General features: G+C 41.3%; 1 protein-coding gene across 2 annotated transcripts; it reads left to right on the top strand.

Annotated features, from left to right (window-relative positions):
* The first annotated feature begins 30553 nt into the window (after nt 1-30553).
* smpd3 (sphingomyelin phosphodiesterase 3) lies at nt 30554-136249 on the top strand. 2 transcript variants are annotated; one of them, XM_061928046.1, is made up of 10 exons: nt 30554-30717; nt 72862-73450; nt 89592-89843; nt 94155-95340; nt 111164-111239; nt 119296-119457; nt 121366-121455; nt 126753-126816; nt 128021-128189; nt 133772-136249. In XM_061928046.1, exons 2-10 carry the CDS (start codon nt 73149-73151, stop codon nt 133871-133873), a joined length of 2403 nt encoding a protein of 800 aa, XP_061784030.1. In that variant the 5' UTR covers nt 30554-30717; nt 72862-73148; the 3' UTR covers nt 133874-136249. The 2 variants fall into 2 exon arrangements, with proteins under 2 accessions (XP_061784030.1, XP_061784031.1); XM_061928047.1 differs by lacking the exons at nt 30554-30717; nt 72862-73450 and adding an exon at nt 76930-77029.
* The last annotated feature ends 7930 nt before the right edge of the window (nt 136250-144179 follow it).

The following is a 144179-nucleotide window of genomic DNA, read 5'->3' as shown; positions in this document are numbered from 1 at the left end:
TAACCTAAATTTAATTTTGGGGCCCTCTATTTCTGCTAAAAATAACGATTGTTGATCATTCACACACCTACTATTAACTCATTGTGGCTCTGGCAGTGTTGTTTACATTATCCTGTTGTTAGCCTGGCATGTATTCACATATGACAAGTCATTTATAAATACTGTCAGGCTTGTCACTGACAGTTTGGTTATGTTTGGGTTTTCCTCTGTATTTGTGTTTATGTCCTGTCAGCGCTCTTATTTTGGTTCCATTTCCTGCACGTCTCTCTGAGCGCTCATTTCCCTCACCTGTCCCTGATTGGCAGCCTGGCACACCTGGTGGCAATTGCCAATCAGGCTACTATTTATACCTGCCTCGCCCTCCAGTCAGTGCTTGAGGATTGTTAGCTGTTAGCTGTCTCCAGTTCTCCTTGTATCCGGTATCCTGTTGCTTGTTGCCTCCTCCCTGGTTCCTGTTTGCTGTCTCCTGTGTTCCTGGTTCCTGGTTCCTGTTTTCCTACATTTACTTTGGACATTAAAGTCATCTTTTCCTGTATCACGTCTGCCATCTCTGCATCTCGGGGTTTGTCACCAGCAGTTCCTGACAAATACATGGTGGTGGCCCCAGTTAAGAACATAAATAATACCAATTCAATATTAACACAAATAATACCAATGAATGAATGATGACCAGGGTGCCACATTTGGTTCCTAATTTCAAAATGTCGAAGATTCAGCCACAAGAGTGGCCTGGGGTTGAACGTTTCAAGTAATAAACCTTTGTATTTACAGTAAAAGTGTCATTAGTCATGTACATCAGTGACGTGCGGTCACTGGAGGCAGGTGAGGCGGGGCCTCACCTGCCACCATGGAAAGAAAAAAAATGTAAAAAGAAAAAAAATTAATTAAATTGTTATATGTATTCAGTGATTATACTATAAAGTTATGTTCTATTTAACTTCACCAGTTTTAGATTATTTTTATTCAAAATCGCTGAATTTTCACATTTGCCGTTCAAATACTGAGAAGAGATGGTGCAGTGATCAGCAGCCAGTTGAGGCACGTCACTCAGTTGTGCCTCAACGTGGATTGCGGACTCGGCTAACTGCTGGCCTGCTGTGCAGTGAGACCGCATTGCTATATAATATGAACTATGTTATACATTTCCATAGTTTAGTTAGCTGAGGTATATAATGTACAGTGTATTTTGTCAACAACTGTATGTGTGTAAAGTATTTCTTGTGCTGAGCAATCATAAAACTGCAGCGAAGACGCACTGTGTGAGGCTCGCAGTAATTCCGCCTCCTGGTGCCGGTTTATGCACCCCCGCGCAGAATTTCCCCCCCCCCGACGGGAGCCCCACACCAACCAAAGCCCACACCCAAACCCTCCACGTGCAAGACTGAATCCACCCAAAAAAAGTCACTTAACAAGAAGCCAAAAAGTGCAAAATCAACAATGCTCGCGCCGGAGGAGCCGTGAACGACTGCAGGGACACAACATTAGGTACACCTGCAGACTGCAGCACGGATTTCATATTTCATTCATTCACAACTCCTCCAACACGAACACCACTGTTCCCGCACTTATACGTAAAGGTAAGACCATAATAACGTTTTTTTAATTAAATGTGTTTTTTTTTGTGTGCTACAGTTTGTATGTGTAAAGTTAAAGTTAAGTTAAAGTACCAATGATTGTCACACACACACAAGGTGTGGTGAAATTTGTCTTTTGCATTTGACCCATCCCCTTGATCACCCCCTGGGAGGTGAGGGGAGCAGTGGGCAGCAGAGGCGCCGCGCCCGGGAATATTTTTTGGTGATTTAACCCCCAATTCCAAGCCTTGATGCTGAGTGCCAAGCAGGGAAGAATGCTGGTATGAACTTTTAATCATAACCCGTTAACTGCTGCCAATGAAATGGTGAATAAGATACTCTTTAGGGTTCATATGTTTGTAAATCTGACTGTGATGAAGTCAGTGCCTCACCAGCCATCAACCTCTCCGCACGTCACTGATGTACATATTTGTCTTAAATTACCTCTTTTTTATTTTTAGCTAAATGTTATTATTTAATGTTTACATTCTACAAAGAGAGTCCAAAGTTAAATTCCTTGTGTGTTACTTTGTGTGTTAAACATACACAATGATCTTTGCTTTTTTTCCTCTCCTTCCACTTTCTTTTTTTAAACCTGTAGGATATGTCCTGCCTCTACCTGCACTTTGAATGCAGTTAGAGTGCACATTGCACGGCCACGGCAATGTGCTGTCATCACAGGTGACGCTAGACCCGGTTGCAGAAAAAACATTTAAGGGGGTGGGCATTACATTTTTTCAGGGTGGCCACTGCCAAAAATTGATTGACGCTGCGGGAGCGCACACGCTTGTTAAAGCTGCACTGCTGGGACTTCGTCTGTCCACAACTGATTACTAGGTGTAAGACAAACACACATAATCGTTGTTAGTGTAACAATGTGCTTACAATTATTTCAGCCTTTATTGTGTCCAAAGCAGTGAAGGTTTAGCTAGCAATGCACGATCACGGAGCAGCAGGAGTAATAGATATAACTCACAGTTGTGATGTCACGATCGATGACTCGCCGGCTGATGGCATCATAGGACTAAAAATCAAAAGTGTCCTCTTCACTTCATCTCAGTCGTACACAAATTACGATGTGGCCACACATTTTGGTTTTGTTTTTGGTGGGGACTACTGACTTTCCTCATCTGAAAAGGAAAAGTATTTGATTGGCTACCCTTAACCCCCACCCCTCTTTTAATCTACGCTGTTATTGAGCTCTGATTGGATATACTCCGAAATGGTCCCACCCATCGACTCGACAAATTTGAATATGATTGGATTTTGTTTCCGTCAACCGATTCAGCTCTTTTTTAACCTTAACTAACTTGTCAGTTAATTGTGTTATCCTCTTAGTCAATGTGCCGTTGTTTGATTAAATATCGTACTATTGTTTCCTGCTCCGATGTAAAAAGCAAAAAAACAAACGTATAAAATAAACATCTTCCAGCCCAGGGAGGGCCCGGTTGACTTGCCCGCTCTGACCCGCACTTGATGCAGAGGCTCGGTGCATTAGAGGCAGAGCTTTGACATTTAAAGATAAGCAGGAAAATTACTAGGCCTACATCAGCAGCAGCACTTTGTTGACCTAAAATTGTGTTTTTGTACAATTTTATGTCTTTGATCATGTAGAAATCATCAACCGGACTCATACATGCAAAAACTAAAAAGTAATATGTTTTGTTAATTGCTCTTGGGGGTCACCTAGTGGCCACGGGGCCCTAAGCAAGCGCTTAGTTCGGTAATGACCAACAGACCCACAATCAGGTAAGCATCTTAACATCTGAACACGTCCGCACGCATTGCCTCTCTTTCGTCAGCCTCTTGATCCCCCGCCCCCCCAGCCTTCTACACCCACTTGTCTCCCAAAAACGCATTGCATGACGTGCTCAAAAATCATTGAGCTGCAACAATGCATTAAGGCTGATTGTTGCAATGCATCGGACATTTTTTAACAGCCAACACCTAACAACTCTTCCCTCAACCACAGCCATCATCCCTCGCCTGCGACGGGAACTAGCAAGCCACATACCAGAGTCTGTGAACATTGCTCTAAAGTACGGATTTTGTGTTGATTTATTGTGCATACAAAACTAAACAGTCACTCAGTTTCCTTGCACTACATTAGTCTGATTTTTGAAATAGTTTGTTTTTTTGTATTTTCACACCATTATGTGAAGTCCAAGTAACGTTCCCTCTAAGGTGCGCGCCTGTTCAATTGCACACTGCTCAAGCGTCCTCTGCGCACAGCAATTATATGCCACGCACAAAATCAAATAAAAAAATAAGCGCATAACAATTTTCGACACACGGACACGACAGAGAAAACAGTTTTCGTCATCATTGTTCAAATATTGTAACGTCTGTCGAGACGCGATGAGGACATGAATTCCATCCATCACTTTACTGAGCAAAACTCTTTATTGTCGGCCATAAACACATCACCAAAACATCAGTAAAAAAATTATATCTAGCAAAAGTGGTCATTTTCTGCAGTACAATACCAGATCAAAAGCAACTTTGTTATATCAACAGCAGCCGCTCGCTCTTTCTCACTTGCGTCAACACATGCACATATGGCACTTAGCCAGTGATGCGTTTACAGCCACACAAAAAGTCGGACAACTCCAACACCACACATAAAGTATCATTCCAGGTCGTTACACTATGATTTACCAATCAAATGTGTGCTTATTCTAGTGTCATTTATTAGGAATCTTAATTTATAAATATTAATCATTAAATGCTGTTAGTATATTAAATAAATACTAATAAAAATATATTTTTTACAAACAGGAAGTTGCAGGAATGTACACATGATCCCCTGCTTACATCTCATTGTGCAACATGTGAATGTTTTAATGGGAACTAAATGCAATGTCTGAAAGGGGTACAAGTTATTTCCAAAGCAGGACCTCCACCCAGACAAACAATACAAGTACACAGTTCATGAAAAACAATATTTTTTGTTATTGTCATTGTAAGTGGGCCTAAACACTTATATTAGAAATGGAAATGACTGCTGTCATTTGATTATAATAATAAGAGAATGTTGTCTGTCTATCTGTGTTGGCCCTGCAATGAGGTGGGGACTTGTCCAGGGTGTACCCCGCCTTCCGCCCGAATGCAGCTGAGATAGGCTCCAGCGACCCCGAAAGGGACAAGCGGTAGAAAATGGATGGATGGATGGAAATTGAACTTGTTATTTAGTCAGGTTTTGGACAGGTGTGCTGCTGGTATAGCCTCAGTGTGCATGTCTGATGTTGCTCACATGGGCTCCACTGAATGCTCAGGGAGTTTTTGCGTTTGCTCACACACATGAAAAATTAGAGGGAACATTGAGTCCAAGTGTCCCTGCACTTTCTCTAATGCGGCTAATGGTCATATGCCGTGTGCCTCCCGTACACTGGGGGGAACTTATTTCAATTTAGAATGAATTCCTTTTCCGGTTGACCTATAATGTCTCACTAGAGCATTGCGGATCCTTACAACTTGTTTTAAGTGATGTCCACTGTATTATTGGCACAGGTTACAAATATTACGTCTGTAATGGCTATGCTGATGTTAAATAGCAGACAGCATCAAGAAATTATCTTGTATATAAATATATATATACTAGAATATCATTAAATATTATTACTATGTATTAAAACCGTAATGTTCTAGTAAACATTCTGGGATTAATAATCAATAAGATATACATAGGCACTAATGTATAAAAAACATTCATTTAAATGACCCATTATAATCTCAGTAATTTAATTAAGAAATACTAAATACCCTAGAATAGGAAAGCCTAAAATGTAATTAGTAGTGGGAGATAACATGACGCTACGACCAAGACTGTATCGGAGCGGATGCAGGTACGAAGCAAAGAGAGATCGGCGGAAGAGTTTTTCCGCAGGAATTTTCAGAAGAAGAATCATAAAAACAAAACGTTTGAATGTCTCTGAGTTCATTCATAAGGCTTTGTGGATTGATGGAAGGAGTTTTAAATCTAAATAAAAAGACAATTTGTGCCACGGTCGATACATTTCCTGATGATGTTTGCAACGTTCTTGACTATCTTGTCAGTTGTGTGGAATACAGAGAGAGGTATTGCTTATCAGTTTGGCGTGCACAAATGCAGCGTGAAGAGGTTTGTATACTTTATTATTTGCCTTTAATATACCTGCTCCATTATCCTTCATCTCATTCGTATTTTGTTCGGGAGTCCGAATTAAGATGGCATTTTACATTTTCCTTAGCTACCTTCTTCTTTCTACCATTTATTCCTTTCAAAATGTTTAGTTCTTTTAATTTGTGAAGCAAATAAAAAGTATCCTCTTCATGACAATTGAATGGTATCTGCTTTCGTTTTTTAATCCCGTGCATTCAGACTGGCGCATGCGCGATACAAAGGGTTCTCTCCGGCCGCACACACCCACTCGAGAGATCTGGTTTCCAATCGCATAATCCAGGTGAGCCAGTCCGACTTTTCAAAAACCGAACACGATCGGATTAAGGTGTTTCCATGAGCTGTAGGAGGCTTATTTAAAGCCGAACTATTTGAGAAATCGGACTAATTTAGTACATGGACAAGTACTGATTGACCCTTTATATGATAAAACAAGCATCAGCTAAATAGCTTCCCCGTGTATTCCCTTTTTTATCACAGAGTAAAAACAAGCCAGGTGAACAGCTGATTTTACAATTTACAGCGCTGACCTAAGACAACCATGTGACTTGCGTGCCATATGTGACCATAGGACAAACAAATATACCACGGTACTAAGACTATAGTGGCTATAAACAATTACTTTCTAAAGCAGGGTTGCGCAAACTGCATACACATGCATATAAAACATAGTTGATACAGGGGTAGTTCTTGCTTTGGTTTTTGGCTGAGACCAGATATCTTGGGCTTGAAGAGGTTGGTGGACACTAATGTAGTGTATGGACCAGGTAAAGATATTATAGCGCAGTGTTTTTCAACCTTTTTTGAGCCAAGGCACATTTTTTGCGTTGAAAAAATGCAGAGGCACACCACCAGCAGAAATCATTAAAAAACGAAACTCAGTTGACAGTAAAAAGTCATTTGGATATTACTTTAAAGCATAACCAAGCATGCATCACTATAGCTCTTGTCTCAAAGTAGGTGTACTGTCACCACCTGTCACATCACCCATCCATCCATCCATTTGCTACCGCTTATTCCCTTCGGGGTCGCGGGGGGCGCTGGAGCCTATCTCAGCTACAATCGGGCGGAAGGCGGGGTACACCCTGGACAAGTCGCCACCTCATCGCAGGGCCAACACAAATAGACAGACAACATTCACACTCACATTCACACACTAGGGCCAATTTAGTGTTGCCAATCAACCTATCCCCAGGTGCATGTCTTTGGAGGTGGGAGGGAACCCACGCAGTCACGGGGAGAACATGCAAACTCCACACAGAAAGATCCCGAGCCCGGGATTGAACCCAGGACTACTCAGGACCTTCGTATTGTGAAGCAGACACACTAACCCCTCTGCCATCACATCACACCCTGACTTATTTGACTTTTTTGCTGTTTTCCTGTGTAGTGTTTTACTTCTTGTCTTGTGCTCCTATTTTGGTGGCTTTTTCTCTTTTTTTGGTATTTTCCTGTAGCAGTTTCATGTCTTCCTTTGAGCGATATTCCCCGCATCTACTTTGTTTTAGCAATCAAGAATATGTCAGTTGTTTTTATCCTTCTTTGTGGGGACATTGTTGATTGTCATGTCATGTTCGGATGGACATTGTCTTGCTCCACAGTAAGTCTTTGCTGTCGTCCAGCATTCTGTTTTTGTTTACTTTGTAGCCAGTTCAGTTTTAGTTTTGTTTTCCAAAGCCTTCCCTAAGCTTCAATGTCTTTTCTTAGGGGCACTCACCTTTTGTTTATTTTTGGTTTACGACATTTAAAAAGCGATTAGCTACCTGCTGCCACCTACTGATATGGAAGAGTATTACACAGTTACTCAGCCGAGCTCTAGACAACAACGGCACTATATTTTTAACCCAAATAGGTGAAATGACATAATCTCCCACGGCACACCAGACTGTATCTCACGGCACACCTGTGTGCCACGGCACAGTGGTTGAAAAACACTGTTCTAGCGGACACCTTCAGCAGAGCGTAACTTCTGGAGTGTTCATCCTATGGCTGTGTGGAAGCTAAAATAGAGACTGTTGATATGGTAATTAACTTACCTTATTCTGGAGACAGCTTCAATGCAACCTGCTCTGCAACAAAAGACGATAATACACTACAAACTCTCATCAAAACAATGAATCAAGGATGGGTCAGCTGAAATCTAGCCATATGTTTTATTTCAGGGGGAGCTGTGATATCAAGATGGAATGGTATTTAAAGGTGAACGTTTTGTCATACCCGATGCACTGCAGAGAGAGATCACACACTGCTTACACTCTTCACATCTGGGTGTGGAAGGATACCAAGGAGGACTAGAGAGTGTGTTTTCTGGCTTGGCATGAATAGCCAGATCAAAACATTTATAGATCTGTAGATCGGTGGACAATAAACAACCAAAAGAAACACTACATTCACACGGAATGTCTCCAATCTGTTCACATTTGACAATAAAGAATAGCTCATCACTGTGTATTACTACTACAATTTCTTGGAAATAGACTATTTGTCTGACACAAAGTCCACCACAGTCAGTACGTGTCCATGCACTAAATTAGTCCGATTTCTCTAAATAAGCCTCCTACAACCCATGGAAACACCTTAATCTGATCGTGTTCGGTTTTTATAAAGTCTGACAAACACACCTGGATTATGACAATGGAAACCAGATCTCTTGCGAGGGGGTGTGTGCGGCTGGAGAGGACCTCTCGCATCACGCATACACCAGTCTAAACACGCGGTTACAATTGTTGTAAAAGAGCAACAATTGTAATGAAGAGGAGTGTATATTTGCTTCACAAATTACAAAAGTAAAATAAAAAGAACATTTTGAAGTATATCGATGGTAGAAAAAAAGAAACAGATTTATTTAAGAAGGTAGCTCAGGAAATGTAAAACGCAAAGATGAAAGATAATGAAGCAGGTATATTAAAGGCGAATAATAATGCGTACACATTTGTGCAAGCCAACTGATTAACTTAAATGGGGCAGTATAACCTCAGTTGGTAGAGTGGCCGTGCCAGCAACTTGAGGGTTCCAGTTTCGATCCCGGCTTCCGCCATCCTAGTCTCTGCCGTTGTGTTCTTGGGCAAGACACTTTACCCACCCGCTCCCAGTGCCACCCACACTGGTTTAAATGTAACTTAGATATTGGGTTTCACTATGTAAAAGCGCTTTGAGTCACGAGAGAAAAGCGCTATATAAATATAATTCACTTCACTAATTCACTTTACTTAATATAACGCACAACTGGCAAGATAGTCCAGAACAATAGCAACCTTCCTCTGGAACAGTACCAGTCGGGCACGTGTCTCGTTGGTGGTCTCTTCCTCTGTGTTGTGTGTAAAATTGGTTGTGAAAGTTGGTGGTCTCTTCCTCTGCGTTGTGTGTAAAATTGGTTGTAAAGTTGGCGGTCTCTTCCTCTGCGTTGTGTGTAAAATTGGTTGTAAAGTGGGTGGTCTCTTCCTCTGTGTTGTGTGTAAAATTGAATATGACCGACACCAGGGGTTGCTGCTCAGCTGCACTTTACTGACGGAGAATACAATTGTTGTCAATAATTTTCTGCCATCGTCAAGCCCCTACACAAATATAATAATACAGAACAAGAAAGTGAACTTAAGTTCTTAACGAGAGAAATGCACACAATGGTTCTACATTGAAAAAACATCAAACAAACTTCAGGTATTTACATGTAACTTACACATTTTGTGTAATTATAACAATAATAAAACATTATAAAATACATTATTTACATGAGATAATTGACCCTTTTTTCTTTCGGATTTAAAACTTTTTCTATCAATCCAAACAGCCTTTTCAATGAACTTTGAGACATTAAAAACTTGTTTACATGATTTTCGTCCGAATATTCCTACAAAAAAAACTCTTTCGCCGCTTTCTTCTTTGCATCAGACCCAATATATTCTTGGTAGTAGCGTCATGTTCGTAGCGCAATCCTAACATAATTTCTTGATGCTGTCTGCTATTTAACAATGGCATAGCCATTAGAGACGTAATATTTGTAATATCTGCCAATATTACAGCGGACATCAGTTAAAACAAGTTGTAAGGATCCGCAAATCCTAGTGTGACGTTATAGGTCAACCGGAAAAGTAATTCAGTTATGCCCTCTAAAATGAAATAAGCGCCCCTTAGTGCACGGAAGGCACATGGCATATGACCAATAGTCCCATTTGAGAGTGTGCATGGACACTTGGACTTCACCCATAGGTATGAAAATACAAAAAAACTATTTAAGAAATCAGACGACCATATGATATTTTTCATATCATATTTTTGACAATATATCGCCCCCTACCGTGAGGCAGAGGTACTTGCTGCCTCATGGCCTGCCTTTCCCCAAAAATGTAGCTGTACGCAAGTTGCGAACAGCCCTTTTAAGGTATTGTTAATTATTACTGATGTTGATATTGGTCCAATATCATACAAAAAACAAGTACCGTATTTTTCTAACTATAAGGCGCACTTAAAATCCTTTAATTTTCTCAAAAATCGACAGTGCGCCTTATAACCCGGTGCGCCTAATGTACGGAATAATTCTGGTTGTGCTTACCGACCTCGAAGAAATTTTATTTGGTACATGGTGTAATGATAAGTGTGACCAGTAGATGGTAGTCATACATAAGTGATACGTGTAGACTGCAATATGACGCCAGTAAACAACACCAAAACTTTAGATGTTTCATTGAAAATAAAGAACATTACACACGGCTCTCAAAAATTTGTCAAAATAGTATGACTTTGAAGCCGCACCGCTTGATGGATTGTCGGCCCATTACGGCTACCATAGTCAGAGATACAAGTATTACTATGGTGTGGGTATAAGGACCGCAAAATGGCACCCATTAGCAGACATATTATCTGGCGTTTTGTTTAACAAAACCAACTTTTCTTACCTTTTGGTACCTACTGATGTGTATTTGAGATCTGCATAAGTCCTGAAAATTTGCGCACAAAATATGCTTCTTCTTTTTCTCTATCTTCTTGGTATGGGACATTCATTCTCTGCTGTTGCCATTTCTAATATAAAGTAGTGTAAAGTTCTAACTTATATCTTGCTATGGAAGCGCTAAAAACTACCGGTATAGTGAGTTACATAATTCACCAACCGAACTTTAGTTATTAGAGAGTTCCGGTGGGACGGTTTTTCACGGGACACATTTTTGGCGTTGTTCTTGCACTAGTGAGCCATGGATGAGGAGATGCTGCTCCGTTATTGATTGAAGTAAAGTCTGAAGTCTTAAAACAGTTAGCTCCATCTTTAGACACTTCTTCCACTCCCGTTCTTGCATGCTAGACCGCTACAACAAAGATGACAGGGAGAAGACACTGTCGAAGGTGAGCCACGTAAATAAGACCGCCCACAACACGGCGCATCCTGATGCGACTGTCAGAAAGCGGCTTGAAGAGGATCTGTAAAACATAATCTATGCAACATTTTGACCAAAGAACCACCATCACATGTTATGTAGACCACAAGGAAGTGTTTTCATTTAGAAAAAAAATCCTAATATGACCCTATATTATTTTATACTACCTTAATGCGCCCTATAATCCAGTGCGCCTTTTGTATGAAATAAAACCTGAATAGACCAGCTAATCGGCAGTGCGTCTTATAATCCGGTGCTCCCTATGGTCCAGCAAATACGGTAATTTAGTGCATGGAAACGTGAGTGATAAAGAAACCAAAAGCCCACTTTGCTCACCAAGGTATCCCTGATACTGTCGATTCAGACATGGACCACAATACGCATTGTAGGAGTTCCAGAGCTTCAGTCGACTGTGGGAATTCAAGCACTGGACTTCATTGCCAGGCCACCCATGAAGCAATGGCAAGGTGTCAAGACCACAAAGAGACTCATGCTCAAAGCAAAAGCTGCTGGACGGGACCCTTATCTTGTGATGCGAGACCACCGCAATGCACAATCACAAAGGCTGGACTATAGTCCAGCGCAGAGACTTCTCAGCCGATCTACCAGAATACTGCTGGCCAGTCTTCTCCAGCCAAAAGTTGAATAGGCACAGCAGGCACTCAGAAACAACCAAGAACGTCACCCGGCCTACTACAACAAGTCAGCCAGAACCCTTGACACACTGAAACCGAGTGACTGTGAGAATACAGCCACTCGCACCTCACACTGAAGCAGGTTTACTCGAGGTCCTGCAAAGTCCAGTTATCTTCTGGTAACGTTCTTCGGAGAAACCAGAAACACCTCAGATGTGCTCCAGAAAAGGCTCCCAGATCACACAGAGTCAGTCCCTTTGCAAACTGCCTCTGAGAGAAACACAACCATTGTCATTCGTAACCACCAGAGCTTAACTTAACTTAAAAGAACATCTGCATGGCAAAAATGACTCTGGACGCAAAAGGAGTAGAGTTGAAATATTTTTTTACAAAAAAGTTATCAGTTAAGTCTTCAGAAATATTGATGTAAGTTCATGATGTACAATTTTCAGGAATATTTACTCAACTAATGTTTGTAAACTGCTTTAATGAAAGCTACATATTCTCGTTCTATGCTTGAAGAAAAATTATATTGAGAATTTGTTATAACTGTTACTGTTCGAGAAGGATTAAACTCTTAAAAGAGAAAGGATGTAATAATAGGAACTATTGTTAAGATATATGTTCCATAGGAACTAGTGTTTATGTTGCAGCAGAGCTGCTCAAGCATAACATTCTGTTGCAACAGGCACATTATTCAGTGATGCACCGGAAAAGTTGCGCCGGTGCTGTAATGTTGTGAACATGTCTGCCGGAGTTACACAATAAATTATGACCCAGTTTGGTTTAAATAACACATTTTGTAGTCTTTATGTGAAAGAGAACAGAATCTATAGCACAGTACACATGTTATGTAGTTAAGTGTAATGTCAATGTAAGAAAGTACACATAGTACACGTGTTATGTAGTAAAGTGTAATGTGAATGTAAGAAAATACACGTGGTACACACAATAACGTATAAGGGGAAAATAAGAAATTAAACACAGTACACACAGTACACATGTTTTGCAGTAACATGCATTGTTAATGTAAGAAAGTGCAAGACTTGTAGTAAAGCGTAATGCAAAATGTAAGAAATTACACACAGTACCCGTGTTATGATGTGTAATAAGAACAAAAGAAAGTTCACAGAGTACACACAGTACACATGTTTTGTAGGAAAGTGGAATGTAAATTTAAGAAGGTACACATGTTTTGTAGTGAAGTGTAATGTGAATGTAAAAAAGTACACACAGTACACGTTATGTACAAACTCCGTTTCCATATGAGTTGGGAAATTGTGTTAGATGTGAATATAAACGGAATACAATGATTTGCAAATCCTTTTCAACCCATATCCAGTTGAATATACTACAAAGACAACATATTTGATGTTCAAACAGATAAACTTTTTTTTTTTTGCAAATAATCATTAACTTTAGAATTTGATGCCAGCAACACGTGACAAAGAAGTTGGAAAAGGTGGCAATAAATACTGATAAAGTTGAGGAATGCTCATTTGGAACATCCCACAGGTGAACAGGCAAATTGGGAACAGGTGGGTGCCATGATTGGGTATAAAAGTAGATTCCATGAAATGCTCAGTCATTCACAAACAATGATGGGGCGAGGGTCACCACTTTGTCAACAAATGCGTGGGCAAATTGTTGAACAGTTTAAGAAAAACCTTTCTCAATCAGCTATTGCAAAGAATTTAGGGATTTCACCATCTACGGTCCGTTATATCATCAAAGGGTTCAGAGAATCTGGAGAAATCACTGCACGCAAGCAGCTAAGCCCGTGACCTTCGATCCCTCAGGTTGTACTGCATCAACAAGTGACATCACTGTGTAAAGGATATCACCACATGGGCTCAGGAACACTTCAGAAACCCACTGTCAGTAACTACAGTTGGTCACTACATCTATAAGTGCAAGTTAAAACTCTCCTATACTAGGCAAAAACCGTTTATCAACAACACCCAGAAACGCTGTCGGCTTCGCTGGGCCTGAGCTCATCTTAGATGGACTGATGCAAAGTGGAAAAGTGTTCTGTGGTATGACGAGTCCACATTTCAAATTGTTTTTGGAAACTGTGGACGTCGTGTCCTCCGGACCAAAGAGGAAAAGAACCATCCGGATTGTTATAGGCGCAAAGTTGAAAAGCCAGCATCTGTAATGGTATGGGGGTGTATTAGTGCCCAAGACATGGGTAACTTACACATCTGTGAAGGCGCCATTAATGCTGAAAGGTACATACAGGTTTTGGAGCAAAATATGTTGCCATCCAAGCAACGTTACCATGGACGCCCCTGCTTATTTCAGCAAGACGTTGAAATAAGCAGGGGCCACGTGTTACATCAACGTGGCTTCATAGTAAAAGAGTGTGGGTACTAGACTGGCCTGCCTGTAGTCCAGACCTGTCTCCCATTGAAAATGTGTGGCACATTATGAAGCCTAAAATACCACAACGGAAACCCCCGGACTGTTGAACAACTTAAGCCGTACATCAAGCAAGAATGGGAAAGAATTCCACCTGAGAAGCTTAAAAAATGTGTCTCCTCAGTTCCCAAACGTTTACTGAGTGTTGTTAAAAGGAAAGGCCATGTAACACAGTGGTGAACATGCCCTTTCCCAACTACTTTGGCACGTGTTGCAGCCATGAAATTCTAAGTTAATTATTATTTGCAAAAAAAAAAAAAAGTTTATGAGTTTGAACATCAAATATCTTGTCTTTGTAGTGCATTCAATTGAATATGGGTTGAAAAGGATTTGCAAATCATTGTATTCCGTTTATATTTACATCTAGCACAATTTCCCAACTCATATGGAAACGGGGTTTGTAGTTAAGTAATGAGATTGTATGAAAGTACACACAGTTTACGTGGTATGTAGTAAAGTTTAATGTAAATGCAAAAAGTACACGTGGTACATCCAGCCAGTAAGTAAACTGTAATGGGAAAGTCAGAAATTAAACAGAGTACACACAGTACACGTGGTAAGTAGTAAAGTGTAATGTGAATGTAAGAAAGTACACACAGTACACACAGTACACGTGTTATGTAGTAAAGTGTAATGTGAATGTAAGAAAGTACACACAGTACACGTGTTATGCAGTAATGTGCAATGTGAATGTAAGAAAGTACACACAGTACACGTGTTATGTAGTAAAGTGCAATGTGAAACATGTGTTTCTGGATTGCAGTTGTGTGTGGCTGCTCCTCCCAGACGCGCCCAAAGTGCTGCTGTGTAATGACAGACTGAGTCCCTGAACACAACCCGTCTGGCGCAGTACTCCATACAGTGAGTGAAGTACTCTCTACTCAGCGTGTGGTTTGTTGATTTGATGTTTCCCTGCATGGAGAAAGTACATGTTCCGTAATAATACACAGCTGTGGAAATTGCAGCTGTGAGAAAAGTAGAAATATACATTATAAAAATGTTTCTGTCTTAGAGTTCAACCTTGCAGTGTTTCAACGTGCAGGACTGTGCAAAAGTCTTGGGTCACCTTCAAAACATCTTTAAATGATATTATTATGCATTATATTATCATACTGTACATACAAGGAATGATGACATAATGCCTATAGGAAGTGGGTTTGGTCTATTTGATTGTATTGTATGGAACAAAGTTATTATGATTGTCTTTTTCATGAACATTGTTTGTCTTTGTTTATTTAGCGAGTTAAATCATTGATCTTGTAGTAGTAGCTTGAGCAAAGCTACTTTCTTTTAGCGGAGAAATGCAAAGGTTTCTCCATGGTAAGCAGCTTCCTCTGGTGCTTAGATTCTGTGCCAAAAGCCTGAGAGGGCACATAAAGTTTGGATGACATTGTGAATATTAAAATAAATTCAAATATTACCAGAATATGGCAATGCAAACACACAAGCTGTAGTACACAGCATAGAGGAGGCTCTGTGTGGCTGAGCCAATTGGCAGCTAATTGCCAGGACAGAGAACACAGGGCCCTGTAATTGGTTCGCCATCCCTTAATAGTCAGTGATGGGCAGTACCAAGCTACTGTACATGCAGTTAAGCTACGTAGCTTGGCAGTAGCTTAGCTACTTTTGTTTCTATAAATAAAGTTGATTTGATTTTGATTTGATTTAACAAATAGCTTAAATACAATGACCTGGATGAATGAGAACATCCATACATACAGAGAAAATCCACGATGATTTCGTTGGTGTTTGTATGATGAGTCACGATTGACTAAAGTTAGGGCAAATTATGGACTAGTCAATCAGGGGCAAGATAAGGTGGGTCATCGAATTTAGTAAGCAAACATAACGATGAGGGAGTCAGAGACAGAGGGACGCTTCAAGCTGACTCAAAAAAAAAAAAAAACTTGAAAATGGCAGAGGAATTCTCCCCCACAGATAACATTTTTCCTTTAGTGATGAAGATGAGTCCAGGAAACCCACAATCATGCGTGTCCTTAGCCATATTTAGATAAATGTATGCGTTTAGAGAAAACAATGCCCACAATTTTTAGTTGTTTACTCTGTAAACCAAAATCATAACTGCTCTCTTCATCTAAGACGTCCAACACAAATTTAGGAACACACATTACGGTGAGTTGAGTTCATGAAGTTTTACTGCACATAATGTAACTCTTACCAACTGTTCCCAAACAAATGGTAAATGGTAAATGGGTTATACTTGTATAGCGCTTTTCTACCTTTTTTAAGGAACTCAATGCGCTTTGACACTTTTTCCACATTCACCCATTCACACACACACATTCATTGTCATTGATTTATTTTGTCAAGATATACAAACCCCGTTTCCATATGAGTTGGGAAATTGTGTTAGATGTAAATATAAATGGAATACAATGATTTGCAAATCATTTTCAACCCATATTCAGTTGAATATGCTATAAAGACAACATATTTGATGTTCAAACTGATAAACTTTCTTTTTTTTTTTCAAATAATAATTAACTTAGAATTCAATGGCAGCAACACATTGCAAAAAAGTTGGTACAGGGGCATTTTTACCACTGTGTTACATGGCCTTACTTGCCAACCCTCACGGATTTTCCGAGAGACTTCCGAAATTTAGCGCCTCTCCCGAAAACCTCCCGGGACAAATTTTCTCCCGAAAATCTCCCGAAATTCAGGCAGACTCAGGTCCGCATGGACCTGAGTCCGCTAACCCACAATATAAACAGCGTACCTGCCCAATGACGTTATAACTGTAGAATGATCGAGGGCGAGTTCTCGGTTTCTTATGTGGGTTTATTGTTCGGCAGTTTCATTGACGTCCTCCCAGCACTGTAACAACACACAACAACAGCAGTCACATAAAGCAGTTCGTCTGCCGTAAACAGCAATGTTGTGACACTCTTAAACAGGCCAATACTGCCATCTAGTGCATTTGATGATAGCACTTTTGTGCGTGCCACACAGCAATGCATCATCAGAGAGGGTGTTCAGCATGGTTCGAAAATTAGTGACAGAGAATAGAACAAGGATGGACAATTCAACCCTTAACTCAACAATGAGTAGATGAGTGTATGTGTGTGTATATGTGTAAATAAATGAACACTGAAATTCAAGTATTTATTTTATGTATATATATATATAATAAAAGAAATATATATTTATAGCTAGAATTCACTGAAAGTCAAGTATTTCTTATATATATATATATATATATATATATATATATATATATATATATGAAATACTTGACTTAGTATTTCGTCAAGTATTTCTTATATATATATATATATATATATATATATATATATATATATATATATATATATATATATATATATATATATATATATATATATATATATATATGTGTGTGTGTGTATTAGAGATGCGCGGTTTGCGGGCACAACCGCGGAGTCCGCGGATAATCCGCGGATCGGGCGGATGAAATTAAAAAAAATTTGATTTTATCCGCGGGTCGGGTCGGGTCGGGTCGGGCGATTGAAATTAAAAAAAAAAAGATTTTAAATAGATTCAGGCGGGTGGCAGTTAAACCAATTCGGAAATATATATACATAGTTAAATGTTGTTACCCACATACGAAAAACGAGCAGGCACCTGCTGCATATGCCACAACAGAAGAAAAAAAAAGAAAAGAGATGGACACTTTTACGGAGCGGAGAAGGGACGCCTCGCCGGGGTCCGGGACCGAGGCCCCTTCCCCCGAGAGGGCCCCACCGGGAGCCGTAGCTGAGGCGATCCGCGAGAAGGGCCCGACGCACTTCCAGGGTCACTACCGCGCCCACCGCACCGACACCCCGCCTCGTCTGCCTTTGCCGCGGCCGCGTCACGCGCAGCAGGTAAGCAGCTTACCTGCCCGCCACCCCCGTGGCCGGGGGCTCGTAACAGGGGTCACTCCGCGCGCTCCGCCCGCGCAGCTTACCTGCCCGCCACCCCTGTTGCCGGGGGCGCGTAACAGGGGTCACTCCGCGCGCAGTGCGCTCACGAAAGGGGTGGGGCTCACCCTGGTTGATATAGAGAGCAGGACGGTGGCCATGGAAGTCGGAACCCGCTAAGGAGTGTGTAACAACCCACCTGCCGAATCAACTAGCCCTGAAAATGGATGGCGCTGGAGCGTCGGGCCCATACCCGGCCGTCGCCGGCAGCGAGACGCGCTTGGAGGTGCGCTCAGCGCGGCTCCCATATGATTGCGCACTGGTGTGCGTCTGGGTCGTGACAGCGTGGCACGCGAAAGTCTGTGCTGCATTGGATCAGTCTCCTTTCTTTATCAGGCAAAAGCTTTATAACCTCACCATACCTGCCAACTTTTGAAATCAGAAAAACCTAGTAGCCAGGGTCCAAGGGCCGCAGGCCCCGGTAGGTCCAGGACAAAGTCCTGGTGGAGGGTTCAGGGCTTCGCCCCCCGACGCAAAATGATTATTAGCATTCAGACAGGTTAAAATGTTGCTAAAATCATCACTTTTCTATCAGTCACAGTGACTTTTCAAAACAAAAATATTACAGCAAAAATCATATGGGTTGATTGGCATGTTTATTCTGTAAGCTAACTTCAATAGTTTGAAATTATTTTGACAGTTAATGCCAGTTATCCTGTCAACCTTTCACAAGACTTCAATTTGTTAATTGAAAGTATAAACAGTATAAACACTTTTTACAGTAAACAAATGGTAAAACAGTACTAAACAATTCCATTAAAAAAAAAATTGGTGTCATTATTAACTTTCTGTCCAAGCTTGTATAATCTACTGCCTTGTTCAATTGTAAAAAATATTCTGTGCCTAAAATTCACATTTCTATCACAATTATCATACTGTAAACATGGTAAGCTAACTTCATTAAAATTAATAGTCCTGTCAATAGCATGGAATTACAATTCAAATTTAGTTTTTTTGTAAGCCTTTCAAAAGAATTCAAAATATGAAAAATTAATGAAAATTAATTTAAGCCATCAGACACTTGAAAAGTGGCACATCACATCTCTAATGTAATCATTTGAACTTTTCAACAGAAATAGCACTGCAAAAATATTAAGGACATACTTCTGTATTTTGGTAGTTATGCTGTCAACATTTAACAAGATTTCTTCAACTTGGACTTGAAAGCATAAATAGTATAAACACTTTTAACAGTATGTCGTGCTGTGAAATACAGCCGACAGGATTGCGTACCAAACACGAAGCAAGGCCAAAGCGCATGCATGGTGCAGGAGAACAAAGGACTTCTTTCATTTAAGGTTTGTGATAAACCATCAAACTCATTCGTTAAAAGGACTCTATAGTAATATAAAGCGAATTTTTCTGGACATTATCATGCAAGAAAAGTTTATTTTTGGGACCGCGATCACCGCGTAATGATTTTTAAAGGTTGCATTACAAACATTTAACTGTCCCATGTGATCAGCCAGTGCGATTGGAAGTCCATGCTCAATTATTGCCTCCGTAAATAAAACTTCGGCATTTAATCACATCCAAAGAATCTGTTTGGTCGACGAAAAACGTTGAAAGTTTTCCACTTGTATCGCTAGCAACGGCATTAGACTTGTGTTTTTTTGTCCCAACGTGGTCTTTTACATCGCTAATTCCTCCGTGTCCGATCGAAAAATCTTGTCTGCACAAGGTGCAATTCGCGTAGTTTTCACCCTTTTTTTTTTTTAAATTAATGAAAAACCGTATTTTTTATCACTGCAACCGTAACCCGGAATAGGTTGATGAAAACCGTACGAATTACGGGAAAACCGGAGTAGTTGGCAGGTATGCCTCACTAATGCCTTGCATCGTCTATATTAGATATATAACAACGGGCGGGTGCGGGCGGATGGCGGGCGGGTGCAGTTCTGATCAAACGTTACATCGGGTGGATGGCGGATGGTTGACGACTTTCTGATGCGGTTGCGGATGAAATGATTGCCTATCCGCACATCTCTAATATATATATATAAATAAAATACTTGACTTGTTGAATTCTAGCTGTAAATATACTCCTCCCCTCTTAACCACGCCCCCAACCACAAATTTGTGTCAATAAAGATGCTAAAAAATGCATTTTTATTAGAAGTTTCATTGGCACAAGAGGTTAGCATGATGCAACATGTCACAGCAGGGAAGTCTTTTATCAACGCCTGCTTTTTAAGTCTTAAGCAAGTAATATGTTTGCAGTACAAGGTGCAATGCAGTTATATCCTCTTGTAAACACCACACAGATCATCACTCTGTTTCAATTCATTACAATTATACTCAGCTGGAAATAATAATCATGTAGGCATAGCACACAGCTTTTATATGGCACTGTATATCATTTCATAATTTATATCAAATCAATACATCAATACAATCATATTATGTGGGTGTGCAGTTAAGCAAGGTCTGTTTTGATTCCATGCAAACACGGTGCGATGGAGTGACGTCAGACGGCGACTAGAGACCTGTCAGCGCATGCTATCTTGCTTTAGAGCCACTTTATGGATTATTATATTACTTAAATTTTTCACTTTTTGAATGGATTCATATTGAGTGGATTACTAGATCGCTATACACACTGGACTTTGTGGGTATTTTGAGGAGGAAGTAAGTAAGGAAGGAAGGAAGGAAGGAAGTAACGTTTGCGTGGTGTTGCTTCCTTATTTGTGATTACATCATGCTGATTATCAATCTTATAGGGCTAGACCAGGGGTCGGCAACCCGCGGCTCTAGAGCCGCATAGCGCCGCCCTAGTGGCTCTCTGGAGCTTTTTAAAAAATTTATGAAAAAGATGAGGGGAAAAAATATATTTTTTGTTTTGATATGGTTTCTGTAGGAGGACAAACATGACACAAACCTACCTAATTGTTATAAAGCACACTGCCAGCTTCACGGATTCGAGTATTTGGCGAGCGCCGTTTTGTCCTACTAATTTTGGCGGTCCTTGAACTCACCGTAGTTTGTTTACATGTATAACTTTCTCCGACTTTCTTGGACGTGTTTTATGCCACTTCTTTTTCTGTCTTATTTTGTCCACCAAACTTTTAACGTTGTGCGTGAATGCACAAAGGTGAGTTTTGTTGATGTTATTGACTTGTGTGGAGTGCTAATCGGGCATATTTGGTCACTGCATGACTGCAAGCTAATTGATGCTAACATGCTATTTAGGCTAGCTATATGTACATATTGCATCATTATGCCTCATTTGTAGCTATATTTGAGCTCATTTCGTTTCCTTTAGTCCCCTTAATTCAATTTATATCTCATGACACACTATCTGTATGTAATATGGCTTTTCATTTTTTGCGGCTCCAGACAGATTTGTTTTTGTATTTTTGGTCCAATATGGCTCTTTCAACATTTTGGGTTGCCGATCCCTGGGCTAGACGATATGGCAAAAAAAAATAAAAAAAATCTTCCAATCCACAATTGTTTACAATGTTTTTAACCTGCCAGTTTTATAGTATGTGTACTAAAAAACTAATAAACTAAGGATTACTTCAACGTTTTATTAACATTCTACGTAAAAAAAAAAAGAAAAAAAGCAATTAAATAAGAAAAAGCACAATAACAATGTATCAGTAAGTTTGAGTGTTTCCAAATAAAAGAAAGCACACACAATGATGATCTGTTATTATTTCAACACTGCTGTTTCAACTACGGTATTAGAAGCTGTCAAGTTATCATCAACTTACCAGTGAAGAAGTTTAATCGGTGGTCGTGTCCACAACTGGCTGCAGTGTAGCAGGTGTTTTTCACACAGCTTTATGGCGACCTGTAGTCATCATTTTTGCAAAAGAAACGTATCACCTGACACGTAGAAGCCATTTGGAAAATGTTCGTCTCTGTAATTTGTAGTTAGTTTGGTAGTTAGAGGTAGCTGCGTGCAGAGCCGGCCCAAGGCATAAGCGTACTAAGCGCTTGCTTAGGGCCCCGCGGCCACCAAAGGGCCCCCAAAAGCAATTAACAAAAAATTATTATTTTTTATTTTTTGCATGTACGAGTCTGACTGATGATTTCTAAATGATCAAAGATATATTATTGTACAAAAACACAATTTTAGGTCAACATTTTTGCACATTGCTGTTTCAGGTTTTTGTTACCAAAAATAATCAAGTGAATCAGAATCAGCTTTATTGTCCAGTTATGTTTAACACACATGGAATTTAACTTCAGTAGACTGCGCTCTCTTTGTACAAAGTAAACATTAAATATGAACAATTAACTAAAAATATAAACTAGTAATTAAAGACTAATATGTACAAGACTGATGAGACAAGATGACACTTTTACTGTAAATACAAAGCTTTATCACTTGGACTGTTCAACCCCAGGCCACTCTTGTAGCTGAATGTTTTCTACATTTTAAGATTAGGAACCATATGTGGCACTCTGGACATCATTCGTTCATTCATTGGTATTATTTATGTTCTTAACTGGGCCACCCCCATATCTTTATAAATGATATGTCATTTGTAAAGACATGCCAGGCTGACAATAGGATAATGTAAACAACACTGCCAGAGCCGCAATGAGTTTATAGTAGGTGTGTGAATGATCAATCAATATTATTGGCAGAAATAGAGGGCCCCAAAATCAAATTTTGCTTAGGGCCCCATGGAGGCTTGGGCCGGCACTGGCTGCGTTTCCCAGAGGCAAGCAAAGAAATGGCCCCAGGAGGGTTCAGTTTTTCAGTTCAATTCAGTTTCAGTTTATTTGGAACATGCGTACAATACAATGTACTGCATCACACAGTTCCAGTTGTTTCATTACAGCACGTCCGAAAAGGAGTAGGAAGAAGCAGAGCTTATTTAATCCTACCCCTTTTCATAGCATAGCAATTTTATCCAAATTACTTGTTCTCTGTAACAGAACAGTGAACAAATAAATAATAAATAAATAATATACCATAGTAAGTAAACAAATATTAAATACATAAATAATCTTTGTCTCAATAAAAACAAAAAAGGGAAAAAAGAGTACAAGATGTTCATCATAATTCTTGTTCTGTGTACTTTGTGAAGACTTGTAGTTTGAACAGTCTCTTAAACTGAATCATATTGGTGCTTTGTTTGATTTCTTTGGTTAATCCATTCCATAATTTAATTCCACATACTGATATACTGAAGGTTTTAAGTGTTGTACGCGCATACAAATGTTTTAAATGAGATTTTCCTCTAAGGTTATATTTCTCCTCTTTTGTTGAGAAGAAGTGTTGTACATTCTTGGCTAGCAGGTTATAGTTTGTTTTGTACATCATTTTAGCTGTTTGCAAATGCACCAAATCGTTGAATTTCAATATTTGTGATTCAATATATAGAGGGTTTGTATGTTCTTTATATCCAACATTATGTATTATTCTAATTAATAATAATAATAATGGATTAGATTTATATAGCACTTTTCTAGACACTCAAAGCGCTTCACAGAGAAGTGAGAGTAAGAAGTGAGTAATTGATCTTTTTGTAACACAGTTAGTGAATGAAGTGCACATTTGTAGTTGTTTCCCCATATTTCTACACAATAACTCAGATATGGTAACACTAGTGAGCAGTAAAGAATATCTAGTGATTTTTGGTCTAGAACATGTTTTGCTTTATTCGTTATTGATGTGTTACTTGCTACTTTATGTTCTATATTTTTTACATGAGGTTTCCTGTTTATTTTATCATCTATTATTACACCCAACAATGTGTTTTCTTTTACCCTTTCAATATTTACTCCGTCTATTTCTATTTGTGTTTGACTTTCCCTTCTACTGTTACCAAATAGCATTATTTTAGTCTTACTGAGATTCAAAGATCTGTTTTTGTCAAACCATCTATTTAATTTGGTTATTATTTGTACTATCTTCTGTGTGTTCTCTCATGAACAGAACACTGTTGCATCATCTGCAAATAATACTAACTTTAAATCCTTTGTAACTTTATAGATGTCATTGATATAGAGATTGAACAATTTTGGTCCGAGTATTGATCCCTGAGGTACGCCACAAGATATTTTAGCTCTGTGGAAGTGTGTTCGCCTATCTTCACATATTGGTTAAGTCGCTTCATACCCGGTTCAAGACCGACCCTCTGATGCCATACTGTTCTAATTTGTTTATTAAGATGCTGTGATTAATTGTGTCAAATGCTTTTGTTATATCCAGAAATACTGCAGCAGATAATTTTTTACTAGGGCTGCCGTGTTTGGAGAGCTGTCCCCTGGCTGGCACAACTTCATGGAGGTGAGTGTTTGAAGTGTCAGGTGAATATGATTCCCCCTTCTCCTCTAAATGACAGCATCTCAGTCACTATACTCCAATTTCTGTGACTTTCCGCATTTAAAGTCTGTTTTTAGCAAACCCTGATTTCATCCGCGATTCTGTTCAACTCTGTGTACCTAGTAACCGGACGTGGAGTGTTAAGAGTTCAACTTCGATCGGCTGTTCCTCCATGTCTTTTTTTATGCTTTGCAACGGCACCTGAATAAATGTGACGGTGTGTTTGCGTCACAATTATGATGGTCAGCTAAATAGAAAAGTACTGATTAGTCCAGAGTTTTAACGGTTCACTTGAACCGACCCAATTAGGAACTGGTACCTAAAAACACTGTTACTCTGTATATATCCTTATTCTTAATTGTATTTTTGATTTGGATATTTTAGTTTTGCTCCTAAATGTTCCACCAAAAAAATCAGAGTTTGTGAACCCTCACTGGCAACGGCAATAAAATAATTCTGATTCTGATTCTGAATCATGGAAATAAATAAAAATGAATGAGAATGCATTAAACAAAGCAAAAAGGATGTAAAGGGTGCAGTCATCCACATTTCTATTTTTATTAAATGAGGTCTTGTAATGACAAAGTATCTCACAGTTTGAAGTTATACTTAGTACTTGCAGTAGTAGTATTTTTGTTCCAACCTGGAAAAAACACACCACATTTTCTGCTGAAAATGAATAGGTGGATAGAAACAGCATCTGTGTGGGTGCGTGTGGGTGCGTGTGCGAGTGTTCCAATGGTTCAGAGAGTGGATTGAAGGCTTGTACATTTACAAAACCCAAAACCAGTAAAGCTGGCATGTTGTGTAAATCGTAAATAAAAAACAGAATACAATGATTGGCAGATTCTTTTCAACTTATATTCAGTTGAATAGCCTGTAAAGACAAAATAGTTAATGTTCGAACTGGTTATTTTTTGTGTTACAACAGCATGGCTTCGTAGTACAAGAGTGCAGGTACTAGACTGGCCTGCCTGTAGTCCAGACCTGTCTCCCATTGAAGATGTGTGGCGCATTATGAAGCCTAAAATACGACAACAGAGACCCCGGACTGTTGAACAACTTAAGCTGTACATCAAGCAAGAATGGGAAAGAATTCCACCTGAAAAGCTTCAAAAATTGATCTCCTCAGTTCCCAAACGTTTACTAAGTGTTGTTAAAAGGAAAGGCCATGTAACACAGTGGTAAAAATGCCCCTGTGCCAACTTTTTTGCAATCTGTTGCTGCCATTAAATTCTAAGTTAATGATTATTTGCAACAAAAAAATAAGTTTCTCAGTTCGAACATTAAATATCTCGTCTTTGCAGTCGATTCAATTGAATATAAATTGAAAAGGATTAGCAAATCATTGTATTTTGTTTTTATTTACCATTTACACAACGTGCCAACTTCACTGGTTTTGGGTTTTGTACTACCACAGAGTTTGATCCACATGTTTGATTGACTCTACCCGCGTTCTTCAACTGCACAGTCAAAGGCCAGGTCTTTCTGAAAGATTTTTACAACATTTACTCAACAAAGGTCATCCATCTAGCCATCCATCCATCTTCTTCCGCTTATCTGAGGTCATGTCACGGGGGCAGCAGCTTAAGCAGAGAAGCCCAGACTTCCCTCTCCACAACTTCGTCCATCTCCTCCCGGGAGATTCCGAGGCATTCCCATGCAGGCTTGCTGGGAGACATAGTCCCCCCAATGTGTGCTGGGTCTTCCCCGTGGGCTCTTACCGGTCGGACATGCCCTAAACACCTCCCAAGGGAGACGTCAGGGCGGCATTCTGACCAGATTCTGACCGAATGACCGAGCTTCTCACCCTAACTCTAACCGACGGAGGAAACTCATTTTAGCCGCTTTTACTCGTGACCTTGTACCTTGTCCTTTTGGACAACAAAGGTCCATCTGGTTCAGACATAGCATTGTTAAAGGAAGGAGGGACGTCCGATCTTATTGGCCTACACCAGGCCTGGTCAATTATTTTAAATCGGGGGGCCAAATTTTGAGAAAAAAATGTGCCTGGGGGCCAGTATATCTATTTATAGGAACACTCATACAAAACCTCACAATAATGTCTGATTGAATGCTAAAAACATTATTAACAGACAAAAACGGAATGGAATTTTAATTTTTTTTACTGAATGAGACACCCAGAATGTACATGAAAATAAAGAATGAGGGATTTACAATATTAACAATGATCAATAAAACACTGAATATTGACAACATATGAATGTCACACCCCCTCTCCATCACCATATTTTATAATCAAGCAAAACGCAACAAAAATGCAACAAACACAGCGAAATATGAACGAGAAGGGTAAAAAAAAAAACACGTTCTGATATATCTGATACATCACTAAGCTTTAGAACTTTGTTGTAAAAATCTCCTTCCGCGTCTGTCCCTGACACCCGCATTTCAGGCTGGCCGCTCTGGAAACACTCTGTGGAAACGCTCCCCACCTACACCGCTTGGTGCCTCGTCTGAGCTGCTGTGACGTAGATGACCACAGTAACTAATTAGATTACCATAGTAACTAGGTATGTCCTATAATGGCTTTTTTCTGATATCCGATATTCTGATATTTCCAACTCTTTAATTACCGATACCGATATCAACCGATACCGATATCAACCGATATATGCAGTCGTGGAATTAACACATCTGTATGCCTAATTTGGACAACCAGGTATGGTGAAGATAAGGTACTTTTTTTTAAAAATTATAAAATAAGATAAATAGATTAAAAACATTTTCTTGAATAAAAAAGAAAGTAAAACAATATAAACACAGTTACATAGAAACTAGTAATTAATGAAAATTAGTAAAATTAACTGTTAAAGGTTAGTACTATTAGTGGACCAGCAACACGCACAATCATGTGTGCTTACGGACTGTATCCCTTGCAGACTGTATTGATATATATTGATATATAATGTAGGAACCAGAATATTAATAACAGAAAGAAACAACCCTTTTGTGTGAATGAGTGTAAATGGGGGAGGGAGGTTGTTTGGGTTGGTGCACTAATTGTAAGTGTATCTTGTGTTTTTTATGTTGGTTTAATAAAAAGAATAAAAAATAAAATAAATAAAATTTAAAAAAAACGATACCGATAATAAAAAAAACGAGACCATTAATTTCCGATATTACATTTTAACGCATTTATCGGCCGATAATATCGGCAGGCCGCTCTAATAATAACTAATTAAATTACCATAGTAACTGATTAGATTACCATAGTAACTAATTACATTACCATAGTAACTAATTAGATTACCATGGTAACTAATTACATTACCATAGTAACTAGTATATCATTTAAAAGCGCAGATTCCAACCATTGAAATACTTTGTATAGTTCAAGACTTACGGTCATTAGAAAACATCACTGCACATCATAATGGCAGCTACACTTTCCATCTTAAAGATCTAAAAAAATGATTTGGGAATGTCCGGCGAGCCAGATTGAAAAGCTTAATGGGCCTTAATTTGCCCAGGTCTGGCCTACACTGATTTTGTAATACGACACAATTGTCTGCTAGTTTGTCAACAAAACTACTTCCTGAATGATATATTACACGTTTAAAAATGTCTTAACAACATTTAAAAGTATAAAAATGAACTATAATATACTTGTTATCCATATTTATTTCACTCTAAGAATACATGGCCTGTAGAGGATGGGAATGATACAACTATTCATGCGTTTGTTACGTCTCGTCTCAATTACTGTAACATATTATTTTCGGGTCTCCCTATGTCTAGCATTAAAAGATTACAGTTGGTACAAAATGCGGCTGCTAGACTTTTGACAAGAACAAGAAAGTTTGATCATATTACGCCTATACTGGCTCACCTGCACTGGCTTCCTGTGCACTTAAGATGCGACTTTAAGGTTTTACTACTTACATATAAAATACTTAACAGTCAAGCTCCATCCTATCTTGCTGATTGTATTGTACCATATGTCCCCGCCAGAAATTTGCGTTTGAAGAACTTCGACTTATTAGTGATTCCCAGAGGATGGAGAGGAGGCTACGCCGGATAGTCGAACCTCGGATTCAGGAGGAACAGTGTGGTTTTCGTCCTGGTCGTGGAACTGTGGACCAGCTCTATACTCTCGGCAGGGTTCTGGAGGGTACATGGGAGTTTGCCCAACCAGTCTACATGTGCTTTGTGGACTTGGAGAAGGCATTTGACCGTGTCCCTCGGGAGGTCCTGTGGGGAGTGCTCAGAGAGTATGGGGTATCGGACTGTTTGATTGTGGCTGTCCGCTCCCTGTATGATCTGTGTCAGAGCTTGGTCCGCATTGCCGGTAGTAAGTCGGACACGTTTCCAGTGAGGGTTGGACTCCGCCAAGGCTGCCCTTTGTCATTGATTCTGTTCATAACTTTTATGGACAGAATTTCTAGGCGCAGTCAAGGCGTTGAGGGGATCTGGTTTGGTGGCTGCAGGATTAGGTCTCTGCTTTTTGTAGATGATGTGGTCCTGATGGCTTCATCTGGCCAGGATCTTCAGCTCTCACTGGATCGGTTCGCAGCCAAGTGTGAAGCGACTGGGATGGGAATCAGCACCTCCAAGTCCGAGTCCATGGTTCTCGCCCGGAAAAAGGTGGAGTGTCATCTCCGGGTTGGGGAGGAGTCCCTGCTCCAAGTGGAGGAGTTCAAGTACCTAGGAGTCTTGTTCACGAGTGAGGGAAAAGTGGATCGTGAGGATCGTGCGGCGTAATGCGGACGCTGTATCGATCCGTTGTGGTGAAGAAGGAGCTGAGCCGGAAGGCAAAGCTCTCAATTTACCGGTCGATCTACGTTCCCATCCTCACCTATGGTCATGAGCTTTGGGTTATGACCGAAAGGACAAGATCACGGGTACAGGCGGCCGAAATGAGTTTCCTCCGCCGGGTGACAGGGCTCTCCCTTAGAGATAGGGTGAGAAGCTCTGTCATCCGGGGGGAGCTCAAAGTAAAGCCGCTGCTCCTCCACATCGAGAGGAGCCAGATGAGGTGGTTCGGGCATCTGGTCAGGATGCCACCCGAACGCCTCCCTAGGGAGGTGTTTAGGGCACGTCCAACCGGTAGGAGGCCACGGGGAAGACCCAGGACACGTTGGGAAGACTATGTCTCCCGGCTGGCCTGGGAACGCCTCGGGATCCCCCGGGAAGAGCTGGACGAAGTAGCTGGGGAGAGGAAAGTCTGGGCTTCCCTGCTTAGGCTGCTGCCCCCGCGACCCGACCTCGGATAAGCGGAAGAAGATGGATGGATGGATGGACATTATTTACAATCCGAGGTGTGGGATATGGAGGGGGGGGGTTAGGTTTGGTTGATATCAACACTTCAGTCATCAACAATCAGCATCAACAATTGCATCATCAGAGAAATGGATATTGAAACATTGTAGGACTGACTTGGTAGGATATGTACAGCAAGTATTGGACATAGAGAGAGAGATCAGAAAGTATAAGAAAAAGTGTCTACATTTGATTGTTTGATTGTTTACATTTGATTATTTACAATCCGAAGAAGTATTATGTGGAAGGGAGGGTGTTAGTTTATGGTTGTAGTTGCCTGGAGGTGTTCTTTTAGTGGGGTTTTGAAGGAGGATAGAGATGCCCTTTCTTTTACACCTGTTGGGAGTGCATTCCATATTGATGTGGCATAGAAAGAGAATGAGTTAAGACCTTTGTTAGTTCGGAATCTGGGTTTAACGTGGTGAAACGTGGATAATGTAAATGAGGGATTTTTAATCACTGTTATGTTGAAATTCTTATTAATATTGATACTGTTGATATGATTCATTTTTGTTTGACTACTTTTGCATTGTTTTTGTGTCATGTTTGTGTGTCCCTCTATTGCTCTGTTGGTTGCTATTCTGAATGTTTGGTTTTGGAATTGGAATTGTATTTTTGTGGAATTATTGTGTATTATTTTGTTGGATTGATTAATTAAAACATTTTTTAAAAAGTATATCGCTTGCAGTATCGGTATTGGCAACTCTAAATCTGTATTCCAATCCAGTAATATGGGATCGAGAGCAGGATTTGCTGTATCGCCCAGCCCTATTTCGCTTCCCGAGAGGCGCTTACGAGTGGGCGTGGCCTGTTGGCAGGGTTATGCGATGACGTCACCGAGAGCTGTTCTACGCTGTGGTGCTGAAGAGGAAAAACTCTCTTCGCCTTTTCTCGCCCGCTTCAGTCTCGCTTCCTCCGCCGCTGCTGACTTGGCTTTTACCGTTTGCGGGTGCTGGAAGGCGGGATCCCCTCAGGCTCACCCACCGCGGCTGCGCCGGAGCTCAGCAAGCAACGGGAGACATGTTTGACTCGTAAGTCGCTTTTCTTCTGCTACAACAGTAATGCTCCATTTTGCATGGAGATGCTGGATTGTCCATGGAATCGATGCATTCCCGACAAGCTGACTCGTTTTGAGTGTGTGTGTGTGTGTGTGTGTGTGTGTGTGTGTGTGTGTGTGTGTGTGTGTGTGTGTGTGTGTGTGTGTGTGTGTGTGTGTGTGCGAGCGCGCGCGCGTGTCTGTGCGCGTGCGTGCGTGCGTGGAACCTCTGAGGCCGCGCCTAAACCTGCAGACCCGCCAGGTTTTCCCCACATTTGACTCATATTTGCATGATTCGCCTGCGAAAGGAATGAAAATAACTCAAATTTTCATTCCAACTTCTTAGCCTTTTTTTGACTTACACTTCAGTTACTAGTTGGTGTTTTTCCACATGTAAATTCATAAGTCATCTTGATTTTTTTTTTTACTTTTAACTATTAAATATAATCCATTGCATTTACTATACTGTGGTGGAAGGTCCGAATCTTAAACAGCAACAAAAGTAAATTTATTACAAAAGTTTTATTTACCTATAATCAAATGGTACACGGTTGGATTGAATTGTCATGCAAACAGACAACGTCCTCCGGAGATTTTGGATGAATCGAGAATCATGCGAATCACCCATAGACTTGGTCTACTTGGCCATTTATCTGTTTTCCTCATGTGTCAAGGTCCCGTTGTTTTGGACCTGTTTATTCTGCAACCTCCTTGAATCCTTTAGCCATAACAAACAATCAAAACATGTTGTAGAATGGTCAGACCGACCATATATTCAACTCTCATCCACATATGCTGCTTCAATGGCACAGAATTAAAAAAAAAGAAACGAGCAGACGTTCTTAATGCTTTTCGACCTCGTTCTCTTTTCAGACTTTGACAGACACAAAATATGGTTCAAAAGGTCAGAAATTCCACTACAATACTTTAAGAGCAATAAACTTTCATTTCCTGCTGGTTAAGTCACCATCTTTATACTCTTTATCAATATTATCAACAAATAAGAACAGGGTGCCCCTAAAGAGAACCTTACCACTTTTTTTTATTTATGTGAAACAATTTTCATACCTATTTGATTAAACTTGAATATATTTTGATGTTTTGTACTAAATAAAAGTGTTCGCGGGAAATAAATTGTTCAATAATTACTTTGTTAGTGTTTTTATCAATCAATCAATCAAAGTTTGTTTATATAGCCCTTAATCATAAGTGTTTCAAAGGGTTGCACAAGCCACAATGACATCATTTATAGCAAATTCTGGCCATCAAAAAGCGACCCTCTATAAATAATAATGAACACATTACAATTGTGAAAAATAGACATTACTTGCATGCCAAATATTAAATATTTTGAATCAGAACTATTATGCTAGACCCACTCGACGTCCATTGCATCCGGTCTCCCCTAGAGGGGGGGGGGGGGGGGGGGATCACCCACATCTGCGGTCCTCTCCAAGGTTTCTCATAGTCATTCACATTGACATCCCACTGGGTTGTGAGTTTTTTCTTGCCCTTATGTGGGCTCTGAACCGAGGATGTCATTGTGGCTTGTGCAGCCCTTTGAGACACTTGTGATTTAGGGCTATATAAATAAACATTGATTGATTGATTGATTGATTGAACTAAATTACAATAAAGACAGTGAATGTGTATCTTTTGTTGACTTGCAGACGTCCATATTTGGGAGGGTTGCTTAAAAAGTCAATTAACAAACAAATGCCATCCATCCATCCATTTTCTACCGCTTATTCCCTTTGGGGTCGCGGGGGGCGCTGGAGCCTATCTCAGCTACAATCGGGCGGAAGGCGGTGTACACCCTGGACAAGTCACCACCTCATCGCAGTAACAAACAAATGGCATTTCTTATTTGTTGGGATTCTAAATCGATTCATCATTTTCTAGAATCGTAAAATGTAAAAGATAATTTTCTTTTTCTTTTTTTTTTACTTTTTTTTTTGTTCTTGGTATATACCGTATTTTCCGCACTATAAGGCGCACCGGATTATTAGCCGCACCTTCTATGAATTACATATTTCATAATTTTGTCCACCAATAAGCCGCCCCGGACTATAAGCCGCGCCTACGCTGCGCTAAAGTGAATGTCAAAAAAACGCTGCGCTAAAGTGAATGTCAAAAAAACAGTCAGATAGTTCAGTCAAACTTTAATAATATATTGAAAACCAGCGTTCTAACAACTCTGTCCCAAAATGTACGCAAATGTGCAATCACAAACATAGTAAAATTCAAAATGGTGTAGAGCAATAAATAGCAACATAATGTTGCTCGAACGTTAATGTCACAACACACAAAATAAACATAGCGCTCACCTTCTGAAGTTATTCTTCATTCGTAAATCCTTCGAATTCTTCGTCTTCGGTGTCCGAATTGAAAAGTTGCGCAAGCGTGGGATCCAAAAATGGCCGGCTCCGTCTCGTCGAAGTCATCGGATTCAGTGTCGCTGTTGTTGTCCAGTAGTTCTGTGAATCCTGCCTTCCGGAAAGCTCGGACCACAGTTGTGACCGAAATATCTGCCCAGGCATTTACGATCCACTGGCAAATGTTGGCGTATGTCGTCCGGCGCTGTCTGCCCGTCTTAGTGAAGGTGTGTTCGCCTTCGGAGCTGTGTGAAAAAAGCCACCCGGCCTCTTCGCGTAAACTTCCCTTAACCACTCGCTCATCTTTTCTTCATCCATCCATCCCTTCGAGTTAGCTTTTATGATAACGCCGGCTGGAAAGGTCTCTTTTGGCAAGGTCTTCCTTTTGAATATCACCATGGGTGGAAGTTAGCATGGCAAGCTAGAACCACAGTGAAGGATGACTTCTCATTCCCTGTGGTGCGAATATTCACCGTACGTGCTCCCGTTCCACAGTGCGGTTCACAGGAATATCAGTTGCTGTGAAATACGGTAGTAATCCGTGTGCGGATGGAGAGATTGCGTCTTTTTATGAACCGGATCCTTGTCGCGTAGTAGGAGCCATTTTGTGGTCTTTACAGATGTAAACAGGAAATGAAACGTACGGTGATATCCGCGCGTTTTTTCTTCTTCTTCCGGGGGCGGGTGGTTGCTTACAGTAGAAGAAGAAGCGCTTCCTGTTCTATGGGGGCGGGTGCTTTCCTTGGCGGTTGCTTGCGTAGAAGAAGAAGCGCTTCCTGTTCTACCGGGAAAAAAGATGGCGGCTGTTTACCGAAGTTGCGAGATCGAAACTTTATGAAAATGAATCGTAATAAAGCGCACCGGGTTATAAGGCGCACTGTCAGCTTTTGAGAAAAATTGTGGTTTTTAGGTGCGCCTTATAGTGCGGAAAATACGGTACTACAAAGGTCTTTTGGAAGTTATAAGTCTGCCTTACAAGACCAGCACTAACGCTGCGTGCCACAGTAAGAACATGTAAATAAATAAATAAATGATAAATGGGTTGTACTTGTATAGCGCTTTTCTACCTTCAAGGTACTCAAAGCGCTTTGACAGGTGAATTTGCTATACTGGACCATAGGGCGCACTGGATTATAAGGTGCACTGCCGATGAGCGGGTCTAGTCAGGTTTGTTTTCATACAAAAGGCGCACCGGATTACAGGGCGTATTAAAGGGGTCATATTATGTATGTATATATATATATATATATATATATATATATATATATATATATATACACATCCATCCATTTTCTACCACTTATATATATACTGCATATATAAAACACAGTTGACGCAGGGGTAGATCTAGCTTTGGTTTATGACTGAGACCAGGGATCTTGGGCTGGAAAAGGTTGGTGACCACTGCAGTAGTGTATTGTGGTTTCTTCTAGTTGGTCAGCAGGGTTGCAGACAGGATGTCTGCAACTACGGTCCACTCCTCTTTTTTTTTTTCTTTTTTTTTTTTTTTTGTCCTGTCCAGATTCTCAGGCAAATCATATAGTTGATGTAGATGTCCATATCAGCTGTTCAGATTTACTTTACAAAAGAGAAGTGTCGGATACTTATCTTGTTGCCTTATTTATATTTGACTTTATTAAATGTATTTATATTATCATTTGGTGCAGCCGGGCCGGAGCAGATTTATATTTTTCCTAAATGTAAAACACTTCCTTGTGGTCTAACATGTAATGGTGGTTCTTTGGTCAAAATGTTGCATCGATTATGTTTTACAGATAATCTTCAAGACGCTTTCTGACAGTCGCTTATTTACGTGGCTCACCTTCGACAGCGTCTTTTCCCCGTCATCTTTGTTGTAGCGGTGTAGCGTGCAAGGACGGGAGTGGAAGAAGTGTCAAAAGATGGAGCTAACTGTTTTAATGACATTCAAACTTTACTTCAATCAATAACGGAGCAGCATCTCCTCATCCGGAAAAAAACAATAAGGCCGGAAATGTGTCCCGTGAAAAACCGTCCGACCGAAACTCTCTAATAACTAAAGTTCCTTGGGTGAATAATGTAAACCCACTACACCGGTATGTTTTAGCGCTTTCATAGCGAGTTTACTGACAGATATAAGTAAGAACTTTACACTACTTTATATTACAAATGGCAACAGCGGAGGATGAATGTCACATAACAAGAAGATAGAGAATAAAGAAGAAGCTTATCGACTACGGTGTCGCCACAGACTACAAAGGCGGACACACGCTCATTTTCAGGACTTATGCAGATCCCAAATACAGATCAGCAGTTACCAGAAGGTAAGAAAAGTTGCTTTTGCATAATATTGCGAAACAAAACGCCAGATAATGTCTTACCTTATACACACACCATTATAGTACTCGTATGTTGAAGCACAGTACAATCCATCAAGTCGTACTAAAACACTTTGATAGATTTTTGAGTGCCGTGTGTAATGTTCTATATATTTTCAATGGAACATATAACATTTTGGTGTTGTTTACTTGAGTCATATTGCAGTCTACACGTATCTCTTATGTGTGACTGCCATCATATTGCAGTCTGCACGTATCTCTTATGTCATCTACTGGTCACATTTATTATTTCACCATGCACCAAATAAAACCAAAATTATTCCGTACATTAGTCGCACCGGGTTATAAGGCGCACTGTAGAGTTTTGAGAAAATGAAAGGATTTTAGGTGCACCTTATAGTCTGGAAAATACGGTATATTCTTATCAGTGATGTAGCAGGAAGGGGCTTGGAATACGTTTCTGGTAAGATTTCATATGAAGCTTAACTGACATTCTACATGCACTTATTCACGCAAAATGTGATGTATTTATTTAGATGATCAGCCACCAGAAAACATACTTATTGTTATTTCATTCCAGACATACAACGATGACAAGTATGACTAATGAAAACACAGAAATATAACTCAAAATATGTTTAACTGGAGGAAAAAAAACTACAAACCCCGTTTCCATATGAGTTGGGAAATTGTGTTACATGTAAATATAAACGGAATACAATGATTTGCAAATCATTTTCAACCCATACTCAGTTGAATATGCTACAAAGACAACATATTTGAAGTTTAAACTGATAAACTTTTTTTTTTTTTGCAAATAATCATTAACTTTAGAATTTGATGCCAGCAACACGTGACAAAGAAGTTGGGAAAGGTGGCAATAAATACTGATAAAGTTGAGGAATGCTCATCAAACACTTATTTGGAACATCCCACAGGTGAAGAGGCAAATTAGGAACAGGTGGGTGCCATGATTGGGTATAAAAGTAGATTCCTTGAAATGCTCAGTCATTCACAAACAAGGATGGGGCGAGGATCACCACTTTGTCAACAAATGCGTGAGCAAATTGTTGAACAGTTTAAGAAAAACATTTCTCAACCAGCTAGAATTTAGGGATTTCACCATCTACGGTCCGTAATATCATCAAAGTTTTCAGAGAATCTGGAGAAATTACTGCACGTAAGCAGCTAAGCCCGTGACCTTCGATCCCTCAGGCTGTACTGCATCAACAAGCGACATCAGTGTGTAAAGGATATCACCACATAGGCTCAGGAACACTTCAGAAACCCACTGTCAGTAACTACAGTTGGTTGCTACATCTGTAAGTGCAAGTTAAAACTCTCCTATGCAAGGCAAAAACCGTTTATCAACAACACCCAGAAACGTCATCGGCTTCGCTGGGCCTGAGCTCATCTAAGATGGACTGATACAAAGTGGAAAAGTGTTCTGTGGTCTGACGCAGGCCCGGCCATAACCAATCTGGCGCCCTAGGCAAGATTTTAGGTGGCGCCCCCCCCACATCGGCAGTGAAGTGTATATACTCACAAGAAACCGAATAGCTTTGTCTTTGACCTTTTTTTTTTTACTTACAACTATACCTAATATATAAAGGGGTGGACAAGTGACATTACCTGCAGGGCAAACATTAGCTAACCAGAAGGCAATAACAATGTAAACAAAAAACACCTGCTTAAAAGATCTAATACAAATGTCCCTGAATGTAAGGTGAGTACTGTAATTACCTAACGTTACATTATTATTTTCCATAACAATTTAGCCCCCTCCACAATATTAACCCGACGTTAAAACAGAACTAGCTATTTATTGATTAGCAATTGCCGAATCATGTAACATTAGCTTAATGCTAAAAAGCCAGGTTACTATCACATTCTGTAACAGACAAATAATTTAATGTAGGCTAACGTTACCTACCTGCTAACTCTGTCTTTTCTCGTTTCTCCTCCTCTTCTTTTCTCTTTTTTCTTCCCTGGGCACCTGACAGTTTTGGCCGTTTTGACATCTTGTGTTGATTTTTTGATGTGGTGACGTCCAAAAAGAGTCATGATACAGGAAGAGAGGGCAAATAATATTTCTATTAAATAGGCTTTACTTTGCATTTTAATTAACGTGGGATTATTTTTTGTATTTAGAAATAATAATACCAGCGCCCCCCGCGACCCCAAAAGGGAATAAGCGGTAGGAAATGGATGGATGGATGGAATACCAACTTTTTTTTCCTTTTTTTTTTTTCCTCCAACATTTGTGGCACTGGCGTGGCGCCCCCTGATGGACGGCGCCCTTAGCATTTGCCTATACGATACGGCCTATGCCACGGGCCGGCCCTGGTCTGACGAGTCCACTTTTCAAATTGTTTTTGGAAACTGTGGACGTCGTGTCCTCCGGACCAAAGAGGAAAAGAACCATCCGGATTGTTATAGGCGCAAAGTTGAAAAGCCAGCATGTGTGATGGTATGGGGGTGTATTAGTGGCCAAGACATGGGTAACTTACACATCTGTGAAGGCGCCATTAATGCTGAAAGGTACATGCAGGTTTTGGAGCAACATATGTTGCCATCCAAGCAACGTTACCATGGACGCCCCTGCTTATTTCAGCAAGACAATGCCAAGCCACGTGTTACATCAACGTGGCTTCATAGTAAAAGAGCGCGGGTACTAGACTGGCCTGCCTGTAGTCCAAACCTGTCTCCCATTGAAAATGTGTGGCGCATTATGAAGCCTAAAATACCACAACGGAGACCCCCGGACTGTTGAACAACTTAAGCTGTACATCAAGCAAGAATGGGAAAGAATTCCACCTGAGGAGCTTAAAAAATGTGTCTCCTCAGTTCCCAAAAGTTTACTGAGTGTTGTTAAAAGGAAAGGCCATGTAACACAGTGGTGAACATGCCCTTTCCCAACTACTTTGGCACGTGTTGCAGCCATGAAATTCTAAGTTAATTATTATTTGCAAAAAAAAAATTAAGTTTATGAGTTTGAACATCAAATATCTTGTCTTTGTAGTGCATTCAATTGAATATGGGTTGAAAAGGATTTGCAAATCATTGTATTCCGTTTATATTTACATCTAACACAATTTCCCAACTCATATGGAAACGGGGTTTGTATTTTATCATCAGCCATTTTCCCTATGACAAAAATCAAAATAAATGTGAAAGAAATGTACAGTTCCAGTTATGTCGACAACCGCTCATGTTGAGGTCAGTCAGCCAGTCCCACGGTTTCTACTAAATGCATATTCTTAGTATCGAGCATCATGTCAACATCCAATGACTCGGAGTTTGAGTCCGACGTTGATGGAGACGCTGACATGCTGTGTGTCAGTTTCAGCACAGAGCAGATCAGACAGTGTGGGATTAGCTATTTTATAGGATCGTCACCCTGATCCGCTCGTCAGTTGGCCTACTTAAGGCCACATCTGGTCAGCACACTGCAGTGAGTACACAGACATTGCATACTTGTATTTGAACTGTTTGATGCAAGTCTTGGATAAAGACTCATTATTATCAAATCATATTACCTAAAACTAAAGGATAAACATGTTACACACCGAGTAGGAACAAGCAAGAGCAGACAAGAAGCCAGCTTTCTAATCACTGTTATGTTGGAATTCTTATTAATATTGATACTGTTGTTGATATTATTCATTTTTGTTTGACTAATTTTGGATTGTTTTGTGTCATGTTTGTGTGTCCTCTCACTTGCTCTTTTGATTGCTTTTCTGAATGTTGCTGGGCCGGGTTTGGTTTTGGAATTGAAATTGGATTATTATGGTATTATTGGGTTTTATTTTGTTGGACTGATTAATAAAAAAAAAGAAAAAAAAAAGAAGCCAGCTCGAAACAACGGACCTGAGCTGAGAAACTGATATTCCTTCACGTTCCTCTGAGGGGCGCTCACAGCGCAATGATCAAGAATTGGGTCAAAAAACACTGACTTAATTGCAAAGACTACTTCCTGACTACGAAACCAAAATTATACCCAGAAGTGTAAGAAAATAAAATATAACAATTAGATAGCACATTTTTTATTATCATCTCACTGTTAAATTTTACATTAAAATATAGATTTTTTTAGGGCTGTATTTTATTCTCAAACAAATAACATTTACCAACACCTGAACACACGCATATTGAGACAATTCGATTCAGAATCAATTCGGGATTCAACAGGATTCTGGATTCAAACCGATTCTTAGATATAAAACATTTTTTTAAATAGGTTACTAAAGATCCACTTGGATGCTGATGTAAGACTTTTACACACGGAGGGTAAGCACGGATATGGTAAACTGTATATTTACCAAAAAATTAAAAAAAACATTTTTTAAAGATTTGTATCGATTCTTTAAAATTATGAATTGATTTAGAATCCAAATAAATAAAGTTTGGACACACCTCCTCATTTCAATGCGCTTTCTTTATTTTCATGACTATTTACATTGTAGATTGTCACTGAAGGCATCACAACTATGAATGAACACATGTGGAGTTATGTACTTAACAAAAAAAGGTGAAACAACTGAAAACATGTTTTATATTCTAGTTTATTCAAAATAGCCACCCTTTGCTCTGATTACTTTTTTGCGCACTCTTGGCATTCTCTCGATGAGCTTCAAAATTTGAAAATCCCCCTTTAGGATGGACTTATTGTGTGTTTTGTTGTGGTGTTTTTGCAAATACATTGTCATATTACATCATGTTGTCTTGTAATGACTCACATTATGAGGCAGCCTAGACAAGGTCAACGCGCGCACACACACACACACACGCACACACTATAAAGTATGACATAGACGATTACCTCAAGACATTGTGTCGTAGAAATAAACATATTTATTGTAAATTGTACACTTGTTGTACTTTAATATTTTAAGTTTGACAACAGAAATATACTTTCAGGATATACAACATTTTTCTTTTTTTGTTTTAAACTCAATAGTATTTTTCTGTCTTTATTAGAAATCACATGTCCTCTCTCTATTACATTCTTTCAATTGACTTTGGATTATTTTGAGTCATTCTATTGTGGAAATGTGTAATTGTGGATGAGCGATTGCAAAAGAGTCGCCAACGCTGCATAAAGACATGATTGTGACCCCCCAACACCCCCCGACCACCATCACGCACTGGGAGGTGACATTCAGCATGAATTGAATGTTATTCCAGTCTGCTGGCTGCTAGGCTAATCAATAGCATCAGTCGATGTTGAAAAGTTCATTTCCTGAGGACATGTTTTTCCTGCGGCGTTAACAGAATCTGCTATTCGTATATTATGTGATATTTGAATATTTGGTACATTTTAGTTACATCTTGCCTTTGGTGAAACAGGACATTTATGAGCACTTTTAAAAGGAATTATTTCCAAACTCTTTTTTTCATGTTTTTACACATTAAAATGGCCTGTTATGGCCTGTTAGGAATACATGACAGGCCACAAGAAACACTTTGAAGTGGAAAGATATGTTTTAGAACAGGGGTGCCCACATTTTTTGGTCTCTTTGGTCCGGAGGACACGACGTCCACAGTTTCCAAAAACAATTTGAAATGTGGACTCGTCAGACCACAGAACACTTATCTACTTTGCATCAGTCCATCTTAGATGAGCTTGTGCCTAGCGAAGCCAGCTGCGTTTCTGGGTGTTGTTGATAAATGGCTTTCGCTTTGCATAGTGTGCGAAGTGTCCCTGAGCCCATGTGGTGATATCCTTTACACACTAATGTCGCTTTTTGATGCAGTACCGCCCGAGGGATGGAAGGTCCGTAATATCATCGCTTACGTGCAGTGATTTCTCCAGATTCTCTAAACCTTTTGATGATATTACAGACCGTAGATGGCAAAACTCTAAATTCCTTGCAATGGCTCGTTGAGAAATGTTGTTCTTAAACTGTTGGACAATTTGCTCATGCTTTTGTTCACAAACTGGTGTGGTCTGCTGTTTCCTCACTTCCTTTGCTGCCTGGAAATTTATTATAGATCATAAATAATGCGTCTCACCTGGATAGAGGAAGGCTGAGGATGTAATCCTTGTTTGTGAATAGTGTACTTGTAGTTTATTGTAATTGTAGCACTTGTATTAGTGTACTTGTACTTTCTTGAGTTTTGTACTTGTAGTTTCTTGTTGTTGTAGCACAGTAATAGTGTTATTGTAGTTTTTCGTAGTGAATCAGCAGGGTTGCAGACATCACAGGAGTGATTTTGGTCCACTCCTCTTTACAGATACTCTCCGGATACTGAATGATCCGAGGCTGTCGCGTGGCAACAGGGAGGTTTAAGGATGCATCAGGATCCTAATGTGCTGACCATCAGGTCCTGGTTAAGAAGAACATCAGAATCTCCAAAGTCACCTGACCTGACTCTCAGAAGAATCCTTCCTTGCATGAAGTCATGGCCAAGAAGGCTGGGAATGTGTGATACTCTTGTATATAGGAGAACGTGCACTATGGATTTGAAATATAATATCATAATCGTGTGTTGTATCAGTCCTGTCATTTTATGGCAGGAGAGATTCAAATTAAACATGAAAAACTAGAGCAAAAGAAAATATGCACGTTTTTTCATTTTTTTTTCAAAAGTGTACTGTGCGAACAAATTTGAAGGGTTAGAAAATTAAGTTATATTTTACACTTTGAAAAGTGTCAAAAAAGTAGATATATTGAGAATGTAAAAGATGACAGAATGTGAACATTAAGGGATTATGTTCCATCTCTGGTTTACCTCCAATAAAGACAAGCCAGGAGGATTTAGGTTTGGTTGAGTTAATCTTCCATTGTGGTTTATATTTGGAAAGCGTGTGTGTGTGTGTGTGTGTGTGTGTGTGTGTGTGTGTGTGTGTGTGTGTGTGTGTGTGTGTGTGTGTGTGTGTGTTTGTCCTGCCTACTGTATGTCTAACCCTCTTTAAAAACCTCTAGTCTGACTGCTGTCTTCTGTTCATATAAACTACGGTAGGTTTGCAACATCTTTTCTTCATGTCCTCATTATTTCCTAATATTTGGATATATTTCAAAATGAGAAAACTCCAGAGCTAAACATGAAAAATTAAGGATCGTTATAAAACGGTATCAATGTGACCACTAACTACCTTACTTAGCTTTCCAGTCCTTGGTTTTAACATTAAACATATTTTTAATCCGAAGTATGACAATCATCTAATTCAACGTAATTAGAGACGGTTTATGCTGCCGATTTCGATACCGATTGTTATTGACGGTTTAAAAATAGCAACAAAGTATTTAAACTAGTTTATTATTTTCTTTTACATACAATTGTTTGATCAAAACAAAGGCAACAGTAGACAATAACTAAAATTAAAGGGAAAATGCACTTTTTTTTTTTTTTTTGCCTATCGTTCACAATCATTATGAAAGACATGACGGATTTTTAATTTTTTTTTAATGTATTCTAAATTGGAAAAAAAAATGTAAATAAAAGTATGCTTACAGCAACGCCAATGGGAGATCCTCTAATCAGTCTATAAATTCCAATAAAAAACATTCAAAAAGCGCCAACAATACTCCATTTACATTTTGTGACTTGAATTTTAACCAAGTATTAGTAATATTGTTATTATAAGCGCTAACACAGACAAACTATTTGTAGTGGCGCCGTGATCACTACCGTGTGTGTCTAGGTTTACATCATCGAGTGGTCTGCTGTTTCCTCACTTCCTTTGCTGCCTGGAAATTTATTATAGATCATAAATAATGCGTCTCACCTGGATAGAGGAAGGCTGAGGATGTAATTCGACAAGTTGGCACACTTTGACAGCCAAATTAGACTCGGAAATGGAGAGAATGACATGAAAAGACGTTTGACTCCACCCCCCTTTTCTTCGCGAGGATTATTAGACTTCTTCATCTAAATTGGAAAATATGAACATCCTAGCAATCGGCATCTTAATGACAACAGACAGTGATGTTTTATAATTGTTTGGGCTTTCATAAAGTCTGCAGTGAGTAATAATCAGTAATGTTGTTTAAAAAAAAAGCAATTGTGATGCTTTTTTGAAATGAATGCGCTGCGTATGCTTAAAATGATCAAAATATGTAAATATTTATATAAACGTTATTATAAATGTGCCTTTTACTACATTACATACTGTATATACTTACATTATGTATATTAATCCTTAATGGAGGTGTTGGGATGTTGTTTGTCGTTGGCACGTTGTGTAAATGGTAAATAAAAACAGAACACAATGATTTGCAAATCCTTCTCAACTTATATTCAATTGAATGGACTGCAAAGACAAGATACTTAATGTTCGAACTGAAAAACTTTATTTATTTATTTATTTATTTATTTTTTTTTTTTTTTTTTTTTTTTTTTTTTTTTTTTTTGTCCTGTCCAGCTTCTCAGGCAAATCATATAGTTGATGTAGATGCCCATGTCGGCTGTTCAGATTTACTTTACAAAAGAGAAGTGTAGGATACTTCTCTTGTTGCCTTATTTGTATTTGACTTTATTAAATGTATTTATATTATCATTTAGTGCAGCCGGGCCGGAGCAGGAGGGGATAGAAAGAGAAAAAAAAAGAAGACAGAGGGGGAAATTGTGGGGACAAGAGGGGGATTAGACAGAGAGACAAAAACAACAACAGCAAACAACAACAACAACAACAATAGAGCAACATCAGCAAATATGACATGTACAAATATGATGGTAGAAGTAATAGCAAATAAGCAGTTAGCGAAAAATAAAAAATAATACAGAAATGACAATGAGCATTATTACACTACAAATGGATCAATACAAATACCAATAGAAATAGCGCTATTGATAATGAACAATACCAATAATTTACCTTTATTATCAACAATACAGTTGTTTAAATGCAACAATACATATACGTAATGATAACTTGAGATACGAAAGAATGCAGAAAAATGGAGGGGGAGAAAGAGAAGCAACCTACATTAACCTTGTAGATTGTTATAGTCACAATAGGTTAAGCTTTGTCAGTGTGCCATGTGTTACACCCAGTTTACCCTAGGGCAACAACGTTAATATATGTTTGATGAAACGTGATTATGTGCATGAGTGTAAGTATGCATATGTACTTGTATATGTACAGAATGTGTATATGTGTTTGTACAATGAATGTATATGTACAGAATGTGTATATGTGTTTGTACAGTGAATGTATATGTACAGTATGTGTATGTGTATGTTTGTATATTGAATGTGCGTGTGGATGTACGAACATTAGGTAGGTAAATATGTACTGTATTTGTGTATGTATGTGGGAGCGTAGGTACCTATGTACGTATGTGAGCATACGTGAATTTGCATGTACAATACATTCGACTCCCAGAGTGCGTGGGAGCCAGAGCACGGCCCCATCACCCCCGAGAGCCCAACCCATAAACAGGAGGCATGGTGCCCAGGGAACCAGGGACCACCGCCCCCACGCAGCCAAGCCGGCCAGCGACAGGAACCCCAGAGCCCGACCCACCGTACCGCCCACAAGGGCCAGCAGCAGGCCGCAGACAGACGCACCCGGCGGAGGACAGGGCACGAGAAAAGCAGGGGACAGCCAGACCCCAAGCCAGCGAGAGACCACACCCCACACGGGCAGAAAGGCGAGACGCCCCGCCCGAAGGACCCAGAGACTCCCCGCAACCGGACGGGAAGACCGCCCCCGCCCCACCGGCAACCGGGCCCCCACGAGCCCACCCCCCACCCCCGGAGAGCGCGGCGAGGCCAGCCCCCGGCCACCCCACCCAAACCGGCCGCCGCAGGACCACCCAGGCACAGGGCCACGGGAACCACCCACCCCACCCGCAGGGACCCCAACGATGGAGATGGAACAACCAGCAACCGCCCCGCCGAGCCCCCCCCCTGAGGGAGGGGAAAAATTAAAAAATAATATTAATAAAATATATTTTAAAAATAAATAAATAAATAAATAAATTAATTAATTAATTAAAAAAAAAAAAAGAATTAAAAGAAGATCACAGACATGCTGACAAACAAGGTCACTACCCCAGCAACTGGCCGACACGCAGCACCTCGGAATACCTTGCAGCACCAAGCTACCACAATAGACGCAGGGACTAGGCCCAACAGGCCCCAACCAAGACGGGCACCCGGAAGGGATGGACAGCGGGACCCAGGAGCTCCAGACACGCAGTTCGGATGCAGTAGCCTGAGGCGTCGACCCCCGTCTGACAGGCAGGCCCAGAGCGTACCCCCAGAAATATACATACATACATACATACACACATACACATACACATACACACATACACGTATACATACCCACACATACACATATATACATATACATACACATATGTACACATACACATATATAAACATACATACATACACACACATATATACATACATATACACAGTTCGTCAGCCCCGACAGCCATCACGCGCGCGCGCTGCCACCAGTCACAACATCAGCCACACCCCTGCACCAGACCCAGCAGCCACGGGCGCCCACACCACAAACAAACGGCAGCAGAAACAGCAGCCGCAATAACCCCAGACAGCCAGCACCAGCCAATCAAATTAAAGCGATCAAAGAAAAACTGCGACCAGCAACCACACGCCACCAGGGCCACGGAGACCAGCCGGCGCCAGCCCGCCGGTCAGCCCGAACGCCAACACGCAAACAAGAGACACCAACAACCCCCCCAACCAAAAGGCCCCCCACCCCAACCCAAACCCGCACAAACACACCACCGCCCAAACAACCGGGACACAGCATCCAGACCAGACACGGGGGCTGCGCCGCCACCACACCAAGTCACCAACAGAGACCCCACAGCGCAAGGTCGGGCCACACGGGCACGGACCCCATCCAACAGGAAGTGAGACCCGCGCGACGCCACACACAAATAAATAATAAGATTAAAAAAAAATGAAATAAAATAAAAATAAAAAAATAAAATAAAAAAATAAAATTTAAAAAATAAAATAAAATAAAAATGAGTAATAATAAAAATAAAAATAATAAATACATTAAAAATAAAAAATATATATATAACAATAATAAATGAATAAAAGCCTGGCAGGCCACCAGACCGCAGTCCCCGCCGGCCGACGAGGCAATGAGGGGTGCGCCGAACCCCAAACCCCCCATGCATGTGTACAAGGCCCCCAGAGTGTCTACTGTGTAGTTAAAATTAGGAGGTCAGCCGTTACAGCCGACCTCCAGTCCCTATTGATGTGTGTACTGTAGCGTGAGTGAGATATGTATGCTTGTGGGAACTAATAATGCGATTAAAATTGGGGGACATCAAGGTCATGGTGGGTCCCAACCAAAACAAGCCCCCCAAATCCTAAGTGTCTAATATGCAGCTAAGATTGAGGGATGGACGAGCAGGGGACAAGAAAGGAGGACTGGAGCCCCATTGGAGGCATCCTCAACCCCCCGCCATGCCTCCCCGCAGGACAATCCCCAAAGTCCTATATATGTGTGACTGTGTGCGCTATAAGTAGGAGGAGTAGAGGGCCCGGACATCCCCCCAGTCCACGCGGCCGACAACCAGGAACTACGGCCAGGAGGCCGCCACCCCCCGCCACAGCCCGTGACCCACACCAGACCACTTTAACGTGACGCCACGCGAGCCCCCCCCCCCGCCAAACAAAGCCAGCCCCCGCCCGCCCCAACCCAACCCTGCAGAGCCCATACCGGCAACCAAACGCAGAGAAACCGCACAGCCCCCACGCCCAATGCAAACACCGCATCCCGGCCATCCACACAGCAACGTGCCCATACGAGTCCCGGCCAGGGGAAGGAGCCCCCCAACGGGGGAAGAAGCCAATGCATCCCGTCCGCCTGCCAGCCCCCAAACCAGCCGGCAAGCCAACGCCAGCCATCCCCACAACCCCACAAGTGCACAGACACCAGCCACAGTCCCCCAGCCACTCCAACCCAACACAGCGATGCCAACCGCTGGTATCACCGCAGCAACCATCACCACCACCGCCCGTCCGCAGCGTAAACACCCGCGGCCGCCGAAACCAAAACAAAAAAGCGACCGACCCCGTAAACCACAACAACGCACACCCCCGGCTACCACCGAGGCCACCAACCCACCTACCCCAACTCATCCACAGCCAGGCCAATTGAGCCACCGGACATCCACACCCATGCACACACCTACACATTCATATACACATACATACACACATACATATATGCATATACATATACATACACATACACACATTTCCACACGTATGCATATACATATAAACATACACATCCACACATATATACACATTAATACACCCACACACATATACATAAGCCCACATATACACAAACACATACATACACAACACACACAAACAAAAAAAAAAAAAAAAAAAAAAAAAAAAAAAAATAAATAAATAAATAAATAAATAAATAAATAAAAAAAAAATAATAAAAAAAAATAAATAAAAAAAATAAAAATAAAATAAATAAATAAAAAATAATAAATAAACCCTTTAAATAAAATAAAATAAATAAAAATAAACAAGAGGCCTGGTCGCCAACAAAACTTTATTTAAAAAAAAAAAAAATCATTAACTTAGAATTTAATGGCAGCAACACATTGCAAAAAAGTTGGCACTGGGCATTTTTACCACTGTGTTACATGGCCTTTCCTTTCAACAACACTCATAGTTTGGGAACTGAGGAGACCAAATTTGGAAGCTTTTCAGGTGGAATTATTTCCCATTCTTGCTTGATGTACAGCTTAAGTTGTTCAACAGTCCGGGGTCTCTGTTGTGGTATTTTAGGCTTCATAATGCGCCACACATTTTCAATGGGAGACAGGTCTGGACTACAGGCAGGCCAGTCTAGTACCTGCACTCTTTTACTATGAAACCACGCTGTTGTAACCGTGGCTTGGCATTGTCTTGCTGAAATAAGCAAGAGCGTCCATGATAACATTGCTTGGATGGCAACATATGTTGCTCCAAAACCTGTATGTACCTTTCAACATTAATGGTGCCTTCACAGATGTGTAAGTTACCCATGTCTTGGGCACTAATACACCCCCATACCATCACAGATGCTGGCTTTTGAACTTTGCACCTAGAACAATCTGAATGGTTCTTTTCCTCTTTGTTCCGGAGGAGACGACATCCACAGTTTCCAAAAACAATTTGAAATGTGGACTCGTCCGACCACAGAACACTTTTCCACTTTGCATCAGTCCATCTTAGATTAGTTTTTATATATGATTTACACAATGTGCCAATTTCACTGGTTTTGGGTTTTGGGTCTTCCACCCTTAAACATCTCAAAAGTCTACTTTTGCCTTATTCTGGCCTTAGATAAAGTAAAACCCACTATGTTGGCTCACGGTCAAAACCAGGTGAGGGTCTCTGTGTGTGATTGAGCATTTTAGACTCTGCGTGAAGACAGCACCCACAGCTGATTGATGTGGAACACATGCCAGGAATGAGAAGTGAATTGGATACACCCCCGGAGTCAGAATAGAGTGGATGTCAAGGCACAGTGCCGACGTCACACTGCTGTGAAACTCAGCATGGGGTTCAGTGTTGGCTAGATAAACTTTACTGTTTTTCTAACAGACTGTACTCTGGATACTATCGTATAGTTTAACTGCACTATACTGTAATAGCAGCAGTACATGCACTGTGCAGTGGTAAAAAAAAACAATTTACTAGTAGTCTAGTCGTAGTTAAGTGTCCCAAATGCTATTGTGGTGAATTATACCGTGTACCATTTTCTTATATGATTGTGAACTAGCATGTGTTTTTATTTGGTCACAGAATCCTTTAGAGCAGTGGTCCCCAACCTTTTTGTAGCTGCGGACCAGTCAACGCTTGAAAATTTGTCCCACTGACCGGTGGGATATGGTATTTTTTATTTTGTTTTTTCTCATAAATAATATGTGGGCTTTGTACCGAGGATGTCGTTGTGGCTTGTGCAGCCCTTTGAGACACTTGTGATTTAGGGCTATATAAATAAAGATTGATTGATTGATGATTGATAAAGAAATACAATCATGTGTGCTTACGGACTGTATCCCTTGCAGACTGTATTGATATATATTGATATATAATGTAGGAACCAGAAATATTAATAACAGAAAGAAACAATCCTTTTGTGCGAATGAGTGTGAATGAGTGGGGGAGGGTTTTTTTGGGGGTTGGTGCATTAATTGTAAGTGTATCTTGTGTTTTTTATGTTGATTTAATTTAAAAAAAAAAAAAAAAAAAATTAAAAAAAAAAACTTTTATTATTATTTTTATTTTTTTGAATTTCTTGTGCGGCCCGGTACCAATCGATCCACGGACCGGTAGCGGGCCGCGGCCCGGTGGTTGGGGACCGCTGCTTTAGAGGATTGTCCTATTAAGGAAATATGTCCATAGATTGCTTCGGGTGCAGAAGTCCATCACAGCTCGTCCAGAGAGTGGTGGCCTTCGCCCCCCCAGGAAATTGGAAGCCTACAGGAATGCAGGTTTGGATTTTAGGAGGGAGTGTAAAGACATTAGCAACATCTGGTAGGAGCCCTCACAAGTAGGAGTAGAGGATAGGGGTCGGAAGTCACCCAACTTAAAACAATCAGGAGAAATAGGTTGACTGGCCAAGCAACAAATTGGGCTTTGTCCAGACTGGCCGGCTCCAAGGCTAGAGTTACAAAGAGTGGGGGTCTTCGTGTAAAAGGTATTTAAGGACAGTGGTCCGAGAGTACAGCATAAGATTAATCAGGCCCATACTCTTTCTCCTGGAAGCCGCGGTTCTAGTCTGAGGCTCGCTGAAAAAAATTAAGCTTTTTGTTCGACGATTCCTCGTTGGCGTCTTCTTGGTTACTACTTTTTCGCACACTCTTGGCATTTTCTCGAGGAGCTTCAAGAGGTAGTCACCTGAAATGGTTTTCACTTCACAGGTGTGAAGCTTATGGAGAGTATGCCAAGAGTGTGCAAAGCAGTAATCAGAGCAAAGTGTGGCTATTTTGGAGAAAGTAGAATATAAAACATGTTTTCAGTTATTTCACCTTTTTTTGTTAAGTACATAACTCCACATGTGTTCATTCATAGTTTTGATGCCTTCAGTGACAATCTACAATGTAAATAGTCATGAAAATAAAGAAAACGCATTGAATGAGGAGAAGGTGTGTCCAAACTTTTGGGTGGATCCAGCTTTGGTTTCTGACTGAGACCAGGGATCTTGGGCTGGAAAAGGTTGGTGACCACTGCAGTTGTGTATTGTGGTTTCTTCTAGTTGGTCAGCAGGGTTGCAGACAGGATGTGTTTGGTCCATTCCTCTTTACAGATGCACTCCAAATATCAAAGGTTTGGAGGCTGTCCCTTGGCAACGTTCAGCTCTAAAATTCACAATGAGGTTTGAGGATGTTTGACTTCAACAGGATCTTAATGTGCTTCTTTTTAAGACATTGCTTTGTTGCCTTGGTAACATGCTTAGTGACCATGACTTATCTTTGGGGTTCTCATCCAATATTATTCAGTACAATAAAGAAAAAAAAACACAAACTCTCCAAATATACGAACAACTTATAACAAAGATGAATGATATCACCTAACTAGATGAGGCAATTCCTGAAGGATGCTGAAGTTGAAGTGAAATGCTGACAGAATGTAGTATGAATGTAAGAATAGTTTGAATGTTGGAATGGTTTGAATATTGAAAATCTGAGGCTGAACTGAAATGCTAATGGAATGTAGGGTGAATGTTTGAATATTAAATTTGTTTGAATGTTGAAGAGTTTGAATTTCCAGGAAAACCGGAATTTGCTTTGGAACTTGGAAAAGTGTGAAAGTGGGAAGGATGAGTGGAATGTGTTGATGTTGGAATGGTTTGAATAGGTTGAAAAATGTCGGAATTGTGCAACTTGGAAAAATGTCCCGTTCATTTCAATGGGAACTTCCTGGAAATTTAGGAATTTGGGGAAAAACAGGATTTTTTAAAAAATGATTAAGAGCATGAATGTCCTGAATGAGCTGAATCGGTTGGTGTTGGAATTGTTTAAATCGGTCAAGAAATGTTGAATTAGTAACAGTTTTTAAATGAGAAATTCCTGGAATTTCGGGAAAACCGGGAATGTTTGTAGTGCCTAAACTAACTTGTTTTTTTGTTATGACTAAGAAAACATTTTTGACAATGGAACAGTTAAAATGGGATGAAAAAAGAAAAAGGAGTAGTCAAACAAAAAAGGTTGGAAAAACATGACATCCTGGAAATGTGTTGAATGTGGAAAAATTATAGTTTGAATGTGTTGAATAATGTGGGAATTGTGGAAGTTTGAAAAATGGCCAATTCATTCTGAATGGGGAAAATGCAAAAAAAAAAATAATTATGGGAAATCCTGGAATTTTTTTAGAATTGTTGAAGTAGAGCACACAATACCCGAACATGATGAATATTTTCAATTTGGAACAGTTTGAATCAGATGAAAAATGTGGGAATTGTGCAACTTTGAAGAATGTCTCATTGATTTGAATGGGAATTTCAGAGAAAATTGGGAATTTCCGGAAAAGTGGGATTCTTTTTAAAAATGGTAAAATGGTATTACGAAATCGTGGAATTTCGGGAAAACCGGGACAACTATGTTTTTTGTCCTGATTAAGAGGAAGGATTTGACAGTGGAACGGTTGAAATGCGTTGAAAATTGTGGAAGGGTGGAAATAGGGCTTTTGAAAAGCAGGAATTCCGGAAAATCCTGGAATTTTTTGGAACTTAAAAAATTAAAGTTTGAATTTCCAGAATGGTGGAATGTGTTGAATTAGTTGAAAAATGTGGAAATGGTGGAAGTTTGAAAAATGGCCAATTTATTTTGAATGGGAAAAATGTCCCGGAAAACCTGGAATTCTGGGAAATCTGGGAATTTGGGGAATTTGTCAAGGGAAAGCCCGCGATTCCCGAATTGCCTGAACAGTTTGAAGTTGGAACGGTTTGAATCGGGTGAAAAATGTGGAAGTTGTAGGTGTGAATTTTGGTGTAGAAAACCATATGGCAGGATAACATTAATATATATACACTAACGTACGTAAACTCCTCTCTGAGCTGCCACCTTAACGTGGTAGAGGAGTTTGCGTGTCCCAATGATCCTAGGAGCTATGTTGTCCGGGGGCTTTATGCCCCCTGGTAGGGTCTCCCAAGACAAACTGGTCCTAGGTGAGGGATCAGACAAAGAGCAGCTCGAAGACCTCCATGAAATATAAAAAACAAGGACCCAGATTTCCCTCGCCCGGACGCGGGTCACCGGGGCCCCCCTCTGGAGCCAGGCCCGGAGGTGGGGCACGATGGCGAGCGCCTGGTGGCCGGGCCTGTCCCCATGGGGCCCGGCCGGGCACAGCCCGAAGAGGCAACATGGGTCCCCCCTCCAATGGGCTCACCACCCATAGCAGGGGTCATAGAGGTCGGGTGCAATGTGAGCTGGGCGGCAGCCGAAGGCAGGGCTCTTGGCGGTCCGATCCTCGGCTACAGAAGCTGGCTCTTGGGACGTGGAACGTCACCTCACTGGGGGGGAAGGAGCCTGAGCTAGTGCGCGAGGTGGAGAAGTTCCGGCTAGATATAGTCGGACTCACTTCGACGCACAGCAAGGGCTCTGGAACCAGTTCTCTCGAGAGGGGCTGGACTCTCTTCCACTCTGGCGTTGCCGGCAGTGAGAGGCGACGAGCTGGGGTGGCAATTCTTGTTTCCCCCCGGCTCAGAGCCTGTACGTTGAAGTTCAACCCGGTGGACGAGAGGGTAGCTTCCCTTCGCCTTCGGGTGGGGGAACGGGTCCTGACTGTGGTTTGCGCTTACGCGCCAAACCGCAGCTCAGAGTACCCACCCTTTTTGGATTCACTCGAGGGAGTACTTGAGAGTGCTCCCCCGGGTGATTCCCTCGTTCTACTGGGGGACTTCAATGCTCATGTTGGCAGCGACAGTGAAACCTGGAGAGGCGTGATTGGGAAGAATGGCTGCCCGGATCTGAACCCGAGCGGTGTTTTGTTATTGGACTTTTGTGCCCGTCACAGATTGTCCATAACGAACACCATGTTCAAACATAAGGGTGTCCATATGTGCACTTGGCACCAGGACACCCTAGGCCGCAGTTCCATGATCGACTTTGTAGTTGTGTCATCGGATTTGCGGCCTCATGTTTTGGACACTCGGGTGAAGAGAGGGGCGGAGCTTTCTACCGATCACCACCTGGTGGTGAGTTGGCTGCGATGGTGGGGGAGGATGCCGGACAGACCTGGCAGGCCCAAACGCATTGTGAGGGTTTGCTGGGAACGTCTGGCAGAGTCTCCTGTCAGAGAGAGTTTCAATTCCCACCTCCGGAAGAACTTTGAACATGTCACGAGGGAGGTGCTGGACATTGAATGGACCATGTTCCGCGCCTCTATTGTCGAGGCGGCTGATTGGAGCTGTGGCCGCAAGGTAGTTGGTGCTTGTCGTGGCGGTAATCCTAGAACCCGTTGGTGGACACCGGCGGTGAGGGATGCCGTCAAGCTGAAGAAGGAGTCCTATCGGGTTCTTTTGGCTCATAGGACTCCTGAGGCAGCGGACAGGTACCGACAGGCCAAGCGGTGTGCGGCTTCAGCGGTCGCAGAGGCAAAAACTCGGACATGGGAGGAGTTCGGTGAGGCCATGGAAAACGACTTCCGGACGGCTTCGAAGCAATTCTGGACCACCATCCGCCGCCTCAGGAAGGGGAAGCAGTGCACTATCAACGCCGTGTATGGCGAGGATGGTGTTCTGCTGACCTCGACTGCGGATGTTGTGGATCGGTGGAGGGAATACTTCGAAGACCTCCTCAATCCCACCAACACGTCTTCCTATGAGGAAGCAGTGCCTGGGGAGTCTGTGGTGGGCTCTCCTATTTATGGGGCTGAGGTTGCTGAGGTAGTTAAAAAGCTCCTCGGTGGCAAGGCCCCAGGGGTAGATGAGATCCGCCCGGAGTTCCTTAAGGCTCTGTATGCTGTGGGGCTGTCTTGGTTGACAAGACTCTGCAGCATCGCGTGGACATCGGGGGCGGTGCCTCTGGATTGGCAGACCGGGGTGGTGGTTCCTCTCTTTAAGAAGGGGAACCGGAGGGTGTGTTCTAACTATCGTGGGATCACACTCCTCAGCCTTCCTGGTAAGGTCTATTCAGGTGTACTGGAGAGGAGGCTACGCCGGATAGTCGAACCTCGGATTCAGGAGGAACAGTGTGGTTTTTGTCCTGGTCGTGGAACTGTGGACCAGCTCTATACTCTCGGCAGGGTCCTTGAGGGTGCATGGGAGTTTGCCCAACCAGTCTACATGTGTTTTGTGGACTTGGAGAAGGCATTCGACCGTGTCCCTCGGGAGGTCCTGTGGGGAGTGCTCAGAGAGTATGGGGTATCGGACTGTCTGATTGTGGCAGTCCGCTCCCTGTATGCTCAGTGCCAGAGCTTGGTCCGCATTGCCGGCAGTAAGTCGGACACGTTTCCAGTGAGGGTTGGACTCCGCCAAGGCTGCCCTTTGTCACCGATTCTGTTCATAACTTTTATGGACAGAATTTCTAGGCGCAGTCAAGGCGTTGAGGGGATCTGGTTTGGTGGCTGCAGGATTAGGTCTATGCTTTTTGCAGATGATGTGGTCCTGATGGCTTCATCTGGCCAGGATCTTCAGCTCTCATTGGATCGGTTCGCAGCCGAGTGTGAAGCGACTGGGATGAGAATCAGCACCTCCAAGTCCGAGTCCATGGTTCTCGCCCGGAAAAGGGTGGAGTGCCATCTTCGGGTTGGGGAGGAGATTTTGCCCCAAGTGGAGGAGTTCAAGTACCTCGGAGTTTTGTTCACGAGTGGGGGAAGAGTGGGTCGTGAGATCGACAGGCGGATCGGTGCGGCGTCTTCAGTAATGCGGACGCTGTATCGATCCGTTGTGGTGAAGAAGGAGCTGAGCCGGAAGGCAAAGCTCTCAATTTACCGGTCGATCTACGTTCCCATCCTCACCTATGGTCATGAGCTTTGGGTTATGACCGAAAGGACAAGATCACGGGTACAAGCGGCCGAAATGAGTTTCCTCCGCCGGGTGGCGGGGCTCTCCCTTAAAGATAGGGTGAGAAGCTCTGCCATCCGGGAGGAGCTCAAAGTAAAGCCGCTGCTCCTCCACATCGAGAGGAGCCAGATGAGGTGGTTCGGGCATCTGGTCAGGATGCCACCCGAACGCCTCCCTAGGGAGGTGTTTAGGGCCCGTCCGACCGGTAGGAGGCCGCGGGGAAGACCCAGGACACGTTGGGAAGACTATGTCTCCCGGCTGGCCTGGGAGCGCCTCGGGGTCCCACAGGAAGAGCTGGACAAAGTGGCTGGGGAGAGGGAAGTCTGGGCTTCCCTGCTTAGGCTGCTGCCCCCGCGACCCGACCTCGGATAAGCGGAAGAAGATGGATGGATGGATAACGTACGTAAACGTAAACAATCATAGTAAGCATTTACTGTTACACACTCCAACATGATCTAGTCTATTGTCGCTCACGTACACTGCATTTTGCTGCGCACATGACCTCGTTCTTGTTGCCAGGCAGCACGGACAGAACATGGAGCATACGCAAGTTTAAATACTACAGCCTTTTACCACTCTGTATGAAGTACAAAAACAAATAGTGCCATCTGGGGCTGTGTCAGATATGGTGAATGTTACTTCGACGTCGTACTATAGTATTGGAAGGACCACACAGTCAGAGTGCAGTACTGCACGCGGTCTTTCATTACTGCATGGAGCATGTACTAACCTCAGTAAACGTGTGTTTTAGTGGAGGAAGAGGAGGGAGGAAGGGGCCGCACAGTAATTAGTGCCGGGGTTAAAATGGCATCTGGATGTCTGTTAACCTCATTTCCACCTTACTCCACATCCTCGTCCTCGTACTGAAACATGCACATTCAATAAGTAACATTTGCATGTCCAAATATGGAACATTTCCTACAAACCCTGTTTCCATATGAGTTGGGAAAGTGTGTTAGATGTAAATATAAACGGAATACAATGATTTGCAAATCCTTTTCCACCCATATTCAATTGAATGCACTACAAAGACCAGATATTTGATGTTCAAACTCATAAACTTTTTTTTTTTTTGCAAGTAATAATTAACTTAGAATTTCATGGCTGCAACACATGCCAAAGTAGTTGCGAAAGGGCATGTTCACCACTGTGTTACATGGCCTTTCCTTTTAACAACACTCAGTAAACGTTTGGGAACTGAGGAGACACATTTTTTAAGCTTCTCAGGTGGAATTATTTCCCATTCTTGCTTGATGTACAGCTTAAGTTGTTCAACAGTCCGGGGGTCTCCGTTGTGGTATTTTAGGCTTCATAATGCGCCACACATTTTCAATGGGAGACAGGTCTGGACTACAGGCAGGCCAGTCTAGTACACGCACTCTTTTACTATGAACCCACGTTGATGTAACACGTGGCTTGGCATTGCCTTGCTGAAATAAGCAGGGGCGTCCATGGTAACGTTGCTTGGATGGCAACATATGTTGCTCCAAAACCTGTATGTACCTTTCAGCATTAATGGCGCCTTCACAGATGTGTAAGTTACCCCTGCCTTGGGCACTAATACACCCCCATACCTCACAGATGCTGGCTTTTCAACTTTGCGCCTATAACAATCCGGATGGTTCTTTTCCTCTTTGGTCCGGAAGACACGACGTCCACAGTTTCCAAAAACAATTTGAAATGTGGACTCGTCAGACCACAGAACACTTTTCCACTTTGTATCAGTCCATCTTAGATGAGCTCAGGCCCAGCGAAGCCGATGACATTTCTGGGTGTTGTTGATAAACGGTTTTCGCCTTGCATAGGAGAGTTTTAACTTGCACTTACAGATGTAGCAACTAACTGTAGTTACGGAAAGAGGGTTTCTGAAGTGTTCCTAAGCCCATGTGGTGATATCCTTTACACACTGATGTCGCTTGTTGATGCAGTACAGCCTGAGGGATCAAAGGTCACGGGCTTAGCTGCTTACGTGCAGTGATTTCTCCAGATTCTCTGAACCCTTTGATGATATTACGGACCGTAGATGATGTAATCCCTAAATCCCTTGCAATAGCTGGTTGAGAAAGGTTTTTCTTAAACTGTTCAACAATTTGCTCACGCATTTGTGGACAAAGTGGTGACCCTCGCCCCATCCTTGTTTGTGAATGACTGAGCATTTCATGGAATCTACATTTATACCCAATCATGGCTCCCACCTGTTCCCAATTTGTCTGTTCACCTGTGGGATGTTCCAAATAAGTGTTTGATGAGCATTCCTCAACTTTATCAGTATTTTTTGCCACCTTTCCCAACTTCTTTGTCACGTGTTGCTGGCATCAAATTCTAAAGTTAATGATTATTTGCAAAAAATTTAATGTTTATCAGTTTGAACATCAAATATGTTGTCTTTGTAGCATATTCAACTGAATATGGGTTGAAAATGAATTCTAAAACATTGTATTCCGTTTATATTTACATCTAACACAATTTCCCAACTCATATGGAAACGGGGTTTGTACAAAATAAGGGATTTTTGTGTCAAAAAAGGACGCGCTAACCCAGGGGTCGGCAACCCAACATGTTCAAAGAGCCATATTGGACCAAAAATACAAAAAACAAATCTGTCTGGAGCCGCAAAAAGTTAAAAGCCTTATATAAGTGTTATAATGAAGGCAACACATTAAGTTAGTGTGTCAGAGGGTGAGATAACGCCTGGAAATTACTGACTTAAAATTGCTAAAGGTATATATGTGTGTGTCCAAGTTAAAGGAAAGGACAGGCTGTCTTTTTCTCATGGAATTATTACAATCTTTGCAAGCTGGTCAACGTTTGCTGTGGTCTGGAACAACATGGTAACGTTTGCTGTGGTCTGGAACAATATGGCACACGATCGGAAATGCAGCCAATATTACATACACATAATGTGTCGTGAGACATGCAAAGATAAATTAAATACACAGAGGACATAAGTAAAGGAAATTACCGTATTTTTCGGACTATAAGTCGCAGTTTTTTTCAAAGTTTGGGTTCCAGTGCGACTTATATATGTTTTTTTCATTCTTTATTATGCATTTTCGGCAGGAGCGACTTATGCTCCGGTGCGACTTATACTCCGAAAAATACGGTAAATGAACTCAAGTATACCTACAAACGAGGCATAATGATGCAATATGTACACACAGCTAAACTAAATAGCATGTTAGCATGAATTATTAGCACTACACGCAAGTCAATAACATCAACAAAGCTCACCTTTGTACATTCTCACACAGCATAAAACTTTTGGTGGACAAAAAGAGGCAAAGAAGGAGTGGCAAAAAACACGTCTTTCTGTGGCAGCGACGGAGAAAGTCATACATGTAAACAAACTACGGTGAGTTCAAGGACCGCCGAAATTGGTAGGACAAAACGGTGCTGGCCAAATACTGTCATCAGTGAAGCATAAACAAAAACATATTATTAAACAGTGGGCTTTCTAAAAATTAGGAAGGTTTGTGTCATGTGTGTCCTCCTACAGAAACATTATTAAAAGAACACATATATTTTTCCACCATCTTTTTCCATTTTGAAAATGCCGCGGGTTTCATTATAATATTTCTGCATATTATAATGAAAACACACATTTTTATGCTTGAGAGTTTTTCACGTGATTTCTTCGCTGGTGTGATAAAGTATATTCAAATTGCTGTTACAACTCTTGATGAGTGTGTTTGACCCTGCTCTTCTGCACACAATGTTGATTCTCATTTGCTCATCAATTTTTAACAACGCCCTATTCCACATTCATGTGAAGCACCGCCATCAGAACAGTCCATAATATCCTGTGTTACTAAGCGTTAAAGACGCGTAAAATGGTTGCACATTTATCAGATAAAAACAAAGCCGAGTTCGAAACAAATTATTTTCAGGAGTTCAGCTTGTGTCGCGCTGTTTCTATAGCAACATTCAGCACACACACACACACACACACACACACACACACACACACACACTGACCGCAAGCCAGCGTTCATTTGTTAATCTCTGTGGTCCATGAACACAATTGTTAATGTAATGTACAGGAATAAGCCATTTCCATGAGTACATTCTAAGCAGTTTGTATAAGTGGAAATAAGAAGCGGCATGCACAGGCCCAGAAGACGTGAGGCCAAAGTGTGTCATTTCCTGTCTGGGTTGGCTTAAGTAAATACACAGGCTGAAAGCATCTCCTGTTCATATAAAAATTTTTGGGAAATACATACAGAGTTGGAGAGAAAAGTTCATTCCTGACCTTGTTTCTTTGGCGCTCTGAATGTGACCAAAGACGAACTGGCTTTGGGGTCATGTTGCCAAAAGACCACAGGAAATACCACATAATGACTACTCGCTGAGGCTGGGAGCTGCTTTCAAAGCTAACACAAGTCCTATTTCAAGACATGTTTCCGTATAATTAGAAAGCATATTCACCATCTGATCTCCTCTGTGCTTGTTTTCACAGCAGCAACAAATGTAGAACAGTTCAATAACGAATGATCTGCCCAACTTTTTCACTTCCAATGCCATAGTGTTAATGAAGCCTTTAGTATTAGCCGAACATTCGCAGGAATCATACTTACTTTAGTTATTTTGTAGTGAGGAATGTTAAAAAAAGGTTTGATCATGGGAATTTAGTCAAACGGAGAACAATGGTAGGTATCAATGAATAACTATCTGGAATGTGCTGTCTTTAAGTTGAGGTGGAGTGGTGATTGTTTTATGGCGACATCTAGTGGCCACAATAATTAATAAAGGAAAGCTTATGATGCAGTAAGTTGTTTGTTACTGGATTCTTTCTAATACACTTCTTAATCGGTCGGTATAGCTCAGTTGGTAGAATAGCCGTGCCAGCAACCTGAGGGTTCCAGGTTCGATCCCCGCTTCCGGCATCCTAGTCACTGCCGTTGTGTCCTTGGGCAAAACACTTTACCCACCTGCTCTCAGTGCCACCCACACTGGTTTAAATGTAACTTAGATATTGGGTTTCACTATGTAAAAGCACTTTGAGTCACTAGAGAAATATAAATATAAATATATATAATTCACTTCAATCAATCAATCAAAGTTTATTTATACAGCCCTAAATCACAAGTGTCTCAAAGGGCTGCACAAGCCGCAATGATATCCAGATCCCACATCAGGGCAAGAAAAAAACTCAACCCAATGGGATACAATGAGAAACCTTGGAGGGGACCCCGCCCTCCCTGGGCGACCGGTGCAATGGACATCGAGTGGATCTAGTTAACAGTGTGAGAGTCCAGTCCATAGTGGGGCCAGCAGGAGATCATCTTGAGTGGAGACAAGTCAGCAGCGCAGTGACGTCATCAACTGATGCACAGATGAGTGGTCCACCCCGGGGTCCCGACTTTGAACAGCTAGTGCATCATCTGTGGTCACCTGATAACCTCTCCACGCAGGAGAGGGGGCAGAGCAGAAAAGAGACGGCAGACTGGTCTAAAAGGGGGGTCTATTAAAGGCTAGAGTGGACAAGTGAGTTTTAAGATGGACTTAAATGCTTCTACTGAGGTAGCATCTCTAACTGTTACCGGGAGGGCATTCCAGAGTAATAGAGAATAGAAAACGCTCTAAAACCCGCATACTTTTTTTGGGCTCTGGGAATCACTAATAAGCCGGAGTTCTTTGAAAGCAGATTTCTTGCCGGGACATATGGTACAATACACTTCTGCCTTTGAGACTTTGTATGTGTAAATAATATGCAACCATAATTATTTGATACTTGTTTATATTGACAAATGTGCTGTTTTAGACTGCAATGCTGTTCAATGAAGGATTATGTACGTCGAGCTTGTGTGCTTAGCTGTTATGTAGCTGCCAGCTCCTGGTAGCCTAGCCTACAGTACCATGTTTACTTTTTGTAAATGACTTGATTAAAATACAAGAAAAAGACCAACCTTGTGTTTATTGTAGGACTCTTAGATGTTGACTGGCTGTCCAGCCTTGCACATGTAAACACGCTGCAGGGCTGCCTGGATCGGACATTTTATCAGATATTGTGCATGCAAGCACATATCACATACCGTATTTTCTGGACCATAGGGCGCACCGGGTTATAAGGCACACTGCCGATGAGCAGGTCTAGTCAGGTCTTTTTTCATACAAAAGGCACACCGGATTATAGGGCGCATTAAAGGGGTATGATTTTTTTCTAAATGTAAAATACTTCCTTGTGGTCTACATAATTATTTGGTTATTTGGTCAAAATGTTGCATGGATTATGTTTTACAGATCATCTTCAAGTCGCTTTCTGACAGTCGCTTCAGGATGTGCCGTTTTGTGGGCGGTCTTATTTACTTTGCTCACCTTCAGCAGCGTCTTCTCCCCGTCATCTTTGTTGTAGCGGTGTAGCGTGCAAGGACGGGGGTGGAAGAAGTGTCAAAAGATGGAGATAACTGTTTTAATGACATTCACTTCAATCAATAACGAAGCAGCATCTCTTCATCCGTGGCTCACTAGTGCAACTACGTGTCCCGTGAAAAAACGTCCGACCGGAACTCTCCAATAACTAAAGTTCCTTGGGTGAATTATGTGAACCCACTATACTGATATAAGTTAGAACTTTACGCTACTTTATATTAGAAATGGCAACAGCAGAAGGTGAATGCCCCATAACAAGAAGATAGAGAAAAAGAAGAAGCTTATTAAACAGTGGCGGACATGCGCACATTTTCAGGACTTATGCAGATCTCAAATACACATCAGCAGGTACCAGAAGTTAAGAAAAGTTGGTTTTGCATAATATTGTGAAACAAAACACCAGATAATATGTCTGCTAATGGGTGCCATTTTGCGGTCCTTATACACACACCATAGTAATACTTGTATCTCTGACTACCGTAATGGGCCGACAATCCATCAAGCGGTGCGGCTTCAAAGCCATACTAAAACATTTTGACAAATTCTTGAGTGCCGTGTGTAATGTTCTTTAATTTCAATGGAACATTTAAAGTTTTGGTGTTGTTTACTGGCGTCATATTGCAGTCTACGCATACCTCTTATGTGTGACTGCCATCTACTGGTCACACTTATCATTACACCATGTACCAAATGAAATTGCTTCGAGGTCGGTAAGCACAACCAGAATTAATCCGTACATTAGGCGCACCGGGTTATAAGGCGCACTGTCGATTTTTGAGAAAATTAAAGGATTTTAAGTGCGCCTTATAGTTAGAAAAATACGGTACTTGTTTTTTGTATGATATTGGACCAATATCAACATCAGTAATAATTAACAATACCTTAAAAGGGCTGTTCGCAACTTGCGTACAGCTACATTTTTGGGGAAAGGCAGGCCATGAGGCAGCAAGTACCTCTGCCTCACGGTAGGGGGCGATATATTGTCAAAAATATGATATGAAAAATATCATATGGTCGTCTGATTTCTTAAATAGTTTTTTTGTATTTTCATACCTATGGGTGAAGTCCAAGTGTCCATGCACACTCTCAAATGGGACTATTGGTCATATGCCATGTGCCTTCCGTGCACTAAGGGGCGCTTATTTCATTTTAGAGGGCATAACTGAATTACTTTTTTTTTATATATTGTCAACTTGCAGTTCAATGCCTCTGCAGTACTCTGACTCGCCACACTGGGAGAAGTGGGGGCCGCTCAAGCTAGCAGACACACGTCTCTCCACCGGAAAAGCATGCCTTTTTCTTTTCTTTTTTTTTTTAACTGTATTTATAACAAACATGGCATTTTTATTAGAGTAAGCCAGCGTTTGTGGGTGTTTTTTGTCAGACGCAAAAATATTGTTTTATTGCTTGGAATGAAATTGAATTAAATGAATGCATATATATATATATATATATATATATATATATATATATATATATATATATATATATATATATATATATATATATATGGGAATATGGAGGATTATATACTGTATCCAAGATTAAATACTCCTCTAAACTGGACTTTAAAACCAAATGATTGTGGTCATACAAAGTAGGTTTTCATGGAGGATAGCTATTGCTGCTTTAGATACAAATACAGAAAGGTAAGATACACTCACAATACTTGATTTATTTTGTTAAAAGCAAATGGGACCAAAAAGTATTTAATAACAACTTTATCAAATACTTTTAGGACCCATTTATCATATCATAAAATCATTATGACACCGTTTTTATGAAAGCGAATAACTCCCTTCTTTTTCCTGTTACTTTAATGTGCAACCTAAATCAACAATGATTAGAGCTGCCCATATGCATCCATTCATTTTCTACCGCTTGTCCCCTTCGGGGTCGCGGGGGGTGCCGGAGACTATCTCAGCTGCGGGGTACACACTGGACAAGTCGCCAGCTCATCACAGGGCCAACACAGATAGACAGACAACATTCACACTCACATTCACACACTAGGGACCATTTAGTGTTGCTAATCAACTTATCCCCAGGTGCATGTCTTTGGAGGTGGGAGGAAGCCGGAGTACCCGGGGAGAACCCACGCAGACACGGGGAGAACATGCAAACTCCACACAGAAAGATCCTGAGCGCAGGATCGAAGCTGCACATATGAATTTAAGTAAAAAAAGAAGACAAAAAACCTCCAAAAGTATCTAAGTCTCACCTGGTGTTTAGTTCACCGCACGTCACTGAATCAGAATATTAACAATGACAATAGTTTAGGACAGGGGTGTCAAAGTCGAGGATCTGGCCCATGAATGAATTATCTATGGCCCCCGGGATGATATTTCATTAGTATTAGAACCGGCCCGCAGGCCACAGCTGCTTGCTGCTGTTTTGCTACTAATACTCCATCAGTGTCGGCGCTAGGAATTTTCATTTTTCATCAAGTCATAAAAATGGAGTCCCACAGTAAATTTTTTGGGTCCCACTTTTTTGTAAGCGTTTTGAAAACAAATGATAAAAGTATGCATTGTCCTGTTATATCTCACATTCTATATTGTGTTCTGGAAAAAGGTTGTCATAAACGTTACTTAATTCATTTAAAAAAATAATACAAAAGAAAACACATTTTTATGCATACAGTATGTACATTTATTCAGTTAAACATTCATTCACTTTTTTCTTTCCTTCATGGATCTAAACTTTACCGCTGCCGGTATTTTTTTCTATATTTTTATTGTAATATTTTCAGAATATGTTTGTTCTATTTTCGGCCAAAGTAAGACAAAGAAAAAAATCTGAAGTTCTCTTTATTTTTTTGTTTTAATGCCATGATTTTAATAGTCCTGCCCGCGTGTGCACGGATTTTCTTCCATGCGGCCCCTGAGCTAAAATGAGTTTGACACCCCTGGTTTAGGATGTGCAAAAGGAGTATGAAGAAGCCGAGATTATTCAATAGTAACAATCAAAAGTGTCCAAAAGCGCAACTACTTCTGCTTCATGACAGAATGCAAACAACAGTTAGGAACGAAGCAACAAGGCACAATCCCAAGCTCAATCCCTAAAACCCGGACAATTCCCATGATGCGGATCATTAAGGCTGACTGTTGCTACGCATCGACCAGCTCCACCCGCTCCACTTCTTCTCAGTATTGGTTCATGGCTGAGATCAAGGATCTTGGGCTCAAAAGGTTTGTGACCACTGCTCTATACTTTACTAAACGTCAACTCCCGGTTCGGTTGTTTCCAACCGGGGATGCAGTAGAGACTGTGAGGCAATGATTACTGCTTGGTCACACCCAGAGTAGATCTATACTAAACCCAGGACAGATATGCCATTTTCTGGAATTTATTTTCAATTCATGGGAACATTTAACAGAAAAAACGTCCTCCATTGTGGCTTATTTTTTTTTAGAAAAGATGAAAATGAGAACTCTGAACTCCCAACAGCATCAAGTTATTGGTCCACATAGGTGGATGACACATGTCATCTACAAACCCCGTTTCCATATGAGTTGGGAAATTGTGTTAGATGTAAATATAAACAGAATACAATGAATTGCAAATCCTTGTCAACCCATATTCATTTGAATTCACTACAAAGACAGGATATTTGATGTTCAAACTCAAAAACTTTATTTTTTGAAAATAATAATATACATAGAGTTTCATGGCTGCAACACGTGCCAAAGTAGTTGGGAAAGGGCATGTTCACCACTGTGTTACATGGCCTTTCCATTTAACAACACTCAGTAAACGTTTGGGAACTGAGGAGACACATTTTTAAGCTTCTCAGGTAGAATTATTTCCCACTCTTGCTTGATGTACTGCTTAAGTTGTTCAACAGTCCGGGGGTCTCCGTTGTGGTATTTTAGGCTTCATAATGCGCCACACATTTTCAATGGGCGACAGGTCTGGACTACAGGCAGGCCAGTCTAGTACCCGCACTCTTTTACTATGAAGCCACGTTGATGTAACACGTGGCTTGGCATTGTCTTGCTGAAATAAGCAGGGGCGTCCATGGTAACGTTGCTCCAAAACCTGTATGTACCTTTCCGCATTAATGGCGCCTTCACAGATGTGTAAGTTACCCATGTCTTGGGCACTAATACACCCCCATACCATCACAGATGCTGGCTTTTCAACTTTGCGCCTATAACAATCCGGATGGTTCTTTTCCTCTTTGGTCCGGAGGACACGACGTCCACAGTTTCCAAAAACCATTTGAAATGTGGACTCGTCAGACCACAGAACACTTTTCCACTTTGTATCAGTCCATTTTAGATGAGCTCAGGCCAAGCGAAGCCGACGGCGTTTCTAGGTGTTGTTGATAAACGGTTTTCGCCTTGCATAAGAGAGTTTTAAATTGTACTTACAGATGTAGCGACCAACTGTAGTTACTGACAGTGGGTTTCTGAAGTGTTCCTGAGCCCATGTGGTGATATCCTTTACACACTGATGTCGCTTGTTGATGCAGTACAGCCTGGGGGATCGAAGGTCACGGGCTTAGCTGCTTACGTGCAGGGATTTCTCCAGATTCTCTGAACCCTTTAATGATATTACGAACCGTAGATGGTGAAATCCCTTAATTCCTTGCAATAGTTGGTTGAGAAAGGTTTTTCTTAAACTGTTCAACAATTTGCTCATGCATTTGTTGACAAAGTGGTGACCCTCGCCCCATCCTTGTTTGTGAATGACTGAGCATTTCATGAAATCTACTTTTATACCCAATCATGGCACCCACCTGTTCCCAATTTGCCTGTTCACCTGTGGGATGTTCCAAATAAGTGTTTGATGAGCATTCCTCAACTCTATCAGTATTTATTGCCACCTTTCCCAACTTTGTTGTCACGTGTTGCTGGCATCAAATTCTAAAGTTAATGATTATTTGTACAAAAAAAAATGTTTATCATTTTGAACATCAAATATGTTGTCTTTGTAGCATATTCAACTGAATATGGGTTGAAAATGATTTGCAAATCATTGTATTCCATTTATATTTACATCTAACACAATTTCCCAACTCATATGGAAACGGGGTTTGTATGTGTCTTGCTGGCCTTCGTGTCCTGCATGCAGAGACTAATTTGTTCCAATTGAGACCGCAGGTACCGGGATTTGAGATTTTTCTTCTAGCTTTTCACATCATAGTTTTAGAAGCTCTCTAACGGCGGTTGCCTCTTTAGTGACTTGCGGCACTTTTAACTTGTATATTTCAACAAATTTGTAAATTGGGCCAATCAGAGATCAACTGGAGGTCTCAGCCCGTTACAGTTTTTTCCAATTGCTTACTCACTCAATTTTAAATTTTCACACAGTTAACAAAGTCTACACACAGTAAGCAAAACCACTGTGCAGATTTGCCTAATATTAGGCATAGACTCTGCTTCACAGTTTTTGCGAAATATTACACACAATGCTTTACACACACCTTCATATCTTGCACATGTGATGTGGATGAGATACCATGGCCTGATCCAGCTAGATGGGCAGGTGAAGATTAGAATCAGTAACTGAGGCTTTTGAGTATGTTCTTTCATAGAGTTGCTGTTGCCTAAGTCTGCACATGTAGCCTATACTCTATGTCAGGGGTGTCAAACTCATTTTAGATCGGGGGCCACATGGAGAAAAATCTACTCTCAAGTGGGCCTGGTAAAATCACGGCACGATAACTTAAAAATAAAGATGACTTCAGATTGTTTTCTTTGTTTAAAAATAGAACAAGCACATTTTGAAAATGTACAAATCATAATGTTGTTGGCTTTTCTTTTACACTTACATGTTGTGGTTAATAGTATTCTATCTTTTTGTCCTTATTTATATTTTCTGAATAAATGATGTGATAATGTTCATCAGTCAACTCATTGGTGTTAATTTTCAATCTATCAAGATAGAAAAATAATATCAAAATCAAATTACAGTATGTAATTTATGTAGTTTGATCATTTTACTCAACTGGTGCAACATCATGTGGTTTATTTTGTTTACATATGTAGCATCATCTACTAAGATACAAAGAATTGCTATTGCGACATCTAGTGGACACATTTAGAACAGCAGTTTCTTTCATTCAAACGTTTTGGCTAATTTTTGTACTTAGCAAACTCATCCTGCGGGCCGGATAAAAACCTGTTTGCGGGCCTGATCCGGCCCTCGGGCCGTACGTTTGACACCCCTGATCTATGCTGTAATTTTTATTTATCTCCAGATTTTTTTTCAAACCTTTTTATTTGTATCAGATTTAAATTTGTACTGCTTGACATTGTTGACTACTGTGATATGTTACTTTACCTGGTAAAAATACATATTTTCAGTTTGCAGCATCATTGTTGAGCAGTTCTTGAAAAGATTACAGAATAGGTTTACTTTCTCTTTAGGTCATTAAGTATAGGCCCACTTCAAAGTAAACAATGATGATTGCTATGGATTTGCCAATATATTTTGTCAAGTTACAGTAATCATTCATCACATATGCTAAAAAGGTCGGGCAAAATGCCCCAAACATGTGATTTCTTATAGTAAAATAGGGGCTTTTTACATATGTGTTTTGTATTTATCACTGTTCTGGGTAACTCACTCCAATAGTGTCTTATGATTTGAAGTCTGTGTGAGTCAGATGTCAATAAAACTGCATTTTTACAAATGCTTGCTTTATTTTGACCGAAGTGTGTCATTTTGCAAATAATCTAGGAATTAAGAAAATTGAATGTGGTGTTTGGAAAAGTGTGTATATCTTTTGAAAAAAGACACACGGTTAGTAGAATGGTGTGTAAGCCAATGGAAAAAACTGTGACTGAGATCACTCTCGCTACATCAAACTCTCGCCGCTCAAACTCCGTGTGGCATTTGGTTGAATTGCGGAAGGGGCCGCTGGATTTAGTCTTAACAGTTCTTCAAAATCACTTTTTCAGCGAATCTGTGACTCTCACCTGACCAAGAGTATAGTTTGAAGATGTCAGCAAGCTCTCCTGTGGCTGTGGTCAGGAAAACTTCACAATTCTCAAAAAAAAAAAAAAAGCATAGCTTTTTTTCTCTGTGTCTTTTAGGAAGTGATGTAAATAAACAGAAGGTAAAAAGAAGGTAAAGGGGTAATAAAAGTTAAAGGCCTACTGAAATGCGATTTTCTTATTTAAACGAGGATAGCAGGTCCATTCTATATGTCATGCTTGATCATTTCGCGATATTGCCATATATTTTTGCTGAAAGGATTTAGTAGAGAACATCGATGATAAAGTTCGCAACTTTTGGTCGCTGATAAAAAAGCCTTGCCTGTACCGGAAGTAGCAGACGAGTAGCGTGACGTCACAGGCTGTGGAGCTCCTCACATCTGCACATTGTTTACAATCATGACCACCAGCAGCGAGAGTGATTCCGACCGAGAAAGCGACGATTTCCCCATTAATTTGAGCGAGGATGAAAGTTTGTGAATGAGGAAAGTGAGAGTGAAGGACTAGAGGGCAGTGGGAGCGATTCAGATAGGGAAGATGCTGTGAGAGGCGGGTGGGACCTGATATTCAGCTGGGAATGACTAAAACAGTAAATAAACACAAGACATATATATACTCTATTAGCCACAACACAACCAGGCTTATATTTAATATGCCACAAATTAATCCCGCATAACAAACACCTCCCCCCTCCCGTCCATATAACCCGCCAATACAACTCAAACACCTGCACAACACACTCAATCCCACAGCCCAAAGTACCGTTCACCTCCCCAAAGTTCATACAGCACATATATTTCCCCAAAGTCCCCAAAGTTACGTACGTGACATGCACATAGCAGCACACACGTACGGGCAAGCGATCAAATGTTTGGAAGCCGCAGCTGCATGTGTACTCACGGTACCGCGTCTGCGCATCCAACTCAAAGTCCTCCTGGTAAGAGTCTCTGTTGTGCCAGTTCTCCACAGGCCAATGGTAAAGCTTGACTGTCATCTTTCGAGAATGTAAACAATGAAACACCGGCCGTGTTTGTGTTGCTGCAGCCGCCAGCAATACACCGCTTCCCACCTACAGCTTTCTTCTTTGCTGTCTCCATTGTTCATTGAACAAATTGCAAAAGATTCACCAACACTGATGTCCAGAATACTGTGGAATTTTGCGATGAAAACAGACGACTTAATAGCTGGCCACCATGCTGTCCCAAAATGTCCTCTACAATCCGTGACGTCACGTGCCGGCGTCATCATACCGAGACGTTTTCAGCAGGATATTTTGCGCAAAATTTAAAATTGCACTTTAGTAAGTTAACCCGGCCGTATTGGCATGTGTTGCAATGTTAAGATTTCATCATTGATATATAAACTATCAGACTGCGTGGTCGGTAGTAGTGGGTTTCAGTAGGCCTTTAAATGTAAGCTATTTAGCAGGTAAATGAAGGTAAAAGAGAGCAACATGGTGGAACAGGGGTTAGTGCTGGTGCCTCAATGTAAGAAGGTCCTGGGTTTAATCCCCGGGTTTCGGGGTCTTTCTGTGTGGAGTTTGCAAATTCTCCCCTACGTGGGTTCCCTCCAGGTACTCCGGCTTCCTCCCACCTCCAAAGACATGCACCTGGGGATAGGTTGATTGGCAACACTAAATTGGCCCTAGTGTGTGAATGTGAGTGTGAATGTTGTCTGTCTATCTGTGTTGGCCCTGTGATGAGGTGGCGACTATCCATCCATCCATTTTCTACCGCTTATTCCCTTTGGGGTCGCGGGGGGCGCTGGAGCCTATCTCAGCTACAATCGGGCGGAAGGCGGGGTACACCCTGGACAAGTCGCCACCTCATCGCAGGGCCAACACTAATTAAAGTAAATTAGAGAGTAAGAAAGTAAATAGAAGGTAAGAATGTGAGAAAGAAGGTAAATAAAAGGTCAAAGAAGATACATAGAAGGTAATAAGAAGCTAAACAGAAGGTAAAAAAAAGATATAAAAAGAAGCTAAAAACGCTATTTAAAAAAATGCTTAAAGAAGGTAAAAGAAACTTAAAAAAGGTCAAATAAAAACAAACTAACCAGAAGACTATAAAAACGTGTTAAAACGTTTTGTCTCACCACATCCTTCAGTGACGTAAAGGAAACATTTTGGAATGGTTGTCATGTGACTACGCCTTATCCGTACCCTCGTTGTCGGTGTGGTGTTATAATGACCTCTGCCACTAAAGCATGTGTGGATAAGGGGCGAGCGAGGAGCAAGAGAGGGAATATTGCACAAAGATCATTTGTGACAGCAGCATGTCGCATGTTGCAAAGAACATGCACTCCCATTCTTTGGTTATAGGTCTGCTCTCGACACCAGTAACTATATTTATTTTGCCGCACAATCATCCCGTGTCTTACCGGTCAGCCACTCAGGTCCCGGAGCTCATTTTTTTGTTCCATATCCCACAGGATCTTTGAAAAAGTTGCAAAAGATGTCTTAAGCGTCCAGCTTCAGCAGCAATGGTGTGCTGGGAGAGGCCTCGCTTATGCAGCTCAACAATCCGACTGCCTTCAAAGAGAGAAACTGATTTTGTCTTTGACATGACAGTATGAATCACATTCAATACCAATTTTTGTCAAGATTTTACCTTCTAAAGGTTGTGGTCTTGAACTTCTAATCAACTGATGAATATCATACTTCACTTTAATGCTTGTTTGCAATAAATTGCGCAATTAATTTAGTCTCACTCACCCTAAAAATAAGTCACGGAAAAAAATCCAGACTTTTTGACACTGAAAAAATCCAGACTTTTTGACATTTAGAAAAAATCCAAACTTTTTGAAACATACTTAGACACTTAGAAAAAAATCCAAATTTTTTTACATTTAGAAAAAAAATCCAGATTTTTTTAAATTTAGAAAAAATCCCGACTTTGTGACACTTGTGGGGCGGTATAGCTCGGTTGGTAGAGCGGCCGTGCCAGCAACTTGAGGGTTGCAGGTTCGATCCCCGCTTCCGCCATCCTAGTCACTGCCGTCCTTGGGCAAGACACTTTACCCACCTGCTCCCAGTGTCACCCACACTGGTTTAAATGTAACTTAGATATTGGGTTTCACAATGTAAAGCGCTTTGAGTCACTTGAGAAAAAGCGCTATATAAATGTAATTCACTTCACTTCACTTAAAAAAATCCTGACATGTTGACACTTAGAAAAAATCCTGACTTTTTGACACTTGGAACAAATTCCGACTTTTAGAAACATAGAAATAGTCCTGACTTTGTGACACTTTGAAAAAATCCCTACTTTTTGACACTTAAAAAAAACAGACTTTTGGACACCTTCATAAAAAACAGACTTTTGGACACTTAGAAAAAAAACTGACTTTTTGACACTTAGAAAAAATCCAGACTATTTGACACTTGGAAAAAAAAATACTTTTTGACACTTGGGGAAAAAACCCAACTTTGTGACACTTAGGAACAATCCCGACTTTTTGACACTTAGAAAAACAAAATAGTTTTTGACATTTGGAAAAAATCCAGACTTTTTGACACTTAGAAAAAAAAAAAACATTTTGACACTTAGAAAAAATATATACTTTTTGACACTTGGAAAAAATCCAGACTTTTTGACACTTGGAAAAGAAAAAAACATTTTGACACTTAGAAAAAAAAAATACTTTTTGACACTTTGAAAAAATCCCGATTTTTTTGACACTTTGAAAAAAAACAGACTTTTCGACATTTAGAAAGAATCCAGACTTTTTGAAACTTGGGGGGAAAATCCAGACTAGGTGACACTTAAAAAAAATCTTGACTTTTTGACACTTAGAAAAAGTCCAGACTTTTTGACCCTTAGAAAAAAATCTCGACTTAAATTGCGCAATTAAATTTCTCTCACTCCCATTTCTTCTTTTTGCATTTTGAAGCTTTGCTTAGAACCTTTTGAAGTTCCAAACGTGAAAATGTGTAATTCTTGCTGTTTTTCAACTGGTCTTAAAATTTTGATTAGGAGTGTATGTTGTCCAATTATTCTTAAATAAGAGTGTCGATCACAAAACAATACAAATATTGACAATGTGCAAGTAATAGGTATGGGTATTGCCAGTACTGGTCTTGTATTTACCTGCAGTACAATTTACAGTATGTAGCTACCAGATCAAAGTCATTGATTGTTTTTCTCTGTGGTGGATTTGTAGGTGCTGAAGAAAGAGTGATGTCAGATATCTTCCTGCTGAGGTCAGAGTCACTCCATCATCACGGCGAAGGCTTCCATCATGGCTACTTCTGGCCCAAAGACTGGACCAAGTGAACTCTAAAGGAAACACACCAAGCATCCAAAGCATGTAGTGTAGTTCTTACCTTAGGCTAGGGTCTGCGTTTTCCCCTCAAAGCTTCATGTTTTTGGTTTGCATTTGTGTAGCGAGGTCTATTGTGAGTCCATGACAAGAAGGTGACAGAGAAGTAGAAAAAGTAACACAGCGACATGGTCCTCCACATTACCCCTTATTCCACTTCCTGTCTGTGCTTCCTGGACGGCTTGTCATGGAGCCTGGTGTTCCCCTGCTACTGGCTCCTGGATCAGCTTCTGGCCTCCTGCGTGGCGACCTCGCTGGAGAAACGCCGGCGCTCTCGGGATCCGTGTTCCCTCCTGACTCTCTGCGTGTTGTTCATGGCGCCACTTTACTTGCTCCTCCTCCTCACCTCGCTGCCTTTCGCTCTGCTGGGCTTCATCATCTGGGCACCTCTGCAGGCCGTCCGCCAGCCCTACCTGTACACCTATAGCAGGTTAGTTTACCTTTTTTTCTAGAGAAACATAACAATCTGCCATCTTTTTAATAGAATGAAGCTTGTATAGGCAATCCTAAACTTCAAGCATCACGGTCATTATCCAAGGCTAAGACTCAGCAATCAGCTCTCAGTTCCTTCAAGTCCTGACTCTCTTTGCTGGGAGTCTGTTTGATACGCAGTCATACCAGTACTGTCAATTTCGGACTACATGGCGCACTTATAACCTTATAACCCGGTGCGCCTAATGTACGGAATACTTTTGGTTGTGCTTACCGACCTCAAAGCAATTTTTTTTGTACATGGTGTAATAAGTGTGACCAGTAGATGGCAGTCAAACATAAGAAATATGTGTAGACTGCAATATGAGGCCAGTAAACAACACCAAAACTTCAAATGTTCCATTGAGAATATAGAACATTACACACGGCACTCAAAAATATGTTAAAATGTTTTAGTACGACTTTGGTAAGCAATTCAGCCACACCGCTTGATGGATTGTGGGAGCTTTACGGCTACCTTAGTCAGACGTACTCTGCTTCAACATACGAGTATTATTATGGTGTGTGTATAAGAACCACAAAATGGCACCCATTAGCAGACATTATCTGGCGTTTTGTCTTGCAAAATTATGCAAAAATAACTTTTCTTACCTTCTGGTACCTGCTGATCTGTATTTGGTATCTGTATAAGTCCTGAAAATTTTTGCGCATCCGCCTTTGTAGTCCGTGCCGACACCTTAGTCAATAAGCTTCTTCTTTTTCTCTATCTTCTTGTTATGGAACATTCACCCTCTGCTGTTGCCATTTCTAATATAAAGTAGTGTAAAGTTCTAACTTATATCTGCCAGTAAACTTGCCATGAAAGCGCTAAAACATACCGGTATAGTGAGTTTACATTATTCACCCAAGGAACTTTAGTTATTAGAGTTCCGGTCGGACGGTTTTTCATGGGACACATTTCCGGCGGATGAGGAGATGCTGCTCCGTTATTGATTTTAGTAAAGTCTGAATGTCCTTAAAACAGTTAGCGCCATCTTTTGACACTTCTTCCACTCCCGTCCTTGCACGCTACAACAAAGATGACGGGGAGAAGACGCTGTCGAAAGTGAGCCACGTAAATAAAACCGCCCACAAAATGGCGCATCCTGAAGCGACTGTCAGAAAGCGGTTTGAAGATGATCTGTAAAACATAATCTATGCAACATTTTGAGCAAAGAACCACCATTACATGTTATGTAGACCACAAGGAAGTGTTTCACATTCAGAAAAAAATTAATAATAATATGACTCCTTTAATGCGCCCTATAATCCGGTGCGCCTCATATATGAAAAAGATCGAAAATAGACCATTCATCGGCGGTGCGCCTTATAATCCTGCGCGCCCTATGGTTCGGAAGATACGGTACTCCTCGCAAATAGTTGTTTTTTTGTTGTTTTTTTACTCCACCGCGATTCGCTCCTTCTTTCCACGCTGGTCTGTTGAGTTATATTGGGACCCTTTTTTTGTCAAAAGGTGAAAGAAATCAGAAAAGGCGCACATGTTGAAGTGTTGAGACGTGACTCTTCCTGTGCAGTCAATTTGGTGAATGGCTCGGCCTCCGCGACAATTTTTCGCCCTGCTTTCTTGCCTGCAGGTGCCGCAATCAAGCCTTCGTACACAAAGACATGCTTCGCACGCAAGCATACTTGGCTTGATTTAATAGTTTGTAAATCAAAAAGTTTACATAACGAGGGAATTTGTAAATCGAGGTTCCACTGTATACCATACTTGCCAACCTTGAGACCTTGGAGGGGTTGGGGGGTGGGCGGGGCCAGGGGGCGGGGTTAAGGGGGAGGAGTATATTTATAGCAAGAATTCACTGAAATTAAAGTATTTCTTATATATATATATATATATATAAGAATCACTGATGATGTGTCCAGGTTGCACCGTGAGGTGTATTATGAAACCGATCCAGTATGGCATCGCCATTGACTTCCAGGAAGAGGCTGGATGACAACCCCGAAAGAGTGGTGACAACTGGAGAGACAGTTGACAGCCCGGAAAGACGGCAACCGGGGCAGGGAGGGGTAGCATCCCAAGCTGCAGCTCCCGCAAGGGAGCACCCAAATAACGCTGCGAAAAACCCTGAAGACACATAAGACCAAGATAGGCTGCCTGAGGAAACCCGTGGTGCAACGCACAGGGCCAGTACCTTGTACGGCCCTGATGAGACGGAGGAGGACCTAGGCCCGGACACTCCCCACAGTGCCTGGAACCTCCAAGCACCACCGTCGGAGGGGGGACGCGTGGCGTGAAGCGCTACCTGGACACAAGTCGAGGGACTGATCACCCTCGGCTGGGTCGCACAAGAGAGGGTGTTTGATTAAGACCCGAAACACCTTATGACCCCGGGAGAATCACTGATGATGTGTCCAGGTTGCACCGTGAGGTGTATTATGAAACCGATATATATAAATAAATATATATATATATATATATATATATATATATATATATATATATATATATATATATATATATATATATATATATAAATAAATATATATATATATATATATATATATTTAAATATATATATATATATATATTTAAATATATATATATATACATACATATATATATATATATAAATATATATATATATATATATATATATACATATATATATACAGTATATATATATATATTTAAATATATATATATATATATATATATACATATATTTAAATATATATATATATATATATATATATATATATATATACATATATATATATAAATATATATACAGTATATATACATATATATATATATTTAAATATATATATATATATATATACATATATATATATATATAAATATATATATATATATATATACATATATATATATATATATATATATATATATATATACATACATATATATATATATATATATATATATATATATAAATATATATATATACATATATATATATACACACATATATATATATATATATACATATATATATAGATATATATATATATATATATATATATATATATATATATATATTTATATATAGTACAGTAAACAGTAATGAAAACACAGTTGTTCTACTAACTGAACTGTACTTGCTGCTTACTTAAAAAAAAAAATAACACTTACTTTTCACTATTTGAGTAGCTTTTGTTCTGCCATTTGAGTACTGGCGAGCGATCTCTGAATCCGTGTCAGTGTATTGTAATAATCCCAGGAATGTAGGCTCATATGACTTCTTTGTTTGTCTTATCTTTATTGCACAAGATGTAATTCAACCACACAACAGCTCCAATGTGTGTCTATCCCTTTTCCCGGCAAAACACCATCGAACACCCACTTCCTATTAACAACGTCACTTCCCTATCTCTCCCGGAAGTCCCGCCCCCCAGCCAAAGTCATTGGCTAACACCCCGTAGCCAGCCGCTACAGTATTAACGTGCCGGCTGGAATAAACACACGCTGAGAAATAGCTCCGTGCCTGCCTACCTTACGGGTTATAGATAAACCTATGGATAACGGAGACATATATAATAGTCTCCTTTTCAGGTGAGAGACGACGCTAAAGGCAGTGCCTTTATGGCACGGCCCCAACATTGTTGTCCGGCTGAAAATCGGGATATTTTCTGGAGAATATTTGTTCCGGGAGCTTTTCGGGAGAGGCACTGAATTTTCGGGAGGGTTGGCAAGTATGCTGTATACCAACAAAATTAGCAAAAAAAACCGCTAACATTCTAATGGTAGAATGCTAGCAATTGGCTAGCATTAGCATATAGGGTTGTGCGATAATGAGGATATATAATATGAATAATATAAGTTTGTCGGATGATAGAGCTTTAATACTAATATTATATCATGGTAATGCATGTTGATGACATAGTTTAGCTTTGTCCCGCAAATTTGACAGTAACAAGAGAACAAATGCGTCTTTAATGCATGTGTCCCCGCAAGAGAACAAGCGGCTAACATCCCTCCACAGTGCAGCTTTTATATTACCCAATCTCGCCTCCTTGGCGGCAAATAAAGTACGTTTTGTAAAAGTATCATGACTGGAGGACAAGAAATATCTTCACATGCTACACTACAGTCTGTAGGAGGATTCTAAATGTTGTACATTAACAAGAGTTGGCCAATCAATACAAGTATAAACAGTAACCTTCCAAGTAAACTATCAGTATATGGTTGATTAGATCAGGCACATTTTTTGCGTTGAAAAAATGCGGAGGCACACCACTAGCAGAAATCATTAAAAAACGAAATTCAGTTGACAGTAAAAAGTCACTTGGATATGACTTTAAACCATAACCAAGCATGCATCACTATAGCTCTTGTCTCAAAGTAGGTGTACTGTCACCACCTGTCACATCACACCCTGACTTATTTGACTTTTTTGCTGTTTTCCTGTGTGTAGTGTTTTATTTCTTGTCTTGTGCTCCTATTTTGGTGGCTTTTTCTCTTTTTTTGGTATTTTCCTGTAGCAGTTTCATGTCTTCCTTTGAGCGATATTCCCCGCATCTACTTTGTTTTAGCAATCAAGAATATTTCAGTTGTTTTTTTCCTTCTTTGTGGGGACATTGTTGATTGTCATGTCATGTTCGGATGTACATTGTCTTGCTCCACAGTAAGTCTTTGCTGTCGTCCAGCATTCTGTTTTTGTTTACTTTGTAGCCAGTTCAGTTTTAGTTTTGTTTTCCAAAGCCTTCCTTAAGATTCAATGTCTTTTCTTAGGGGCTCTCACCTTTTGTTTATTTTTGGTTTACGACATTTAAAAAGCGATAAGCTACCTGCTGCCACCTACTGATATGGAAGAGTATTACACAGTTACTCAGCCGAGCTCTAGGCAACAACGGCACTATATTTTTAACCCAAATAGGTGAAATGACATAATCTCCCATGGCACACCAGACTGTAGCTCACGGCACACCTGTGTGCCACGGCACAGTGGTTGAAAAACACTGGATTAGATTGAAGTATTTTGTTATCGCAAAATAGTTTTTTGTCATTTTGTTATTGTTTACAAACTCAGGAAGTAAGGGGCAATAGTAGTATTTGTTGTTATTTGGATATTTATTGATCTGAACATTGGTATTACCAATACTGCCCCTGTAACTACTAGGTATTGGCTCGATACCCACATATGTAGTATTGCCCAAAATTAATGTAAATAATTGAATCAACAGAAGGATAAGTGCTTATTACATTTTAACAGAAAGGTAGTTAGAACAATGTTACAATATATAATATATATCTATATATAATATTCACTCCTCTCTGAGCTGCCACCTTAACGTGGTAGAGGAGTTTGCGTGTCCCAATGATCCTAGGAGCTATGTTGTCCGGGGGCTTGATGCCCCCTGGTAGGGTCTCCCAAGACAAACTGGTCCTAGGTGAGGGATCAGACAAAGAGCAGCTCGAAGACCTCTATGAAGAAAACGATTAAGGAACCCAGATTTCCCTTGCCTGGACGCGGGTCACCGGGGCCCCCCTCTGGAGCCAGGCCCGGAGGTGGGGCACGATGGCGAGCGCCTGGTGGCCGGGCCTGTCCCCATGGGGCCCGGCCGGGCACAGCCCGAAGAGGCAACGTGGGTCCCCCCCTCCAATGGGCTCACCACCCAGAGCTGGGCGGCAGCCGAGGGCAGGGCTCTTGGCGGTCCGATCCTCGGCTACAGAAGCTAGCTCTTGGGACGTGGAACGTCACCTCGCTGGGGGGGAAGGAGCCTGAGCTAGTGCCCGAGGTGGAGAAGTTCCGACTAGATATAGTCGGACTCACTTCGACGCACAGCAAGGGCTCTGGAACCAGTTCTCTCGAGAGGGGCTGGACTCTCTTCCACTCTGGCTTTGCCGGCAGTGAGAGGCGACGGGCTGGGGTGGCAATTCTTGTTTCCCCCCGGCTCAGAGCCTGTACGTTGGAGTTCAACCCGGTGGACGAGAGGGTAGCTTCCCTCCGCCTTCGGGTGGGGGAACAGGTCCTGACTGTGGTTTGCACTTACGCGCCAAACCGCAGCTCAGAGTACCCACCCTTTTTGGATTCACTCGAGGGAGTACTTGAGAGTGCTCCCCCGGGTGATTCCCTCGTTCTACTGGGGGACTTCAATGCTCATGTTGGCAGCGACAGTGAAACCTGGAGAGGCGTGATTGGGAAGAATGGCTGCCCGGATCTGAACCCGAGCGGTGTTTTGTTATTGGACTTTTGTGCCCGTCACAGATTGTCCATAACGAACACCATGTTCAAACATAAGGGTGTCCATATGTGCACTTGGCACCAGGACACCCTAGGCCGCAGTTCCATGATCGACTTTGTAGTTGTGTCATCGGATTTGCGGCCTCATGTTTTGGACACTCGGGTGAAGAGAGGGGCGGAGCTTTCTACCGATCACCACCTGGTGGTGAGTTGGCTGCGATGGTGGGGGAGGATGCCGGACAGACCTGGCAGGCCCAAACGCATTGTGAGGGTTTGCTGGGAACGTCTGGCAGAGTCTCCTGTCAGAGAGAGTTTCAATTCCCACCTCCGGAAGAACTTTGAACATGTCACGAGGGAGGTGCTGGACATTGAGTCCGAATGGACCATGTTCCGCGCCTCTATTGTCGAGGCCGCTGATTGGAGCTGTGGCCGCAAGGTAGTTGGTGCTTGTCGTGGCGGTAATCCTAGAACCCGTTGGTGGACACCGGCGGTGAGGGATGCCGTCAAGCTGAAGAAGGAGTCCTATCGGGTTCTTTTGGCTCATAGAACTCCTGAGGCAGCGGACAGGTACCGACAGGCCAAGCGGTGTGCGGCTTCAGCGGTCGCAGAGGCAAAAACTCGGACATGGGAGGAGTTCGGTGAGGCCATGGAAAACGACTTTCGGACGGCTTCGAAGCAATTCTGGACCACCATCCGCCGCCTCAGGAAGGGGAAGCAGTGCACTATCAACACCGTGTATGGCGAGGATGGTGTTCTGCTGACCTCGACTGCGGATGTTGTGGATCGGTGGAGGGAATACTTCGAAGACCTCCTCAATCCCACCAACACGTCTTCCTATGAGGAAGCAGTGCCTGGGGAGTCTGTGGTGGGCTCTCCTATTTCTGGGGCTGAGGTTGCTGAGGTTGTTGTGTATAGACTAAAGGGAGGTGACGGCAAACAGACACCAGGGGGCAGTATGTACAATTATTTATTATATATATATATTGTATATTCAATATATATATAATAATAACAAACAATACTAATATAAACTAAACTAATGAAATGGAGTGTGTGACAAAACCCTAGAGTGAGTGGTGTTAGACTATGTGTGTAGTTAGCTGTTGTGTATTACCGTTCTGTTGGATGAGGGAGCAGACAAGTCCAAAGAGGGCAAGGCAAAAGGGGTCCAAGAGGCAGGCAGATGATCCGGGGCGAGAGTGAGGCGTCAGAATCCAGGGGCGAGAGAAAGGTCTAGGAACGAAGGAGGCAGTCAGAGTCCAGAGGGAGATCCAGGGAAAAGTGAAACGCACAGCTCACTTTCCAGGCGACGGAGGGTACTGCGGGGACACGGGACAACAAACAAGGATGTCAGACACGAGGGAAAACACGCAGAGAGAGAGATCATAAGCCTTACGGTACACCATGAGAAAACTAAGTTCCCGCGCCGATCCTAGGGTCCACTGGTCTTTTAACCAGCTCGCCCTCATCAGTTCCAGGTGTGATGATTGCCAGCGAGTGATTGCAGCTGGTGGCTGCAGCAGGGCGGAGACGCGCGCGGCGCATTCCTGGATGTGCGCACCCGTGGGCGTGTCCTGAGGTGCGCACAGACGGAGCCTCCAAGTGTTCCCGCAGAGGAGGGAGAATCAGACTGCGCGTGCGCCGTTACAGTATCCCCCCCCTATGGACAGATTCCAGATGTCCTGGAAGTCGAACCCCCGAAAAAACAGGAACAACAGTCAAGGGAGGGCGGAGGGGCGAACTGGTGGTGGGTCACCGGCCCAAGGGCCCAAGTGTCCCCGAATCCACCGAGGACGAGTCTGATGGCGGCGGCGAGAAGAACGCCGCTGAAGCCGGCGAGGCGGGCGACCAAGGGACGGCCACCATCTTGGCCGTCGGGAAGGCGGACGTGATTGGCGCCATGGTGCGTCTCGCCGGAAACGAGGATAAGACGTCGGCGGCGGCGTGGGAGCGGCAGACGTCATCGGCGGCGTGGAAGCAGCAGCGGAAGTCATAGGCGTGGAAGCAGCGGACGTCAAAGGCGTGGAAGCAGCGGACGTCAAAGGCGGAGACGAGGAGGGCAGCTGAGGAGCCGGCCGAGGTGCTGAAGTTGGCGGAGCCGGCCGAGGTGCTGAAGTCGGCGGAGCCGGCCGAGGTGCTGAAGTCGGCGGAGCCAGCCGAGGTGCTGAAGTCGGCGGAGCCGGCCGAGGTGCTGAAGTTGGCGGAGCCGGCCGTGGGGCAGAGGTCGGCGGAGCCGGCCGAGGGGCAGAGGTCGAGGCCAGCCTGGGAGCTGGTGGAGACGTGGGGGCCAGCCTGGGAGCTGGTGGAGACGTGGGGGCCAGCCTGGGAGCTGGTGGAGACGTGGGGTCCAGCCTGGGAGCTGGTGGAGACGTGGGGTCCAGTCTAGGGACTGGTGCTAACTCGGAGGCTAGCCGAAGGGCTGGTGCTAGCTCAGACGCTAGCCGAGGGACTGGTGCTAGCTCGGACGCTAGCCGAGGGACTGGTGCTAGCTCGGACGCTAGCCGAGGGACAGGTGCTAGCTTAAACACTAGCCGAGGGACAGGTGCTAGCTCGGACGCTAGCCGAGGGACAGGTGCTAGCTCGGACGCTAGCCGAGGGACAGGTGCTAGCTCGGACGCTAGCCGAGGGACAGGTGCTAGCTCGGACGCTAGCCGAGGGACATGTGCTAGCTCGGACGCTAGCCGAGGGACAGGTGCTAGCTCGGACGCTAGCCGAGGGACAGGTGCTAGCTCGGACGCTAGCCGAGGGACAGGTGCTAGCTCGGACGCTAGCCGCGGGACTGGAGCTAGCTCGGACGCTAGCCTCGGGACTGGAGCTAGCTCGGACGCTAGCCTCGGGACTGGAGCTAGCTCGGACGCTAGCCTCGGGACTGGAGCTAGCTCGGACGCTAGCCTCGGGACTGGAGCTAGCTCGGACGCTAGCCTCGGGACTGGTGCTAGCTTGGACGCTAGCCTCGGGACTGGTGCTAGCTCTGACGCTAGCCGAGGGGCTGGTGCTAGCTCAGAGGCTAGCCAGGGGGCTGGTAGCTGTGGCTGGGAAAAGCGAAATATAGGTGGAATAAGTCTGGCAGGGAGTAGGCTGTTTTGGTGCAGCTGCGCCACCCCATCAGTACAGCCACCAGTACTATCCCCCCCCCCTCCGAAAGCGGATGCCAGACGCTTCTTGCTGGCTGAGGAACAGTCTCTAAGGGTGGGAGGAGGGTATCCAGGCGACGAGAAAATTCCTCCTTGCTCATATCGCTACTAAACATCCCCTTCCAAGACATGTCGACAGGGCAAGAAAAATCCTCCCGTGTGGAGCGAAAAAAAGAAAAAGACATTGTGAATGGGGCAAAAAGAGGAAGAAAAAAAAATTCACAGGGGCGGAACTAAAGTCACTGGGGTGGGGCTAAGGAACTGTGCCGTCAGGTCCTTAATAATTTTGGCGGGAACTTACTGTTGTGTATAGACTAAAGGGAGGTGACGGCAAACAGACACCAGGGGGCAGTATGTACAATTATTTATTATATATATATATTGTATATTCAATATATATATAATAATAACAAACAATACTAATATAAACTAAACTAATGAAATGGAGTGTGTGACAAAACCCTAGAGTGAGTGGTGTTAGACTATGTGTGTAGTTAGCTGTTGTGTATTACCGTTCTGTTAGATGAGGGAGCAGACAAGTCCAAAGAGGGCAAGGCAAAAGGGGTCCAAGAGGCAGGCAGATGATCCGGGGCGAGAGTGAGGCGTCAGAATCCAGGGGCGAGAGAAAGGTCTAGGAACGAAGGAGGCAGTCAGAGTCCAGAGGGAGATCCAGGGAAAAGTGAAACGCACAGCTCACTTTCCAGGCGACGGAGGGTACTGCGGGGACACGGGAGAACAAACAAGGACGTCAGACACGAGGGAAAACACGCAGAGCGAGAGATCATAAGCCTTACGGTACACCATGAGAAAACTAAGTTCCCGCGCCGATCCTAGGGTCCACTGGTCTTTTAACCAGCTCGCCCTCATCAGTTCCAGGTGTGATGATTGCCAGCGAGTGATTGCAGCTGGTGGCTGCAGCAGGGCGGTGACGCGCGCGGCGCGTTCCTGGATGTGCGCACCCGTGGGCGTGTCCCGAGGTGCGCACAAACGGAGCCTCCAAGTGTTCCCGCAGAGGAGGGAGAATCAGACTGCGCGTGCGCCGTAACAGAGGTAGTTAAAAAGCTCCTCGGTGGCAAGGCCCCGGGGGTGGATGAGATCCGCCCGGAGTTCCTTAAGGCTCTGGATGCTGTGGGGCTGTCTTGGTTGACAAGACTCTGCAGCATCGCGTGGACATCGGGGGCGGTACCACTGGATTGGCAGACCGGGGTGGTGGTTCCTCTCTTTAAGAAGGGGAACCCGAGGGTGTGTTCTAACTATCGTGGGATCACACTCCTCAGCCTTCCCGGTAAGGTCTATTCAGGTGTGCTGGAGAGGAGGCTACGCCGGATAGTCGAACCTCGGATTCAGGAGGAACAGTGTGGTTTTCGTCCTGGTCGTGGAACTGTGGACCAGCTCTATACTCTCGGCAGGGTCCTTGAGGGTGCATGGGAGTTTGCCCAACCAGTCTACATGTGTTTTGTGGACTTGGAGAAGGCATTCGACCGTGTCCCTCGGGAAGTCCTGTGGGGAGTGCTCAGAGAGTATGGGGTATCGGACTGTCTGATTGTGGCAGTCCGCTCCCTGTATGATCAGTGCCAGAGCTTGGTCCGCATTGCCGGTAGTAAGTCGGACACGTTTCCAGTGAGGGTTGGACTCCGCCAAGGCTGCCCTTTGTCACCAATTCTGTTCATAACCTTTATGGACAGAATTTCTAGGCGCAGTCAAGGCGTTGAGGGGATCTGGTTTGGTGGCTGCAGGATTAGGTCTCTGCTTTTTGCAGATGATGTGGTCCTGATGGCTTCATCTGGCCAGGATCTTCAGCTCTCACTGGATCGGTTCGCAGCTGAGTGTGAAGCGACTGGGATGAGAATCAGCACCTCCAAGTCCGAGTCCATGGTTCTCGCCCGGAAAAGGGTGGATTGCCATCTCCGGGTTGGGGAGGAGATCTTGCCCCAAGTGGAGGAGTTCAAGTACCTCGGAGTCTTGTTCACGAGTGAAGGAAGAGTGAATCGTGAGATCGACAGGCGGATCGGTGCGCGTCTTCAGTAATGCGGACGCTGTATCGGTCCGTTGTGGTGAAGAAGGAGCTGAGCCGGAAGGCAAAGCTCTCAATTTACCGGTCGATCTACGTTCCCATCCTCACCTATGGTCATGAGCTTTGGGTTATGACCGAAAGGACAAGATCACGGGTACAAGCGGCCGAAATGAGTTTCCTCCGCCGGGTGGCGGGGCTCTCCCTTAGAGATAGGGTGAGAAGCTCTGCCATCCGGGAGGAGCTCAAAGTAAAGCCGCTGCTCCTCCACATCGAAAGGAGCCAGATGAGGTGGTTCGGGCATCTGGTCAGGATGCCACCCGAACGCCTCCCTAGGGAGGTGTTTAGGGCATGTCCGACCGGTAGGAGGCCGCGAGGAAGACCCAGGACACGTTGGGAAGACTATGTCTCCCGGCTGGCCTGGGAACGCCTCGGGGTCCCACAGGAAGAGCTGGACGATGTGCCTGGGGAGAGGGAAGTCTGGGCTTCCCTGCTTAGGCTGCTGCCCCCGCGACCCGACCTCGGATAAGCGGAAGAAGATGAATGGATGGATGGATATAATATTCACAGTAAATTAAAAAGGAGATTTTTATTTATATCTCCAAAACAAAATGACAAATGACGTCTTTCAGCTTGCATACATTGTTAAGAATCTTCCTGCGTTAGAATTACTATCAGCCACAACAGGTACGAGAATCTAGATCACGATTCTCGTACCTGTTGTGGCTGATAATGATTCTAACATAGGAAGATTCCGGTGTCAAACTCAAGGCCCAGGGGCCAGACCTGGCCCGCGACATCATTTTATCTGGCCATGGAAATGATACGTGTCAATAAAGTACTTAATATTTTCTCACTAAATGTAATTGATTGTTTTAATTTTGACAGAAAAAATATATGTACCTGCATATCTTTTAAACTTTAAAAGTATCCAATATTGCAACAAATATGATATTATCATACTTTCCAAAACATTTTTGTCTAAATAAAAATAAATACTTAAATATCTGCTTGACTTGTGATTTTACAGCAAACTACCTATCAAATTAATAAAAATGACAATACATGTTATGGTATGGGGCGGTATAGCTCGGTTGGTAGAGTGGCCGTGCCAGTAACTTGAGGATTCCAGGTTCGATCCCCACTTCTGCCAACCACGTCACTGCTGTTGTGTCCTTGGGCAAGACACTTTACCCACCTTCTCCCAGTGCCACCCACACTGGTTTAAAAATGTAACTTAGATATTGTGTTTCACAATGTAAAGCGCTTTGAGTCACTAGAGAAAAGCGCTATATAAATATAATTCACTTCACTTCACTGTTCTTTGCAGCATATTACTGTAAATTGGAAAAAAAACTACAATTTTTTTGCGTTAAAATTCTGTTGACTGAGCTGCCATATTTCTGTAAATGGAAAGACGGTACATTTGTTTTTACGGAAGAAAAACTGTCAGCTAAATTGCCAGAATAAAAAAAGAACTTGTACTGTTTTTCCATTGACAATATAATGTTGTAAAAACCAATGTAAATTTAATAGTAAATTTCTGGCAACTAAGCTGCCATTTTTTTCCGTAACCCCCCCAAAACAGTGGTACTGTTTTTCCATTTACTGTAATGTTGTTATATAAAACACAAAAAAAACCCACTGTATTTTACAGTAACATTTTGTAAATGGAAAGTTTTGACTGTAAAATCGACAGTCTACTTAAGACAATTTATATAATTAATAATGAAATCCAGAGGCAAATTCATACATTATTCGCTGTTACAAGCGGCCCTCTGATGGCAGCCATAACTGCGATGTGACCCTCAATGAAAACCAGTTTGACATCCCTGAGCAAGATCAACAATATTATTTGCCCATGTGGCAAACAATAAATAATACTAAATAAAAAATAAGAAAAAAAAAAAAATCACTGTCAGCTAAGATGTAACTGAGAACACATAAATGATATAAATACGTCAAAAAGGTTCCTGAAGATGTTCTGCAAAGACACTATGTTTGTGGCGACTATATGTAATGATCAACACATCCCCTTATTTGAAAACATACGTATTTTCATTAGGGATGTCCGATAATGGCTTTTTGTCGATATCCGATATTCCGATATTGTCCAACTCTTTAATTACCGATACCGATATCAACCGATACCGATATCAACCGATATATGCAGTCGTTGAATCAACACATTATTATGCTTAATTTGGACAACCAGGTATGGTGAAGATAAGGTACTTTTTTTTTAAATTAATAAAATAAGATAAATAAATTAAAAACATTTTCTTGAATAAAAAAGAAAGTAAAACAATATAAAAACAGTTACATAGAAACTAGTAATTAATGAAAATTAGTAAAATTAACTGTTAAAGGTTAGTACTATTAGTGGACCAGCAGCATGCACAATCATGTGTGCTTACGGACTGTATACCTTGCAGACTGTGTTGATATATATTGATATATAATGTAGGAACCAGAATATTAATAACAAAAAGAAACAACCCTTTTATGTGAATGAGTGTAAATGGGGGAGGGAGGTTTTTTGGGTTGGTGCACTAATTGTAAGTGTATCTTGTGTTTTTTATGTTGATTTAATAAAAAAAGTAAAATAAAAAAATAAAAAACAATACCGATAATAAAAAAACGATACCAATAATTTTCGATATTACATTTTAACGCATTTATCGATATCTCTAAATTTCATTATATTTCTGGTCTTCCATAGAACTTACTTTCCATGATTTTTACTCAGCTTTCTGTCGGATGTTGGTAACCGTTGCCTGGTATTGCTGAACTTCGGTAACGAAGTTGGAACAATTTCTCTTGTGGATCATTGAAGTTTGTCCAAGTCATAGCCAATGTTTGGTGCTTTGTCAGGGTTCACACTTGCGCTCAAGTTAGGCAAAAGGCACCAGACTCCACTTACATGTAGAGCAAGACTAATCTCTGAGATGTAAACGGCATCATATTATCAGAGTCGACTCCCCAGAGTTTGTTTAAACCAGATCGAAAACGACAAGTGTGAATTAGGGTTGTACGGTATACCGGTACTAATAAAGTACCGTGGTACAAATGAATAAAAAAACGGTACTTAGCTGCCTTTCAAAAATACCGGTACATTTTTTCATATGCCTTCTGCCAAGCGGCGGTGACATACAGAGCTGAGGAGCATGTAGACTGTGTCAGCGGGCACACACTCACAGAGCGCACAAGGAGAAACTGTGTGGAGAGGAAAAATGGCAAATAAAGACAATTCTGCTTGTTAATAAAGAGGGTGCGTGAAGCACAATATGAAGGTATTTGGGCTTCAAAACTTTCGATAAAGTTGACGTTTTAAACACGGAACCGCCTACCTCCAAGCTGTGCTTAAAACATGCTTTGCCAAAGATGAAAAGACAGTATTGAAACTGTTTCAAACTTGGATAATCATTTAAATAACAATCATTCAGACCTGCAAAATGAGTTTTAGCTCCCCTGTTGTGCACATACAGATATGTGGATGTGCACACAGCTGTTTGGTTTGAAGCCGAATGCTAGTCCAGTCAAGTTGCGGGGGCAGCAGCCTACTTCCCTCTCCCCGGCTTCTTCGTCCAGCTATTCCCAGGGGAACCGAAAGCGTTCCCAGGCCTGCTGAGAGACATGGTCTCTCCAACATGTCCTGGGTCTTTCCCATGGCCTCCTACCGGTCTGACATGCCCTGAATGCCTCCCCAGAGAAGCGTCCTGGGGCATCCTGACCAGATGCCCGATGCCTTCATCTGGCTCCTGTCAACATATAGGAGCATCAACTTTACCCCGAGCTCCTCTCGACATGACAGAGCTTCTCAACCTATCTCAAAGTGAGAGGAAACTCATTTCGGCCGCTTGTATCGGCGATCTTGTCCTTTCGGTCACAACCCAAAGCTCATGACAGGATAGTAACGTAGATCGACTGGTAAATAAAAAGCTTGCCTTCCCTCTTCATCAAGACGGGCAGATGCAGAGTCCGCGTCACTCCAGTCGATCCAACTGTCGATCTCATAATCTATTTTTCTCTCGCTTAGGAACAAGACACCAATGTACTTAAACTCCTCCACTTGGGGCAGGATCTCGGAGATGGCACTCCATCCCTAACTTTGTCACTTTTAGGTTTGGTACTCCCAAATAATATATTGCCAGAATTGGTTGGAATCGAGTATCGCTTTGCATCGAGAATCGATTCTGAATCGAATCGTCACCCCAAGATTTGGAATCTAATCAAATCCTGTTTTGTTGTAAGTTTCATGTCCCTAGTTATTACTATTGTCAAAGCAAACTGGTTGACGCACATCTGGGCCAATTGCGGGCGAGTACTACCATAGGCCCACCCAAGACGCGCGGTGGTACGGCATGCGATGTGTCCAACAGGTTGCAACAGTTGGGCATTAGGCTTCAACTATTATTAGGTAAATTGGTTAATTTGATTAAAATAAAAATCTTTGATTTATATTCTGTTGCTTCGATTAATTGTTTCAGTCAGTCTCAGTCATTCGTATGACTGTCAAGTTGTCGGGGGAATAACTGCGATAAAGAAGCAGCCAGTCTGCGCCAGTTCCCACGGTCCTTATTGGCCGTCAATAGCTCTAAGGTCGACAGGTCCGTCCATGTCTTGATGTTGTCTGTCCAGGATTTCCGTGGTCTTCTTCGCTTTCTTCCACCCTCTAGCATGTGTGGCCGAACCAAGCTAATGTCCTTCTTTTGACTGTTGATTAATTGTTTAATGAATGTTAAATAAAAATTCATAAAAATATTTGTGCTCTCTCTTTTCCAGACCAGACACACACCAGACTGAGCAGGGCGAGTCTGGGTCAGGGTTTGTTGGGGCGAAAGAGTGGAGACCTCAGGGCAAGAGCTTCTGTTTCTGCAGTGCCAATGTCTGCCTGCTGCCTGACTCCCTGGCCAGGTTCAACAACCTGTCCAACACCCACAGGAGAGCACGGGAAGTGGGGAAAAGGATCCGCAACGGTGCCTGTCGGCCTCAGATTAAAATCTACATCGATTCACCCACCAACACTTCTATCAGGTATCTTATGGCTTCTTCTGACTATATTTGGCTTGTTCAGGACAATGGTGCTACCAGACAAGGCAGCAAGGAGCTTCGAGAGCATTTGTTTTATTTTTGCGCGATTGCTGTAATGTTCACGCTTGTGTCTTTAGTCTGTTTTTGTCTACATTTGAGATCAAGCGAGGTGCACTACACTGGAGTTAGATTGCAAGCGGACTGATCTAATGTATGTACCTTGCATTCAGCGCTGACACATAAATGAATGCAATACAAGGACGTCATCTGGTGTCGATAAAATTAACTACAATATTGAGACCGCATGACCTGGCAACTAAATATCGTCCTCCGCCACATCAATGTAACATGGAACTACTGTGGTTATACCATTAGCTCACAGCAATATGCAAATGATCATCAACGCATATAATGACCCCGGACGGACCGCAGCGCAAAGCTAACAGGCTAATGCTAGCAGAACAACAGGCTAGGAGATTAGTTTATCCTATCTGCATAGCATGGACACATATGGCACACACTTGCTCTTGGTCATTAACTCTCGTATTCTGAACATCACTGGTTGAAAAAAGGACCAATATTGGACTGGACTGTGTTACCAACAGAAAATAACGACTGGAAGACAACGCAAGATCATTAACGAGACTTCATGTGAGCAGAGGAAAGGCTCAGCCTTTTTTGCAGATCGGAAGTGGACTGTTCAGATTGTTATGCCTCTCCTACCAGCAGGCTTCTTCAGTTGGCACTGGATCAAATGTTTTATCCTTTAATTTGCCTGTCTGCGTTTTAACAGCCTGCTTCCCCAATTATTTTATAAATCAACATATAATGCAATATATAAACCAGTGCATTCTTCACTGCACTGAAGAGCTTACGCCAGGGGTGTCAAACTCAAATACAGAGTGGGTCAAAATTTAAAACTGAACAAAGCCGCGGCCAAGGTTGAACAAATTAACCTTTTAATAGGGACCCAAACAAGTTTTGCATTGAATATTGAACAAGCAAGGCTTATATAACTTTATGGGACGGCGTGGCGAAGTTGGTAGAGTGGCTGTGCCAGCAATCGGACGGTTGCTGGTTACTGGGGTTCAATACCCACCTTCTACCATCCTAGTGACGTCGGTTGTGTCCTTGGGCAAGACACTTCACCCTTTGCTCCTGATGGCTGCTGGTTAGCGCCTTGCATGGCAGCTCCAACCATCAGTGTGTGAATGTGTGTGAATGTGTGAATGTGGAAATACTGTCAAAGCGCTTTGAGTACCTTGAAGGTAGAAAAGCGCTATACAAGTATAACCCATTTATCATTATTTATTTATAGTGACATGCAAAATCGAGTTTCAAATAATAATAATAATAATAAAAAAATATCAATGGCATTTCAAATACAATTTAAATAAAAATGGAATGCCTCTTTTCTATTTGCAGCCTTCTGAGGTAAATATCAACATTAACTTTTTCCACAGGCTAATAAATTTGAAAATAAAATAACAATGAATAAACCAACCATTCAGGACTTTAAACTGCTCAGTTTGCAACACACTGATCTAATCTGATATGCCCAAGCCAGATACCTGCCATCTTTTCTTGGATGCTAGTTCATTAATGTCGGGGCTCAGGCAACCTTCATTATCGAACAAAGGTGTTCATCAGTCATTATATCTCGGAGTCCACCCGGACCACAGTCTTGGGGGCGTGCCTTAAAGGCACTGCCTTTAAGGTCCTCTACGAGCTGTCGTCAAGTCCGCTGTTCATCCATTCTAACAACGTGCCAGCCCAGTCACAAGATATGTGCGGCTTCTGTACGCACACACACGTGAATGCAACCCATACTTGATCAACAGCGATACACGTTACACTGAGAGTGGCGATACAAACAACTTTAACACTGTTAGAAATATACGCCACACTGTGAATCCACACCAAACAAGAATGACAAACACATTTCGGGAGAACATCCGCACCGTAACACAACATAAACACAACAGAACAAATACCCAGAACCCTTTGCAGTACTAACTCTTCCGGGAGTGTGGCGTATATATTTCTAACAGTGTTAAAGTTGTTTATACGGCCACCCTCAGTGTAACCTGTTGATCAAGTATGCATGGCATTCACTTGTGTGTGCGTGCAGAAGCCGCACATATAATGTGACTAGGCCAGTACTCGTTGGACTGGATGAAAAGCGGACGTGGCGATTTTCGGGAGGGGCACTGAAATTTGGAAGTCTCCCAGGAGGGTTGGCAAGTATGAGAATTAGCAGTGAATGCGGTGTTACCGCGCACCGCCGCTGTATATAATCGGCGGGCCAGCTCTAGTGTTAATTTGATATCGCCTCAAGGGCCAGAGTTTGACACCCATGGCTTACGCCATAGTGTTTTTCTGGTTATTGGGTGTTTGAGCTTCTTGGCTGCTGATTTAAACCGATATGTCATCCACATGTACCAACGACTTGATGCTGTTCAAGTGTCATCCTTATATCTGTATCAGTGTTTTGGTGTTCATGTGTCATCCACATATCTGTACTAATTAATGACTTAGTGTTCATGTGTCAAACAAATGTTTGCACCAATGACTTGGTGCTGTTCATGTATCACACACATATATCTTACCTATAAACAAGAGAAATATATCAGTAAACATTTCACCAGTAATGTCATTAATGGGGAAATAGTGGATGTCTTAGCTTACCGCCTGATGCACCTGCCTTGACACAGAGGAGAGCCAGACCTGAATGAGGCAGTGTCATACTTGCCAACCCTGCCGAATTTTCCGGGAGACTCCCGAATTTCAGTGCCTCTCCTGAAAATCTCCCGGGACAACCATTCTCCCGAATTTCTCCCGATTTCCAGCCGGACTTAAGGCATGCCCCCTCCAGGTCCGTGCGGACCTGAGTGACGACAGCCTGTCGTCATGTCTGCTCGGGATTACTGCGAGCCTCAGCCAGTGCGTCTTCGCAGCCGTTTTAAGATCGCTCAGCACAAGAAATACGTTACACACATACAGTTGTTGACAAAATACACTGTACATTATATACCTCAGCTAACTAAACTATGGAAATGTATAATATAGTTCATATAGCAATAGGGTCTCACTGCACAGCAGGCCAGCAGTTAGCCGAGTCATTGCGCAATCCATGGTGAGGCTCAACGCAGTGACGTGCCTCAACTGGCTGCTGATCACCGCAAGTCTCTTCTCAGTATTTGAACGGCAAATGTGAAAATTCAGCGATTTTGAATAAAAATAATCTAAAACTGGTGAAGTTAAATGGAAAATAACTTTATAGTATAATCACTGGATACATATAACAATTTAATAAATTTTTTTTCTTTTTACATTTTTTTTCTTTCCATGATGAATACATAACTGCACGTCACTGATATATATATATATATATGCATATATATATATATATATATATATATATATATATATATATATATATATATATATATAAATAAAATAAATACTTGACTTTCAGTGACTTCTAGCTATATATATATATATATATATATATATATATATATATATATATATATATATATATATATATATATATATACTTAAATTTCAGTGAATTTCCCGAATTTGGAGGTCTCAAGTTTGGCAAGCATGGGCAGTGTTAAGAAAAGTTTGTAGCTGGAACCCACACGGCCGCACAGCTGGTGGCACTTCAGGTACAGCGATACGTACCGCCCCTCGATGACGCGGCCTAGGCTGGGGCGTTGTCCTCCGTGTTCCACTCTGCCTCCATGCCCTGGCTCCTCCCCTGTGAGGTGCCTACCTGTCAGGCAGTGCGTGAGCGAGACTCCACAGTGTGTTCTACTACGATTGCATGTGCAATTGATAAATGGTGGAGACCGCCTTATTTAAATGAGGTTTGTGTGTGTATAATAAAGGGCTTTCACTACGGAGACACTCCATCATTTACTGCACATCCATGTTATCCTACCTGTGGCGTTTTGTTATGTATTCAAACAAGCTGCAGACATCTACCACTTTTCATGGGCAATTTCAGGGCGCGTTCCAGGGTTTACTGTAATTGCAAGCCTGTGTGTGATAACGCATTTACTTTTCTTTAAAATTTTGGGATCTACTGTAAACACCCAAAGATCAACTGGTTTCAATGTTTTGGTATGAAATATCATATGAAAATTCAAGAGTCTAATTAAAATCATGAACAGATTGAGGAAAACCATGTCAACAAACAAAACATTTATTGTCACCCTTTCTGCTTATGTTTTTGGATCCAAGTCAATACACTAACTTGTGTGTTAATGTATGTCATTATTTCTCTTTTTGTCATTCAATCATTAGTGCCACATCTTTCAGCAGTCTGGCCGCAGGATTTCGTCGTACATCCTCCGTGGACCAGCGACCGGACCATACACACACTATTAATGGTCCATCAGAAACTGAAACTGAGCCTCTCACTGAGTGTCCGATTCACCCCTCAGGTGCAACAGGCTGCCCATTTCATCCATCTGCAGGAGTGCAGGGATCCTCTGGATGTCCCCTTCACCAAGATGCTGAAGAGACCAAAGTGGATTGCCCCCTCCATCCTGTGGAAACTAACAGCAGCTCAGACTGTCCTTTACATTCTTTGGCCGACACCCCAGACTGTCCTTTGCATTGTTTGAATAATGCTCCAGACTGTCATATTCATCCTGTGGCTGATGCCCCAAGCTGTCCTTTGCATTCTGTGGCTGATGCTCCAGACTGTCCTATGCATTCTGTGGACGATTCCCCGGGCTGTCCTTTGCATTATGTGGCCGATGCCCCTGGCTGTCCTTTGCATTCTGTGGCCGATGCCCCAGGCTGTCCTTTACATTCTGTGGGGGATGCTCCAGCCGGTCCTATGCACTCCACAGGAGCTCAGAGCGGTCTCAGCAATCATGGCTGCTCAATGCATGGGAAAGAGAAAAAAGAGAAAACCGCCGCTAACTGCCCACTTCACACATCAGGGGTTCAGATCAGCATCAGTGCCCCAGAGCCAGAACCCCAAGAGGTGACAGAAACAGGTAACCATCAGTCATGGGAGCCTGCAGGCGGCGACATGGGCAGCATGACCGCCTCAAAAGAATCTCTTGCTCGATACCATGGAGGCGATGGTGTAGGAGTGATCTCCTCGAACAACACACTCTCTCATGTGCCTCGCACTTCAATATTTAAGCGCCCCGGTAGGAAGCGTCGCCACGGAGATGAGACGTTCGACCATGAGATTTCTGCCTTCTTCCCTGCCAACTTGGATTTCCTTGCCCTGCAGGAAGTTTTTGACCATGGTTCGACAACTCGACTGCGGCAACAGTTGCACCGATACTTCCCCTATGTGCTGAGTGATGTCGGGCGGTACGGCTGGAAAGGTTGCGGTTCCAGTTTCAAATTCCTGAACAGTGGCCTGATGCTGGCAAGTCGATACCCAATCCTTGATGCACGCTATGAGTGCTACCCCAATGGAAGAGGAGAGGATGCACTAGCAGCCAAAGGAGCACTTTTTGCCAAGGTGAGAGCGTTCTACTTTTACCTTTGATGGACTGATTGTATTCTGTGTATGCTACCTTATCTTGATTTTGTAGATCAGACCACCTCACTTCTTTCTGTTCGTTTGAGTTTGAGTTTTGACTTTATTTCGAACATGCAAGCATACAATACATACATCGCAATTTCCAGTTTCTCTTTTCAACATGTTCGAAAATGAGTAGGAAGAAGCAGAGCTTATTTAATCTTACCCCTTTTCTTTTACATAACAGTTGCTAAATTATACAGATTTATGTATAAATCTATATAATGTATAATTTGCAATTATACACATTCTCTGTATAATTGAGAATCTGCAAACACTACTGCTAGTGGTCATTTTAAATGTATCCTTCCCAATTTCCAGCAGTGCACTGGACTGATCAAACAAACAACCAAGTTTCTAGGTTGTTGTCACAGCATGTATGCAGCATATGGTGGCATTGTTTTGAACAAACACAAAACACCCATAACTAAGGCAGGCAGGACTTTAAGTAGAAACTCAAAAATGTTACCGGGCCATTCCACCCAATCAATGCCGTTTGCTTGATCAAAATATACTTCAACGTCTCTCTTTTTTGAGCTCTAAATTTGATAATACACATATTCAACTACCGGTACTCAAAATGTGAATTGGTCCATGTTAGACAACTTTATTACATTTTTGTTCAGTTGAGTAACAGGACTGAAGGTATCAGGGATGAGTTTTTGTACAGCGAATAAAGTGTTTAGGTCAGACCTGGGCAAATTAAGGCCCGGGGGCCGCATGTGGCTCGTTAAGCTTTTCAATCTGGCCCGCCGGACATTCCCAAATATTTTTTTTACATCTTTAGGATCAAAACTGTAGCTGCCATTATTATGTGCAGTGATGTTTTCAAATGACCGTAAGTCTTTAACTATACAAAGTATTTCAGTGGTTGGAATCTGCGCTTTTGCATGATATACTAGTTACTATGGTAATCTAATTAGTTACTATGGTAATCTAAGTCACAGCAGCTCAGACGAGGCACCAAGCAGTGTGGGTGGGGGGCGTTTCCACAGAGTGTTTCCAGAGCGGCTAGCCTGAAATGCGGGTGTCAGGGACAGACGCGGTAGGAGATTTTTACAGCAAAGTTCTAAAGCTTAGTGATATATCAGATGTATCAGATTGTAGGTGGGTTGTTTTTTACCCTTCCCGTTCATATTTCGCTGTGTTTGTTGCATTTTTGTTGTGTTTCGCTTGATTGTAAAATATGTCGATCGTGAGGGGGTCTGACGTTCATATGTTGTCAATATTCAGTGTTTTATCGTACATAGTTAATATTGTAAATCCCACATTCTTTATTTTCATGTACATTCTGGGTGTCTCATTCAGTAATAAACTGTAAAAGTCAATTTCGTTTTTTCAGGCAGTTTTTAGCATTCAATCAGACATTATTGGGAAGTGTTGTATTAGTGTTCCTAAAAATAAATATACCGGCCCCCAGACACATTTTTTTCTCTAAATTTGGCCCCCAAGTCAAAATAATTTCCCAGGCCTGGTTTAGATGAATTAATGCGAAGTAGAGACGCTATTTATTTTTAAATTTTTATGAATATTATAGGCATTTAAGGTTTTTATAATCCCTCCACACAATCCACACAGCTAACACAAACACACTTATAAATGCTTTCTATATTCTTAATGTTACGCTAAGCAAAGGTTGGATCCCAGAAGGGGGAGAGACAGTTTACCAGTTGAAAAGGTGTTTAATATTCCAAGGGAAATATATCCAAGGGAAAGAACAAAAAACAATGGCACTGGGTGGAGGAACCAGTGCCACGAAAAACTCAAGGGAAAACACACAGGAGGAAAACAAGAATGTGGCACTTAAAAAACGCCATACACTTGAAAACCTATGTAATCTTAACAAAAAACTTCAACGGGTACTCAAATCTCAATGTACTCAATAGTACAAAATGGTACGACGAATCCTTATGATTTCTGCTGATATCAAATTAGTTTAATATTGGAATCAGCCTATACCCAAGACTCCAATATTAGTACCATATCATAAGTGAAAAAATTGTTTAGGGACACCCTAGTTATTTTTCAATGCTGAAGATTGCATAAATTATTTATTCATTATTTTGGAATATTTTTTTAAAATGCAATCACATCAATGTGCAGGCCACTTTGCTTCATTAAAATTAATTTTAATGTGCATTTAGTTCTGCATTTTTACATCATATTTCCCGGGGACACAAATTTAGTGGAATGGCCATTATTTACTTATTAAAAAGTGAAAATTACCAGAAACAAACACAATAAAAATCCAGAAAGGGCACAGGGGACGTAAAAAAACAATATTACATGAGGAACAACAACTAGAATCTGCCCACAAAAAAACAGGGTGACTAAATAAATGTGGACTAATCATTAAAAACAGCTGAACAGACATTATACATGTTTTATAAGACAGTAATTAATATTTCACAACAGGGACTTGGGAGCTGGTTCATTGGCCATCAGATGCACACACACACACACACACACACACTCTCACACGCACACACACACACTCATATCCTTAGAATCAGCAGCTTTTATTGTGGATTTACAGTACACCGAATCACAACCAAAGTAATTTAAGAATATGTTTTGTTTACCTGTAAAACAGGGTTACTGCATCATTATATAATCTAACAAATCGTATGGATTTTATTACCATGACCGCATGTCACTTCTGTCTTGACATGGTCACCCTTGAGGAGGAGCAATCGCATTCATTTTAGATACACGTCTAATTTTCAGGTCTTTTTATTGCCAAATAGTGCATGTGCATGTGCGCGAGTGTTCATGAGGTGATGCATTATTAGATGCATTACAATTGGACAATCCTGAATCTGTAGACAAATGTGTAAATATGGATTATTTAAATTTGTTAAATATGGAAAAGTGAAACAGACACTTCTAAAATGTGGAACTGACACGGACACACACAGAGCAAAAACACAAGCAGGGGGTAACGAGAAGTTACCGTATATTCCGGACCATAGGACGCACCGGATTATAAGGCGCACTGCGGATGAGCGGGTCTAGTCAGGTCTATTTTCATACAAAAGGCACACCGGATTATAGGGCGCATTAAAGGGGTCATGTTTTTTTTTGTTTTTTTCTAAATGTAAAACACTTCATTGTGGTCTACATAACATGTAATGGTGGTTCTTTGGGCAAAATGTTGCATAGATTATGTTTTACAGATCATTTCCAAGCCGCTTTCTGACAGTCGCTTCAGGATGCGCAGTTTTTTGGGTGGTCTTATTTACGTGGCTCACCTTCGACAGCGTTTTCTCCCCGTCATCTTTGTTGTAGCGGTGTAGCGTGCAAGGACGGGAGTGGAAGAAGTGTCAAAAGATGGAGCTAACTGTTTTAATGACATTCAGACTTTACTTAAAGGCCTACTGAAATGCGATTTTCTTATTTAAACGGGGATAGCAGGTCCATTCTATGTGTCATACTTGATCATTTCGCGATATTGCCATATTTTTGCTGAAAGGATTTAGTAGAGAACATCGACGATAAAGTTCGCAACTTTTGGTTGCTGATAAAAAAGCCTTGCCTGTACCGGAAGTAGCAGACAAGTAGCGTGACGTCACAGGTTGTGGAGCTCCTCACATCCGCACATTGTTTACAATCATGGCCACTAGCAGCGAGAGCGATTCGGACCGAGAAAGCGACGATTTCCCCATTAATTTGAGCGAGGATGAAAGACTTGTGGATGAGGAAAGTGAGAGTGAAGGACTAGAGGGCAGTGGGAGCGATTCAGATAGGGAAGATGCTGTGAGAAGCGGGTGGGACCTGATATTCAGCTGGGAATGACTAAAACAGTAAATAAACACAAGACATATATATACTCTATTAGCCACAACACAACCAGGCTTATATTTAATATGCCACAAATTAATCCTGCATAACAAACACCTCCCCCCTCCCGTCCATATAACCCGCCAATACAACTCAAACACCTGCACAACACACTCAATCCCACAGCCCAAAGTACCGTTCACCTCCCCAAAGTTCATACTGCACATATATTTCCCCAAAGTCCCCAAAATTACATACGTGACATGCACATAGCGACACGCACGTACGGGCAAGCGATCAAATGTTTGGAATCCGCAGCTGCATGCGTACTCACGGTACCGCGTCTGCGTATCCAACTCAAAGTCCTCCTGGTAAGAGTCTCTGTTGTCCCAGTTCTCCACAGGCCAATGGTAAAGCTTGACTGTCATCTTCCGGGAATGTAAACAATGAAACACCGGCTGTGTTATCTGGCACAACAGTCAGGGGGTGCATTCTACGGCGGGGGTGCGTTATCCGGCACAACACCTGCCGCAATACACCGCTTCCCACCTACAGCTTTCTTCTTTGCTGTCTCCATTGTTCATTGAACAAATTGCAAAAGATTCACCAACACAGATGTCCAGAATACTGTGGGATGTTGCGATGAAAACAGACGACTTAATAGCTGGCCACCATGCTGTCCCAAAATGTCCTCCACAATCCGTGACGTCACGCGCAGGCGTCATCATACCGAGACATTTTCAGCAGGATATTTCGCGCAAAATTTAAAATTGCACTTTAGTAAGCTAACCCGGCCGTATTGGCATGTGTTGCAATGTTAAGATTTCATCATTGATGTATAAACTATCAGACTGCGTGGTCGGTAGTTGTGGGTTTCAGTAGGCCTTTAAATGAATAACAGAGCAGCATCTCCTCATCCGTGGCTCACTAGTGCAACACAGCGGAAATGTGTCCTGTGAAAAAAGTCCGACCGGAACTCTCTAATAACTAAAGTTCCTTGGGTGAATAATGTAAACCCACTACACCGGTATGTTTTAGCGCTTTCATAGCGAGTCTACTGACAGATGTAAGTTAGAACTTTACGCTACTTTATATTAGAAATGCTCCATAACAAGAAGATAGAGAAAAAGAAGAAGCTTATCGACTGCGGTATCGACACGGACTGCAATGGCGGAAGTGCGCCAATTTTCAGGACTAATGCAGTTCCCCAAAACAGATCAGCAGGTACCAGAAGGTAAGAAAAGTTGGTTTCGCATAATATTGCAAAACAAAACGGCAAATAATGTGTCCGTTAATGGGTGCCATTTTGCGGTCTTTGATATCCTTTACACACTGATGTCGGTTTTTGATGCAGTACAGCCTGAGGGATCAAATGTCAAGGGCATTCAATGTTACGTGCAGTGATTTCTCCAGATTCTCTGAACCTTTTGATGACATTACAGACCTTACATGGTGAAATCCCTAAATTCCTTGCAATAGCTGGTTGAGAAATGTTGTTCTTAAACTGTTGGACAATTTGCTCACGCATTTGTTCACAAAGTGGTGACCCTCGCCCCATCCTTGTTTGTGAATGACTGAGCATTTCATGGAAGCTACCCAATCATAGCACCCACCTGTTTTCAATTAGCCTGTTCACCTGTGGGATGTTCCAAATAAGTGTTTGATGAGCATTCCTCAACTTTCTCAGTCTTTGTTTTCCACTTGTGCCAGCTTTTTTGAAACATGTTGCAGGCATCAAATTCCAAGTGAGCTAATATTTGCAAAAAATAAGAAAGTTTCTCAGTTCGAACGTTAAGTATTTTGTCTTTGCAGTCTATTCAATTGAATATAAATTGAAAAGGATTTGCTAATCATTGTATTCTGTTTTTATTTACGACTTTCACAACGTGCCAACTTCACTGGTTTTGGGTTTTGTAGGTTGATCCCCCCCTGTCTTTAAAAACTAGTGGTCGCCTCCATTTCCAACTTTCCACAATGTTCCTTGAATGCACCACAACCATATCCCTTTCAGATGCAAAAGTGAAACTTAAACATAACTTTTTCCAATGCTGCCAAAAATCGATTTATTCAATTTTGACCTTTCTTCTATCACCTCATCCTGTTCCCCAAATGTTGGTTCTGTGTGTGAATGCATAAATGTGAGATTAGATGACGTTATGATGTCCGTGTTGAGTGAACAGTGAAGTGTTTTCCACTACCAGAAGGAATGAACCATTTTGTAGTTTGATGCCAGGTGAAGCTTGTGGCTTAAATCTTATGATTTGTTCAAATTATGTAGGAATCAAGCTGCTACAATGTTTTCTTACAATGTGTAAAACTTGAGAAGAGGTGGACGATGTAATGTAAAATAATTTTTGTAACTTACAACACAATGTGGTCATACTGTAGCCTGCTCAAATGAGTCAGATTACAGTTAGATGTGAAAAGGATGTTTGATAGATAGGCTCCAGCCTGGTTTTTGTGCCAACAAAAAACTTTGTACATAAGGCCCTTTGTGAGCTGCAACAGGTCAGTGTTGGTCTAAATTGTATCTTGTGGAGACGATAGAGAGACATAGATTGCTGGAACAGAGAGAGAGGCACAGATTGAATATTAATTAAAAATGTTTCCCTGAAGAGAGAACCAGCGCTCAGTAATTAAAGCTTTTCAGACTCAACCTTTGTCCATTCCTATAATTATTCTAAGTGCAGTGAGTGTGTGTGCGGGCGTGTGCGTGTTTGTGTGTATTGTACAGTATATGTTTTTCATAATAACTAGTTTTCTGTGCTGATTTTCCACTTGGTTGAAAATGGCAAGTGAGAGTCAGAAAGTGCTTATGGTAGGAATCAAACCCACACCCTCTATCATGAAAGGCAGAAAGCCTTTATGTGCCATGACACTACCAGCAAGAGGGCTGTTTGAATTGTTGTATATTTGTTGGTCGTGTGGTGGGTGATGAGCCAAGAAGATGCCAACGAGGAATCGTCGAACAAAAAGCTTTATTTGTTTCAGCGAGCCTCAGACTGGAACTGCAGCTTCCAGGAGAAAGAGTATGGGCCGGATTGCTCTTCTGCTGTCTTTTTGAACAACAGTTTTTTAATGCCTTATACACGAAGACAGTTACTCTTTGTTGTTCTAGCTTTGGGGCCGGCCAGTTTGGACAAGACCCAGTTTGTATGTACACATGCAGACAACACCTGGGCGTTGTCACTTTGCTCAACAGAGTCGGGTGACCTCCATTACTTACTTACTTAATTCCTTCCATTCCTGTTGGAACATTGGGCGACAAGTCCCCTCCATTTGTTCGGTCACTGGCGACCCTTCTTGCTCCATGCCAGCTGACTCCCATCTCTCTCAGGTCTTCCTTGGCTGTTTGTCTCCACGTCTTCTTTGGTCGTCCTCTCTTCCTCTTTCCCCCTTCTGGCACTCAGTCCATTGCCACACTTGCCGGTCTCTCTCTTGGCAGTCGGAGTACGTGTCCAGCCATTCTCCTTCTCATGTCAGAGACTATGTCAGACAATGGTGCTACCACTGCCCTTCTCATCACCTCTTCATTGGTGATGTGGTATCTCCATGAGATCCTCAAGATGTATCTGAGGCACCGTCGGTGGAAGACATCCAGCTTGTTAGTAATGCTTGATGTTTTCATCCACGTCTCACAGGCATAGGTCACTGTAGGGATGACCACTGACATATAGAGGAGCAGCTTTGTGGACGTACTAATAGATTTTGATGACCAGATGTTCCGGAGGCGTTGGAAGACTCCTGCAGCTTTTCCGATTCTGGTCTGTACATCCTTTTCTGCGTCTCCACTGTTTGAGATGTTGCTTCCAAGATGTTGCTCCTCCATTAAGAACATTTAAATCATTGCAGACTTGACCTGCTGCATTCACTCCAAAGCAGAAGTCCTTGTGGAAGCTCAGAGCTGGAGAGAAAACACGGACATCAGCGTAGCTTTATTTCTCAACTCACTTACGAAAAAGGGTCTACGCTAGATTTTTGTGCAGAACTAAGCTTGTTAAATTAGGCCCCAAACGGATGCAACTCTAACACCTCTTCAACAAACAAGAAAAGTGAAATTCAACCTTTGTGGCTAGTGTAAAACTCTTTTCACACAAATAAAAAAGCTCACAGCTCTGCAAGGTGTCCCTTTTTTTCAGGGATTTGGCAACCCCAATGGCATATCTGATGTTAATTAGCATCAAGCTTGCACGTTTTGAAAAGTGGAGCCTTCATTTGGAGTGCTTTCTATTAGACATGCTTGCTTGGTTGGCATGGAAACGTACAACATTACCTAGAGCCATTACAGCTTGCAGAGGTATTCCACAGGGTGCACATTTAAGTATCAGCAGATTCAGGTTCACAGCTTTAGAACGGATGTCTTTTGTTTTAAAGTCTGCATATTAAAGCTGTATTTTATTTTTTTTATTCATGTTCTTCCAACGTCTGCCAGATGGAAGCACTGAAAAATGCATGTCGTCGCCTATAAAGTTGCTCTTTGAGGCACGGCAGAGGGCTGTGCACACAACCCTGGGGGGGTCTCTGTGCTCACTGCCCTATGTGCCTGATATCCTGGTGCCGAGTCTCACTCTGTGTGAGGAAGTCCAGCACACAGTTAAGCAGCAGCTTCTGTTCCAGTCTGCTCGGGGTGAGCAAGTTGAACACTGATCTGTCAATCAAAGTCAAACTCCAATCACTTGCAGTTATTTGAACAGAAACAAGCAAAGTATTTTCCATAATTACCTCATGCATCCTTATGCATGAGCTGGTCTACATTTTTAAGAATGCTATTATCATTTTACACACACTGAACAATGAATGTGTGTAAAAGCACACACTATGTACGTGTATGTCCACATTGAAGATATGAAAGCAATACAGTAATATTGACATGTCTATGTATATATAAAATGTTGACTTTATCAGAGATATTTTATGATTACAAATACGTCATAAAGTTACGTTTCATGCTCCTCATTTGTTTGCAAAATGCTGAAAGCTAATTTTCTGGCTTCAAATTGATAACACCGTTGTTCACGGCCCATGTATAATTCAATATTGTTATTATTATTATTGTTGATGTTGTTTTGATTATTATTATTCTTGTTGTTGTTATTCTTATTAGTATTATTAACATTGTTATTATAGTTACAATGACATTATAAATACTATTTTTGTTATTATAAGATAATAATATGTATTGTCCTTGCACAAGCTTACAAAGTACACCAGTTCAACAAATTGTTGGGCACGGATTCTCCTGTCAGTGCAGAACAGGTAAATAATAAGATTATCATTAGAGTACTATTACTTTTAGTAATATTAGTATTGTTTTTATTCTTAATACTATTGTTTTTAATGTATATATAATGTATATTATTTATTTATAATGTCATTGTTATGTCTCCTAATACCATTGTCTTTATTGTACTGTATATGTAATTGATATTATTTACTTATATCATTGTTATTACTCTTAATACTATTATCTTTATTGTAGAAATTATTATTGATATTATGTACTTATTACAGGCAGCACGGTGGAAGAGGAGTTAGTGCGTCTGCCTCACAATACGAAGGTGCTGAGTAGTCTGGGGTTCAATCCCAGGCTCGGGATCTTTCTGTGTGGAGTTTGCATGTTCTCCCCGTGACTGCGTGGGTTCCCTCCGGGTACTCCGGCTTCCTCCCACCTCCAAAAACATGCACCTGGGGATAGGTTGATTGGCAACACTATATTGGCCCTAGTGTGTGAATGTGAGTGTGAATGTTGTCTGTCTATCTGTGTTGGCCCTGCGATGAGGTGGCGACTTGTCCAGGGTGTACCCCGCCTTCCGCCCGATTGTAGCTGAGATAGGCTCCAGCGCCCCCCATGACTCCGAAGGGAATAAGCGGTAGAAAATGGATGGATGGATGGATGTACTTATTACCTTTGTTATTATTAGTATAGATACTATTATTGTTATGATTAATATTACTATTATACTATCAAGTGTATAATATTATTATACACATCATTATTATAGATGATATCGTTATTGTTATAAATATTAATGTAGTTATTGTTAATATTAATAGTCTTACTGTTGTTATTATTAGACTTCTCATTGTCAGGTTCTGTTTTAACCATTAAACCTTTCAATGCTTAAATCTCTTGATCAACTTCAGATATATCCATCTATATCAAGTGTTCTATGTTTTTTATGTTTTATGCCCTTTTTGTCAAAGGAAACACATTTTTTTTGCTATGGCAAAAACACACACTATGCAATATCCCCTCCCTCCCCCCTTTGACTCATAATAATTGTTTAAGGATTGACCATTTTAGATTTAAAAAAAAAATAATAATTTTTGAACACCTTTGGGCACTGTGTTAAACACGTGTTAAAAGTACCGGTAAGTCTTTTTTTTTTTTTTTTTTTTTTTTTTTTTACTTTCAACAAATAAATCTGTAAATCAACTTCAAGTCTATCCACTGATATTGCTTTTTTTTTTTATGTTTCTTTATGTTTTATACCCTTTTCGTCATACAAAACCCTTTTTTGTATGACAAACAAAAATGATGCAAAATTTTCCCCACAAAATTCAGAAGTGTAATATTTGATTTGAAGTAGTTGGAGCCTTAAATAGGTCAATAATTCACAACAACATTGATTTTGATTTATAATAATTGTTTGACTATTGACTGTTTTAGATTAACAAAAACAATATTTAAACACTTGGACCCTTGAGGGTTAATTTCATAAAAAGTGTTAAAAGTAAGTCATATGTTTTATTTTATTTTACTTTTATCGCTTAAATAGCTAGATCATGGGTGTCAAACTCTGGCCCGGGGGCCAAATTTGGCCCACCGTGTAATTTCATTTGGCCCTTGAGGCAATATCAAATTAACATTAGAGCTGGCCCGCCGTTATTATACAGCGGTGGTGCCGCTGTAACACCGCATTCACTGCTAATACTCGTACTTGCCAACCCTCCCGATTTTCAGTGCCCCTCTCGAAAGTCTCCCGGGGCAACCATTATCCCGAATTTCTCCCAATTTCCACCCGGACAACAATATTTAGGCAGTGCCTTTTGCCCTGCCTTCAGCGTCCTCTACAACTTGTCGTCACGTCTGCTTTTCCTCCATTCAAACAGCGTGCCGGCCCCTGTCACATGATATATGCGGCTTCTACACACACATAAGTGAATGCAAGGCATACTTGATCAACAGCCATACAGGTCACACTGAGGGTGGCCGTATAAACAACTTTAACACTGTTACAAATATGCGCCACACTATGAACCCACACCAAACAAGAATGACAAACACATTTCGGGAGATCATCCGCACCGTAACACAACATAAACACAACAGAACAAATACCCAGAACCCCTTGCAACACTAACTCTTCCGGGACGCTACAATATACACCCCTGCTACCACCAAACCCTGCCCACCTGAGCCCCGACATTAATGAACTAGCTCCCAGAAAAGATGCCAAGTATCTGGCTTGGGCACATCAGATTAGATCAGTGTGTGTCAAACTGAGCAGTAAAAAGGCCTATTAAAAGGTTAATTTGTTCGACCTTGGCCCGCGGCTTTGTTCAGTTTTAAATTTTGGCCCACTCTGTATTTGAGTTTGACACCCCTGAGGTAGATCAACTTCAGATCTATCAGTTGATATTCATTTTTTGTTAATTTTGTATGGTTTTGTATGTTGTGTTCCCTTTTTGTAAAAGAAATGTCCTGATCCGTTGCCCGGATCATGTTTTGTTTAGTTTTTGACTCCCTCAGTTTCTGTTTTGAGCACCCCTGGGTTTGTGTTTTAGTTGCCATGGGAGCAAATTAGTCTCACCCGCCTCTGATTAGTGTTCGGGATGCTCACCTGCTCCTGGGCACTTATCAGAGAGCTACTTATTCCAGTTTTTGCCACACTCAGTCTGGCTGTCTTATGACGTCTACCTTCTTGACTCCTGAGCTAAGTTCGCCGTTTGTTTGCCTGTTTTTATGCTAAGCTTTGGCGCTAGCTATTCCCTTAGCTTCCCGTTCCATCGGCACGCTAGTTTTGTTGGTTTTGTATCCTGTATGATTTATGAGAATAAATCATTGTCTCACCTGCACCTTGCCTCCGGAGTTTCCGTCTGCATCCTGGGAGAACGATCCACACGGTAAAATGAGACCCCGTCGTAACAAGAAACACCCTTTTTTGTATGACATAAACAAAAAATATTCAATATATTCCCTTCTAAAAACTCAATAGTCAAATATTTGATGTGAAGTAGTTGGAGCTTTAAATAGGTCAATAATTCACAACAACAGGGCCTTTGATTCTTAATAACTGTTTGAGCAGTTTTTAATGAATAACATTATAAGACCCTGAGTTAAAGTTAAAGTACCAATGATAGTCACACACACACTAGGTGTGGTGAAATGTGTCCTCTGCATTTGACCCATCCCCTTGTTCACACCCTGGGAGGTTAGGGGAGCAGTGGGCAGCAGCAGTGCCATGCCCGGGAATCATTTTTGGTGATTTAACCCCCAATTCCAACCCTTGATGCTGAGTGCCAAGATCCTTGAGGGTCGCTGTCATAAAAGTGTTAAAAGTAAGTCATATATTTATTTATTTATTTACTTTGAATGCTTAAACTGAGGGATCGAAGGTCACAGGCTTAGCTGAAAACGACATCAGTGTGTAAAGGATATCACCACATGGGCTCAGGAACACTTCAGAAACCCACTGTCAGTAACTACAGTTGGTCGCTACATCTGTAAGTGCAAGTTAAAACTCTCCTATGCAAGGCGAAAACCATTTATCAACAACATCCAGAAACGCCGTCGGCTTCGCTGGGCCTGAGCTCATCTAAGATGGACTGATACAAAGTGGAAAAGTGTTCTGTGGTCTGACGAGTCCACATTTCAAATTGTTTTTGGAAACTGTGGACGTCGTGTCCTCCGGACCAAAGAGGAAAAGAACCATCCGGATTGTTATAGGCGCAAAGTTGAAAAGCCAGCATGTGTGATGGTATGGGGGTGTATTAGTGCCCAAGACATGGGTAACTTACACATCTGTGAAGGCGCCATTAATGCTGAAAGGTACATACAGGTTTTGGAGCAACATATGTTGCCATCCAAGCAACGTTGCCATGGACACCCCTGCTTATTTCAACAAGACAATGCCAAGCCACGTGTTACATCAACGTGGCTTCATAGTAAAAGAGTGTGGGTACTAGACTGGCTTGCTTTTAGTCCGGACCTGTCTCCCATTGAAAATGTGTGGCGCATTATGAAGCCTAAAATACCACAACGGAGACCCCCGAACTGTTGAACAACTTAAGCTGTACATCAAGCAAGAATGGGAAAGAATTCCACCTGAGAAGCTTAAAAAATGTGTCTCCTCAATTCCCAAACGTTTACTGAGTGTTGTTAAAGGGAAAGGCCATGTAACACAGTGGTGAACATGCCCCTGTGCCAACTTTTTTGCAATGTGTTGTTGCCATTAAATTCTAAGTTATTGATTATTTGCAAAAAAAAATTAAGTTTCTCTGTTCGAACATTAAATATCTTGTCTTTGCAGTCTATTCAATTGAATATAAGTTGAAAAGGATTTGCAAATCATTGTTTTCTGTTTTTATTTACCATTTACACAACGTGCCATCTTCACTGGTTTGGGGTTTTGTAGTTTCAGACACAAAAATACGTTTAAATTTGCATGTTTGCACATATTTGCAATGTTTGCTTTACATAAATAACTGCATAAACTTGCAGTCTTGTACATACGATGTCCTGCAAAAGCCAAACGTTTGTATGTGGCTCAAATGTGTCACACGCACGTGTGTGTGCACATGCAATATATTATATGTAATCACATCCACACAATGTCACTACCAACTCACTAACATGTTTTTATTGCATACAAGTTGTTGGCAGGTCTTGATTTCCAAAGCAACTATGCGTCCAATATGAACATATGGTACTTTATGGTACTCTGGTGCTATTTAGTGGTTGAGGGGTCGAATTACACCTCTAATAGGATTTGCACGCATTCCGAAGGGAAAGATTTAAGATTCATTTGGTTTTCATGGAAAAAGCCTTATAGAATAACAGGTTTACAGTATATCAAACAATGGCCATTATAAAGAGAGTCAATAGGGGACAAAAGTGTCCTTAGGCCTTAATCATGGTCTAAATCAGGGGTGTCAAATGTACGGCCCAAGGGCCGGATCAGGCCTGCGAACAGATTTTATCCGGCCCAAAGAATGAGTTTGCTAAGAATAAAAATTGACCAGAAATTTTTGAATGAAAGAAACTGCTGTTCTAAATGTGTCCACCGGATGTCACAATAGCAATTCTTTGTATCTTTGTAGATGATGCTACATATGTACAAAATAAACCGCATGATGTTAGTGCACCAGTCGAGGAAAATGATCAAGTACATAAATAATAGGGGCGTGGGAAAAAATCGATTCGAATTTGAATCGCGATTCTCACGTGTGATTCAGAATCGATTCTCATTTTTTTTAAATTGATCTTTTTATTTATTTTTTATTTTAATTTTGTTCCTTTTTTTTTGTTTTTTTTTAATTAATCAGTCCAACAAAACAATACACAGCAATGCCATAACAATGCAATCCAATTCCAAAACCAAACCCGACCCAGCAACACTCAGAACTGCAATAAACAGAGCAATTGAGAGGAGACACAAACACGACACAGAATAAACCAAAAGTAGTGAAACAAAAATGAATATTATCAACAACAGTATCAATATTAGTTACAATTTCAACATAGCAGTGATTAAAAATCCCTCATTGACATTATCATTAGACATTTATAAAAAATGAAAAAAATAAAAAGAACAATAGTGTCACAGTGGCTTACACTTGCATCACATCTCATAAGCTTGACAACACACTGTGTCCAATATTTTCACAAAAATAAAATAAGTCATATTTTTGGTTCATTTAATAGTTAAAACAAATTTACATTATTGCAATCAGTTAATAAAACATTGTCCTTTACAATTACAAAAGCTTTTTACAAAAATCTACTACTCTGCTTGCATGTCAGCAGACTGGGGTAGATCCTGCTGAAATCCTATGTATTGAATGAATAGAGAATCCGTTTGAATCTGGAAAAAAATCGTTTTTGAATCAAGAATCGTGTTAAATTGAAAAAAAAATCGATTTTGAATCGAATCGTGACCCCAAGAATCGATATTGAATCGAATCGTGGGACACCCAAAGATTCACAGCCCTAATAAATAACCTCCTGTAATTTGATTTTGATATAATTTCTTTATCTTGATAGATTGAAAATTAACACCATTGAGTTGACTGATGAACATTATCACATCATTTATTCAGAAAATATAAATTACGACAAATAAAGATAAAATACTATTAACCGCAACATGTAAGTGTAAAAAAAAAAAGACAACATTATGATTTGTACATTTTCAGAATGTGCATGTTCTATTTTTAAACAAAGAAAACAATCTGAAGTCGTCTTTATTTCTAAGTTATCGTGTTGTGATTTTACCAGTCCGCCCCACTTGGGAGTAGATTTTTCTCCATGTGGCCCCCCATCTAAAATTAGTTTGACACCCCTGGTCTAAATGTATAGCTAATGCTAAAAAAAAAAACGAACAATGCAAATTTGGAAGTTAATCCCTTTCCAACTCCAGTGGCCATATTTCATCCCGCTATTTTTTTAAATGAACATTCTGTTGCATGATGTCATCTTCAAAAGCAAAAAATAAACCACCCAAAAAGGTCCTTTCTGACGTTCTATAGGGCTTTCTTTGAAAAAATAATAGAAAGACTTAAAATAATCCATCAAGTAGTACATTCATGCACGTAATGAAGACAATAATAAAGAGTGAACAAGCAAATGACAGTGCAACATGAGTAAAGAAAATGTCAGTGTTTGTTTGTGATGCGGCTCTTTTAGTACAATTGTGAAGATATGAGATATTAATCACATACTGCTGTGGGGTCCAAGTTCACGTCTTGTTTGTGTCTGCAGGTCCATGTGGGAACATCCCATCAAGAGCAGAGGATTGTGGGATACCTGACATGCACACACCTCCACGCCATAGAAGGTACAACTGTGAAAAAGTGTGTGTGGGTGTTTGTGTGTACGCGTGTGCATGTGTGCATGCGTGTGTGTGTGTGTGTGTGTGTGTGTGTGTGTGTGTGTGTGTGTGTGTGTGTGTGTGTGTGTGTGTGTGTGTGTGTGTGATGGGATTTGTTCATCCTCCAGCAGTTGCCATGGGGACCGTCTCACGCTGCCTGTGGCGTCACAGACCTATTTAAAGATCTGGTCAATTGCGCCCTCATTTATTTTGCCTGAGACATGTCTCCCACCCTTGCTGCTTCTTGCAGCTCCTCCCACGCTTGTCACAGGTCTAAACATAGCCACGCAGGGCCTCCTAAATATAGAGCCAACATGGGGGGGGGGGACAATGAATGAGGCTAAAGCGGGTAAGCGGGGAGGAAAATATGTCATCTGTAAGAAAGCTGAGTTCAACATGGAATGTGAGCATCGAATCATTTCTATAAAAATGCTCTGTTTATGTCCACATGTGTTGTTAACGTCATCATTATCACTGACATAGGGTTGTACGGTATACCGGTAATAGTATAGTATCACGATACTAATTAATCATATTCGGTACTATACCGCCTCTAAAAAGTACCGGTCCCCCAAGCCCCCGACCCCCGTCGTCGTCACGTCATGTCTTTGCTGGTTTTAAGAGCATGGGAGCATGTTCGGCAGCGCACAATCACGGAGTACTTACAAACAGACACAGTGTGTAGACAGAAAAAGGGAGAACGGATGCATTTTGGCCTAAAAACTAACGATAAAGGTGAAGCTATAACACGGAAACGCCCACAGGAAAAGGTGCTTTAAGACATGGCTAGCCAGCTAGCGGCTAACCTCCATTCGCAGTCTGCAGTGTTTTAGCTACTTTTAAATCACTAACCACATACTCAGTGGCCTAGTGGTTAGAGTGTCCGCCCTGAGATCGGTAGGTTGTGAGTTCAAATCCCAGCCAAGTCATACCAAAGACTATAAAAATGGGACCCATTACCTCCCTGCTTGGCACTCAGCATCAAAAGTTGGAATTGGGGGTTAAATCACCAAAAATGATTCCCCGGGCGCGGCCACCGCTGCGCTCACTACTCGCCTCACCTCCCAGGGGGTGAACAAGGGGATGGGTCAAATGCAGAGGACAAATTTCACCACACCGAGTGTGTGTGTGTGACTATCATTGGTACTTTAACTTTAGCTATAATCTTCGCCTCCATGGCGACAAATAAAGTAAGTTTCTTACAAGTATCATTATCACTGCAGGACGAGGCATAGCTAAACATGCTTCACTACACACCGTAGCTCACCAGCGTCACAATGTAAACGAATGCCATAGGTGGATCTACACCTGACATCCACAGTAATGATACCACGTACAGGAGCGTATCTAGTCGATACTACTATGATTACATCGATATTTTTTAGCATCACAAAATCTTTTTTAGTTTTTTATTGATTCATATTATGTTTATAAACTCAGTAAATATGTCCCTGGACACATGAGGACTTAAATAATGACCATTGTATGATCCTGTAACGACTTGGTATCGGATTGATACCCAAATTTGTGGTATCATCCAAAACTAATGTAAAGTATCAAACAACAGAAGATTAAGTGATTATTACATTTTAACAGAAGTGTAGATAGAACATGTTAAAAGAGAAAGTAAGCAGATATTAACAGTAAATGAACAAGTAGATTAATAATTCATTTTCTACCACTTGTCCTTAATAATTTTGACAAAATAATAGAATGATAAATGACACAATATGTTACTGCATATGTCAGCAGCTAAATTAGGAGCTTTTGTTTGTTTACTTACTAATAAAAGACAAGTTGTCTAGTATGTTCACTATTTTATTTAAGGACAAACTTGCAATAAGAAACAAATGTTTAATGTACCGTAAGATGTGTTGTTAAAATGAAGCCAATATTAGAGATGTCCGATAATCGGCCGATAAATGCGTTAAAATGTAGTATCGGAAATTATGGGTATCGTTTTTTTTATTATCGGTATCGTTTGTTTTTTTTGTTTTTTTATTAAATCAACATAAAAAACACAAGATACACTTACAATTAGTGCGCCAACCCAAAAAACCTTCCTCCCCCATTTACACTCATTCACACAAAAGGGTTGTTTCTTTCTGTTATTAATATTCCGGTTCCTACATTATATATCAATATATATCAATACAGTCTGCAATCATGTAAGCACACATGATTGTGCGTGCTGCTGGTCCACTAATAGTACTAACCTTTAACAGTTAATTTTACTCATTTTCATTAATTACTAGTTTCAATGTAACTGTTTTTATATTGTTTTACTTTCTTTTTTATTCAAGAAAAAGTTTTTAATTTATTTATCTTGTTTTATTTTATAAAAATTTTTTAAAAGTACCTTATCTTCACCATACCTGGTTTTCCAAATTAGGCATAATAATGTGTTAATTCCACGATTGTATATATCGGTTGATATCGGTATCGGTTGATATCGGTATCGGTAATTAAAGAGTTGGATAATATCGGAATATCGGATATCGGCAAAAAGCCATTATCAGCTATCCCTACCAATAATGCAATTTTTTGTGATCCCCTTTATTTAGAAAAGTATCAAAGTATTGAAATACAAAATATTGGTATCGGAACAACACTAATACACATACATATACATTCATATATATATATACGCACATTACACCAGAGATGTCAAACATGCAGCCCGCGGGAACTGTTGAATTTGGCCCGCGAGATAATTTTGCTAAGTGTAAAATTGAGCTGCATTTTTAAATTAAAGAAACTGCTATTCTAAATGTGTCCACTGGATGTCGCAATAGCAATTCTGTTAGGCAAGTAAATCGTTTATACAGGGCGAGCAAGTATACCAAGCAAGAGGTACACAGTAAAGCGGGGCTGTGACTCCCCCTCGACCCAAAGTAAAACAAACAGAAGTAAAGTAAACAATTGGTAACCTCACTTAAAATGCTGCATGAGACATTGCACATTGATATAGTTCTGTGAAAATGATTGTCTTTTGTGCAAATTTAAGAAAGTGAACTGTGGAAATGACAAATAAGATAGTTGATACATAGAAAAGTTTTTACATATGCTTTATTTTGTTTTTTTGTTCAATCCTACATGGGCTGTGACTCAAAGTTTAATCACTTTGTAGACACACTGATATGAAGTCTAAGTTCATTGTGTCCTTCATGCTGTTTTTGAAACTGCACCAATTTTTTCCTCAGAATGTTCAACTAACTTGAAGTGTTTTGTCAAGAGGATCATTTGTAACATGTACATTTTTAGAATGTGCATGTCCTATTGTGGACCGAAGTAAAAAAAAACCAACAAAAAAAACAATCTGAAGTTGTCGTAGTTGTATTTTGAACCCCCAGTTGCTCCTGATGCTGCGTCATCAGTAGGTGAATGTGGTAATAGTGTCAAAGTGCTTTGAGTACCTTAAAGCTAAAAAAGCGCTTTACAAGTATAATCCATCTACCATTTAATCCATTTCAGGACAAGAGGACAAGAAATAGCTCGGCATGCTACACTACACACTAGAGATGCGCGGTTTGCGGACACAACCGCGGAGTCCGCGGATTATCCGCGGATCGGGCGGATGAAATTAAAAAAACTAAGATTTTATCCGCTCGCGGGTCGGGTCGGGCGGATTAATTTTTTTTTTTTTTTTTTTTTTTGCGGGTGGCAGTTAAACCAATTCGGAAATATATATACATAGTTAAATGTTGTTACCCACATACGAAAAACGAGCAGGCACCTGCTGCATATGCCACAACAGAAGAAAAAAAAAGAAAAGAGATGGACACTTTTACGGAGCGGAGAAGGGACGCCTCGCCGGGGTCCTGGACCGAGGCCCCTTCCCCCGAGAGGGCCCCACCGGGAGCCGTAGCTGAAGCGATCCGCGAGAAGGGCCCGACGCACGTCCAGGGTCACTACCGCGCCCACCGCACCGACACCCCGCCTCGTCCGCTTTCGCCGCGGCCGGCGTCACGCGCAGCAGGTAAGCAGCTTACCTGCCCGCCACCCCCGTGGCCGGGGGCTCGTAACATGGGTCACTCCGCGCGCTCCGCCCGCGCAGCTTACCTGCTTGCCACCCCTGTTGCCGGGGGCGCGTAACAGGGGTCACTCCGCGCGTAGTGCGCTCATGAAAGGGGTGGGGCTCACCCTGGTTGATATAGAGAGCAGGACGGTGGCCATGGAAGTTGGAACCCGCTAAGGAGTGTGTAACAACCCACCTGCCGAATCAACTAGCCCTGAAAATGGATGGCGCTGGAGCGTGGGCCCATATCTGGCCGTCGCCGGCAGCGAGACGCGCTTGGAGGTGCGCTCAGCGCGGCTCCCATATGATTGCGCACTGGTGTGCGTCTGGGTCGTGACAGCGTGGCACGCGAATGTCTGTGCATTGGATCAGTCTCCTTTCTTTAACAGGCAAAAGCTTTATAACCTCACCATACCTGCCAACTTTTAAATCAGAAAAACCTAGTAGCCAGGGTCCAAGGGCCGCAGACCCCGGTAGGTCCAGGACAAAGTCCTGGTGGAGGGTTCAGGGCTTCGCCCCCCGACGCAAAATGACTATTAGCATTCAGACAGGTTAAAATGTTGCTAAAACCATCACTTTTCTATCAGTCACAGTGACTTTTCAAAACAAAAATATTACAGCAAAAATCATATGGGTTGATTGACATGTTTATTCTGTAAGCTAACTTCAATAGTTTGAAATTATTTTGACAGTTAATGCCAGTTATCCTGTCAACCTTTCACAAGACTTCAATTTGTTAATTGAAAGTATAAATAGTATAAACACTTTTTACAGTATGTCGTGCTGTGAAATACAGCCGACAGGATTGCGCATGCGGTGCAGGAGAACAAAGGACTTCTTTCATTTAAGGTTTGTGATAAACCATCAAACTCATTCGTTAAAAGGACTCTATAGTAATATAAAGCGAATTTTTCTGGACATTATCATGCAAGAAAAGTTTATTTTTGGGATCGCGATCACCGCGTAATGATTTTTAAAGGTTGCATTACATTATTAACTGTCCCATGTGATCAGCCAGTGCGATTGGAAGTCCATGCTCAATTATTGCCTCCGTAAATAAAACTTCGGCATTTATCACATCCAAAGAATCTGTTTGGGCGACGAAAAACGTTGAAAGTTTTCCACTTGTATCGCTAGCAACGGCATTAGACTTGTGTTTTTTTGTCCCAACGTGGTCTTTTACATCGCTAATTCCTCCGTGTCCGATCGAAAAATCTTGTCTGCACAAGGTGCAATTCGCGTAGTTTTCACCCTTTTTTTTAATTTTTTTATTAATATTAGATACCCCCCGCGACCCCAAAAGGGAATAAGCGGTAGAAAATGGATGGATGGATATAACAACGGGCGGATGGTGGGCGGGTGAAGTTCTGATCAAACGTTACATCGGGTGGATGGCGGATGGTTGACGACTTTCTGACGCGGTTGCGGATGAAATAATTGCCTATCCGCGCATCTCTACTACACACCATAGGAGGATAGAAAAAGCTATAATAACTGCTACGGGTGGGCAGACCGATACAAATATTGACAGTAACGATACCAAGTTTAGTATCAGTATATGGTCGAGACTAGAAATGTCCGATAATGGCTTTTTTGCCGATATCCGATATTGCGATATTGTCCAACTCTTAATTACCGATTCCGATATCAACCGATACCGATATATACAGTCGTGGAATTAACACATTATTATGCCCAATTTTGTTGTGAAGCCCTGCTGGATGCATTAAACAATGTAACTTTACCATGAATTGATTAACGTGGACTTAAACGACTTAAACAAGTTGAAAAACGTATTCGGGTGTTACCATTTAGTGGTCAATTGTATGGAATATGTACTGTAATGTGCAACCTACTAACACAAGTTTCAATCAATCAATCAAAAACAAGGTTTTCCAAAATAAGAGAACAACTTCAACTCCAGTTATGGAAAAAAGTGCCAACATGGCACTGCCATATTTATTATTGAAGTCACAAAGTGCATTATTTTTTTTTAACATGCCTCAAAACAGCAGCTTGGAATTTGGGACATGCTCTCCCTGAGATAATCCTAATACCCATTACAACTATGGGAAATACTATACTTTGACTTTCACAAAGTGCATTATTTTATTTATTTTGTAAACCTGCCTCAAAGCAACAGCAACAATGAAGGCACACAGCTTCAGTCCAGAGTATACTAGAGCAGTGTTTTTCAACCTTTTTTGAGCCAAGGCACATTTTTGTCATTGAAAAAATGCGGAGGCACACCACCAGTAGAGTAGAAAACATAAAAACATTAAACTTAGCAGCTGATATTGACAATAAAAAGTTGTTCTCACAAGTTTTGGATAAGAATTCAAACCATAACCAACTATGCACGGCTATAGCTCTTGTCTCAAAGTACTGTCACATCACGCTGTGACTTATTTGGGGGGTTTTTTGGTGTCTTCCTGTGTGTAGTGTTTTAGTTCTTGTCTTGCGCTCCTATTTTGGTGGCATGTCCTGTTTTGTTGGTATTTTGCTGTAGAAGTTTCATGTCTTCTGTACATTGTTGATTGTCATGTCATGTTCGAATGTAATTTGTGGACGCCGTCTGCTCCACACGCCGTAAGTCTTTGCTGTCGTCGAGCATTCTGTTTTTGTTTACTTTGCAACCAGTTCAGTTTTAGTTTCGTTTTGCATAGCCATCCCTAAGCTTCAATGCCTTTTCTTAGCGGCACTCCCTTTTGTTTATTTTTGGTTTAAGCATTAGATACCTTTTTACCTGCACACTGTTGTCTGCATATTGTGATCACAACAAACCATGTTTCCGACATCTACAAAGCAATTAGCTACCAGCTGCCACCCACTGATATGGAAGAGTACAACATGGTTACTCTGCCGCATTCTAGACAGCACCGACACTCAACAACGGCACATTTGCAGATTATTATTACCATTTTTTTTTTCTACCGCTTATTCCCTTTGGGGTCGCGGGGGGCGCTGGAGCCTATCTCAGCTACAATCGGGCGGAAGGCGGGGTACACCCTGGACAAGTCGCCAACTCCTCGCAGGGCCAACACAGATAGACAGACAACATTCACACTCACATCCACACACTAGGGCCAATTTAGTGTTGCCAATCAACTTATCCCCAGGTGCATGTCTTTGTATATTATATATATTATTAATATTATTATTACTGGTTTGCAAAAAATATTTTTAACCCAAATAGGCGAAATTACATATTCTCCCACGGCACATCAGTCTGTATCTCACCCGCCGCGACACAGTGGTTGAAAAACACTGTACTAGAGCATACTTGAGACCTTGAGACCTCCAAATTCGGGAGATGGGGTGGGGTGGGGGGGGTTGAGGTTAGGCGGGGTTGGGGGCGGGGGGGTGGTAGCAGGGGTGTATATTGTAGCGTCCCGGAAGAGTTAGTGCTGCAAGGGGTTCTGGGTATTTGTTCTGTTGTGTTTATGTTGTGTTACGGTGCGGATGTTCTCCCGAAATGTGTTTGTCATTCTTGTTTTGTGTGGTTTCACAGTGTGGCGCATATTTGTAACAGTGTTAAAGTTGTTTATACGGCCACCCTCAGTGTGACCTGTATGGCTGTTGACCAAGTATGCCTTGCATACGTCCGTGTTTTACCGGATGTGTACCGCTCTGTACAGCTGCGTTTTAAAAAGTAATTAATTTTACTTTTTGAAACCGATACCGATAATTTCCGATATTACATTTTAAAGCATTTATCGGCCGATAATATATTATCGGACATCTCTAGTCGAGACTACACTGATTAGATCAATATTTTTTGTTATCACAAAATTTTTGTTTTTTGGTAGTTTTTTTCAAGAAAATCAGAGCCAATAGTACTTATTGTTTATGTTTATTTATGTTGCCGTATTGACTTTATTTTGCTCAAAATAGTGTATGTGATAAAAAGAAATGAGGAAATAATTGATATCGTAATGTAGATTTCAGGCCGTATCGCTCATCCCTAACACTGTTATGACATCACAAAGTTGTGTCTGCTCCCAGGTGACGCCGCTGTGAGATGTGAGCAGCTGGATTGGTTGCTCCGATGGGGAGAGGAGTTTCGCCAAGCTTCGTCACAACTCACGGAAGGACAGAAAGCGCTAGAAGACCTCGTGGCCTTTGACGTCCTTCTGGGAGACCTCAACTTCGACAATTGCTCTTCAGGTGTGATCAGACAACAAATCATTATATGTTTGTCTCAACTTCGAACCACACGTTTATTCATAAGAAATTGATGGACATGAGGACGACAGAGAAAACATCTAAAGCTTATGTAAATATTTTGGACAAATGGGAGTTGTGTTATCCAAAGACGAGCAGGTCACATATCCTCCAGCTTTTTGTAAGGTTTGTAACAATCCAGGAAGAAGTGATGTCACAAGCATAAGCGCCTAAGGGGCCCAGAATTGTGTTTTTATTTTTGTTTAGGGCTGATATGATATGATATGTTATCAGGGGTCCTCACAGTCAGAGTGGGTAGCTGACTGGTCCGTCACACTGTCTCTAGTTGCTAAGAAACATGGCTTCCAGCCTTGGTTATGTATGTGGGGTGGGTGTAAATATATCCATAGTATCCATTAGTGCAGACCTGGGCAAATTAAGGCCCGGGGGCCGCTTTTGGCCCGTTAAGCTTTTCAATCTGGCCTGCCGGACATTCCCAAAGACTTTTTTTTAGATCTTTAAGATGGAAACTGTAGCTGTCATTATGATGTGCAGTGATGTTTTCAAATTACCATAACTCTTGAACTATACAAAGTATTTCAATGGTTGGAGTTTGCGCTTTTGCATGATATACTAGTTACTATGGTAATCTAATTAGTTACCATGGTCATCTAAGTCACAGCAGTTCAAATGAGGCACTAAGCAGTGTGGGTGGGGAGCCTGAAATGCGGGTGTCAGGGACAGACGCGGAAGAAGATTTTTACAACAAAGTTGTAAAGCTTAGTGATGTATCAGATGTATCAGATTGTAGGTGGGGTTTTTTTTTTAACCTTCACGTTCATATTTCGCTGTGTTTGTTGCATTTTTGTTGCGTTTCGCTTGATTGTAAAATATGTCGACGGAGAGGGGGTGTGACGTTCATATGTTGTCAATATTCAGTGTTTTATCGTTAATAGTTAATATTGTAAATATCACATTCTTTATTTTCATGTACATTCTGGGTGTCTCATTCAGTAAAAAAATGTAAAATTCCATTCCGTTTTTTAAGGCGGTCTGTCATAAGGTTTTTAGCATTCTAATCAGACATTATTGTGAGGTTTTGTATTAGTGTTCCTGACAAGAAATATACCAGCCCCCAGACACATTTTTTTCTCTAAATTTGGCCCCCTGAGTCAAAACAATTGCCCAGGCCTGCATTAATGGTTCACAACTGAATTGTGATTCTTATTTATTTGGATTGTAAATCAATTTAAAACTTTCAAGAATCAATTTGAATGTGTTATCAGTTTTTGAGTTTATTTTGTTTTATTTTTCAGTAGTCTAAACATTTTTATTGTTTAAAATACAAATACCAGTAGAGTGGAAAAACTAGACATATTGAGTGTCCTTAATTGAACAATATTGCCGTCTAAAACAGCACATTTGTCAATATAAGTATCAAATAATTATAGTTACATATTATTTATGCATAGAAAGTCTTCAAGGCAGAAGATTATTAGAAAATATCCAGTAAGAAACATGTCCGCATCTTTCAACTTACTCCATCATGAACTGAACTTCATTAATTTATGTGGCCCTTACATGTCACCAAAACAAATTACCACTCAACTCCATTTTAAAAAAAGCATACCGGTAGTTCTATTCCAGACAATAAATAGGTTAGTGTTTTTCATACCTACCATTGCTCTCTCTTTGTCTAATTTCACTTAATCAAACCTTTTCTGCTGCTGATATTGTTTGTATTAGATCTATATTAGTATCGGTCAATAGTCAAGGCTCCAATATCGGTGTTGTATTAGAAGTGAGAAAGTTCATCTCAAGTATTAAATAAAACAATTTTCGTAGGCATATACAGATTTTTTAAAATTATATGATTGATAGAAAAATATTGTATGTTTTATTTTTCCCCAGAGGACAAGCTGGAACAGCAGCATGCAGTTTTTACTTTATACAAGGATCCGTGTCGCCAGGGACCAGGAGAGGACAAACCTTGGGCTCTGGGTAACAACACACAACACAACACAACCACTGTGTGTGTGTGTGTGTGTGTGTGTGTGTGTGTGTGTGTGTGTGTGTGTGTGTGTGTGTGTGTGTGTGTGTGTGTGTGTGTGTGTTCATTTATTTCTACCCTTCTTGAGACATCAACAAGGAAAAGTACCTTCCATATGAGGACCGGTGAATGAGTTAGGACCAAAATCATGGTCCTAATACGGAAAACCATTGCATCTAATAGAGAATGTCTCCCCTGTGGTGAAATCTATCAAAATTAGGGTGGTCCCAAAAAGGAGGGATTTTTCAAATTGACTGTGTGTCGGTTTTAAAAGTGCTCCCCTTCTGGTCAACATATGAAATAACAAGTGTGTGTAAAAATTGGAAGTGCTCCCTCTCTGGCCAACATATGTAATAACAAGTGTGTGTAAGAAATTGAAAGGCGCCCCCTTTGGCCAAAATTAATTTAAAAAATAATAATAAATATGTATATAGAGACATACTGTAATAACTTGAAGTAAATAATGAAGATTAAAAACCAATTACAAACAAACAATTCTAAAGAAAAACAAATTAACTAAAAGCTTACCTTTTTTTATATTTGCATAGTTGGTGCATATTATTAATGTTGTATATACAAATCTTTATATATCTAGAAAGGGTGGTCCTAAAGAGGTAGGCATTTTTTGGAGGTCTCAAGAAGGTAAAAAAATACAAGAATGTGTGTGTGTATCAGTAAACGAATACCATGAAATATCTTTCATTTTAATGTATATTGTTTGTATATTGTTCATTAACAGTCTGATGTCTACGCAAAGCAGACTTTAAACTGACATATTAAAGAAGCATTTACACCACAATTATTTCTAATTGATGCAGACTAGATTGGGTCTACCTTTCGTCTTTTGAAGTACGTTATAAATTAGAGAATGGAGGTAAATGAAAGAGAGGAAGGGGGATTATCATATTTCATCAAGTTTATGCAAAGAACATATGATCTAAATCAGGGATGTCAAACTGGTTTTAATTGAGGGGCACATTGCAGGTGTGGCTCTCATCAGAAGGCCGCTTGTAACAGCGAATAATGTATGAATTTGCCTCTGGATATCATTATTAATTATATAAATTGTCTTAAGTAGACTGTCGATTTTACAGTAAAAACTTTACATTTACAAAATTTTACAGTAAAATGTAGCGTTTTTTGTGTTAAATTGGTTTTTACAACATTATATTATTAATGGAAAAACAGTAAGAGTTACTTTTTTACTCTGGCAACTTAGCAGCCGGTTTTTCTACCTTAAAAACAAATGTACCGTCTTTCCATTTAAAGTATCCATCCATCCATTTTCTACCGCTTATTCCCTTTTGGGGTCGCGGGGGGCGCTGGAGCCTATCTCAGCTACCATCGGGCGGAAGGCGGTGTACACCCTGGACAAGTCGCCACCTCATCGCAGGGCCAACACAGATAGACAGACAACATTCACACTCACATCCACGCACTAGGGCCAATTTAGTGTTTCCAATCAACCTATCCCCAGGTGCATGTCTTTGGAGGTGGGAGGAAGCCGGAGTACCCGGAGGAAACCCACGCAGTCACGAGGAGAACATGCAAACTCCACACAGAAAGATCCCGAGCCTGGGATTGAACCCAAGACTACTCAGGACCTTCGTATTGTGAGGCAGATGCACTAACCCCTCTTCCACCGTGCTGCCCCCATTTAAAGTAATGCACAGTTAAAAACAAGATTTTAGAGTAAAAATATGGCAGCTCAGTCAACAGAATTTTGAAGAACAACGTAAAATGTATTGTCATTTTCATTAATTTGATGGGTAGTTTGCTGTAAAATCATAAGTCAAGCAGATATTTAAGTATGTATTTTTATTTAGAAAAAAAAGGTTTGAAAATTATGATAATACACTTTAATATTTGTTGTAATATTGGATACTAATAAAGTTTAAAAGCTATGCAAAAAAAAAAAATGTCGCGGGCCAGATCTGGCCCCCGGGCCTTGAGTTTGACGCCTGTATTCTAAATGAAGAGGAAACAAATGTTTTTGTCTTGCGCGGAAGAGAACGTCTATTTAAACCCACTAACAGCATTAGTCTTTGATTGCTAACTTCCAGTGTACTCAACTTGTGTTTCAAAGTAATGAGTCATGCTGCCATTCTCTCGTCAATGCACATTTTGGAAAACTGGAAAAGAGACCAAACGGCGCCCTCAGCTGGTGGGGCCAGAGGGCCCTACCTGCACCACGAAGAACTGCCTGGGTCGGCTGCGCACGGGTGCCTAATAAGGGCAAGAAGGCAGCTGCAATATTTCAGAGACTATGTGGGTCACAACGTGGGCGGTGCCAGCTGAGACTGTGTTTTTGTAGTGTCTTGTTCTTCTTTTTTTTTTTTTTTTTTAAAAGCCAATGTTCAGTGCTCTGAGGGCAAGGGCCTTTGTGAGGAGGCGGTAGTCTAGCGATGGGAATATTTTGTAATGAAATGTAATTAACCAGTGTAGGCTGCAGAGTGCAGCGGTGGGCTTGCCACAGTCTTAGACAAAGAAGAGACTAAGGAAGTGTTTGGGAAGTCTTTGTATTGTATATTCGATGGTCGTGTCACTCTCCCAGGACAGAGTGACTGTGTGATGGGTCAAGAAGACGCCAACGTGGAATCGTCGAACAAAAAGCTTTATTTGTTTCAGCGAGCCTCAGACTAGAACTGCAGCTTCCAGGAGAAAGAGTATGGACATAATCACTCTTCTGCTGTACTGCCGGACAACTGTCCTTAAATACCTTTTACACAAAGACCCCCACTCTTCGTAACTTTAGCCTTGGAGCCGGTCAGTCTGGACAAAAGCCCAGCTTGTTGTTTGGACGGTTAACCTATTTCCTCTGATCGGTTTGAGTCGGATGACCTCCGACCCCTATCCTCTACTCCTACCTGTGAGGGCTTCCTACCAGATGTTGCTAATGTCTTTATACTTCCTCCTAAAATCCAAACTTGCATTCCTATAGGCTTCCAATTTCCTGGGGACAAGAGCCACCACTCTCTGGAGCGCTTGTGATGGACATGTGCACTTTTGACCTTCGTAGAATAATCCTCTAAAAGATTTTGTGACCAAATACAAATACATGCTAGCTCACAATCATATAAGAAAATTGTATACGGTATAATTTACCACAGTGTGTGTGTTTTCAAAGACAGTCTACGTCCTTTATATTGCCACTGCTATTACAATGTGTTACATTTAATAGATGCAGATTCTTTCAACTTTATCCTTCATGATGCTTGCAACGTTTGAGCAGCTTGGACCAAATCGTGTTTAATTTCACTTTCGCTTTTCTTTTCTTTGACACAGTCATCAGATACAAGCCTATATTGGCATCCATACGGGCGATTAACCCTTAGGGCCTGTGACGTAATTTTTAGGTACAACATTCTTCCATCCATTCATTGATTTTCTACTGCTTGTCCCTCCCGGAGTCGCGGGGATTTGAGGCCTAAGCCAGCTGCATTCCAGCGGAAGGCGGCGTACACTCTGGACTAGTCGCCACCTTATCGCAGGCCCATTATTTAAAAAAAAGTATTTGTCTGCACACAGGAATCTTTAACTTATATTTCAAAACGACATGACTATTGATCATTTTTTTGCCGTCCAAAAATAATGTCACCATATTGAATGGAGACAAGTTAAGCACACGCACCAAGTGAAAAATGAAGGTTAGAGTAGCCTGTTTCTGTCATAACGGGGACTATGGGGTGTTTGTATTCCCGAGATGCAAGTAAAGTTGGATCGGACATAATTTATTTTTACACTAACAAAAGAAACAAAAGGCGCGCACAAGGCGGAAGTACAAACTTGGCTAAGAAAACAACACTAGCACTTGGGCAAAAAAGTATGAAGATGAAATAAATAACACTTACTGTGACGTGAAAAAGCATGAAAACTATAGCATGGAATACAAGCATGAATGACCAGGGTAACAGAGTTAACGGAGTTAATGTCGCCAGGCCGACCAACAGAAAATGACAAGCTTAAATAACACAGACATGATTAACAACAGGTGCGTGAGTGAAAACGTGAAGCAGGTGGAACTAATGGGTTGCTATGGTGACCAAACAGGAACTAAAAAGAGTCCAAAAACCAAAACAGCACATGGCCAAACAAAACATGATCACAGACATGACAGTTTCACTCGAAGGGTCTCCCGATACAATTGTTTTCACTTGTAATACGATACCGATATTGGAGCCTTGAGTATTGGCCAATACCGGTATTACTCTAATACGATACTAGCAGGAATCACTCATACTTTTATTATTTTGTTGTGTGGAATGTTAGAAAAGGTTTGATCAAGTGAAATTATTCAAACAGAGGACGATGGTAGGTATGAAAAAAACTAACCTATTTATTATTTACATTATTACGCAGTAAGTAGTAAACTGCAATATTGCTCAATTAAGGACACATATTACATACATCTAGCCTGTGTGCAATTGTGTGCTGAGCTGTTGCGTAGCTGCGAGCTCCTTGTAGCCTATATATGACTTGACTAAAATACAAGTGAAGTGTATTGCTGGTCTTGTCGCCCTATCCCGGGCATAAGGGCAACACGGCAGTGCAGCTGGATCAAAAGAGACTTCGGAGACGCTGTACTGAACCAAAAGTTGCTTTATTACAAGCGAGCGTCATTACACAGGACTGCAGTTCCTGGGAGGATGTCAGGTCAAATATCAAGGACTCCTCTCCTGGAGAAGCCAAACCATCAGTTATATATTCCTTCTTTCTCTGTCTGGGTGTGTTCTAAGTCAGGACAGCACAACCTCACCATGTAAGGAGATGTTCCCGTGTAGTGACTGGAAAACAACTGCTTAAAGTCATAACTCAAATGTTGGCGTTGAGCTAGACAGGTAGTCTCTTCTCAAGGATAGGGCTATCACTTTTGCATTTCGAAGTCCCAATTAGAGCCTCTTTTCCTACGAGAAGTGATCCAATCCACCTGCGAATATCAAACTAAGGGGCCTTATCTATTTTTGTGCTCAAACTGAAATACCACTATTTAATTGAACTTGGTGGTTTGCTTTCTCCAAGGTGAATATAAACATTCACCATATGTAGAACATATTATGAGTTAATTAATTCACTTCACAAGAAAAGACCAACCTTATGTGTTTATTGGAGGACATTTGGGTGTTAATTGGCTGTGCAGCTTTGCGAAAGGAAACACACTACAGGACTGCTTGTATATTGTTTCCTAATGACTGTTTGCAGGATGCATGGCAGTGAAGTAAGGATGTATTTCTGTACTGCTACTCCACAGGTACACTGCTGGACCCCAGTGGCCTTTATGATGATGACGTCAGCTCACCGGAAAATTTACAAAAGTAAGTATTTTCTTCCTTTGGAAGACATTTAATTGGCTGACACTCGGAGTCATGATTCTTATTCTAATGATGGCCAGGATCTGCATACTCTAGGTACTAATTAGGTATTAAGCCCAGTATGTGTTGCATATTTGTTTATAATGTATGTTTGGGGATGGGTATCTTTCACATTTTTACCAATTCCCAGTACTTGGTAATCAATATTGATACACAGTGGTACCAAATCTTGGTACTTGTGTGTTTTTGTGGGAGTAATTAATTTGTTTTCAATAATAAAAATAATATTTTTATTATTTATTTATAATAAAACTGTGCTGTCCGGTTGTTATACTTTGTTTTCTTACACTTCTGAGTATCATTTGCAAGTATGTATTCATTTCAATTTGTCCAGTCAGTTTGTTGAAATCCCCATGTAAAATCACCACTAATAAATAGCATGTATATGACATATTCAATGTAAAGTAGCATAAGTTAGCACATTTTAAAGCCCCACTTAAGAACCCCCCCTACATTGTCTTACATTGGGTCACAGTGGGTGGCAATGTACTGCATGTGCAAAATCAAACGAACTGACTAAAAGAAAAAAAGTTTTAAAAAAAAATCAAAAACATACAGAGAAGTGTCACTGAATAAAATTAAAAAAAAAAAAATGTAGGTAAGTGGAAAGGTTCATTGTCAACAGTGAGTGTCACATTTGTCCTAAAAGGTCTTTAATTTAGCTATGTAACTAATCATAGAGCCTAGCCCCAGGTCAAGTCAAATTGTTTGGTGTACCCCTCAAATTATATTTAATTTTCTCTTGATATAAGAAAAAATTGAGGTCCTGAGCCATAGGGAGGCCTTGGGGTCAAACTGTGATTTCCACTCCAATAAAATCTTTCTTCGAGCTAGTAATGATGCAAAGGTGATACTTTTCCTAAAAGTCTGCTTAATTTTTTGATAGTTTGGTGGAATTCCGAAAATAGCCAATTCTGCACAACTTAAAATTTAGTGCATCTGCGAGATGTTTAAAAATATTAATCCAGTAGGCTTTCAGACAGGGACAGGACCAGAACATGTGTCATGTTTGCAGGAGTCCATTGACATCGATTGCATGCGTCTGCAATACATTATTCACTTCTGGTATGAAACTCTTTGTTGTTTAGGCTGTGATCCTCACAGTCGGTTAAAGCACGACCCACACCTGTGATGTCTGTCTCGCCAGAGTGATGGAGAATGAGGAGGGCAGGAAGGAGTACCTGGTGTTTCCTCCCAGTAAGAACCAGTGTCACCCCAGCAACCAGAAAGGGCGGAAGATTCCACTGAAAGGAAACGGACGGCGGATTGATTACATCATGTACAGCGATGAGGGTCTGCAACAGGACTGGAAACTGGTATGCTATGTACTGCAAATGGAAGTCAAACGAAAGCACTTCGGAAAAAACTTTTGTTTTGGGATTTGAAAACCCAAATCACCTCGTCTCACTCTGCTCTCAGTCACTTGATGCCACATTGTGGCAGAATCTGTAGCACTTATGTATTGCATCTTCCCATCTGTCTAGTCCAGAACTGGGCAAAATACGGCCCGCGGGCCACATGCGGCCCGTTATGATTTTCAATCCGGCCCACCGGACGTTCTACATAATTTTTTTAAACCTTCAACATCAAAACTGGCGCCGCCATTATGACGTGCAGTGCTGTTTTTAAATGACCGTAAGTCTTGAACTATAGAAAGTATTTAAATGGTCGAAATCTGCACTTTTAGGTGTTATACGAGTTAATACGGTAATCTATGTCACAGCAGCTCAGACGAGGAACAAACATGAGTGAGTGGGATTGGTTCCAGAGCAGCCAGCCCAAAACGCGTGTGTCAGAAACAGATGCGGAAGCATATTTTTACATGATAATATATCATATTGTTGGTGTTTATTACACTTTGGATTCATAATTGTTATGTACTGAGAAAGGAAGGAGGCGACAACCAAGGCAGAACTGCGTTTTACAAGGTTTATTCAAACCTTTGATGAGTATGTGGCATGTGTATGCTACTCTAAGTGAATGGGTGTAGACTATGTGTAGAATTAATTGTGTAAGTGTAACCAGGAGTTGTTGTCTGTGAGTGTTGGATGTATCCTTCGTCGAATCAAGGGGGCTAGGCGAAAAGGCAGTCTGTAAACAGGCAAGGGGTCGAGGGTAGGAGCGAGGCTGCGTAGTCCGTGTCCGAGCAGGGGTCGAGGATCGAGGAAGGCAGTCAGAGATCCGGATGGATGTCGAGAGGCAAAACACGATATCGGAAGATGGGGAAGACACTGTGGGAGACACAAGGGACATGAATAAGGGAGACAGGGCGAGCGCACAGAGAAGGCGAGCAAAGCACAAGGGAGGAAATGCCAGACGTGATGCTTACTGGGAAGATGAGTGATTTCTGGCAAAGGTTCCTCGGGTCCGCTGGTCTTTATGCCGTTCCCTCTCATCAGGTCCAGGTGCGTTGATTTGTGATTGTCTGCAGGCTTGTCGCTGCATGGGCGTGCTGCGCTCAGCGCGAGCAGGGGCGTGTCTGAGTGCGCTGCCAGCAGAGGTGGCGGCAGCTCCAGCTGCCGAGGAAACGTGGGTTCGAGCCAGCGCCGTGACAATAATTTGCTGATTTTTACATTTTTGTGGTGTTTTGCTTGATTGTAAAAGATCCACAACTATGGAGGAGCTGGTCTGAGAAGTAAAAAAGGAGCGACGTTCAGACATTGTTAATATTCAGTGTTTTATTGTTCATAGTTATATTGTAAATCCCACTTTCTTTATTTTCATGGACATTTTGGGTGTCCGATTCAGTAAAAAACTGTAAAATTCCATTCTGTTTTTTTCAGGTGGTCTGTCATAATGTTTTTAGAATTATATCGCACATTGCGACTTTTGGTATTAGTGTTCCTGGAAAAAAAGGGACCCAAACACACATACTGTACAGCAGATGTTTACAGCTAAATGTATATATATAAGTTATACACAGATACACATTGGCCCCCCAGACACATTTTTTCTCTCAATGTGGCCCCAGAGTCAAAATATTTGCCCAGCTCTGGTCTAGTCCTCACCTGAGATGGAGCCTATCCCAGCTTGCGTTCTGCGAGAGGCAGGGTTTCTTTCTGGACTGGTCATCTGTCAGTCACATATGTTTATAATTTAAAGTCTAAAATTAAGGGTGAGAAGCATCGTCATTTGGGAGAACAGAACAGAATGGAATAGAGTGCAGAAATGTTTCCAAGTTTTGCTTGGAAGTCCTAGCAGGTCGCTCTCTCCACAAGACCAAATTTATTACCAACCACATCGCTGTGAGTTATCACAGACTTCCTCACAGCTAGCAGCACTGTTGCCAAGGCTGCATATTACAAGCAACTTTTTTCGAAAGTCTCTTGCGATGTTCGTGAGTCGTGGGTTGCAGTTTTTCAGAAAAGGTGTTACAGATTATAGATGTGTGCATGTTAACTGAATGTGCAGAAAATGATCTCTTTGGTAAAAGCGCCGTATGAATGCAAAATCCGCATTTAAATAGACAGGTCTGCACCACTTTTCAATTGTACACAGTGTTAGTAGATCACACGCAACACGCCTACTCATACAGTAGTACACGATATTTTGTTTTTTGCACACGCTGTTTAGCGCCTGGTATTTGGATCTTAGTAAGTCAGGCCCTTACTGTACAAGCACACACAAACATTGGAAGGGCAGGAATATCCTATTACTTGCAGAATATTATACAATGGTGAAATGATTCCTTTAAAACCTACAGTCGTGGTCAAAAGTTTACATACACTTGTGAAGAACATAATGTCACGGCTGTCTTGACTTTCCAATAATTTCTACAACTCTTATTTTTTTGTGATAGAGTGATTGGAGCACATACTTGTTTGTCACAAAAAACATTCATGAAGTTTGGTTCTTTTATGAATTTATTATGGGTCTACTGAAAATGTGACCAAATCTGCTGGGTCAAAAGTATACATACAGCAATGTTAATATTTGGTTACATGTCCCTTGGCAAGTTTCATTGCAATAAGGCGCTTTTGGTAGCCATCCACAAGCTTTCTTCCTGATCGTGGCAGTGACAAAACTGTGCCATGCACTTTCTATTTACGAACAATTGTCTGCACAGACCATACTTGCCAACCCTCCCGAATTTTCCGGGAGACTCCCGAAATTCAGCGCCTCTCCCGAAAACCTCCCGGGACAAATATTCTCCCGAAAATCTCCCGATTTTCAGCCGGAGCTGGAAGCCACGCCCCCTCCAGCTCCATGCGGACCTGAGTGAGGACAGCCTTTTTTCATGACGGGAGGACAACAGGGTGACAAGAACTAAATCATCCAGACTAGAGATAAATTGTATTATTATGTTTATCAACAACTTTAGCATTTTGCTTGTTTATCAACAACTTTAGCATTTTATTCATTACATTTTGAAACTCTCAGAAGCCAAATTATGTTATATTCTTTAATATTTATTTATGCAAGTTTGAAGTATCAATTATCCAAACACAGTTTTGTTTGCATATTTTCAGGATGTAGATATATATATATATATATATATATATATATATATATATATATATATATATATATATATATATATATATATATATATATTTATATATATATATATATATATATATATATATATATATATATATATATATATATATATACTGTGTGGAGTTTGCATGTCCTCCCCGTGACTGCGTGGGTTCCCTCCGGGTACTCCGGCTTCCTCCCACCTCCAAAAACATGCACCTGGGGATAGGTTGATTGGCAGCACTAAATTGGTCCTAGTGTGTGAATGTGAGTGTGAATGTTGTCTGTCTATCGGTGTTGGCCCTGCGATGAGGTGGCGACTTGTCCAGGGTGTACCCCGCCTTCCGCCCAATTGTAGCTGAGATAGGCTCCAGCACCCCCCGCGACCCCAAAGGGAATAAGCGGTAGAAAATGGATGGATGGATGTATGAAATACTTGACTTGGTGAATTCTAGCTGTCAATATACTCCTCCCCTCTTAACCACACCCCCAACCACGCCCCGCCCCATCCCCGACCACGCCCCCACCTCCCGAAATCGGAGGTCTCAAGGTTGGCAAGTATGGCACAGACCATAAGCTGCTTTGAATTGGCTCCAAGCGACTTTCCTGACTTGTTCAATGATTCGTCGCTGAGTTCCATTGTCGCTTTTGTAATGGAGTCTAATGACTGCATCACATGAGCTCTATTTAAATGGGCTCAGAGAAGTGAACAGGTGTCGTCAATCATAATCACTCACATGAAGTTAAGAGGCCATACCATGAAGCTAATTTGATTTGATTGTAACTTTTCTACATCACCAAAATTGACCATGTATGTTGCTGTATGTATACTTTTGACCCTGCAGATTTGGTCACATTTTTAGTAGACCCATAATAAATTCATAAAAGAACCAAACTTCATGAAAGTTTTTTTGTGACAAACAAGTATGTGCTCTAATCACTCTATCACAAAAAAATAAGAGTTGTAGAAATTATTGGAAACTCAAGACAGCCATGACATTATGTTCTTTACAAGTGTATGTAAACTTTTGACCACGACTGTATGTTTTAAATTCAAGGCCCGCGAATGAATGATCTATGGGCCCCGGGATGATATTTGATTAGTATTAGAACCCGCCCGCAGGCCACAGCCGCCTGGTGCTGTTTTGCACGCACCAATACTCCATCAGTGTTGGCGCTAGGAATTTTCAAAATGGGGTCCCTGAGACCCCATCAAGTCATAAAAATGGGGTCCCACAGTAAATTTTTGGGGTCCCACTTTTATGTCACCGTTTTGAAAACAATGATAAATGTATGCATTATCCTGTTATATCTCACATTCTATATTGTGTTTTGGAAAAAGGTTGTCCTAGACCAGGGGTAGGGAACCTATGGCTCTAGAGCCAGGTGTGGCTCTTTTGATGACTGCATCTGTCATTATCTGCTCAGATAAATCTTAGCTGACATTGCTTAACACGATAAGTAAGAAATGATTCCGCTGGTAATCACAGTGTTAAAAATAACATTCAAAATTTAAAACATTCTCAAGCATTGTAATCCATCCATCCGTGTTCTATCGCACCTGTTCAAGAAGTCGCATTAATATTTTATTTATTTTTGGTTAGCTTCAGAATAACAATGTTATTAAAAAGAATAAGAGACTTATTATACTCTACTTAAAAATGCACTTATTTAGTTGTATTCAGTGTTAAAAAATATTGGTAACACTTTAGTATGGGGAACATATTCTCAGTAACAAAGACTTAATTTAGAGTTATTTGGACACCAGGGGAACATATAAGGGTTAGGGTTAGGGTTACTAATAAGCAATAATTCTGAGGTTATTGAGGGAAGACTTTTAGTTAATGGCTTCCTGGTTGTATAATAAGGCCATGCAGAATAAGGCATTAATAAGTACTTAATAATGACTAATTAAGACCCAATATGTTACTAATTTGCATGTTAATAAGCAACTAATAATGGTGAATATGTTCTCCATAAAAAAAGTGTTACCAAAATATTATATGGCTCTCACGGAAATACATTTACAATATTTGGCTTTCATGGCTCTCTCAGCCAAAAAGGTTCCCGACCCCTGTCATAGACGTTACTTAATTCATAAAAAAAATTGTACAAAAGAAAGAAAAAAAATGTATGCATATGTAAATGTATTCAGTTATAAACATTCATTTACTTTCTTCTTTCCTTCATGGATCTAAACGTTACCGATTTTTTTTTCTATATTTTTATTCTAATATTTTCAGAATGTTTTTGTTCTATTTTTGGCCAAAGTAAGACAAAGAAAACAATCTGAAGTTGTCTTTATTTTTGTAGTTTTCATGCCATTATTTTATTAGTCCGGCCCGCGTGTGCACAGATGTTCCTCCATGAGCTCAAATGAGTTTGACACCCCTGCTTTAAAATATGTTTCTGTCTGCAGGAAGTTGAGGAGGTGAGCTTCATCACACAGTTGGCGGGCCTGACAGATCACATGCCTGTAGCCATGCGATTGGCTGTCGCGACAGGGGAGGAGGAGTCTTAAAGCACCAGCATGTTGTCAAAGTGCTGCCATCGAAGGATGAGAGTCAACCGAGCGGAGCAGACGAAGTTGTTGAGGACAAGAGAAGGCTGAGAGGGACGATGTTTCGTGAGTAGCCTGAAGGGACACAAGTGGACGGATGGAAGGAAAAGCCATGTGACTCATAGTTGGGGCAAATAGGGTTCCAAAATCAGAGCGACGATCATATCTCTGATGAAACACATACAGCTTGCACACCAACGCAAGCCATTGCCATGTTTGTTAGCGCATCCTCTCTGCTACACTTCCTGTTGCCATTGTTTACACGTTTATACTGCATCTCTTGTACCCACACAAACCTTTAGCGACTGTGCATAAACACATGAAAAATGACCACACTCGGTCCACCACACGCTTCACTCTTCTGCCTGTTTGTTACTCAGAAATGTATTTCCTGCTGCACCAACGATAAAAACGATAAAAGCAAAACGTATTCTGGGGGGATTGTTTTACTCGTACTATAGTGACTCCAACCCTTTCATGGGTTACAGGCGGTCCTCCTGTTACGATATTTCATGTAACAACGTTTTCTGTTATGACGTTTCCTGTCACAGCGTTTAACGTAATAGGATGTTCCTTGTTACGACATTTCATGTTTCATATAACGACGTACAAGGTCTTCTGTTACGTCGTTTCATGTTACCATACCTCATTTAATGTTACAGTATGTCGTTTCATATTACGGTGTTTCATGTTACGGCGTTTTCCGTTATGACATTTTCCGTTAGGGCATTTCCTGTTACGACATTTCATATTACACTGTTTCCCGTAGTGACGTCCTAACGTTTCTTGTTAGGACATTTCTTGTTACAATACTTCCTGTTATGATATTTTATGTTTTCACGTTCACATAACCACGTTTTCTGTTATGACGGTTCTTGTTACGTCGTTTCATGTTACAGTACGTTGTTTCATATTAAGGTGTTTTATATTACTGTTTCATAATACAGTATTTCACGTTACGACGTTTTCCCGTTACGCCATTTCATTTTACGGTGTTTCAACATACGGTATGTCATGTTACGATGTTTCCTGTTACATCCCTTTGTTACGACATTTCATGTATTTAAGTTTTAACACAACATTTCCTGTGAGGGTTTTTCCCTTTACGAGGTTCCCTGCTACATCCTTTCAACTGCCGCCGTTACATGTAACAACGTCTCATGTAACGTTTCTTGTTACAACGTTTCCCGTCACAGGGTTTCGCGTTAGGTTTTGTGGTCACGGTACACTCCTACAATTTTTATTGCGGAGGAATGCGTAGAAGAAAAAATACATATTTGTGTCGCCGCACTGTGGAAGTACGACGACAATGTCCCTTTGTTCTTTTTAGTTAACATTTTTCCTTCATGATGTCTCCCAAGCTTGTGTCAGATTTTTCTAATGGCAGCGCATTAAAGAAAGTGAAAGTGAAGTAAAATGACACATGGTATAATGTTAAGAAAGTGTATAAATCAATATTGGTTGTATGCTCGGTCAAAGACGCTTAAACATCACAACCATCATGTGGGATGAACATTTTATTTTTGACCACTAGTTAGTTAAGCAGCGTAGTGGTCTCATTATTGAAACTTCCTGTCTTTTCCTCACTTGCAACGACCCTTCCAGTGTGCAAGACGAGCCCAGTTATTTTTTTTAATTTAATTCATGTGTTTCATCTTTGTATTGTTGCATTTTGCATGTACTCAATGTGTTCTCCTTACAGTATAATTCATTTTGATTTCATTTAAATACAATATTTGACCTACAGTACAGGCCAAAAAATTGGACACACCTTCTCCTCATTCAATGCGTTTTCTTTATTTTCATGACTTACATTGTAGATTGTCACTGAAGGCATCAAAACTATGAATGAACACATGTGGAGTTATGTCATACTTGCCAACCCTCCCGGATTTTCCGGGAGACTCCCGAAATTCAGCGCCTCTCCCGAAAACCTTCTGGGACAAATTTTCTCCCGAAAATCTCTCGAAATTCAGGCGGACCTGAGTGACGTGTCGACAGCCTGTTTTCACGTCCGCTTTCCCACAATATAACAGTGTGCCTGCCCAATCACGTTATAACTGTAGAATGATGGAGGGCGAGTTCTTGGTTTCTTATGCGGGTTTATTGTTAGGCAGTTTCATTAACGTCCTCCCAGCGCGGTAACAACACACAACAACAGCAGTCACGTTTTTGTCTACCGTAAAGCAGTTCGTCTGCCGTAAACAGCAATGTTGTGACACTCTTAAACACGACAATACTGCTATCTACTGTACATGGGACAATAACATCTACAGCTTTTAGAGAGTGCAGTGCACAACTGCGCACACAACAAGGAGACGAAGCAGAATGCATCATCAGAGAGGGTGTTCAGCATGGTTAGAAAAATAGTGACAGAGAATAGAACAAGGATGGACAATTCAACCCTTAACTCAACAATGAGTAGATGAGTGTTATGTGTGTGTATATGTGTAAATAAATGAACACTGAAATTCAAGTATTTCTCTTATTTATATATATATATATATATATATATATATATATATATATATATATATATATATATATATATATATATATATATATATATATATATATATAGCTAGAATTCACTGAAAGTCAAGTATATCTTTTATATATATATATATATATATATATATTAGAGATGCGCGGTTTGCGGGCACAACCGCGGAGTCCGCGGATTATCCGCGGATCGGGCGGATGAAATTTAAAAAAATAAGATTTTATCCGCATGCGGGTCGGGTCGGGCGGATCAATTAGATTTTTTTTTTTTTTTTTTTTTTTTGCGGGTGGCAGTTTAACCAATTCGGAAATATATATACATAGTTAAATGTTGTTACCCACATACGAAAAACGAGCAGGCACCTGCTGCATATGCCACAACAGAAGAAAAAAAAAGAAAAGAGATGGACACTTTTACGGAGCGGAGAAGGGACGCCTCGCCGGGGTCCGGGACCGAGGCCCCTTCCCCCGAGAGGGCCCCACCGGGAGCCGTAGCTGAGGCGATCCGCGAGAAGGGCCCGACGCACGTCCAGGGTCACTACCGTGCCCACCGCACCGACACCCCGCCTCGTCCGCCTTCGCCGCGGCCGGCGTCACGCGCAGCAGGTAAGCAGCTTACCTGCCCGCCACCCCCGTGGCCGGGGGCTCGTAACATGGGTCACTCCGCGCGCTCCGCCCGCGCAGCTTACCTGCCCGCCACCCCTGTTGCCGGGGGCGCGTAACAGGGGTCACTCCGCGCGCAGTGCGCTCAGCGCGGCTCCCATATGATTGCGCACTGGTGTGCGTCTGGGTCGTGACAGCGTGGCACGCGAAAGACTGTACTGCATTGGATCAGTCTCCTTTCTTTAACAGGCAAAAGCTTTATAACCTCACCATACCTGCCAACTTTTGAAATCAGAAAAACCTAGTAGCCAGGGTCCAAGGGCCGCAGGCCCCGGTAGGTCCAGGACAACGTCCTGGTGGAGGGTTCAGGGCTTCGCCCCCCGACGCAAAATGATTATTAGCATTCAGACAGGTTAAAATGTTGCTAAAACCATCACTTTTCTATCAGTCACAGTGACTTTTCAAAACAAAAATATTACAGCAAAAATCATATGGGTTGATTGACATGTTTATTCTGTAAGCTAACTTCAATAGTTTGAAATTATTTTGACAGTTAATGCCAGTTATCCTGTCAACCTTTCACAAGACTTCAATTTGTTAATTGAAAGTATAAACAGTATAAACACTTTTTACAGTAAACAAATGGTAAAACAGTACTAAACAATTCCATAAAAAAAAAAAATGGTGTCATTATTAACTTTCTGTCCAAGCTTGTATAATCTACTGCCTTGTTCAATTGTAAAAAATATTCTGTGCCTAAAATTCACATTTCTATCACAATTATCATACTGTAAACATGGTAAGCTAACTTCATTAAAATTAATAGTCCTGTCAATAGCATGGAATTACAATTCAAATGTAGTTTTTTTGTAAGCCTTTCAAAAGAATTCAAAATATGAAAAATTAATGAAAATTAATTTAAGCCATCAGACACTTTGAAAAGTGGCACATCACATCTCTAATGTAATCATTTGAACTTTTCAACAGAAATAGCACTGCAAAAATATTAAGGACATACTTCTGTATTTTGGTAGTTATGCTGTCAACATTTAACAAGATTTCTTCAACTTGGACTTGAAAGCATAAATAGTATAAACACTTTTAACAGTATGTCGTGCTGTGAAATACAGCCGACAGGATTGCGCACCAAACACGAGGCAAGGCCAAAGCGCATGCAGGTGCAGGAGAAGAAAGGACTTCTTTCATTTAAGGTTTGTGATAAACCATCAAACTCATTCGTTAAAAGGACTCTATAGTAATATAAAGCGAATTTTTCTGGACATTATCATGCAAGAAAAGTTTATTTTTGGGACCGCGATCACCGCGTAATGATTTTCAAAGGTTGCATTACAAACATGTAACTGTCCCATGTGATCAGCCAGTGCGATTGGAAGTCCATGCTCAATTATTGCCTCCGTAAATAAAACTTCGGCATTTAATCACATCCAAAGAATCTGTTTGGGCGACGAAAAACGTTGAAAGTTTTCCACTTGTATCGCTAGCAACGGCATTAGACTTGTGTTTTTTTGTCCCAAAGTGGTCTTTTACATCGCTAATTCCTCCGTGTCCGATCGAAAAATCTTGTCTGCACAAGGTGCAATTCGCGTAGTTTTCACCCTTTTTTTTTTAAATTAATGAAAAACCGTATTTTTTATCACTGCACCCGTAACCCGGAATAGGTTGATGAAAACCGTACGAATTACGGAAAACCGGAGTAGTTGGCAGGTGCCTCACTAATGCCTTGCATCGTCTATATTAGATATACCGGGCGGATGCAGTTCTGATCAAACGTTACATCGGGTGGATGGCGGATGGTTGACGACTTTCTGATGCGGTTGCGGATGAAATATTTGCCTATCCGCGCATCTCTAATATATATATATATATATATATATATATATATATATATGAAATACTTGACTTGGTGAATTCTAGCTGTAAATATACTCCTCCCCTCTTAACCACGCCCCCCTGACTACGCCCCCCCCCCCCCCCCCCACCCCCACCCCCGAAATCGGAGGTCTCAAGGTTGGCAAGTATGAGTTATGTACTTAACAAAAAAAGGTGAAATAACTGAAGACATGTTTTATATTATAGTTTCTTCAAAATAGCCACCCTTTGCTCTGATTACTTTTTTGCACACTCTTGGCATTCTCTCGATGAGCTTCAAGAGGTACTCACCTGAAATGGTTTTCACTTCACAGGTGTGCCTGAAGCTCATCGAGAGAATGCCAAGAGTGTGCATAAGTACATAACTCCACATGTGTTCATTCATAGTTTTGATGCCTTCAGTGACAATCTACAATGTAAATAGTCATGAAAATAAAGAAAACACATTGAATGAGAAGGTGTGTCCAAACTTTTGGCCTGTACTGTACACTAAAACTGGACTTACAACGCCATTGTAGGAACGGAACTAGTACGTAGACCGAGGACCTCCTATAGTTTTCCTTATTTCCACTAAGTGGCCTGAAAAACATTGATATCAACTAATGTATTTGTGCTTGGTGGAGGTAATAAAAAGGAAGCAAACAGGTACTAAATGGCTTGAATTTGGGAGCTGCTTCCTGATAGGCTGTTGGTCCACAATCCCTCATTACTCACCCTAACAAGTGTCTTCTTTTATTCAAAACGAAACAAAAAAAAGGGGAAAAAAGTATTTTTTACACACTAAACTAAGATTTTATAGACGATTCTAAAGTTTGTTTGACACTTTCTTAAAAGAGCAATTTTATTAGACGACACTTGAGCAACATTTTTTGTTCCGATCAGATGCTCGAATAATATTTTTGTCATGTTTTGTACCTGGCTGGACACCAAGAAAGAGGGACAAACAATTGTGAAACAAAAAGAGACAATCAGTAGAACATGTTTAAGTTGAACCATCCGCGGTTTTTAAAAAAAATTGTCTGCCTGTGTCGACGTTGACATGCTCAGTCGACTGTTTTTTGGGTAAAATGTGAGAGTCTGCTAATGTCGACAACTCAGATGTTCTTCCAAAAACGCCCATGTTTACATTGTACATCAATGCAGGAAAAAACGTGTTTATTAATAAACATTTCTCTGGACAAAGTCACAGATAAATTGTTTCCTAACCACTTATGTCGACATAAGTCATGTACAGTACAGGCCAAAAGTTTGGACACACCTTCTCATTCAATGCGTTTTCTTTATTTTCATGACTATTTACATTGTAGATTGTCACTGAAGGCATCAAAACTATGAATGAACACGTGGCGTTATGTACTTAACAAAAAAAGGTGAAATAACTGAAAACATGTTTTATATTCTAGTTTCTTCAAAATAGCCACCCTTTGCTCTGATTACTGCTTTGCACACTCTTGGCATTCTCTTAAGGAGCTTCAAGAGGTAGTCACCTGAAATGGTTTTCACTTCACAGGTGTCATAGTTTTGATGCCTTCGGTGACAACCTACAATGTAAATAGTCATGGAAATAAAGAAAACGCATTGAAATTGGAAGGTGTATCCTAACTTTTGGCCTGTACTGTACATTCAATTAAAAGTCAAAAGATGTCAACACTGAAGGGGATGGTGTAAGTAACCAAAAATTTTAAAAACAAAAGGACTGGTAGAAAAATTAAGACGCCAAGAGGATGAACAACTAGAACAGGAAACACTTCCAAAATAGGGTGACTACAAAGGGCTGAAGGAGGAGTGACCAATCAGTCAACTGACTTTGCTCAAGTGCAGGTTGAATTGTGCCTGGTGTGCCACCTAGTGGACAACAGATAACAAAGCACAGCAAGTGGACAGGCAACCGATACGGAATGTGACGGTTTCACCACTCAGATGGAAAAATATAGCCTATTTGAATTATTTATGATGCATGACAGTATACCTTTTGGAATTGTATTATTTTGATGACATTTGCTCACGAGCAATGGAACGTTGGGGCACTAGAAGTGAAAATCCACGTCCTCACAATGACACCAATGTGACACTCTACCAGGCTCATGCTAGCAGACACTAGCTGCCATATCCGCCAACAGTTGTTTACATCCTGGAATGTCCATCATCATCATCATCATTATCATATGGTGCATGTGGGGGTCGGATGGAACCAGGATGTACAAAACCCCAAACCAGTGAAGTTGGCACGTTGTGTAAATCGTAAATAAAAACAGAATACAATGATTTGCAAATCTTTTTCAACTTATGTTCAATTGAATAGACTGCAAAGACAAGATATTTAACATTCGAACTGGAAAACTTTATTTTTAGCAAATATTAGCTCATTTGGAATTTGATGCCTGCAACATGTTTCTAACCCTAACTACAGTTTGTCGCTACATCTGTAAGAGCAAGTTAAAACTCAACTATGCAAAGCCAAAGTCATTTATCAACAACACCCAGAAACGCAGCCGGCTTCGCTGGGCCCAAGCTCATCTAAGATGGACTGATGCAAAGTGGAAAAGTGTTCTGTGGTCTGACGAGTCCACATTTCAAATTGTTTTTGTAAACTGTGGACGTCGTGTCCTCCGGAACAAAGAGGAAAAGAACCATCCGGACTGTTATAGGCGCAAAGTTCAAAACCCAGCATGTGTGATGGTATGTGGGTGTATTAGTGCCCAAGGCATGGGTAATTTACACATCTGTGAAGGCGCCATTAATGCTGAAAGGTACATACAGGTTTTGGAGCAACATATGTTGCCATCCAAGCAACGTTATCATGGACGCCCCTGCTTATTTCAGCAAGACAATGCCAAGCCACATGTTACAACAGCGTGGCTTCATAGTAAAAGAGTGCGGGTACTAGACTGGCCTGCCTGTAGTCCAGACCTGTCTCCCATTGAAAATGTGTGATGCATTATGAAGCCTAAAATACTACTACGGAGACCAGCGGACTGTTGAACAACTTAAGCTGTACATCAAGCAAGAATGGGAAAGAATTCCACCTGAAAAGCTTCAAAAATTGGTCTCCTCAGTTCCCAAAGGTTTACTGAGTGTCGTTAAAAGGAAAGGCCATGTAACACAGTGGTAAAATGCCCCTGTACCAACTTTTTTGCAATGTGTTGCTGTCATTAAATTCTAAGTTAATGATTATTTGCCAAAAAAAATTATGTTTCTCAGTTCGAACATTAAGTATCTTGTCTTGCAGTCTATTCAATTGAATATAAGTTGAAAAAGATTTGCAAATCATTGTATTCTTTTTTTTTTTTTTACGATTGAGACAACGTGCCAACTTCACTGGCTTTGGGGTTTGTAAAATGTGACGCATTTTTTATAAAGTGTAAGTTTTGATTGAAAGGCTACTAGTACTTTTACCTCAAATCAATCAAATATAATAAAAGTGTTCTCGAAATTGAAAACTTTAGGTCGAGTTTGAGAGCATGTTGATCAAAAGTTACGTTGAATGAACGATGTAGCAAACACATTCACGTCACGGTTGAAACCTTTTCCTCTCTGAAGGGCCAACATACTTCTTCAGTTTCAGTCGGCGTACTTAACAATCGGCTCTACGTTTGCTTGTGGAGCTAAGCATCTTTTTATACACACACTACAGTATAACCGTATGCCATAATCACTGTTTTAAGGCCGCAGTTCGGTTCACTTTTTTAAGCCAAACCTAAAACTGCTTATATTTGGCCTAAACACCTTTTATTTTTCTTTTGATAAAATATAATAAATGTCAAAAACTGAGATTCCGTGTGAGAATTCAGTGCGCCTCTGTGCTGGAGGGAAAAGCAAAATTACGAATTAGAATTTGCCGTTGATTCTTTTCTTGATCTTGCTTTTTAACCTGTTATGGTGATAATGTACACAGCAATCATAATTACCGTATTTTGCGGAGTATAAGTCGCACCGGAGTATAAGTCGCACCTGCCGAAAATGCATAATAAAGAAGGAAAAAAACGTATATAAATCGCACTGGAGCCTGGCCAAACTATGAAAAAAACTGCGACTTATAGTCCGAAAAATACGGTACTCATTTAAATACGGCAGTACCTCGACTTTCCAATAATAATCCGTTCCAAAAGGACCGCCAAAAACCACAGCATCTTTCCCCATAATGTAAATCCAATGAATCTGTCCAATTCTTCACAGAAAGTCACATTCCTTGTTAGGACGCTCTATTCTGATAAAATTAAAGTACCCATGATTGTCACACACACACTAGGTGTGGTGAAATTACCCTCTGCATTTGACCCATACCCGTGTTCCACCCCCTGGGAGGTGAGGGGAGCAGTGAGCAGCAGCGTTGGCCACGCTCGGGAATCATTTTGGTGATTTAACCCCCAATTCCAACCCTTGATGCTGAGTGCCAAGCAGGGAGGTAATGGGTCCCATTTTTATAGTCTTTGGTATGACTCGGCCGGGGTTTGAACTCACGACCTACCGATCTCAGGGCGGACACTCTAACCACAAGGCCACTGACCGATAAGCCGACTAGTTTGTTATGTTTGTTGTTCCCCAGACGCTGTATGAAAACCGGTTGCGACATTTTTATGAAAATGTTTTGTCCAAAACCAAATTATACAAAAAGCCAGGACCTACGAAAACCGAGGTGCCCCTGGAGCTGACCTTCGACCCTGACCAATTGCAACCGAAGGCGTTGTCAGCGGAGGAGTTTGTCGCCTCGGTGGAGAAGAAGGCAGATTTATAACTTGATATTTAAGTATCTTATTTAAATGAACTTGGGAAATACCGTTTGAAAAGACTCAAGGATCAGAATAAAACCCCTTTAACAACCTGCTTGTTTTTTTATGTACTTTTTGATACAAAAGTGGCATACTTTTTTTTTTTTTTACACGTCAAACTGCCGTTTCTCCATAAAAATAAAGGTAACAGAGGATATATTGGTAGTATTACAAAGTAGTACACAGGAAAGTGCAGTAAAAGTGTGTGTCCGCTGGCTGCTCTCAGAATCTTGAAGATCCTATAAGACATATTATTATTATTAGGGACCGCAATGTCCCTTTGGGACAGAGGACCCTATTGTATTTTGTGCGTTTTATTATTATTATTATTCCACCGACTCTTTGAGCTCTAATTTGACCCCCTTAACATGCTTCAAAACTCACCATATTTGACACACACATCAGGACTGGCGAAAATTGCCATTTAATAAAAAACCAAACCCCAAAACTCAAAATTGCGCTCTAGCGCCCCCTAGGAAAAAACAGACAAAACTGCTTGTAAC

The sequence above is a fragment of the Nerophis lumbriciformis genome, linkage group LG35, assembly GCF_033978685.3.
Source record: "Nerophis lumbriciformis linkage group LG35, RoL_Nlum_v2.1, whole genome shotgun sequence".
In the NCBI taxonomy this organism is placed as follows: Eukaryota; Metazoa; Chordata; class Actinopteri; order Syngnathiformes; family Syngnathidae; genus Nerophis; species Nerophis lumbriciformis.
The sequence above is the reverse complement of the archived record's forward strand: the minus strand, read 5'-3'. Positions and strand labels throughout refer to the sequence as shown.

Bases quoted from the DNA above. Each gene is read 5' to 3' on its own strand.
- smpd3 (XM_061928046.1), top strand. From the start codon at position 73,149: ATGGTCCTCCACATTACCCCTTATTCCACTTCCTGTCTGTGCTTCCTG. The intron at 89,844-94,154 runs GTATCTTATGGC...TTCAATCATTAG, and splicing joins CCCACCAACACTTCTATCAG to TGCCACATCTTTCAGCAGTC. The intron at 95,341-111,163 runs GTGAGAGCGTTC...TTGTGTCTGCAG, and splicing joins AAGGAGCACTTTTTGCCAAG to GTCCATGTGGGAACATCCCA.